At 43.1% G+C, this 144,179-nt stretch overlaps 4 protein-coding genes across 4 annotated transcripts; 1 reads left to right on the top strand and 3 right to left on the bottom strand.

The window, feature by feature from the left end:
* Window positions 1–26,906: 26,906 nt before the first annotated feature.
* On the bottom strand, window positions 26,907–35,582 carry LOC308307481 (uncharacterized protein; the record flags this gene model as incomplete). Its single annotated transcript, XM_080752746.1, has 3 exons — window positions 26,907–26,913; window positions 30,529–32,162; window positions 33,546–35,582. The coding sequence occupies 3 exons, from the start codon at window positions 35,580–35,582 to the stop codon at window positions 26,907–26,909; spliced, it is 3,678 nt and encodes a 1,225-aa protein (XP_080608872.1).
* On the bottom strand, window positions 32,270–33,521 carry LOC308308088 (kinesin-like protein KIF2A; the record flags this gene model as incomplete). The annotated part of the gene is made up of 2 exons (XM_080753457.1): window positions 32,270–32,289; window positions 32,411–33,521. 2 exons carry the CDS (start codon window positions 33,519–33,521, stop codon window positions 32,270–32,272), a joined length of 1,131 nt encoding a protein of 376 aa, XP_080609583.1.
* Window positions 35,583–37,822: 2,240 nt separating the features above from the next.
* Window positions 37,823–38,572, bottom strand: LOC308307901 (2-aminoethanethiol dioxygenase-like; the record flags this gene model as incomplete). The annotated part of the gene is made up of 1 exon (XM_080753231.1): window positions 37,823–38,572. The coding sequence occupies one exon, from the start codon at window positions 38,570–38,572 to the stop codon at window positions 37,823–37,825; it is 750 nt and encodes a 249-aa protein (XP_080609357.1).
* A 46,216-nt stretch (window positions 38,573–84,788) lies between these two features.
* Window positions 84,789–140,132, top strand: LOC308307281 (radixin). The gene is made up of 14 exons (XM_080752464.1): window positions 84,789–84,913; window positions 110,041–110,124; window positions 124,089–124,184; window positions 126,267–126,389; window positions 127,236–127,387; window positions 128,630–128,713; window positions 130,011–130,157; window positions 132,517–132,613; window positions 134,920–135,083; window positions 135,859–135,989; window positions 136,760–136,920; window positions 138,410–138,502; window positions 138,758–138,958; window positions 139,170–140,132. The coding sequence occupies exons 1-14, from the start codon at window positions 84,902–84,904 to the stop codon at window positions 139,332–139,334; spliced, it is 1,710 nt and encodes a 569-aa protein (XP_080608590.1). The 5' UTR covers window positions 84,789–84,901; the 3' UTR covers window positions 139,335–140,132.
* The last annotated feature ends 4,047 nt before the right edge of the window (window positions 140,133–144,179 follow it).

Below are 144,179 nucleotides of genomic sequence, written 5' to 3'. Positions count from 1 at the left end.
TACGTAGTACAAAAATATTATTTATTTAACTTTGAGAGCTTAACACATCTGCTGCCTCTTAATCTGAAGGTTGCTTGGTGCCTCGGTGCCACGTGGTTTCCTCCATAGGCCGCCGCTATTATTTTGAAGGGCTGGAAGGGGGTTGTTTTTGTTTTTTTGGATTATCACTTGACGGCAACGATTACGTCATCTAGTCACATGACAGTGTGGGACAAGAAGAGGGAAGATGGCTGCGCCCTGCCTTGGCCCTTGTTTACATTTAGATCTGCTGCAAAATGTCTCAAAATGGCTATTTTGTTTAAATGAAGTTTCTTTATGGGCCTCTCCATTGACTTAACATTGAGGAGCTTCACTTCGCGTGCACGCCCAACGTGCGTTGTAAACAAATCGCCGACATTACCGATGCGAGCGGGACCGGAGCGACATTAAGTAAGTAATAATATCTTTACTGTATATACAGTAAGATTCACAGTCCTCACCGTCAACGGCGCCATGGTATTAACCCTTTCAATGACGATGAGGACTGTCAACGGCGGCGAAAAAGTTAAGGCATTTTATGTATTCCTGTCTTGTGTTCAAGGTTCTCAATGGGCTTGCACCTCCACCACTGAAACAGTTCATACAACGTTGTGAAAGTGGTGGAAGAACAACAAGGGCTACTACCAGAGGGGACTGTGAGCCAGGTACCATCCAGGCAGAGTGTGTTTGGTAACACAGTCCTCTCTGTTAGAGCTGCTCCATCTGTCACTGGAGTCACTCAACTTGCTATAATTACGTCCCCTTAATGTTTTTACTGTACTGTTTTGTACTGTATGTATTGTATGTTTTTGTATGGATAGCCTTATCACTTTTGTACAGCCTGCCCAGGGACTACAGATGAAAATTAGCTTATGGCTAACTCTAGCTCATTTACATTGATGTGAAAACTGACATGATTAATGTCCTTTGTCCCTGACAAATAAACAAATAAATAAATGCCCAGGGCCCAGTATTTGGTGTGACACCCCTGCTCGAGACTTTAATGTACTGGAACCAGCCAGGAAACACATTAAACATCTCTAATGTCCCTCAGCATGTTTCAGCTGCTGTGGATCCAAGCCGTCACGCTTCTATTTATACAGTACTGTGTGTGTGTGTGTGTGTGTGTGTGTGTGTGGGGGGGGGGGTACATATTAGGGGTACATATTACTTTTAGGGCCATTAGTTAAAATTGGTCTCGTTTTGACAGGCGTCATTATTTTAATGTGCATTAAATAACACCCGGTCCAAAATAAAGACGTCTTGTGTGTGTGACTTCCAGCCTTAATGGGGGGGATGAGTTTTTTTTCTTTTTTTTTTTGGTTGCCATTTTTTTTCCTCCCAATTTAGTCATTTTGTACATTTATGAATTCCCCACACACAATGCTGGGCCAAGGCGGCGACCAGCGAGCGGGCAAAGCAACAAGGACTGGACACAACGAGGGACAAACATTTTTGCCACAGACATACAAAATGGGTGGATATAATACCAGAAAAAGAGCTAGTCCTAAATGACCATAGCAGGTCTGCGGGGGAGTGGGGGGGTTATTATTAGTACAGTAGGTAGACAGTAAACAGGGAGAGAAATGGGAATAGTGATATGCAGCAAAGGCTGTCGGGATTGGGTCTCGAACACGCGACGGCGACCTAATGAGGTATGCGCCTGGACCGCTAGGCCAGCAGGCCGGGCGCCCCCTCCAGTGGTCCAGGACAAGCCCCTGTGTCATACATATTCTGAAGATTGATTGATTGATTGATTGAAGAATTTATTAGAAGGTTGCACAGGAAAAAGTACAGTTTCATGACAGTACAAATCACTGGTACAAGGTCCACTAAAAGGAGATCCTAGTAAGATTTCCGGCTTATTTGCAGGAACCACTTTATGTATCTCATATAACATTGAAAGACAGACGGATAGAACACAGAACTTTGAATAGGATATCATCAATAACAAAAGGGAAAAAGCATTCAAAAAGAAGAAAAAAGGAAAAGAAAATGAAAAGAAAGGGGAGATATTTACAGTGGAAAAGGGGAGGTAAGTATGCGCTTACAAGTTCCGAGTAGCAGCCGTCTGTAGGTTACACTCCTTTAGGGCTTGCGGTAGGGCGTTCCACATGATGACCCCTGGTTGAGAGACTATAGGCTACTAGGAGGAAGAGAGAGGGGAATGGTGGTGGGAAGAGAATTAAAATAAGGCAGGGGAAGGCGGTCACAGACAGGGTGAGGTCTCTGTCTCTTCCGTTGTTCCCAGGGACACTGACTAGACCAGCAAAAGCCGGAGAGATTGCTGTCAAATTTGATAAATTAACAAGACAGATACACTAGTTTTTTTTTATATATATAGGCCTATATCTGGTATATATATATATATATATATATATATATATATATATATATATATATATATATATATATATATATATACATTTATATATATATACCATTATTTATTATTTATTTATTAATTAATATATATATATATTTTTCCCAAAATGAGTTTGATCTGAAAGTATGCATTTCCTTTCTTTCTTTTCTTGCGGCACCAAGGTCATGAACCCTTTGAAGGAACACGTTACATTCAGTTTAAGAAAACGCTCCCAAACAGCAGAAATCGAATCAGCCCAGTGTGACCTGAAAGCTGTCGAAGCAGCGCTTTGCACCTGTTTGTAAGCGATTTCAGGGTTTTGCGTTAGGGTATGGAAATAACCTAATATGTTCTTGTTCACCATATAGACACACACACACACACACACACACACACACACACACACACACACACACACACACACACACACACACACACACACACACACACACACACACACACACACACACACACACACACACACACACACATTCTCACATTCCGCTTCCCAGGTTCTTAAAGTGCAGCTAAGTCCGAGATGTGGTTCAATTACGTGGTTCATTTTCAATCTAGCGCTCGCTCCAAAGAAAACATGGTATTGTTGACTTAACCTGTCTGGAAGCTCTATAGCTGCAGGATCTGGGGTCTAACATCTGAATGAACTTAGTTTGGATTTACATGCGAACGTGGAAAAAAAGGGTCCGATTTTGAACCCTGGCAGTTATCCCAAATAATTTTCAAATCATTCAAAATTAATTTTTAATTTGTGAAATGCATCCAAGTGAATCATTCAATGTTACCAAACTGATTTAAACTATCAACTTTCATTAAAGAAATTCCATAAATAAGATATTTAGTGCTACCAAGTTAGTATTTCATGAGATGTCATGTCATTTATCAAATGGCGTAGACGAGACACCTGTTACTGAACAAACACTCTATAATCAGAATAAAGAGCTTTTACCGTTATAACAGAAAAATGACCCGTAAGACGCCTAAGGGCGAAAAGTGAAAGGGCGAGGTTGCGCAGGACGGAATTTGCAGAGGACGGAATTCATTTGCAAGTGTGATTTGAATTGCGGTTGGTTGTTTAAGTTGGACAAAATATTTTCCCAAATATGGTCCATGGATATGACTGACGTCTGACATCATAGATGTCTTATGTTACAGACCACATGAGACTCACACAATATGTCCACATATGGGCATTCCAAGCTATGTGCTTAATATTGATGACATCAGGGGCTCTCCATATGGGCATACATGGGACAAGGATGCCAGGATGGAATGTGATGTCACAATGTGATGTCACAACAATGTGATGTCATAGGTCAGCTATAGACATGGAGATCAGGGATCTCCATATATGGGCATACAATGGGCATACAAGGGACAAGGATGGAATGTGATGTCACAACGATGTGATGTCACAACTGGTCAGCAGTGTTATGTATCTACGGATATACGGACAAGATGAGACAGGTTTCATAGTTAACTGCAACCTACGGTCGCAACAACATTAACAACAACAACAACAACAACAACATATTTAAATAGCAGACTGTGCATTCATTCAGCCTCATAAAAGGGCTGGGGATGGTTTACAAAGCCTACATGGCTTAATATTCAGGGATCACTTTAACAACAACAACAACAACAAAATATTGAATGGGTTATGAACAGAGTTGGCCTTACAGGGTTAAATAGCAGACTGTGCATTCATTCAGCCTCATAAAGGGGCTGGGGATGTTGGGGATCTTGCCATCTTATTAAAACTGATTCGCTGAGGAATGAAGCACGTCAAGACTGGGTAATAAGGTTACAATTAATGTCTCTGTAGATGTATTCTCACTTATATGTGGCTGTGGCTGATGTGCAACTCTCTGCAACAAAGGCTGCGAGGACGATTTTCTGCGGAACAATTTGTTTGATCGCCGCCTCCAACACAACGAGAGTTAAATGAGTCAAGCTACCAAAGAATGTACATTAGCCAGCAAAGTATGTACATTAGTCACCCAGACACTGAAGTGGTTTGCTATAGCAGCGGCAAAGCATTTTCCTATTCCGTAACCCTGAAAATATGGTGCTTTCCCAAGAGCTCTACCAGGCGGTGGTGTTGCCACGTCTGCTTAATATAAGCGACTTTGGGTTTTTTTTCTGTAAAGTTGCTTGTAAACATTGGTGGTTGTGGTTTTTGGGCTTGTTTCTAAAGTGTAGTTGCTCTAATAATGTGTTTGTGTGTGTGAAATGTTTAGAAGAATATTCAAAATGTAACATTTTTTGTATTGAAAATAGACAATCTACAAGCACGTCGTGAGCCTTCAGATCAGCTATTTTCAAATATCCAATGCCTAGATCAGCCCTTTCAAAATGTCCGATGCATAAATGAGACATTTTCAAATATCCGATGGATATGTGCATATGTGGCCTAATAGGCCAAGTACTTATTTTGGGCTTGTTTTTATGGACCTGGTTGCTTATTTCTCTCGCAAAATGGCAACACATCTGACAGGGGCATTGAGAACGGTGCCTGTGTTTGATTTATTAAAACAGATTTAGTCAGGAATTAACTGACATAACCTTCTCAACGCTGACAATGGTGGCCATGTGCTGTAACTGCATATGTGGAAGGAGGGATGGAGTACTAGTATCTGCATATGGTTGTTGTCAGTGGTGGAAAGTAACTAAGTACATGTATTACTGTACTTAGTAGAGTAGAATTGTGAGGTACTTTTACTTCTACTGGAGTATATCCAAATGTCAATACTTTTACTTCTACACCACTACATCTCAGAGGCAAATATTGTACTTTTTACTCCACTACAATTATTTGAAAACTGTTAAAAACGTTACTAGTTACTTTGTAGATTTTTATTGTTGTTACGAAAACATACATTAACCACTTCAGCTCTATTTAAACGTTGGCTATTTGAAAATAGCCAATCTTCAAGCACACAGCACGTCACTATGCAACGTGTTGTGTGCTTGTAGATCTACTATAGCAGATCAAAATGTATTTTTTTCTTTTTTTTTTAAATATACATTTTACACAAGAAGTTATGAAACAGCACTGCACATAATGCATAATGAGTACTTTTACTTTCAGTGCTTAAAGTATATTTTGATGCCAATACTTTTTCCCAAGTCAATTTTGATTACCAGACTTTTAACAGAGAATTTCTTCATTGCGCTATTGACAATTTTACGTAAGTACTTTTTCCACACTGGTCAGTGGCTGTCGTCATTTTGCCATTCCTTTCCCAATTAAAAGTTCATATTGCTGGTAATGCCTTGAGAATGTTCCATGACCATATTACAGCCTAATCTGAACCACAGACAAAGATCATCTAATGTATTAAAAAATGCTTGGGGGCACCAGAGGGTCAACCACTTTTTCCTTAAAACAAAATGAGAAGTTGAAGTTGCAGAGGACGCTTGACTGCCTTTTTGGATGCTGATGGTGTCGAAGTGAAAATGATGGGAGTCTCTCTCTCTCTCTCTCTCTCTCTCTCTCTCTCTCTCTCTCTCTCTCTCTCTCTCTCTCTCTCTCTCTCTCTCTCTCTCTCTGTCTAACATACCCTCCCACCACACCCACCATCTGTTGCATATCTCTGAGTATCCCTCAGAGAGTGGACAAAGGATAGCAGAGAAAAGTAATCATTACATCTATAACGACAAATACAGACATATGCGCAAGAGGTAGTTCTTATTATCTGGGAATGCCAATATATATATACATATTGTGTCCGTGTGGCTGCCGCGACACAAGTCACACTTCCGTGAATTCCGTCCTTGTCCCTTTTATGCCCATATATGGATATCCCTGATGTCATCAATATATAAGCCCATAGCTTGGAATGCCCATATATGGACATATTGTGTGAGTCTCATGTGGTGATGGTCTATAACATAAGACATCTATGATGTCAGACGTGAGTCATATCCATATTTAGGAAAATATTTTTGTTAACTTAAACAACCAACTGCAACTCGAATCACACTTGAATTCTGTCCTGTGCGAATTGCGCCCTTAGGGCGTCTTACTAGTTATTATTATTTGTGTGCGCGCGTGTGAATATTTAACAAACAAGTTATAGGGCCCTTTAAAAGAGGTCAACAGAACATAACTCTACTGAAAATAACAAAACAGGACGTGAACTCAGCTAACCTGAAGAACATGTGAGACTTTTAAATAGCGGTGGGCCAAACCAATAAATATACACAGGGGAGGACAGCACTTATAACTAACACAAAATGTACCAAACAAATCCTAATCTCCCCTGCTGGCCCACAACTTAACGTGTGCATATTCTTAATAAACAATGCAGACAAAACAAACTGGTTGTGTTTTATGTATTTTAAATTACTGGGAACGCAAATAATTAAACAAAGGTAGTGGCAGCTTAGATGAATGCAGTAGCATGTGTGAGTTTGGTGGAGTTTTATGTCAATAGCGAGTTTAAGCAAATGACGGCTATGGCAGATGGCAACGGTAACCGGAAATGATCAGTGCTCGATAGATCAACCTGCCGCCATCGCAGCTGTCTGTACTAGGCCAGAAGCTCCCTTTCCACGTTGCGCCTAAAACGTCTGCTGTATAGATGTGTCGCCATGGGAACCAAAGCGTTCAGTAAAAGGGGTGGGACCCCATCGCCGACGGCTGTTTGCTTAACCGATTTGGACCGTAACAGCGATTGCGGCATAGCAGCCGTATAGTCCCGCCTCACGTCGCGGTATTAGAAACGGGCTCCTTAAATTCCCTAATGTGTGGCTGTGGTGGTCACTGCCATCACTATTTGTTTTTTTAGTTGTACATCTGACTGGTAGTGGTACAGGTAGGCTATGTGCAATTTTGAAACAGGTGGTACACAGGACCGTTGAGTGATTTCCAACGAGCGCTTCCAAACTCCAACACTTAGAAAAAATAATCATCTGCACAGAATTTATTGACAGAAAGTAGATCATAACATGTCTATGCTGGATTTTTATGAAACAACACTTTGCAGGGGATATAACTTTCCATACAGCTGCAATGTTGGAGAGTTTAACGTTGTGTAATACAATCAGATATATGACTTTTCTGTTTGGATCTATGGGCTGCCAATGGTTGGTGTTGCAACTCTAGATTAGACAAATACAATTTAGAGTTGCAAGTTGCAGCTTCCTTCCTTTCTTTCACTTGCCATACTCTGTGACTCTTGGCTGCTGCTTCACCTTAGTAACATAAGGTTACTGTCATCTCTCTTAGGATCTGGAATATTCCTACTTCATTGTGCGAGTTGTCTGAAACCCCCCAATCCAACACTGATTCATTTGAAAAAGAATTACATAACTGATTAAATCAATTCATTTGATTACATTTGCAAGTTCAGTTCAGTTCCCCTAACTGTTGGATACCATTTCATTCATGCAGTTCTTCATCAGGTATTTTCATGTAGCCGATATAGGGTTAAAGTTGTTAAACTGATTCTGATGCTATTATTATTGTCTCCACCAGCCGAAGGCTGAGGGAGAGTATGTTTTCCCCTCCGTCCGTCCGTCCGTCCGTCCGTCCGTGCGTCCGTCCCGTCCGTCCGTCCGTCCGTCCGTCCGTCGTGCGTCCGTCCGTCCGTCCGTCCGTGCGTGCGTCCTCGCAGTTTGTGAGCAGCTAATCTCAGTCACCGTTGGCCCGATCGCTGCCAAACTGAGCACACACACTCCCTGGATGCCAATCTAGAACCTCTGCCCCACATTTTTCAAATCAGCCTCATGGTGGCGCTATAACAGGCCGATTTGTGTGGCCTGGTTGTTACCAGCTAATCTCCGGCGCCGTTGGCCCGATCGCTGCCAAACTGAGCACACACACTTAACAGGCCGATTTGTGTGGCCTGGTGGAGACCTGTGCTCGGAAGAGCACTGCTTCTAGTTATATCTAATTTTGCTGGGTTCCCCTTGGTCTCCTCAAGGACCCCTGGGAGTCCCCGGACCCCTTTTTGACAACCACAGACTTAAAGGTGATACACCATGAAATTTCACTTTTCCTATTTTAAAACCTTTTTTTGGGGTCCCACTAGCACCTTCTATCCTCACAAAGTCCCATTTCTGACCGTTGTGTCCTTCTCTGGTTTTGAGAAGGCGAAGGTTAAAAGTATCCCACGGGTTCTCAAAACAGGCTGTCCAGATTTGCTGCCGATTGTGACGTCATCACAAAAAAAAGAAAAAAAAAAAAAATCAAAAAGATTTTGGGGGGGGTGGTGCAGTTCAGGCCAAAGGTGGTACTGCAGCTGAAATGCTCTGAGAGCCATTCAAAAATGAGAGAGGCTCTCTATTCAGGAGTGGTAATTTAGCCTCAAACCTTTTGAAAAACGTTTTTGGGACATAAACAATATGACATAAATACTTTTTAAATGCATGGTGTATCACCTTTAAAGGAGGCTGTTGGTGAAATGCACATTTCTAGTTGTCTTTGAGAATAAATAACTATGGGTATGTGATGATAAACAAACTATATGGACACGCTATAATAAATGTATTATATGCCGGGCGCCAGCCATCAGTTAATAACCTCATGCACCAGCGAATGCTTGAATGATGATGTATTTTACCACATCTTTTCTTTTTATGATGTTCCCATTTCCAACTTTTCCATTACTTAGTAAATGGTGTTTTTAAAAGCGCTATACAAAGTGAATCATTAGATTATTATATAGTCCTACCTCTGCAAAGTGAACCTTTCAATTCTCAATGACTCACATACAATGCGAACACCATTAGATTGGATCAGTGGTGGAGTCCTGAAGCATTGTCGGGCAGTGTCGCCCGTCGAAAATAGCTGATCTACAAGCTCACAGCGTGTTGCATCCACAACATGTTGTGAGCTTGTAGGTTGGCTATTTCCGTGGTGCGACAAAGTATGAAAGCGGATTCAAATTCAAAAGTATCAAAAGTAGCAGATCAACCAGGTCAAAACACGGCACTTTGCACCCTGCTTCGAGCTTGCAGATCTGCTACTTTTGCTTATGTGACGCTGTTGTATGACAGGGGGTTAATTTACGAAAAACACAAAAGTACAAATATGTAGATAAGAGGTTTCTTCCCCACAACGACGACGGAATCGTAATTCTGGTGCAGGATGCCCGTCCTATAACCTTTGCATCATCATGAACTATGAATGTGATAGGCCGACTGTACAAAAGAACATTGAAATTGTCAAGAATGAATAATACCTTTAATTTAGTCAGCGTGTGTGTAATGGCAAGGAACACATTGAATTGGGCCGAATCGGTGGCGTGAATAAAAATGATTGTCTTAATAGGGGGAGGGGGAGAAAAAAAGCCAATTTAAGCACAGTCACTACATTTATACCATTCCGCATGCGGAACCATAAAGCACCATATTTCATTTAAATTAAAGAAACGTCGCCGACGCTCATAACTAACGCAATCGCATCATTTTCTTTTTATTAAAAAGTGGAGGACAAGGCTGGCCGTACACCGCGTGCACTAAAAGTCCTTAAAAACACACACAAATACAAAACAGAATGTGTGACTGGAGCGCCATAAATATTGCATTATTCATGCCCCGAGTCCATGCCACTTTTATTAGCTCAGACAGAAGGGTCAAAGGTCAAATGACACCCTCATTACTGTATCACTAATCTGTACATGATACTATAACACCAACCCTGGTGTAAATTCTAACTTAATTGATGCACACGCACGCACGCACGCACGCACGCACACACGCACACACGCACGCACACACAATGGCTGGTGTACAGACAGCATCCAGTCAACACAGCAGCATGCTGGTTCAGTTGGGGTTGTGATCCCAGGCGAGCCAAGCGGCTCTGTGAATAATATCACTTCCCCATGGGAAACTAATGAGTGCTGGACATGCTCACTGGCCACAGAGGACGCAAACCATTCCAGCACTGCGCGTGCACGTGTTTGTGTGTGTGTGTGTGTGTGTGTGTGTGTGTGTGTGTGTGTGTGTGTGTGTGTGTGTGTGTGTGTGTGTGTGTGTGTGGGTGGGTGGGTGCGTGCGTGCGTGTGTGTGTGTGTGTACCCGTGCATTTCTATACTTATGAAGGCCAAATGTCCACACAAGTAGGCTGCAGTACAATTTGTGAAAAAGGCATTGTGACGACAATTTTCCTGATCCCTCACAAGATGGTGGTTTTGTGGTGAAAAAATGATTTGGGGATTGAGGTTTACAATTAGGAAAAGATTCCGGGTGGGGTTAGGGTTTGGATTGAACCAGTGGTTCCCAAACAAATCATTTTGTGCTGAAAAGAAACCAGCATACAGAGTGCATACGGGAGATCTGCACATTTCTAAAGTTCCAATGTAATGATTTCTAAGATCGACCTTAAGAAAGAGGCAAACATTGTGAAAATAGCCGATCTACAAGCTCACAATGCCAGGCACTGCGGGTCGCTGTTTTCACAATATTTACTGTATGTGTGGAACCGAGTCAAACTAAATGTATAATGCCTACAAGGCTTGGGGTGGTCCCCCTGTTCAAATATAATTATTTTGGGGGCTTGCGGTCTGAAAAGTTTGGTATGTGTACTTAGTTACGCGCCAGTGTCATGCACATAACACATGCCGCTGAGCATGTTCTGAGCTTGTAAATCGTCTATTTTTGGCTTTAGGGTTAGGCCGGGTAAAAATTGAAATATTCATGCACTCACAAGTATAGTAATAGAAACCTGCGTGTGTGTGTGTGTGTGTGTGTGTGTGTGTGTGTGTGTGTGTGTGTGTGTGTGTGTGTGTGTGTGTGTGTGTGTGTGTGTGTGTGTGTTAGCTCAACGCTCTGCCATATGGACACTATATCAGACCCTCCAGGAGTTTTTGGAAAGTCACCCCAAAGGCCCGCCGCTCCGTGCCCAGACACAGACTACTCACGCTGGGGCCAAGTAGGAGACGCGGAGAGCCTTAGATGGAAGATACAAAACAGAATGTGACACGGTGGGAGAAACAGAGAGAGAGAGAGAGAGAGAGGGGGGAGAGGGGGGAGGTAAGGGGGTGGGGATATTGGAAAAGAGAACTTTGGAGTGGGAACAAAGCTAGTGAGGGAGATGGGCGAGAAAGAAAGGAAGAAAGAGAAATAAATAAATAGAAAGAACAAAAGAAAGAAAGAAAGAAAGAAAGAAAGAAAGAAAGAGAGAAAGAAAGAAAGAAAGACAAGTTTAACGCTACCATGTGGGGAGAGAGCGAGATCGAACGGACGGAGAAAGGAGGAGGGAACATCATGAACGTTATATGGACACACATTTGAGGAGGATGGGGGGGGGGGAAGGCAACGTTACAAAAGGCTGGAGAGGAGAGGGGGAAATGGAGCGAGAGAAGAGAGGGGGAAATAAACGGGCCAGGTGCATTGGCAGGGCAGAGGCAGTGAAGGAGGGAGGGAAGGACTGATGGCCCAGGGAGAACACAGGACTGGCGGGGGAGTTAAAATGTCTGGAGGTTTGTGTGTGATGGGGCGTGGCTGTATCAATGCCAGCAAGGCTCTTCAGACGCTCATCTAAAGAAGACCTCCCCTCTCTGTCTCCATCACGCTCCCTCTCCTCTCCACTGTTAGTTTCCATTTCCATCAACCCCGGCCTGATTTCTTTATTCTTCATTCCAATTCCTCCCTCTCTCTCTCTCTCTCTCTCTCTCTCTCTCTGTCTCTCTCTCTCTCTGTCTCTCTCTGTGTCTCTCTACCCATCCCTTGTGTCTCTGTAACAGCACCAGCCAGCAGTGTGGAATCTGTTAGGAAGCAGAAAGCCAAGGGTGAAAAGTAGCATGAACAATCTCTCATCTTTTTTTTTCTGCCGCGAGGGGGGTCGACGGAGCGGCGCGGACATAAACATAATAATCCCCTTTGAGCGCGGCTGGGGGCGGGGGAGGGGGGGGGGGGGCAGGATGCCTATATATGGGGGGCGAGGAGAAAGGTGGGCGGTGCCGGGGCCCCATGAGGGCCGCGTCGGGAGCTTGACATGGCGGAACGCCGAATTATACGGCAAAGAGCCTGAGAAAACGTCTGGAACGGAGAGGGCCTGACTCCTGTCTGGGACTGTTACTCACTTTCTTTCTCGCTCGCTCACACACTCTCACGCATGCACAGCACGCACGCGTGTGTGAAGCAAGCGTACTGTATATGTGCAGGTGCACAGGCTCACACACACACAAACAAGCGTACGCAACCTTGAATATTAGCTGCCGTACATATTTACAAGTTGTCAGGTTATACGCACATACCCTCGGCTCACATACACACACAAACTCGCGCGCACTGACTGCCACTCCCCCCCTGTGTTCTTCAAGTCTTCTCTCATCTATCATCCACGGCAACTTTGACTTCCTTTCTTGGTTCTATTGGTGGTCTCTGGTGCTCCGTTCCTCCCACACACACACACACACACACACGCACGCACGCACGCACGCGCACACACACACACACACACACACACACACACACACACACACACACACACACACACACACACACACACACACACACACACACACACACACACACAAACTTTCCCTCTCTGTCTCACACCTGTCTGCTCTCTCTCTCGCTCTCTCTCTCTCCGCCAACCTCCATGACAACACGGCCATCCATTGAACGCCCAGCCATGCACGAACAATCCGTGTCCGTCCCCGAAGAGAAGCCACGTCAAAGAAATGTTTCACAGGCTTCAACAAACTGAAGGTTTCCGGGGTTTCTGTGCTGCATGCGTTCCACTAGATGTGCATATAATCGTCACTGTCGGAGGGGAAACCTGCTAAGTTCAAAACTGTTCCCTAGAAAAAAAAGGTAGATCAGCTATTTTTACTACTTTAACTTTTATACAACACTATGATGAAGTAACCTTGCATGAGACGCATCACCAGGCTCTCCACTGCAGAGGAAAGCCTAGTATCTGTTCTAGTTACTCGATTTTAAATCATTGAATCGAATCGTATTGTATCGCCATGAATCAACCAATATCGTCCATGTATCGTATCGTCAACCATGTATCTTGATGCGTATCGTATCGTTGTTAAAATGTATCGTTACACCCAGGGCAGGAATTTCAGGGAGGCCATGAAGGCCATGGCCACCGTTGCCCCTCAGTTTGGCCTTGTGCCCCTAAAAAAATGGCATGCCGAGGCCAAATGACATGTAAATGTCAGCCCAGCTGACTGTACTACTTCTCCATCCAGTGACTTTTACAGCAGATAGTCTAGATCAAATTTAAAATCATCCTTAAAGGACAACTTTAGTTTTTTACAACAAGGGTTCATATTTTAGATTGTAATTAAAGAATATAAAAGATGAGTGTTAAAATTATTTCATTTACTTTTTTCTATTGTTTTAGAGATTCTTATTTCAGTGGTTGGGGGCATGCGTACAAGTGCTAAATATGTCATTTTACACAGAATAAGCCCATTCCCAAGATACAACGCAACCTTTCATGGTTGGATGTGACTTATGGGGGCTAGAAGTGTTACTGTAAATAGCAATAAAGAAACTGCTGGCTTATTGTGTCTAAAAAGACATATTTAGCCACTTGTACGCATGCCCCCACGTGTACGCATGCCCCACATTTTAGGACGGTAAACGTGATAAAACAATAGAACGAAGCAAATGAAAACATTTTAACACTCACCTTTTCTTTTCTCTAATTACAATCTAGAATATGAACCCTTGTCCTTTAACCCTCAAATTCAATTAATTATTTCAAACGACAAAAACGTTGTATTTCATGGCCTTCATGCCCTGGCATTTGGCCTTTGTGCCCTCAAAAATGGACAACACCAAAGGCCAAGTGACCTTGCCCCTAAAATGATGAAATTCCAGGCCTACCACCCCTAGTACTGACTATGTATGGCTGACTAGCCCTGTTCTCTCCACTTGTGCTTCGCCAATGCAAGAGCTAGAGTACAACAGGTGTCTTTACAGCACACACAGCATCACAACTCAAAGGCCAGGGATCATCCACACTCGGCTGCCTTCACATTATGTGTGTGTCAGGACAGTGTGACGCACATCACAAAGGATAATCCTGTCTCCTTGGGCGGGCCTCCAATCTACCTCCAATGAGAACAGTCTTTGATTTAATTTCCAACTGGCTTTCCGTTTTCACGCCTTTCATCATGGCGTTTGTCTGTGCGTGCATGCGTGTGTGCGTGCGTGCGTGCGTGCACATGCGTGCGTGCACGTGTGTGTCCATGCATGTGTGTACTAGTGTTATACTGTATTTATGTGCGTATGTGCGAGTGTGTGTGTCTTTCTTTCCCTTTTGAGTTGAGAGTCGACACTCGACAGATGGCAGTTGTCTGTCTGGATGATGGTTGCTATGGAAACGAGCGTCCGCTTCCGCGGCGCCACAGATGTGGCGGCGCGGTGGCGATCGGGATACGGCAAAACCACCAGGGACACGAGTGGATCCGGAGACGGAGCTGCCAAGCAGATACAGTAGCCTGCTGCATAATGAGACCCACAACAAAACGACGGCAAACAGCACAATGCAGAAGATGCAGCACAATAGACTGAACGGAAAATTAAAAAGGATTTTCTAAAATGCCAGTGAACACGGTATTAAGGAGTGAATGCCAGCTGTGTGGACTGGGAATTGTATCACTGATTGAGGGAGCGCGCTTAATTCAGCCTGAGTGAAAACTGTATTTTGAGCAAAGAGAGAGAAACACTGTATGGACCTACATCTCATATTCCCCAGCGCGTCGCAGCAGCGAGTTCCTTCCCAACATCATTTACATGTCATTTGAATTGACGTGCCCAGGCTAAAGTCTGATAATCTGTCACACAGTGGTGACTCTTGCCGATAAGAGCAGACCTACAAGCGACCCGTTGTGAGCTTGTAGATCTGCTCTTGTCGGTAAGCGACAAAGTCATACGAGAGAGCTATAGATTGAGCTTTCGCTGATCTGTGAGAGGCGAACAAAAAACACTCTGTGTGTGTCTCGTTCTCTCTCTCACACACACACACACACACACACACACAAGCCACGCACGCACACCAAACACCGTGCCAAATGGACAAATACACTTGCCGCCTCCAGCTGTGTGCGAGCCTTTAGCCAAAGCGCGGTTCAATGGGCCACTACGGCTAGAGTCTCAATGAGCGTCCTGTCTCGGTTCAATCCTGCCCATCTGTCCCAGCGAGCGGCAGAAAAGAACCGCGACAATTGGGGAGACTAATGTGCTGTTGAACCTCTTCAATGGTAAAGACAAAGCGACGGGGAACAGGAAAGACTAATGGGACTTTAACGTACAGATGTATTGTCGGGGCTGTGAGTCAACCAAAGCATTATGGACAAAGGCTCGCTGTGCAGTTAGATCCTGTTAGCGAGAACTCTTCCCCTCGCACTCCCTGTTGGTTTGTGTCACAGTCACAGACCATCTGGGACTCATTGCGTTTAATAAAATGTTATCTTCTGTATGGTAGAGTGTGTTAATGCAAAAAAGAAAGTGGTTGGAGGTGGTTCCTAATACGATTCCATTGACCCCGGTGTTGGGTTAGACCATCCGACTGGCCAGTAGGAGCGAGATCATTTAGCGACCTACAACCGGGTCGAGACGTGGTCGGTAGTTTTCAGCGACCGGGTCGCTAAATCGAGCGACCGGGTCGCTAAATCGAGCGACCGGGTCGCTAAATCACCGACCGCGCCGCTAAATCTACCGACCCGGTCGCTAAATCTACCGACCTGCCTGCAGTTTTAGGTCGGTAGATTTAGCGACCCGGTTGGTACATCTAGTGACCCGGTCGGAAGATTTTGCGGCCCAGTCGGTCGATTTTGCGCCCCAGTCGGTCGATTTAGCGACCCGGTCGCTCGCTTTAGCGGCACGGTCGGTGATTTAGCGACGCGGTCGGTGATTTAGCGACCCGGTCGGGAGGTTGCGTGGCAGGTTAGCCTAACTGAGGTAAGGTTACTGAGGTTAGGTTTAGGGTTTGGGTTAGGGTTAGGGTTAGGGTTAGTAGCCCGGTGGTCGGGTGGATTTACCTACCCGGTCGCTGGATTAGCGTCCCGGTCGGTGGAATTAGCGTCCCGGTCGGTGGTTTTAGCGTCCCGGTAGGTCGATTTAGCGACCCGGTCGGTGGTTTTAGCGTCCCGGTCGGTGGTTTTAGCGTCCCGGTCGGTGGTTCTAGCGTCCCGGTCGGTGGTTTTACCGTCCCAGTCGGTCGATTTAGCGACCCGGTCGCTGAAAACTACCGACCACGTCGCGACCCGGTTGTAGGTCGCTAAATGATCTCGCCCTCTCTCCGACTGGCTGACAATGGCAATAAAGTTATTTGAAGCAGATGGCATACCAGATTGGACACTTGATACGCCGCCATCTTTATTATAGTTCGGATATCGTTGCAAATGCCTCCCTCTCTGCTGGGAGAGGAACACAATGGACATAAAAGCATTGGTGTAAAGTGACCAAGTACATTTTACTTAAAGTTCCGCTGACACGCCCCAAAATTATCATAGTATTATACGTGGTCTATCTGAGAACAGTCTGATTCCAATGATCCCATCGCCCACAGCCTCCCCCTGGTTCATCAGCGAGAGGGCAGGCTTGACTGTCCCCGCCTACCAGCCCTCTAGTGAGGGGAGAAGGAGACAGACAGCCTCTTCCTGGTCGGAATGAAACTATTCATTTCATCAATACATATATCCTCCTTCAAATCACTTACTTACCCCAACATTGTTCATAAGAAGTTTTTTTTAATCATTATTATTGAAACTATTAACGTTATGGAGAACGCATCCTAATGTGATTAACCAGAGCTCTCAGCCAGCCACCACATCGGAATGGGGACATGTAACCAGTGACCACGGTGGCTTTAAAGTTTCAATAAATACTGATAAATGATGTTGGAGTAAGTGATTTGAAGGAGGGTAGATATATTGATGAAATCAATAGTTTCAGAACCGCTGTTAGAATGGTAATTTCTCCTCGGTCAGAACCAGCCTGTCTTTGCTCTTCTCCCCCGGTTAGAGCACTGCTGCCCGGGGAGAGGCAACATATTTATATATAAAATACATTTTCATGTCTTAAGCTTTAGCTATAGTGCTAGCCCAGTAGTAGCCCTATGCGAGCAGAGGAAGTTGCTTTCTGTGGGCTGCGAGTGCTGCCCTGCGGGCGATGGGAAGAGAATGTACATTGTACAGACAGACAGTAAGTACAGTCAATTAATTAATTGTATAGGCTTATTGCCTATCCCCACAATAACGTCATAAAAATATCAACTAATATAAGACCCGTTATTTAAGATGACAGTACGTGACAGTAAGTATTGTACTTAAGTACAATGTTGAGGTACTTTTCCTGGAGTATTTCCAGTTTTCAGTAGATCTCAGAGGCAAATATTGTACTTTTACTCCACTTCAATTATTTGAAAACTTTAGTTACTAGTTACATTGTAGATTTGATTATTATGACAAAACATACTGTACATTAACCACTTGACCACAAGCTCACAATGCGTCGCATTGTGAGCTTGTAGATCGGCTATTTTCAAAACATTTGTATACACTTTGAACTTGAGAAATGAAACATTCTGCACAAACCGGGAGGTGAACCCAGGCCGCTACTGTAACAGGACGCGTACGTTACCAGAGCCAGGCTCGTTAGCTAGTGGCAATGCAACACCCCTAGGAGCCTACACGTGTACAGTACAACAGGCCTACGGTCAGGTCTGTGCGGTGCACAGCACAGCACTCAGTGTCAGTGAGAGTAACAGTGTGTTGGACATGAGAGCAGCACAAACACTGACCACACAGCGTTGGTCTGTGTTCAGTGGCCATGTCACCTGCTGAGAGAGAGAGATAGAGAGGCCATGTCACCTGCAGAGAGAGAGAGAGAGAGAGAGAAAGAGAGAGAGAGAGAGAGAGAGAGAGAGAGAGAGAGAGAGAGAGAGATGCCAACACTTCTGTATTTGTTTGGACAGCTGGTACTGTAGCTGTCTCTCTCTCTCTCTCTCTCTCTCTCTCTCTCTCTCTCTCTCTCTCTCTCTCTCTCTCTCTCTCTGCGCACATGGTGTGTGACTGTGTGCGTGCGTGTGTGATGGGAGAGAACGAGGATGTGTTAGTGGGTGTGATGCCTGCTCCCGCTGGTATACAGGATGATTGGCAGTGCCCGTTTGGATGTCATTGATAACGCACAAGAGGTCTGCTGCCACAGACGAGCTGTGTCAATCCGTCTGTCTGTCTCTCTCTCTCTCTCTCTCACACACACACACACACACACACACACACACACACACACACACACACACACACACACACACACACACAAAAACACACACACACACACACACACACACACACACACACACACACACACACACACACACACACACACACACACACACACACACACACACACAAAAACACACACACACACACACACACACACACACACACACACACACACGCACATACAGGCTTGACTTGATTATGCTTAGTTCAGTGTGGTATCAAGCACTGAAGATAGCCGACCTCCAAGCTCACAAAGCGTCACAGTGCGACGTGTTGTGAGCTTGGAGGTCTGCTATTTTTGATATTTTCACCAAATGGCCCTTTTAGAAATTCAACATCTAGCATTCTCTGCACATCCCCTGCACAGTCTCTTCAAGTGCGCGCACAGATGCTCACACAAATGATCTCTCTCTTCATGCATGTGCGAGCACACACACACACACACACACACACACACACACACACACACACACACACACACACACACACACACACACACACACACACACACACACACACAGGCTGTTAGAGGTGCCTGTGGTCTGCCATTGGACCTGGCATATTGATAACAGTGACAATGGGGCCTCTCCTGTGAGATGAGACGGAGAGAATCTCATTCATATGGATCTGTTTGTGCGCTGGGGAATCTCAGGGCTCTGTCAGTCGTTTGTCACCCTGGACAGCTTGAAAAGACCACGGTGACATTTGGACGGCCACATTTCAATATGACAATGCACACTGTTGTGGAAGTTACTTTAGTGTTGGCTGTGAGGTCATTATATTCCCCGACCCAAACACCCCAATATGTAAAATAGCCATTTGGAACGGCTCCGATAGCAGGGGGAAAAAGCACTTACTTCTCCGCAAGTGTTCTTTGGACACATTTTTAGCCACATTTTTCAGTAAGCTTACAGTTTTAACATAGGCTTTTAGTTAAAGGGACTGCCAGTCCACAGTTTTCAAGCACAAGCCGACAGCTGGTCACATCTTATGTGTTTGTTGAGTCAGCTAGTAGTCCCATATAGTTCACCTTTACACTGGCTTTCCCTATCAGAATCTCTTTCCCGAAAATAGCCATCTACAACCTGGCATGTGACACCGTTGTGCAATTTTACTTTACCAGGTCAAAGAAAAAAGTGCACCTTGGCAACTTTACTTTAGAATTAACTTTTTATTGATGACTTTTAAGGCCAACTACATTATTGACCGTTTAACTCCCCACGAGCCAAAACGCTGCCTGAGATCCGCAGATTTGGCCCTCCGGGGCATTGCAAAGCCCAGAATGAAGACAAAGGGTGACCGTGCCCTTTCTGTCAGCACTGCAAAGTCCTGGAGAGAGCTTTAAACAGCGGTGGAAAAAGTACTCACATGTTTTACTTAAAACATAAAAGTGTCAATGGTGCAATGTTGAAATACTCTGTTACAAGTAGAAGTCCGGAATTCAAAACTTGAGTTAAAAGTGCAAAGATATTGGTATCAAAATTTACTAAAAGTGCCAAAAGTATTTCTATTGAAAATAGCAGATCTACAAGTTCACAATGCATCTGAGTTTGTAGAATGTATAGGGCTGAAAGTGGTTACCGGTATGTATGTTTTGTTCATTCATTAATATTTTTAGTTTTTGTTGCATTCCTAAGCCAATAATTTGAGGAGACTCTTTGTGTCTCCATAGGGAACAAAGCATACTCTTTATGTCTCCATAGGGAACAAAGCTGGTCATCAAAATATCGGCTTAGGAATGCGACAAAAACAAAACAATATCCATGAAGTCTCCACGGTGTGAGTAATCGATAGAAAAAAGTGAACGGTGAACTAAACTATCCCTTTAACATTGTGCTGATGTGCTCTAGTATTGAACCTATGCTATCCTTAGTTTTATGAATTTGTACATTTAGCTCTTGTTTCATTTATAATTTGTATGGTTTGCTTTCTCATTATGTATGTAAGGCATTATATAACCTTTGTTTTGAAACATATACTGTATAAATAAAGTCTGTTGCATTGTTAGTTGTAGCCTATAGCTTGACTTGAGCCGAGATAGGGGTCATGTTTATCAATGTTTTCAGCAATAAACGCTTATCACACACATTCGTCCGCTTTACTGTGCAGCCCACTCGACTGCCTCTGAAATTATTTCCTCTGTCGCGTTCATAGAAACGATGATTAACATTGAAAAACAAACAAGTTCCCTGCACAGCACAGAAACCATGCAGCGGCCGCCATTAAAGGAGCTGCATAATATTAAACCAGTCATTATCCAGGGTTTCAACAATAAACTATGGCGCCTACATGAATATATTCAATTTATTTATGCGTGTGTGTGTGTGTGCGTGTGTGTAAGCGTTTGCTTCAGTCCAGGCGCCCAGCCCACTGGTCCATAATGAAGAGATAGATGTATAATAGCCTGTCCTCCGAGATGTGTCTGTGTAGAGCGTGCATGTGTGTGCGTGAAAGAGAAACAGAATAACAGAGGGAGAGGAAGAGGGTGGGAGGTGGAGGACTTGCATGAGAGTCAGAGACAGACAGAGAGAGAGAGAAAGAGAGAGAGAGGGAGAGCACTCTCTGTGTCAATCCTCCTATGAATAATGAGGCTTTTGAGTGAATCTGGCACATTGATGCCTCACCTGGTGCACATGCACGTTGTGCACACACGCACGCACGCACACAATGCACCTCTTATTGGCACAATACAGCCCTTTAGGGATCAATTACCGGTCACTTGTGTCTTTATCATATCAATGCTTTGACTACGAATACCTCACTGCACCAAGGACACAGACACACACACACACACACAGGCACGCATGCACACATGCACGCTCGCTCGCATGCACACCAAGTGTAAGCTCCTGGTGATAGTTGAGATGTATAAGCCTCTTTTCAGAATGCTCTGTCACAGAATGCTATCTCCTGCAACAGCTAGCCAAGCCACACAATAGCTTTTATTGTTATGATTGACAGAGAATGCCATCGCTCTCTTGCTCCCTCTCCCTCATGCACGCACTTACACACACACGCACGCACACACGCACACCTCTATTTGTTTGTTTATCTGTTGCATTTTCAGTAGGTCTACCCTTAACAGTCCCTCTTGGAAAACAAACATGCACACAGTCTAAACGGTCCCAACCACCCCTCTATCGCACCGAGTGCCGCACTGCGAGCTTGTAGATCTGCTATTTTTGAAAAGTCATGAAAATGTGTGGGAAAAAAAAAATTTTTTAAGCAAACATTTGTAACTCAAATTTTGCTTCTGGGGGGTCCCTGGAAAAAAATATTTTGAGATGGGGGTCCGTGGCCAAATATAGCCTACATATCATTTTGGGGGTCGTTCACGTGAAAAGGTTTGAGCACCACTGACATAGAAACAGAGGTTTTTCAAAAAGGATTTGAAATATTCAAAGACTTGCACACATTTTCAAGATCTTTCAAAAAATAGCAGATCTACAAGCTTGCAGTGCGGCACCGAGTGCCGGGCTGTGAGCTTATCTGCTATTTTTCAATAGTTAACGCACAAAATAATGCGTAATAATGCATTCCCAGTCTAAATGGGTTAAACCCCCTAAGAACATTTATGGGGGGCCCGCAGTGAATCCTTCTACCCAGGGCCCAGAATTTGGTGCGACACCCCTGTCTACAAGCTAAACAGACAGCGATACACATCAGTGGCTGTTGACCGGATCAGAACCTGGCGATGTTGTTGGAATGCAGCCCGGGGAAGCCGGGGCGGCTCCCGGAAGCTTTGACGCCGCTTAAGCTATCATGACCTGACATAAGGCTCGTGTAAGGAATCAATTATTCATTAAGAAGGTGGGGAGAACCGGGCCCATCTGCTGAGGGGAGTGGTCCCTCCCAGAGTTATGGCGCTATAAAGCAATGCGAGCTGCTCAATAATTGCCTTAACTCCGCATCTGCTTTGACACAGCACTCCCAGGGCTTGGATCCTGCTTATAATTCAATCCTCCACAAAAGTGAACTGAACTGCTGTCCGTGTTATGTTGTTGATAGAACCTTTGTCTCTCAGTCTGGATAATATGGGAACTGCGAAAAGGTAGAAACACTATAGTTTCTTAACCACTTAGGCCCCTATAAGTACTTGATGTACTTGATCGTACAACGGATAGCACAAATCGCTGATGTGTTGTGAGCTTGCAGACCAGCTATTTTCACTAGCTTGTAGAACTGCTATTTCCTCCCAAAATACACCAGGCACAGGATTAGAGTGGTTATTTGAAGTTGATCTATATTGTACTGTAGATCAACCTCACATGCACTTTCAACTTCTCTAGCCTACATCATAAAGGACCAAGTTTAGAGTAGAACGTTTAGTAGGCTTATCGTATATAGAGTGACAAGTTCCCAGCCCTATAAATAATAAAAAATAAAAGAAAACACCAAGACGTGATACATATCCTTTTTTTCTTCTTAACTAGTTAATTAATTCACACTCCCACAGAGCAGTCAGTAACCTCATGTTCATTCTCATTGGCTACAAGCTCATTCTCATACGCCCTCTTACCCACAATGCATTTTAAGCAGTCTATTTAAGCATCTTCCTGTTCTATGTTCAGTCTAGGTGTTTAGCTGTTACTACTGGTTGTGCAGCTGTAAGGGTTAAAAGTCCCTCCACCACCCCGTCCTCCTCCCGTAAAATGTAGTTACTCATGTTATGTATTGTTTACAGATTGTTGTATGGATGGATTATGATGTGATATCTTAAATCATGCAACTGAAGGTTGAATGTTATGTGCTTTATCATGCTTTGCTCTGGGGGGGTTGTGATATATCAGATTATGTCTCATGTTCGAGCAGATAATTTGATTATCACAGCAGAGCTACATCGCCAAACTAAGATGAAATATCATTGCATAAATGGTAATATCATTGCAATAAATGGTATGTTCAATCTAAGCATGCGTGGTTATTCTGAGCTGAAATATATGCAAGAAATGTAGAAATACTTTGTTAGGGCACACTCACACCGCCCACATATTTTACCTATGAGAGTGGATTCTGCCAATGCATTTCAATGGGAAGGGCGTGGTTTGATGGTCTTCCGCATCTCTCGGCGTGCCGCACAGACCTTGCGTTTACGCTTGAAGCAGATAAATTCTCCATGCAGATGCTGCTTTGCCCCCTCTGTCGAATGCATAGAGTATATATATAATAGAGAGCGGACCAGCCCCACCCCCAGCGATCATTTCAATGCAAGTGCTCAGTGGCGTTTTGAAGCATGCGGAAGTAGCTAATCCAGGTGCATTCTGGGGGAAATTGGTCTCTACCTAGAGACCAAAATGTTTGACGCCGAAACGTAATGACGTCACGAACAACGTCGACGTCCATTGAACCCTATTGTAGACCCCAGCGGCGCGCTCTTATGCTCGTGCATGTATGTTTCACCGCGCCTGAAATTCCAACTTTGGCCAGTAGGGCGTAAAATGTTTACAAGCCGTTCTGGGGGCTTGGTCGAATGCATCACATCCCAAGACAGGAATTGACAAATGTTTGCAGCTACGTGTGTTGTTTAGCTACAGGGTGTCATATATTGTGTGTTCACAGACAGACAGACTCTGATAGCAAATCAGAGATGATCAGATGAAAAGGAACAAAACAGAGAGGCTGTTCCCTTTTATTTGACGACGGTTCACTACTGACATGGTCCTATTAGCTATATTCACACCGTGGCCATCTTGGATCACATGACCCTATGGGGTGGCTACACAGGCAATCAGAAGCTCAAAACAATAACGCAAGACCCGCCTGTGGAAGATTCTGATTGGCTGCGTTGCCACCCCATGTGGTCATGTGATCCAAGATGGCCGTGTTGTGAATATGGTAAATTCTTTTACCACTTCAAACGTTAACGCTCGTCCCAATTCTGAACGCGGCTCAAAGCCAATACGAACGCTTGTTCTTTTACCTTGTTTGATGACTGTAAGCTGATGAGGGGTCGCGCGGGTGTGTACAGTAAAAACATCTCCCGTAATGCTGCTTTCAAATCTCCACCACACGTAAACATCAATGATGTCCATTTCACTTCCTGGCTGTTCTCTTTGGACCTGATCTAGATTATGCATTTCTATGCTCTGAACGATGGAAAGAGGGGAGGGCCATTTCACATCCATTCTTTGCATAAGGCTGCCCTCTGCCGCCAGCTTGGCTAAAGTACACATATAATAGGTCCAATGATAAAAAAATTGTTTGGAAATAATCAATAGATCTTTTTCTATTACATCGCAAAGGTAAGCTGCTTTTTGCTGGCACCAGCCCCAATAAATAAATAATAAATCTGGCAAAACTGTTTTAATAGGTAGTATATGCATAATCACTAGAGGCCAGGGCGATGCAAGCAAAGGCAGCCGAGTTGTGTTACAGACAAACATAGAGTTGCATCATCCCAGAACGACGCTCACACGGGGAGGGTCCTGACTCCTGAACGTGAGTGACAGGTGCGTCACTGGTTATTGGGGCAGAATGTGCTGATTTTATGAATTGTACAGTTTTCGAATGTATATCTTTTGAAAACAGCAGATCTACAAGCTCACAATGCAATCAAATAATTGTAGTGGAGTAAAAGTACAATATTTGCCCCAGAGATGTAGTGGAGTAGAGTAAAAGTATTGAAGATTTGAAAATATTCCAGTAAAGTAAAAAGAAATACCTCAAACTCGAGTACTGTACAGTACTGTACAGTACTCGAGTAAATGAAGAGTTAGTTTATGCAGGACTCGTTCAGCAGGGAAGGCTCCATTAAATACGGCTCGCTTTCTCTACCTATGCTTGGTTATCCGAAGCCTCGGATAGGTGCAGCTAGTGGCCTCCTCCACCTCAGCCTCCACCTTTGATCAGTCTGGCAAAGCTCAAATACTTGTGATTACGTCTGTTGATTCAAGTTATGTGTCAATGTATTGCTATTGTTCTGCTATTGTATCCCTATGGGGGTCTTGCTTAACATTCCCTGATTTTGCTTAGAAAGCATGCACAAAATTCAGGGAACATATCCGAATGCGGAGCCCTTAACGCCAAGATTAACTGTATTCCATTTATGCAATAAATGGTTAAATCTACTTTGACGTGAGTGTTCCTGACTAAAATGTAGCCTACTTAGTTACTTTAAGGGTCAATGGCGTAAAAGCTCCACTTTTTGGTCAACTATCACAGACTGCCCTCCACCCTGGCACCATAAAAAATCCATCAAAAATCTAATTTGACTTTTAAGACATTATAGGCTTTATAAAGGAAAACCCCTTAATCTTTAATCTGAAGATAATAGGTTTAGGTTGTGAAGAGTGAGGTAAATCCAAAGGGAAATATACATTGGGATCTTGTTTTAAGTTCAAGGCCAGGCTTAATCCATGTGCCAGGTTATTAATAAGAGAGCAGATAAGAAGAAGATAACTCCTGCCTGTTGATGAAGAGTTCCAACTCCACCAAGACACATTCCAGACATCACGATGTGTGTGGGGAAAGACTACCACCTAGTGGTTAAAAGAAGAATAACAATTAGAATGTCACCCCTTTACTGTATTACACAAAGGCAAAGCAGCAGCGGTGGAAGTACTGTTCTTGAGTACAATCTTTAGGTATTTTAAATTTTTGGTACTTGTAATTTTACTCCACTACATCTATATACAAATATTGTGCTTTTACTCCACTACAATTAATTGAAAGCGTTAGTTACTAGTTACTTTGTAGATTTTGATTATTATTACAAAACATGCATTAACCACTTCAGCCCTACATACATTTTGGCCATTTGAAAATAGCCAATCTACAAGCTCACAATGCGTTGCAAAGTGATGCATTGTGAGCTTTTGCAATTTTCCAAATATTTGTAAACATTTCATACATTTGAAAACTTCTAATTTTTGGTAGGTCTACTTTTAGTTTATTTTGATACCAATACTTTTGTATTTGCCATTTGCAGATTTCTCAAAAAATCCTGTCTTTGGTGTGGCAGCCTAAGGCTGAAGCCACACCAAAAGTACCCATGAGAGTGGATTCCCCATTTCGCCAATGCATTTCAATGAGAATGGAGTGTTTTTTTCTTTTTTGCAGAAATCCTCTACTGGCACGAAAACACTCCATTCTCATTGAAATGCATTGGCGGAATGGGGAATCCATCCTCATAGGTAGGCTATACTTTGGTGTGGCTTCAGCCTAACAGAGCATTTCTATATTGCAGTATTGGTACTCTTACTTAAGTAAAAATAATGTAGTACCTTTTCCACCACTGAAGAGTTCCAAGAGTTCCACCAAGACAGGTTGACATCAGGATGTGCGTGCATGGTGAAAGACTACCACCTAGAGGTTAACAGATGAATAACAATAAGAATGTCACCCTGTACTCTATGACCAATCTGGCTAGCCATCGTCAAAGAAAAGGGAACGCCCACTCGGGTTGTCCCTCTTTCTTTGAAGCGTAAGCTATCATGACCGTCTCGAGAGAATGCTCTATGACTAGCATAGCAGGACAACACAAAGCAGTTCTATAGCCTAGCTAGCTTACAATACAGGTCACACCTCTTGATTCATTTTAGCCTTTTGCAGGGTTTAAAGGAAGGGTAAGTGATATTGTTTTTGTTAATGCGGGTTAAATAGCTCTATATTCTGATAGTACTCATTGCTAATCATCACCCCAATAAGGCTGATTCAACAGTTCTGTACTCAAGTAGAAGTACAAGTACTAGTGAAAAAAGCAACTTTGGTAAAAGCATTTAGCAGACACTCTTAATCTAGAGCGACTTATACAATAAGCAAGGTAATAATACATCAATACAATTAGCAAGGTAATTATATATCAATACAATAAGCAAGGTAATAGATCAATACATCAGTAGGCTAAATCAAATGCATAGAAATATCAATCTAGACAAAAAATAATGTTCCGAGCACCTAATCAGTAAAAGTACTCGTTCCAGGTTCCAAGTAAAAATAAAAAAGTTCATGCTCTGAAATATTTACTTGAGTAGTATTATCCATTCAGTTCATCAACATGTAATTACACATATTCTCCTCCTGACTTGGATGCAAACACTGATCTGGTAGCCTTCATTCTGTCCTGAGCGTGTGTGCAGTAGGCCTACTTGACTTGTCTCTGTTGGCACTGAAGCAGGCTGAAACGCTAAGAATGTACAGTAGGCTACAGTAGATATCCATTGTGATAATAATGCTGTATTTTCCATGTTGTCACCTACTTAAAATGCCCCAAGTAATTTTTTGGAGGAATAACTGGAGCATGCTAACTTTTCCATTTGCTTGGAATTCCCATTCACATGGTTGGCATTGGCAGGTTTCTTTATGCCGATAGCCTAGTGGTTCTGGGGACCCCCTAGTGGTCCTTGAAGTGGGTCCCAGGCCCAGCTACTTCAACAATTTAATATTTTGCCTATTTGATCAAAGCCAATCTACAAGCCCACAACGCTTCAGGATGTGACTCATGAGCATTTAGATCTGCTATTTTCAGAAAAAGAATCTTTAAAAAATGATTTGAATATTTGAACACAATTCTTGTATGGGGGTCCATGGCACAAAATATCTTCAGATGGGGTCAGTGGCCAAATACATATGTATTTGGTCGATTACCCTAAAGCCTCTATCAGAGTCGGTACCGCGGTGGTAAGCTATCCACCGCAGTGTAGTGCGGTGTAGTCTTTTTGAGCGTTAACGTTGTAGTTTTATGACTCAAAAAGACTACACCGCACTACACCGCGGTGGATAGCTTACCACCGCGCTACCGACTCTGATAGAGGCTTTAGAGACACATGCAGTGAGTACATGGACATGGTGCCAACATATAATGAGCATTAATTAGGACCAGAGCCTTAGAAACTTAAAGTTCTGCCATTGTGGGTCAGAAACAGCGCTAGTCACGTGGTTCATTGTCACTTTCCCCCTCATAGACTTCAATGCATTCTGGAAACCTCCAGTTTGTGGTTTGTCACTAGTATACGCCAATAGATGTGTCCGCAGAAGACCTGGCCCCATGAAGTGAATGGGAGTGACGCGACTCTCTCTGTATGCAAGGCTCTGATGAGGACCAATTAAAAGTCCTCCTTTAAGCTAATCCATGTAGTGATGAGATCATAGCCTATACATTTCTTGCTGAGAACATGTTATAATTGTATTATTATTATATATGAATTAATCATTTGTGGATGACTAAATGAGGAGTTTATTTATGAATTCAACAAGTATAACTACACTAGTGGAATTATACTGTGTAGCACGCCACGCAGGCCCGGCAGCACGAGGGGGATGGCTGGGGCCGAGCCCCATCACGCAGACCCCCCGGCCCCATCAGTGAAACCGGCAAATACTCGAAAACACTAATTTGCATAGTGGTCGCAAACTTAAGCTTATTAGCCATTGAGTCCAGCTGCCGGCACTGGTAGCATGAGTAACCAAATGAATTAAGAAGGCTATTATATTACATAAACAGACTTTCAACACCAAAACGTGTTATTTCTTCACTTAAACATTACAGAGCTCTATATATAATCTTAAACTGGAAGTATGACGCCTGCGTGTGTCCATCTATACTATAATTTTGCGAATGTCTGTCTGAGTGAGTGAGTGAGTGTCTGTCTGTCTGTATGAAACAGCGTTTCTCCTCGGTGGCTGGAGCAATTGATCTGAAATCGCATCACCATCAGCATATGAACACACCTGACATAACTGTGGAGCCCGTTTGTCACTTTCACAAATCGTATGCTGTATAATAGCATTTTTATGGTGTATCTATATCTATTTAGCCTACAGTACCTTTTGTGACCACACATGTTAAGGGAGGGGCACTGTTGTTCAGGCCATGCACAATCCCGTAACATCCCATAACCCACACACTGCACATCATTTCGGAGCTCATATCTTTGAACGGGTAAGGGCTAGTGTTAATAAACACCCTATAGGTCTATGAATAAATAGCTTATGTGTTATTTCCACTAACTCCATCTAGACTACTGTATATGTGAAGAGCTAGCGCCTCCTGCTGGTTAAGGAGTAGAACAGAAGAAAGCAGTGCGATCACTTTTGCGTGCCAAACATCCCATATCGGTGTTGATTCTGAAATTAGTTGTGCTAAGACAACTCCAGGGTGTATTTTCGGAGCAATGCACAGCCTGAACAGAATCTGGAATGTTGTTTACCATGTGCCGGCCAATCAGAGACCAACATCATTCCTTTCATGTACATGACCTACGTGCAACACTATGAAAACTAATATATTTGTTGAAAAAACATATAAAAAAACAAAAAAACAATAATAACAATTAAATGTAAATGGCGTTCAAAATCAAGTTAAAAGTGAACTATGATACTTGTCTTTAGATGACACCGTAGAAACCAGACCAGTGGGACCTATAAATATAATCCAGACATGCATCTTAAAACATTTTATAATTCTGTTCAAACATTTTGGACAACCACCATTCCCACCAGCTCACCACTCTCAGTGGAGGTTAACAGCAACATGGGAACACACACACTGTATACACTATGTCCAATGCTAGCTTAGCAACCGGCAGCTTGCCAAGGCAAACCTTGGCAAGCAGGAAGTTATTCTAAGCTAGGATTGGACAAAAGCTTTTTGGGAGGGGCATAGCTACTGGCTAATTGAGACTAAACAAAAAAAAAAACTTTATGAACTCATGCAGACCACAGATTGTCTACACCATCCTGCCCACGGCCTGCCTGTGTGTGTCTCTAGCTAGGGCTCCAGCAGGGTGTGCTTTCAGCGGCATGGCTGCAACTGTTGCGGTAGTTGCCTCTGTCGGTCTCTTCCAGAAAAACAGTTTTTTCCAGACACTCTTCTTTTTGCATTTGTTGTTAAGGCACTTTTTCAGCCCGTCATGTTCCACGCTATTTGCCAGCCCTGCTTCAAGGCAGGTAGTTGCCTCTCTCGATCTCCAGAAGCATAACCTTTTCCAGACACTCTTCTTTTTGCAATTGTTGTTGAGGCGCTCTTCCAAAGCCTCCCTCTCATTGGCCAAAGTGTTTTCTCTGTTAGTGAGTTTGATGTTTTCCTCTTTCAGAGTGCTATTCTCAGCCTCTAGCTGTGTCAGTCTCATGTGATCCACGGCTGCTCCATTGCACAATGACTGCTGAGCGTGGGACTCGGGTGACTCCACTTTATCTTGAAGGTCAGTGGAGATTTCTACCTCCTGGTCTTGGATCTGTTCCTGCTTGGCGGTGTCCGAGTCCACTTCATATTCGACCTGCTCTGTCATCTCCAACACTTTCTTATCCTCCTGCCAGTGAATTGACTCCTGGAACTCAGCTTCGTGGTCCTCTAGAACCTGATCTTCCATCTCCTCCATTTCTTCATATTCGACCTGCTCTGTCATCTCCAACACTTTCTTATCCTCCTGCCAGTGAATTGACTCCTGGAACTCAGCTTCGTGGTCCTCTAGAACCTGATCTTCCATCTCCTCCATTTGAGACTCCTCCTTAGGGAAGGTAAACAGCTGAGGAGAGACATCCTCAAACTCCTCATTCTGCTCATGGCGCAGTTTGAGGTCATCTTTCTGTGGTGAGCTGCTCAGCCAGTCCTTGTCCAGAAGCTCTAGTTGGTTGACTGCGTGAATGTTGGGTCGGCCCCTTTCCATTACCTGGTTGGGGTCAACTGTGAGCTCCTTCACCCTGTTAGCATAGCGTAGCGTGTTGAGGGTATTTTCACATGATGCCATACCGGGGGATATGGTTGCAATCATGCACGTATGGGAGTTCTCCCCAATGAAGGAATCTCTGAGGACATGAGTGAGCTTGCTCGTCCTGAAAGGTGTGTGGGCCTTTTTATGTCCCAGAGCCCTGATACACTCCTTTAGTGCCAACAGACTCTTGTTAATCTCGGCTCCCTCCATATGGGTCTGGCGGTCAACGCTGGATGCATCAGCTCCTCTCTCGTTCCCAGCCAGATCAATGAGCGAGAACTTCCCATGCATCGTACCCTTCCTCCGTAGAATGATCTGGAAAACAGCATGGCTCCTAGAGGAGTGCGTGTTGGCTGAAGTCTGACCCGATGCTCTGCAGCCGTTTCCCACTTTTATGAGCTTGAGAACATCCTCCGTACATTTGACTTTTTTCTCCCATAGTCCTACCACCTGAACCTGCTGTTGATCATCCTCCATCACCCTCAGCTTAGCTTTATTACTCAGTAGGTCAAACACATTCCCATTGTAGATTTCAAAGAAGGTTGCGTACACTTGTAATTCTAATTTCTTATGGTTCGGTTTTTTCAACATGAGAAACACATCCTGAGCAGTTAGCGTGTAGATTCCTTTGGAACAATCCTGGTTTTCTCCAGAAAAGTCTCCACTCATTGTATATGTTTTTCCACTTCCTGTCTGTCCATAGGCGAAGCAGGTAGCCATGCCTCCTTCAAAGATAGTCTCCACCAGAGGCCTTGCTGTGAAGCTGTACACCATCTCATTGGTTGTGAAATCGTCAAAGGCGTAGTCGAAGCGGAAGGTCTGGTTCTCCAGGTAGCGGGTCAAGTCCACCTTCTGTTTGGGTTTGTGGACCAACACCACATCTTTACTGGGAATGGTGACCACATCCAGGTGCTTCATGGTCAGTTCTTTGTTGTTCAGTGGACGCTTCCTCACATAAACACATATTCTATGAGTTTTAATCTGGTCTGCTGTGGTCAGAGGGCTGTAGTCTAGACTGGCTCGGGAATCCCTGATCATGCACATGATATCGTAATTAGGAATGGTGGTGTCTAGCTCCGGTGCTCTCTTCCCTATCAGGTTTTGTTGCTTTAGTTGATGTCTTTCCCTCTTTCGCCGGAGTTTCTCCCCACCCTCCTTCACACAGTTGGACGGCCTCCTCAAATTTTGGAGTTGTGTCTGAGCTTGTTGTGTCTGTGCAGGCTGCGGGGAAAATCGTTCAGACTGTTGGGGTTTGTGGTTTTCTAGAACCCGTTCCTCTATCTCCACCATCTTCTGAGACAGCTGAGGAGACTCTTCTTCCTCATTCGGCTGCTCACAGATTTCCCGGTTTGGGTAAACTATCAGCTTCTTCACCTTGTTAGCATAGTGTAGTGTGTTGAGGGTGTTTTCACATGACATCATACCAGGAGATATGGTTGCAATCATGCACATATGGGAGTTCTCCCCTATGAAGGAGTCTCGGAGGATCTGGGTGAGCTTGGTGTCTCTGAAAGGAGTGTGAGGCTTGTTGCGTCCCAGATCCCTGATGCACTTATTTAGTGCTAGCAGACTTTTGTTAATCTCTGCGCCTTCCAGGCGAGTCTGGCGGTCAGTGCTGGACATGTCAGCTCCTCTCTCGTTCCCAGCCAGGTCAATGAGCGAGAACTTCCCGTGCATCTCCCTCTTCCTCCTTAAAATGATCTGGAACACACAGTGGCTCCTAGAAGATTTTGTGTTGGCCAAAATCTTACTCAATGTTCTACAGCTGTTTCCCATTTCTATGAGTTTGAGAACATCCTCCGTACATGTGACGTCTTTCTCCTCTAGTCCTACCACATGAACCTGTTCACCACAATCTGACACCTTCAGTTCAGCTTTACTATTCAGCAGGTCAAATACTTTCCCATTGTAGATTTCAAAGAAGGCTGTGTACACTTGTAGTTCTAACGTCTTATACTTTGGTTTCTTCAACGTGAGAAACACATCCTGAGCAGTTAGCATGTAGATTCCTTTGGAACAATCCTGGTTCTCTCCAGAAAGATCTCCACTCATAGTATGCGTTTTTCCACTCCCTGTCTGTCCATAGGCAAAGCAGGTTGCCATGCCCCTCTCAAATATGGTCTCCACCAGAGGCCTGGCTGTGAACCTGTACACCATCTCATTGGTTGTGGAGTCATCGAAGGTGTAATCGAAGTGGAAAATCTTGTTCTCCATGTAGCGGGCCAGGTCCACCTTATGTTTGGGCTTGTGGACCATCACCATGTCGTTACTGGGAATGGTGATCACATCCAGCTCCTTCATGGTCAGGTCCTTCTTGTTCAGTGGACGCTTCCTCACACAAACACATATTCTTTGTTTCCTAATCATGGCTTCTGTGGTCAGAGGTCCGTAGTCTAGACTGGTTCGGAAATCCTTGACCATGTACCCAATATCATAAATAGGAATGGCAGTATCTAGCTCCTGTGATCCCTCACTCTGCTGTAGTTGACACCTTTCCCTCTTTCCCTGGAGTTTCTCCCCCTTCTTCACACAGTTGGACTTCCTCCTTGCATTCTGGAATTGTTGTGTCTGAACCTGTGTTGGCTGTGCAGGTTCTTGGGCAGGGGGATGGGGTACTAGTTGAGACTGTGGGGGTCGGTGGTCTTCAAAAAACGTTTCCTCCCTCTCCGCCTTTGGAGACACTGCCTCCTGGAAGGTGTCCAGCTGAGGACACGCTTCCTCATTCTGCTCACAGGGAAGTTTGGGGTAGTCTCTCTGTGATGAACTGCTTAGCCAGTCCGTGTCCCGAAACTCTAGCTTGTTGACTTCATGGATGTTGGGCCGTCCTTCCATTACCTGGTTTGGGTAAACTCTCATCTTCTTCACCCTGTTTGCATAGTGCAGCGTGTTGAGGGTGTTTTCACATGACATCATACCAGGAGATATCGTTGCAATCATGCACATATGGGAGTTCTCCCCAATGAAGGAGTCTCTGAGGATCTGGGTGAGCTTGTTGTCTCTGAAAGGAGTGTGCGTCTTGTTGCATCCCATACTCCTGATGCACTTCATTAGTGCTAGCAGACTCTTGTTAATCTCAGCTCCCTCCAGGCGAGTCTGGTGGCTGGCGATGGATGCATTAGCTCCTCTCTCGTTCCCAGCCAGCTCAATGAGCGAGAACTTTCCGTGCATCTCCCCTTTCCTCCTTAAAATGATCTGGAACACACAGTGGCTCCTTGAAGAGTGTGTGTTGGCCAACATATTACCCAATGTTCTGCAGCTGTTACCTACGTCTATGAGTTTGAGAACATCCTCTGTGCATGTGACGTCTTTCTCCTGTAGTCCTACCACACAAACCTGTTTGCCATGATCCGACACCTTAACCTTGCGTTTTCCATTCAATAGGTCCAACACCTTCCCATTGTAGATTTCAAAGGAGGTCACGTACACTTGTAGTTCTAACTTCGTATACTTGGGATCCTTCAACATGAGAAATACATCCTGAGCAGTTAGCCCGTAGATTCCTTTGGAACAATTCTGGTTCTGTCCAGGAAGATCTCCACTCATAGTATGTGTTTTTCCACTCCCTGTCTGTCCATAGGCAAAGCAGGTAGCCATGCCTCCCTCGAAGATGTTCTCCACCAGAGGCCTGGCCGTGAAACTGTACACCATCTCGTTGGTTGTGGAGTCATCAAAGGTGTAGTCAAAGTGGAAGGGAAGGTGTTCCATGTAGCGGGTCAGGTCGACCCTCTGTTTGGGCTTGTGGACCATCACAACGTCTTTACTGGGAATGGTGATCACATCCAGCTCCTTCATGGTCAGTTCCTTCTTGTTCAGTGGGCGCTTCCTCACACAAACACATATTCTGTGTCTCTTATTCAGGTCCTCTGTGGTCAGAGGCCTGTAATCTAGATGGGCCCGGAAGTCCCTGATCATGCACATGACCTGCTGCTGCTGCAGTCGAAATCTTTCTCTCTTCTCGTGAAGTTTCTCCCCCTCCATCACAAAATTGGACTTCCTCCCCACATTCTGGAGCTGTCGTGTCCGAGCCTGTGTTGGCTGCTGTGTATGCAGAGGGGTGATGAGGAGGGGGGAAAGTTGTTGGGGTTTTCCCGTGTGGGTCACTCTGTTATCTCTGGATGGCTCTATGATGGCTCTATGCAGGTTCTTTGCAATTCCGTAGAGTTTTGCAGCAGCAGCAGTGGGGGAAAGCGATGGTGTCTCTGGGATGGGGACAATAGCCTCATTTGAGGACACACTCTCCAAGTCAATGTCTGTCCCTTTTGTGCCTTCATTCTCAATCCACTCCACGGTGACACTCACATTGTCCTTGTTTAGTGTACACATCAGTGCGGTTAGAGAAGATAAATAATCAGTGCAGACAAGTGTATTTATATTCCCAAACACACCCAAATTGGGTTGTGGTGGTAGCTATGTGCTAATTGGACAGCATTTTGACAACGTCATAGTTGCTGTGGCAGCAGGGATCAAACAAATTACTTTCCTTTTTGTCTCCGCCAAAACCTCCACCGGCTGTCAGTCAGTCTGTCTACAGTAGGGATGGGTATCCTTCACCTTTGATTCGCTACGATACCTTTTTCGATACCTGGGAATCGATATGATACCCTTTTCGATACCATTTTCGATACTTTTTATTTATTATTATTAAAATTATTATTTGCAGTTTTCTATGGGCTATTTTACACACCAAAATAGGTTATCAAGCCAGTTATTCAGCCATTTTCATGTCAAGTAGGCATAGGAGAGTAGTTGATTACTATTACTGTTATGGCTGCTATTGTATAATTAATTCTATTGTTTGTCTACGATAGAATATACACATACCGCACAGCACACATGAACGCACAGCATTCCACAGTAATGAGTGTAACCTACTAAAGCAGTCATTAAACTCTCAGTAGCCCAACTGTTACAGATGAGACTGGCCAGGGGTGCGTTCAAGAGTATCGAAGCGAGGTATCGTTCGTTTTTATGTGAACCGATACTCGATAGTATCGACGTCATGCGATCGATACCATTAAAGGTATCGCAGACGATACCCATCCCTAGTCTGCAGTCAGTCAGTCCGTCACGTCACATCACGTCACACTTTTGCCCTACTCTTATCTTTGCCACCGTTGGCCCTATCGATGCCAAACTTTGCACACACACACCTTGGATGGCAAATCACAACCTCCGCCCCTGATTTCTCACATATCCCTCCTCTAGCGCCACCATCTGGTTGACTTTTGCAAAACACATTTTTGGACCCTGCTCCAACAGATTTTGGCCTAAAATCATGCAAAATGGTACATAACTATCTCTACAGTCATGTCGTCAACATGCATCTGTCCCATTTAGCGCCACCATTAGGCCGATTTTTGCAAAACACATTTTTGGACACTGCTCCTATAGGTTTTGGCCGAAAATCACGCAAAGCGGTACACATTATCTCTAAAGTCATATCATCAACATGGTTCTTTCCCATTTCCCATATTCCCTCCTGATTCGCTACGACTGCCTTCTAAAGTTTGTGTATGCGACGTGGCGGTCGCTTATCTAGGGAGTCTTACTTTTTATTATTATTAAAACGAGCGATTTAAAAGTACGTTTTGGATACAATGTTTGGTGAAGGTAAGAATGGTCAAAAACATGGCAAACTATCCCTGGAAAAACCTGATATGGGCTTGTAATGAGCAGGAACCTCATGTCGGAACTGTATCGGAGGGGAGGTTCCGAAAGGAGCTACTTCCGGTTTAAGATTATATATAGAGCTCTGTAATGTTGAAGTGAAGAAATAACATAGTTGTCTCAATAACAAGCAGGTGGTCAGACTGATCACTCGTCAAGACGACCTGCCTTACCTTACCCATCAAAAATGGCTAAAGTGGGTAAAAAAAATAAAATAAAGAAAAGGTCGATGCCGAATGCCGGATTTTCAAAAAAATCGGACCGCTAAGTATTTATTTATTGAAGTCGGAGGTAAAGCTGTGTGTTTAGTTTGCGGGGAGCACATCTTGCGGGGAGCACTACCTTTTGGCCCGGCCCTCCACAATATTATCTGTTGTTCATGTGGCCCCATGGAGAAAATAATAAAAGCATCAGTAGCTGACGCTATTTCTGTGTCATTATTTCGACTAAGGGTTAGGTTTAGGCATGGTTTTACTGAGGTTAGGGTTAGGTTTAGGCATAGTGGTTAACCAGCGTCAGCAGGTTAGCATTTCACCAGGTTAACATTCACCCGCATCGAACAAATGTAACATTAAACAAATGTTATGTCGAACTATCAACACACTCCAGTTTCTTTTCAAAGACGTGTAGGTTTAGAATAAGTAGGGTGATGATAGGTATGTACAGTATGTATGTATGTGGCCTACAAGGCAACGCTGCTCCCTCATTGGCTAAAGGCCAAGCCAATGAAGGAGCAGCATTCTCGGTGATGTCACCACCAACCAACAAGTGCGACCTGATATGTGGAGCCCACAATAAATAATAATAAAATTCACCCATAATGATCCAAAACGGGCGTCAGGTCGGAAGGGGTCAGATTAACACCCAGGACATTACAGGGAAAGATAAAGACACCTTCATAGAGACACTTGGGGTCCAGGGTAGTGTTCAGTCCCACACCAGAAGTCAGGAGGTTGGGAGATCTCCATGAGCCAGACCTCCTGTGGGTCCCTGCCCTCGCTTTCTGCACCGGTTGGAGGTAAAACCTTGTAATAGTGACAGTCTCTTCCATTGTCCGGGTCGTAAGGCGGAGCCAAGATGTCCAGGAATGCTGTGGGTCCATCCGCAGCGTCTATCTGGTGCAGGTTGTTGGTGTCAGGGCCCAGGACACACGGACCGCTGTCCGCTGTTAACTCCCCGGTGGACCGGAGCCACGCGCACTGCGGGGAGCCTCCCTGGAACGGTGCAGGTGGGTCTGTGGTGGTGGTGGCGGCTGCAGACACACTTGGGTGTGTTTTATCCATCTTGTCGAAGCAGGCGATTCGGAGCGTGCCGTACATGACCTTGAGCATGCCGTGCATCCCCGGGTGGTCGTGCAGGGGGATGGAAGCCCCATTGGTCAGCAGGAACACCCCCATGCTGAAGTCGGTCGTCTCGCATATGTGCATGTAGGTGACTGGCGGCGCGCCACGGAGCGGGTGCGCCGGTGCTGCAGCCGGGGAGGAGCCGTCACCTTTCCTCGGGATGAGCTTCAGGTCTGCAGCCCTGACCTCCGCCATCAGGCTCTTCAGTTTGCTCTGGTTGTCCAGGAAGGCTGCGGCAGGAGGACACTGCTTTCTGAAGGTTATCAGTGCCTGGCGGGCGATTCTCTGCACAATGCATGTCATGTTGTTGTTGTTGTTGCCCATATATGTAGTTTCTACCACCACCACGTTATGCACTGGTGTGATGGCTCCGTCTGGAGAGCCTTTTCATATGTCAACTGTCAGGATTAATGACAAAACAACCAGAATGAAACAGATTGATTGAAATTAATTCAATAGATGATCTGGTTCAGTAGCAGTTCATGTTGTTTCCTTTCAGATGCCCCATCTTCCAATAAAGATTCACACAGACACCTTGCAAGTTCGCAGCACCACGCTATAACCTCTGTGGTGACTTTCACAGAGTTTTATAGGCTATTTTCTGAAATATTTTCCTTCACAATGGAAGATCAGGCTGAGACCTTTGCCCAAATTTGGAGTCATACGTCATAGATACGTCAAATATGACCGATGTCATATACATCGTTGACGTCACAGGATGGCCGAATTACGTTTGAGGTCCACAGTGGAGCCATGTGGATCCCACCGGTAGGCCTTCAAAGGTTTAAATTATTAGATTATATTAGCATTGTGACAAAGTTGTCATTTTTGCTGAGGGGGTTGCTAGAAGGCCATGGGCCATGGGATCACCAAAGTGTAATGAACCGACAGACTACCCCACACATACAGTAGAAAAAACAAAGGACATCTATACACAGTAGCTCACCTTAACCATTTAAATCCTAGATATTTAGTTGCCCAGTCTATTCTTGGCCCCATTATTATTTAAAAAAAAATCCCATTACACCAAATGTGTAGCTGCTTATTTGGCCTTGCTTTCAACAATAACATGAACACAGAGCATTAGCATTAGCACTAGCTTCGGAATGCTCACAAAGCTCACAATGTGTCGCAATGCAACACATTGTGAGCTTGTAGATCTGCTATTTTCAAACGTTTTTTATACATTTACAAACGTTAAATTCTGCATAATGAGTACTTTTATTTTGGTATTGATACTTTTACTCAAGTAAAGACATGTGAGTACTTTTTCCACCACTGGTATTTACCCCCTCACAGCTGACTCCTAGCACTGTGGGACAAATACTGTCCATCAACACATTGCCTGCCATCATAAACAATGTTTATTTTCTTACCTGTTTTTCGATGGCACCATAGAAAACAGGCGTTTTTTTACCAAGGAATCCATAGGCCTATCTGAAAACAAAAGAAGAGGAGATACGTCCATGTTTGTGCAGGAGCTTGTACACAATGCAATGAGGAAGCAGTGCGCCTGTGGTTGCATCATGGGAATTGAAGTTTTTGCGCTCACCAGCAGCCGCAGAGGCACCTGCTTACCTGGTTACCATGGTAACCAGCTAACACGGCCGTGGACGTGTTAAGGGACTCCTCTCTGCTCATGAAAGAGCGATGTTGCCTTGGAATACATTTATAATTTGATAGAGAGAATTATCACTCACACATTGCTGGTTTTAGGCTAGAGAACTTTAAATTGCAGCAATCTGCTTGTGTTCTGGATTAATCAAATTAAATGGTCTGTGTGGTTATTGAAAACGCAGATCAAAGACATTGCATTAGTTTAGTCTTTGACAACTGCTGATAAAAACACAATTTATCGACGCAAGGAATTAACATTCACACTTTTGGGACTACAGTAAAATTGTAACGACAACAAGTTGTTCAAGGGCCGTCTATTATCCATTAGTAGCCACAAGGTGGCAGTGTTGGACAAATGAGCAGGTTTCCCCATGTCCCCAAGACTAACTAGAATTGAAATATTTCAATAATAAAGTTTTGTTGCTTGTTGCCGTATCTATCTATCTATAGAGAGGGAGAGAGAGAGGAAAGTACAGTTGAATACTGTAGTTTTGGAGAGAATATTTTAAACCCAATGAACTAGGATTGAGAAAAATGAAATATTTTTCACACCCAAGCAGATTAAGGCTTGTTTCCATTGGGGTCCTTTGTACTCGTGTGTGCCGTGTGCGCTTTTAAACTGTTACACCTTCATACAGGTGACCACTGAACTGAATTCATTCATTTAATTGCATTAGCCTTACACCTAACAACTTTGGTAAGATTGTGGACAGATTTGGAAAAGATTTCTTAAAGACTACCCCTCACACTATAAGATTTGAAAAAGACTCCCCAAAGACTGTAGGATGATTTTTCAAAGATTTCAGTTGTTAGATGTGTATGCCTCTAAAGATTTTGTAAAGACTGGCTCAAGATTCCCTTTTATTTGCTGAAATATGCCTATTATATAGCCTTGTGTTCCTAAATAAATTATAATATTATTATAAAGCATTAGGCTAACCATAAATGAAAATAGCCGATCTACAAGCTCAGTCACAGCGCGTCGCATCAGAGTATTGCAGTATTGATACTTTTACTTGATTACTTTTTCACTGCACATGCCGTGCACAGTCTGCACACACACACCGAGCTCCGCCTTCCTCCCTCAGCCCTGTGGTGCCCCCCTGTGCCTCTCCTCTCTAGTTTTCACCTCTCAGCCGGCGCAGATCGATCCTATCAACTATTATCAACGTTGAATGTTTGGAATAATGGAAACGCGGAGAAATAACTAATAAAGGGCTGTTGTAGTAGCCGCACCAACAACGACCAGGCTGGCAGCTCAGGCAGCGTCTTTTGGGGAATGAATGGCTTGGCTTTTGGCTTGTTCTGTTTTGGTTGTAGGCTAGGCTACGTCATTGTATTCATTCAGACTCAGCCCCGATTTGTGAAAATATTAAACCAGTTTGATATTCTCGTAACAGAATCTGGCTCTCAAGTTGGGGTAAAAATCGAGTCGGACCACTACCTCACATTTAACGACTGAGTAACGACTGAGTCACGGGAGCGCGCCGCAAATAGCCCCGATTTTATTAAGATTGAGAAATCTTTACCAAGTTGTTAGATGTAAGGGGTCCTTAAGTCAAGTGCAGGATCAAAGGTGTCCAGTGTAGTCTGGGCTGACAGTCAATACTTTTGTACTTTTACTGACGTAGCCTATATGTTGAATTGAGGACTTTTGAGTGGTGTGGGGGTGGGGGGGGCTGTAGGCAAATTTGCGAGGTTGTTGTATCTAGACTGATTGATTGATTGAAGAGTTTAGCACTGTTTGCAATAGAAGACGCAACAATACACAACATTGGCACACACACACAGTCCCATTTCGCGACCCACTGACACAGTACTTGGGAAACAATGCTTAAAACATCATACTCACGCAGCTTTATAGACGCTGTCTGTATCTGTGCTCTCTCTATCTACGAGGAATGAACGCACACTCACTCACTCATTCACTCACTCACACACGCGACGCGAGCGAAAAGCGGTTGTCTGTGGTGTAACCTACTTATTATAACTCTATGGGTGTAACATGTTGAAAAATTAAAAATATCCGTGCCGTGTGGCAAGCGACGTCGCAAATGCATCATCCCAATGAGCAAACCTCCTTTGTTACAGAGGTTGAGTAGGTATCGGCGTTATGTCGCTGTACTGTCTGGGTATATAGGTGAAGTGAATGAATAGGCTATCAGCCTCTCACCAAATCTGTCATGTGTGCGCACTATAGCCCATGCAGGGACTCATGGGTTACGCGAGGCTACAGCAAGAGTGGACACTGTCTATTGACAAACTATTGGTCCCGTTTGAGCTACTCTGTTCTGTTGTGCTGGTCTCACTCTGCTCATTGATACTTTTACTTCAGTATAAAATGTCCACCACTGATTTCACACGTTACGTGTTCACTTTCAACATCAAGGCAAAAGAAATGGCAGCTTTTAATCTATGCATAAGGATAACACTTGTCGAGTTACGTTCTAGACTCGCATAGAAACACGACACATATTCGGTACCACTTCCCAACTTCAGGTCTCAAGTAAAAGTACCAAAGTATCGCTACCAACGTACCATGCTTGTTATTAACGGAATACACAAACACACGTGTGTCTCGTCAAACATCGCTGTTTTTAGGTGATTCACACATCCAGCATAGAGGTTAATGTTGTACTTGGATCCATTCCACGCGCAATGTAAGTAGTGGGAGAGGGTTAGCCATTACCCTCCCTCTCCCTCTCTCTCGGAGGAAGGGGGGGGGGGAGCCGAGCACAGACGAGGGAGGGCGAAAAGTGCCGAGGCACAAAGGAGGGACGGCTACTGGGCAGTGGTGCTCGATTACACATCTATGCTATCACGAGAGGCTAAAATACGCTAAAATACGTGCAGACAGCCTGGCTCCGCCCGCCCATCCACCTTCTGACACATGTATCGCCCTCCCCAAACCAAACAAGGGGGGCTACTTGGAGCGACTAGCAAAGCCCACTACAGGAGGAGCACCCGATTCGACATACTGTTGAAATTCAGGGGCGGGCCTCTATATGCAATAGCAGCCTAGAGGCAGCCTAACGCCGCCCGCGTGGCCTAATCAGGGGACATTTATCACTTTCCCATGCCCACGTGACTTCCAAAGTGACTTCCAAACCCTAGGTAAAGAGTTTTGTTTGTCAACAAAACTAAAAAAAGACTGAAGAAAGGGGTAAAAGATAACTGTTTCATGCTGGTGGATGGTGGGTCACCAATTTAATCCAGTCAGGAAAAAGAACCCATTTATCAGCTTCAATTTTATAGTATTCCAAATATAAATGTGGCTGTTCTTTGGGGAACTCAATGCATGTGTTGTTATTGTGGTAAAAAAAAAAAAAAAGATAATAATAAAAACATACTCAGGTTCTCATTTCTAGATTATTACTTATGGATTCTCCCACTTGCTGGAGTTGTAAGTTAACTAGAAGATGGAAAAGTGCCGACACAAAGTTTCTATGACAAATACATATTGGCCCACAATATTATACTAAATAACTCACATATAGGACTGTGGTTGTAGGCCTAATATTTGTCAGATGTTACATTACCATTTAGTGATGTTCACTCACAGAACATGCAGCGACTTATTTGCAAGGCCAATCACATTTATTTATGTATGTTACAGCAAGATACAAGTCAAATAGAAAGAAGACAAAACAAATGTAAACCAAACCAAGAAAAAATAAATATGCTTCATTTTGGACATCATTTGGTCATTAATGTATTGTAAGAATAATGAATGATAAGTCATACAATTTAGCAAGTTTGATTGCTCTTTAACATGAAATTCAAAGTTACATTACATTATGATATAAGAATTATAGGAATTCCCATAGGCCTACAACTAATGCTAATAAACCAAATGTAATTTGACATTAACCATGGCTAATATTTATGGACAACCTGTTACAGTATATACATGTCTTAATTATTTGATAATGCAGAAAGAATAAAAGTTTTTTGAACCCATGTGATCAGTCTGGCAATGCCAGGCTAACAAAACTTCTTACTCTAGTCTAGAGTCTAATTTGCTCAAAAAGTCAATTTTGACCAAGTTTGTTGACTTGGAATCCACATCCGTGGCTGTGGCTGTTATTTCTCTGAAACCAAATTTGACTAGAAACCATACCCTCCCCAAAAAATGTCATCCCACCAAAAAAATATTCTATCTAGTAGGTCCCCAGGGGGGCTCCGTAGTTTTCCTTGGGTTAAGGTATTTCAGCAAACTATTGTTACTTTCAGTGCTTGATGTGTTGACCTGCCACTTCGTTTTGTTTTTCTTGGCCTACTTTTTTGTGTTGGTGCACTTGTTCATTTAGTGGGGAGGAGTATGTCATGTATTGTGATTGTCATTGATGACACGACACCTGTTGGTGCTTATAAATCACTAGAGGGCAATGCAAGCCAGGGTTCCCCAGTATGTGCCTGATCCATGGTGAATAAACAACCCACGTTGCATCCAAAGGATAATCACTGTCTCTTTATTGTTTTATATTAAAAGTTGTATATACTATACACCGACCTACTTCAGAAGATACAACACACACATGACACCTGAAAGTAGTGAGGCATGTCAACGGCATTCTGGCTAGCCATCGTCACGAAAAGGGACCGGCCACTCCCTTTTCTATTAACACTAGTCCTGTGCCCTCGGGGTATGCACACTCACAGTATATGAGGAATAGAATGGTGTCTCAGAAGTAATGTTGGAGAACCCAGACCGGTGCACGTTGGGCAGAACAGTCACCATTGACGTCCAGTTGTGCAATACCCATTGTATCAGTCTGTGTCAGTTTTTATGATGTCAGCATGCAGATAGACAGCCATGGTGGTGGCGACACTGTTTATTATCAGTGATGTCAGCACGCTCATCTCTCAAATTTGGGCATTGTTTCAGCAAGCGGCTGTTACCATGGAGGATGTCAGCATGCTGATCTCCACATTTGGGCATTGTTTCAGCTGAAATGTTACCATGTTGGCGACACTGTTTAGTATCAGTGATGTCAGCATGCAGACAGACGGTCAGACGGCGGACGCCGGACGGACATATATATATTCACTAAATAGTTAGATGTTAATCACCCTGGCACCAGAATAAATGAAAATAGCAACAGACCCAGGGCGCAAGACCCACTGTCAGCCACCTCCAAGCAGCTCATGTAAAGGTCATGTAAAGGCTTAGAAACAAACCCCATGGGATTTCAGCCTGGCACTTGGCAGACTATTAAAATACACACTTAAGAAAAAACAGGTGGAAGGAGAATATCCACCCTGTGCGGGTAAACCCTTCCATTAGACTACTTTTTATGTTTGTGGAGCTCCCTATGCATTTGGAGGTGCACTGTATAGTGTCCTATAGAGTTCAATTTGGGTATGATTGGATGTTCATGGTTTATTACTTTTTTTTACGAATAATTTCTGCAAACTGTGCACGTGAAATGGCACTGTTGTATTTTCTGTTATGTTTGTTTTGTCCCCCGGCAAAGGATGGCAATGTGGTCAGTGCATGATCTGTTTTGTCGGAAACTGCCTTGTTGCATGCTCTCTGAATAGTTTGTCGACTCTTTTGAGAGTCTTTCCAGGATGACCCTGCTTAATATCTTCCCTAGCACAGCTGTAAGCATGATGCTCCTAGTTGTTCTAGTCCCCTAGTGTTCTTGGGGAGTTTCACTCACTGTATCCTTCTGTCCAGTCGCTGGCCCAATAAAGGTTGCTGCACTAGTAATAGATGCTCTGTCATTTTTGCTGTAGTTTGACTATTGTTACAATTACCTGTCTCTCCCAAGAGAGGGAGACAATGTACATAAAGTTACAGATTGCTGCTTTAAACTGGAGAAAATCAAGGAACCACAAAGAGAGTATTTGCTATAGGTTACACTTTGCTGAGCTCCAACATAAATCATATTATTGCATCAATTAGCACACCTAGATCCTTTTATTCCAGTATTTTCTGTAGGTAGTCTATGCAGTACAGTATGGAAATGTGATTTGAATAAACTCGTAATATGTTTCATAGCTATACATGAAATAATTATCTAGAAAGTACCAGGCAATAACTTTCTTATATCATTTACTTAATCTGCCTTTGTACTAAAGTACCATGTCAAAGTTTCATGATCTTTCCAAAATAAAGCTTTTCTTTTTGTCTTGTCGTTTATTGTTTTTTTATTCATACTGATAATAAAGATAGCGCTCTATTAGCAGTTATTTGATGTAACATTAGGGTACAAACTATGCTTAAAAACAAACATAACTCATAACTCAATATACCTTTCAACCATTTTGGGGAGCACATATTCTATGCGAGGCGTTGTGAGCATGTAGATCTGCTATTTTCACAATAGAACCGTGTTATACAAAATGTTATGCCCTGGGGATGGGGTCCCCAGTTAAAATATGATCATTTTGAGGGTCGCGGCCTGAAAAGGTTGAGAACCACTGATGCAGGTGTTACAGAATGTTTATTGAGCACTGTAGTTTCATTAGAGGACGGATTCAGATCAAACGTGAGATTCAGAAATAGGCATTTGTATATAATTTTTATTTGTGTGTAGTGTATACAGTCAACCCCCCCCCCCCCCCTCCCTCCTTCTCCACCAGTAGGCACAGAAAAACAACAATAATATTTGTGACAGTTCCTTCCTACCCAAAATAATATTAATCATAGACATTTAAAACAGACACATGCCAACAAAAAGTTAATTCTTTTGGGTGAACTACTCCTTTAAGACCAAAACAAACACGGTTTACAGTAAAAGATAAAATAAATAAAATAAGTCTTTCTGAGAGGCTAATTATATTAGAGGGCTTCTTTTCTTTGGCACTCTGACCTTTTATAAACACCATCGACCTCTCCAATGCACACCTGTAACATAGAGTACGGCCCATAGCCTTACTGAGTGCATTGGAAGGCTATAACAGATGAACATCACAATTTAAAACCCTTCAAATATCTCAAATGTTCAAATATCTCAAAGTTTATTCTATAAAAAGATTCTATTTACATTCTGTGATAAGGAATGTATAATAACTAGAATTTCGCCCGCCTTCGGCGGGCTCATCCTAGTGTTCCAAGCCTGCTGCTCCAAGCCATGTTGCCCACAAAAAGCACTGTTTCTTCATGTATGTTGATTGTGTGTGTGTCCTATCACGTCCTATTTGGATCTTGTTTTAAAAAGTAACAAAACATGGATTTATTAATTTTTTGCAAAAGGATTATAAGGTATTGTCCATCAGAGCAGTAAGGTTACAGGGGCTTCTCTCTTATTTGAATGATGCCTAAGCTTTGAATTTGTTTTCAGTAATTAATGTCCATTGCTTGCTGGATATGAAGTCTCTATTAATGTGGGCTACTTAAACCCTATATACATTTCTGCCATATACATTTCTGCCATTTGAAAATAGCCGATCTACAAGCTCACAATGTGTTGCTTGCGAGTTGCGACGCATTTTGAGCTTGTAGATAGCTATTTTCTAATGATTTTTCTACATTTCATTCATTGTAAACATTATTCTGTATAATGAGTAGGCTTCTTTCTACTATTGGTACTTTAAGTACATTTTGATACCAATACTTGTGTAACCTTACATTTTGAATTTCGAACTTCTACTTGTGGCAGAGTATTTCAACATTGCAATATTGATACTTTTACTATTAAGTAAAGAATTTGAGTACGTCTTACACCACTGTGTTCATTAGAAAGGAACTGCTCCCAGCTACTGCGAACCGGATCCCATCGTTCATTTCAAAGAGCCGTTCAAAAGACTCGATTCGTTCGCGAACGTCCCATCTCTAGCGCACGGATGAAGGAGTCGTGGAAAAGGATAAGATAATGACGTATCAGGAAGAAGGATAGGTGACGTAGCACCGTTCGCGGTTGAGGCAGAAAAGCGTGGCAAAGAAGGTAAAAGAATGCATAAAGACCCAAGAAATAGCGACGGTCCAAAAGCGAGAGGTATGATTGTGCTGTCAGTGAGATGGTTTTGGGAATTGGGCCGTGGGTCTGTGCTAACATAGATGCAGTGTAGCAGCGGGATACAGTACACGGGGCGTGATTAACTTCTCAGGGAGTGGCTAACTTCTAAATTGTAAGTAAGGATGGATCCATTTGGTACACTGTCAGAGTTACAGACTTGTATGGGTCAATTTAGACCCCCCTAAAGGAACCCACAGAGTCCCTGGAATCCACTTTGAGAAGCACTGCACTAGACTCATGGCTGCCAGGGTGTGTGCGACCATCATTATAGTCCACAGTAGAACAGAAAAGGCTCACAGACTGAGAAACACTTTTACATTTCACCCTACATTGTGCAAGGGTCAACAGAACCATATGAATATTAAGCTTTTAAAATCAATATGGTAGACAGTTACTGCAGTTTTAGTTGACAACAATGCAACAGGCTGTGTGCAGATTGTGAGCACAAGTCTAGGCTACCGTAAGCTAACCAGATGAGATAATTAGACTCAACTGCTGCTGCGTTACTAAAGGAAGGAGTGGTGGTCCAAAGAGAGAACACACTTCTAAAATGTCTATAAACACATGGCTTTGTTATCGTAAATATGACGCTTTGGTAAAATCTTGCGTTTAACTTTGTTTTGCTTGTCAGTTGGCTTTAATAGAACTTATAACTTATTTTTGTCACAGTTTTTTGAAAGGAAGCTGCAGGCAAAGAGACTTTCATTGTGTAGTGAAAACATTCTTGGTTTTACTATACATATCGTTGCCATAGGCATAGGGCAGAAACCTTGTTGGCCCTACTGTATCTTGCACACCTAAACTTTTAGACATATTACTAGTTTGAAAAACATTTTAAAATAGTTCAACTAGATCATCTGAGCTTGTAGATCGGCTATTTGAACTAAAGTGAAATGAGTTGGTTTGTCTTTACCTGTCTTCTCATCAAATAATGAACTTGATTATAGCTACTTTTGCAGACTTAATTCTGTATAATCTGGAAATCTTCTTGTTCTTTTGTTGTAATACTAGTCTGTGGAATGAATAGGCCCTAATAATATTTTTGGATAAGGTAGACACTTGAAAGATTATCGTATCTGTATTGACTTTAGTAGTTGTATTGTTCTGTTTTTGAGCGGTGGTTACACCGTCTCCTATACGTGGCCGTGTGTGTATGCGTGTGTGTGTGTGTGTGTGTGTGCGTGCGTGTGTCCGTGTCTGTATGTAGCCTGCAGAGCCTGCAGTACCTTTTCTGGCCACACATGTTAAGGGAGGGGCGCTGTTGTTCAGGCCAGAGACACACACACACACACACACACACACACACACACACACACACACACACACACACACACACACACACCGACCACCGCTCAGTTCACACGGGTGTGATTTTTTTATATATGCTCTGACTAATGTGTATGGTACCACAGCCTCTCTCTTTTGCGATCCCCAACCTCTTTTAATTAATGGCTAATGAATATATTAAGCTTTTCGATCGATACCCCTCTACTGGAACGGACTCAGTTTTTTTGTATTTTTGACGGAATGTATAATGTATAATGTATAATGAATTTTGATGTATTTATTTAAGACTAATATCTATTGTAATTTTCACTTGACTTAAGTGGGTTGGTAGTAGTTGTTGCTACACGGACAGAGGAAGGTGTCGCTCATACAGACATTATAAAATGTGACACTGTCTTTCCCCACAACATACAACGCTGAAGAAGGCTTAACGCCGAAACACGTCCGTTTGTTTCTGCTGCTCTGCAGCTTACCTTGACCAACTAAACTTAAAATAAAAAGTGCCTTTAATGGACTTGTCCGTGAGTGCTGGTGTTCTCTTTGAGATTTTTTGTATAGATACGGTTCCCGACCGTGCACCCGCCCCTGCTTAAACTATTCTGAAATTACTTCCCTACTTCATCATACTACAGTGTCAGAGAAAAGCATAAAAAGTAGCAGATTTGCACGGTTGAAACACAGCGTGAAGCGACACGTTTTGAGCTTACATCTGTTGTTACCTTTGATGCTTTTGAATTTGGAAGTAACAGCTTTGGACAAAATGAGGTTTCTACGCGACAGAGACTATATGACAGTATGACACTAATGCAAGATGCATCTTGTATTAGTGTCTCTTGGTGAGCCGCTTCCTGGTCACATAGGAGTGGTATCGTTGGTTCCGTCCTTCCTGGGAAGCAGACGTGATGTGAGGTGGCAGGCTGTACGGTCTGTATCTGACACCTGAGGACAAAACCAAGAGGAGGAAGAGGTTGAGAAAGCAGAAGGGGCGAGTGGATTCTATTTCTCTGGCACCGGCGTCAGACGCCGCAAGTCATGGAAGCAGGTAACTGCGACACCGGTCTGCTAACTATCAGAATATATATGTTTTAACCAAAATATATCACTTACAGCACCTTTATTCTTTCGTCACTGTCAGGTGGAAACCTCACAATGTTTAAAACTGTCACTTTTCAGGATTTCAATGCAAAAGCAGATCTACAAGTTGTGAATCTGCTATTTTTGATGCTTTTGTTTCACACTGTAGAATGATCAAGTAAAGCTGTTTTCACAATATGAAAAGCCAAGCTAAAAATAATGCAGGCTAAAAAAAGCAAGCAGCTTTTTTATCAGTAAATGGGCGTGTCCAAGGTACCTGTCACTCAACTCTACTGCTGGTCAGCCTGCTTTGGATGAGACAAAACAACTTTAAACAGGCATAAGTCATGCCTCGTTTGGCTTGAAGACATGCAATTTGCTTACACGTGTGCCTTGACTCAAGAGGAAAACATCTGTGTCTTTGTCAAGCAAGCTCCGCCCTTAGATTTTCCGCCATTTTGAGCAGTTTGTAAAACGCTTAAACCCGTTTTTATCCTGGGATTTTTGAGGAATTTGCATGAAACGTTCTACACGCAATCTAAGGACCTTTATCCAACAAGCCTATGAAGTGCACACAAAATAAATAATAACTAGAAGCAGTGCTCTTCCGAGCACAGGTCTCCACCAGGTCAGGTATTACTGTAATTATTGTGCCCTCCTGGTGGCGCTAAATGTGAAAAAGTTGCCATGTCTTCTTTGGCCTTTAACGACAATGTGATGCTGCATGCATGATTTGAGGCATTTTGTTGCAAAGGTTTGTTTGGCAAAAGTCGACCTGCTGGTGGCGCTATAACAGGCCAATGTGAAAGGTGTGGCATTTGTTCCTTGACCTAGTGGGAATGTGCGTGCAGAATTTCTCTGTAATCACAAGCTGCGTTCATGATTTAAGTAATTTTGTTCAAAATGGACCAATCCTGCAAACTTTGGATGCCAATGTTAGCCAATTAGGATGGAATATGAAATATCGGACAGATCCTTCTTGATCAACATTTGTAACTCAAATATTTGCTTCTGGGGGGTCCCTGATATATAATATTTTGAGATGGGGATTTTATTATTATTATTTTTTTAAACCTTAGAGGACTGGAAGACTTGCACAAATTTTCAAGATAAAAAAAATATATAGCAGATCTACAAGCTCGAGCTTGTAGATCAGCTATTTTTTAAATAGTTAAAGCATAACATAATGGTTAAAGTAATAATGCGTAATAAATAATGTGTTCCCGGTCTAAATAAACAGGTTAAACTCACCATGCATGGCCGCCATGCCGTGTGCAGGTCTGTGGTGGGTGGGGTGTGGCGGCGGCAGCTGCTCGTCCCTGTCAAAGCTGACGTAGCCTTGGATGAACTGATGGTTTGCGGTGACGGAGTCTTCAGTGAACTCTTCACAGTCAAGGTAGTGTGACCGGTAAGCTGCTGAACAGTAAATACATTCGCATTTTCACTCCGGCCAGCTTTCTGTGTAGCAGACACAGGGTTAACTCCTCCCCCCTCGCCCACAACAACAGTAAGTACAGTAAATGCATTTTTTTGATTGGCATTCCCACAATTACATCATCAAAATATTAGCAAATAAAATAGAAACATTTCCCCCCTTTTTTGAGCAGTAGAGTGGCTGTGTGTGTGTGTGTGTGTGTGTGTGTGTGTGTGTGTGTGTGTGTGTGTGTGTGTGTGTGTGTGTGTGTGTGTGTGTGTGTGTGTGTGTGTGTCTGTAGCCTGTACATCCTAGACTTATATCCTAGTCTGAAGACGTTATGCAAGCACAACCACCACTCACTTCATATATATATGGCCCAATTGCTACAGATTGTTGCAAAACCTGTGATATCCAGTCATTTCGGGGAATACAAGAAATGAACGCTGTATGGTGCATGTTAAAAATACACTGCGTAACATTTTGGACAAAAAATTTACCTCTACCCTAGATGTCAGTCAAAGTTTGTACGTGCTGAACTAATGGACAAGCCATGGTGTGAAACCCAGCCACAGGCCTATTGCTCTTTCCTGTGTTCCTTCTGTCATGCCTCGAGCGACTGGATGAGAAACGAGCGAGCACCCGAAACTAGACGCTTCACTGCAAAGAAAACATGACTTTTACCTGTTTTCCAATGTATCTATCTACAGTCAGGCACTATTCGATTGTGCAAGTCTAATAAATCTGATTTAATACATCAGAGCTGACTGAAACTCAAGCATCTTTGTCTGGCCCACTTTTAACTTTAACGTTTTCATGGTTAAATGCTTAACACACTCATGACTGAACAGGTCATTTTGCCCTTTTTTGAGATTTAGAAATGGAATTAGATTGCTCTGGAAACACTCAAAAATATTTATTTTATATTTACAAAATGTCTCAAACGGTAGAAATAAAACAAGACTTCACTTGTATTTTAAGGAAAAGGTCATGAAAGGGCACATTTCTGAGTTTCCTGAGCAAACCCAAGCCATTTCAAAATCTCAAAATCAGGCTCAGTCATTTAAAGAAGTTTGATATATCATTGGCGGTTACAGTGCCTAAAACTCATTTGCCAGTGTGGGTGTGTTTACCATTGATAAGGACTGTTTTCATCACCCCATTCTCCTCAATCTCTGTTCTCTCTGGCCCATTCTCCTCCATCCTGTAGAGCACACACACACTAGTATTATGCATGTGAAGAAAAACATCACTCCCTCTTGTTTTTCAATACACTGGCCCTTAGGCTACACTTCTTCATGGTTCATGGATGTATGCTTAATTTATTACCATATACATCTTCATCCAAATTTAGCAGATCTACAAGCTCACAGTGGGGTCACTTTGTGCCGCGCTGCAAGCTTTGAAACCTGCGATTTGAATTTTGCCTTTTTAACACAAATCTTCTATTTTGGGGGTCCCTGGCACAACATATTTTCAGATGGGGGTCCGCTGCCAAATATATATCAATTTGGGTGGTCCTTGACATGAAACGGTTTGAGAACAACTGGGTTAAAACATCGATAATGGCCAAGCTAGAACTTGCGATCGGCATGGACAGGCTCTACTTCACAGGACTGTCTTTCCCATCATCTTGTCGGGTGGAAACCTCTGGCCATGCCTCACCCCTTATCCCTAAAATTATTTATCCTTTTTATCTATTTAAAAAAGAAAAAATATATATACTTCAAATAGCTAGAAGCTCACAACATGTCGATGTAGATCGGCCAGTTAAACTATTTTAAAATGTTTTTCAAAATAGTACAAAAAGGCAAAGAAGTTTAAGGCTAAGGGGTAAGGCATTTTTTGCAGCAGAATTCCTCCCACAGTTTTGGTAGCACGCACTTGGGGCATATGTCAAATCAACCGGCTTCATCGTAAACACGTATGGGTGCTATTTCGCTAAGAGATACATTATATTTAATTTATACTTGTAAGACCCCCTAAAGGGCAAGGTCGTGCCAATTCTTGGTCATCTGGCCAGTGAGGTATATCGGACCAGTTACCCATATATGAATACGCCTGCATGATAATCAACAATGTTATGTCAAAACATGCCCATGCCATATATGGGCATTACCAAATATGGGCATTCAGATATGTCCTTAACTCAGTTACTGCCAATTAAATATGCCCTCGAGTGGCATTATTGCCAGAAAATCTCCATAGACTTCCATGTAATTTATAGTGCACAGATCATGCACGCCCATGCACAGATCATGCACCATGTTTGTGCAGGCTTTCAAACAAAAAAAAAAACAGATTGGAAATCCGTTCAGGCATTCTTGAGATAATAGCCATTATGTTTTACATGTTATGTAAGCAAAGATGGCTATCCTGTATGAAAGATGGGGTTGTATGGGGGTGGAACATGCAAAATCGCGATTGAAATCATGTTTACTAGATTTAATGGGGTCCAAAAAAGATTTTTTTTTTTTTAAATTTAAAAAATCAAAAAAAATAAAAAATATTAAAAGTCGATTTAAGTCGTCTGGCAGGGAAGTCCATAGTGAGAAAGTTGATCTAAAAGTCGTTTGGCACTGTATGAGATTGATGACATTGGGACAGGGATCTCCATATATGGGCATAAAACGTATGTTAATTAGTAAAGCCAAGCAGGGCCTTCGCGTGTTAGGGCCTGGGTTTGATGCCTGGGGATCTCCATATATGGGCATAAGGGGGTACCAATATATTGTATGCCCATACATGGAGATCCCTATCTGGGATGGGCCATGTCTTGGCAATCTGGCCAGTGATATACAGTATATCGATGACATCAGGGATCTTCATTTATGGGCATAAAAGGGATTCTAGGGAATACCCATACCGGTATATGAACTTTTACATAGGTGATGTCACCTGTGATAGACTGATACAGAGATCTCCATATATGGCCATTAAAATATTAGTAATTCATTTTTATCTTGCCCAGGTCCACTTTTGGGGGGAAAAAAGGAAGAAAATGCATACTGTACTTTTTGGTGGTGCTACATTTGCCGCTGACAATGCAAGTGGCGGTGGAAAGGGCTTTGAAGTTGCCCGCCCCTCCTCCCATGCCATCCGTCCCATCCATACTCCCCAAGGACGTCCCATCCAGGGACCAAGAGAAAGACGTGAAGTCCACCGGAGGAGAGACTAGTTCCACAGGGGACAGTTTCTTCATGTTCAAAACATGGTTTAAAGCTAGATCAAATCTCATGAATGCAATCTGTGATTTGTGAAACTGAGTGTGACCTAAACAATTGGTACAATATGTAGAATTATGGTGTTTTGTTCATATTTTAATAACTAGAACCTTAAAGCTAGTTTGACCAATTCCCCTCTTTAATCAAATCTATTGCTTGTGTGAACTCTTCAATTACGTGTTGTGAGCTTGTGGATATACTGTAGGCTATTTTCCGTGCACAAACATGATTCCATTGTAGACTTACAGTATGTGGAATCCAACATGAAATGAGTTGTGTGTTTGTGTGTCTTGGCTAGCATTGAGTACTAGACAGCGATAGGGGAATGGGGAAGACTCTGTTTACCTCCTGCTGATATGGGGAATGAGGAGAATCCACTGGGGCCAAGATCTGGGCGGCCTGCGTTGCCATGGAAGCCATACCCATAGACGCCTCCCAAGTAAGAAAAGTCATCTGAGGATAGATAGACATCAGCATCATCCTCACCGTAATGGAGGCTGGGAAATGGCCAAGTGCCGCGCTGCAAGCTTGTAGATCTGCTATTTTTTTTAAATTGTCAACATTTATGCAAGTCTATATATATATACCGTATGTGTGTATTTGGCCACCGACCCCATCTCAAAATATGTTGTTCCAGGGACCCCCCAGAAGCAAACATTTGAGTTACAAATGTTTACTTAAAAGATATATTCAAAGCACAGATTTTCATGATTTTTCTAAAATAGCAGATATACAAGCTCGCCTGGCGGCACTCAGTGCCGCACTGTGAGCTTGTATATCTGCGATTTTTCAATAGCTAAAGTATAAATTAATTCCAGGCCTAAATGGGTTAATCCATTAAGATCTGAAGCCGATTTTAGTTCTACAAATGCCTTCAAAATCAGTAGTTTTAAAACTTTTGAAAGGACCCCCAAATTGATATGTATTTGGCCACGGACCCTCATCTGAAAATCCTTTAGTCTTTTGCCATATACAGTATACTGTATAGTACGACGGCGTATTAGGGCCATCTGGAAGAAAAAAAATAATAATCATCATATCACAGATTTGCCACAGAAATCTCAGAAATCTCTGAGAAATTCTCGCAAATCTTTGACTATAATCTAACAGATTTGCCACATTAACCTCCTAAATTATAAACATGCAAATTTCTGACTATAAAGTCCGAAATGTAGGATTTAAGGAGGCACATTCCTATCACTTTGTTTGGATAATATCACCCACTTTGCTTAATTAAATTATAATAATCAGATTTTGCAGTGTAAGGAAATAGGCTACTATTTAATTAAATCAATCAATTAATCAAAGCCTATATGGCTACGCGATGTGTGCACCAGCTGCATTTATACTTCGTTGGCGATGGCGTCACTCACTGAAAATAGCCGATCTACAAGCTCACAACGTGGTGTCTCCAACATGCTTGTCAGTCACAAGCATGTTGGAGACACACCACGTTGTGAGCTTGTAGATCGGCTGAAAATCTTGTGTGTTTATAACACACACATTTGGGAGATTAATGTGGCAAATCTGTGAGACTATAAAGTCAATTTCTTTTTTAAGCCAACATTTTTAACTCAAACTTTTTCTTCTGGGGGTCCCTAGAACAAAATATTTTGAGATGGGGGGTTGGTGGCCAAATATAATTTATCATTTTGGGGGGTCCTTGACATTAAAAAGTTTAAGAACCACTGATATAAATTATTTTTTCTCTCAGAAAACCTTTTTAGACCTTTTTTAATTGCATATCTTTTACATTTTTGGAATCGGCCTCGTGGTCTAATGATTTTAAAACCCCCTGCTCACCAGCGGTGGCGAAGCGTCCCCAGGCCTGGGCGGTGTGCTGCAGGATCAGGGAGGTGATGGTGCGGTGGGCCTGGGCGTCCCAGTGCACTCCGTCCCCCATGCGCTGCTGCAGGTTCAAGCGGAATCGCGAGTACAGGTCCAACACGTCCACATGGTACACAATAGCCCACTCCAAGCTTAACCGGTTGGCTGTGATCACATCCTGAGTCAGCTGAACAGCCTTGTACACCATCTGGGGGACAGGCAGAGCATAGGATTGATTGATTGATTGATTGATTGATTGATTGATTGATTGATTGATTGATTTTTTTAACGTATTCGCAGCGACTGTTGGTAGGGCATTCCATAGCAGTAGAACGAGTGTAACCAGGGCCGGACTTACCATTGGGCAAGGGTGGGCAAAAAAAAAGAATTTGAAAAAAAAAATGAGACCCCAAAAAATGTAGTAGGCATGATCGCAATCGCAAAATTCCATGTTTAACCCCCATACCAACCCCATCTTTCAAACATGGCAGCCATGTTTGTTTACATTTCAAGAAAACATAATGGCTGCTAGCTCATGAATGCCTGAACGGATTTCCATTCAGATTTTTTTGTTTGAAAGCTGTGAACAGTGTGCACACACGTGGTGCATGATCTAGGCATGGGCGTGCATGATCTGTGCACTATGAATTACATGGAGGTCTATGGAGAGCCATTTTGAAAAGACCCTGAATGAGTTAATTTAATGATGACATTTTAATGTTTTGCAATCCAAATAAAGTGATAATTGTGTTTAGTTACAGTACATTTTGTTTTATTATTGAGAGCTTCTGCTCTGCTGGCCGCACTGCATGTAGCTGCTCTGAAAGCTTAGTGCAGTCTAAAGCCCGCCCACTCTATGTATCCGGTACTTTCCACACACATAGGCTACACACATGCACGCAAACTCCAATTCTGTATCCGCTTTAGACCCTTCCAATGAGCCAATGAGAATACACAGTCAGATTATGCACGAGCCGGTCCGGAGGTGAGGTCACGGTGTGGTCAGGTGGACCGGAGGTGGAATTTTTGCGCGCGCACAAGGGCCTCTTTATTTCCCCTTGCCCAGGGGCCTCATGTCATATAAATCCGGGCCTGAGTGTAACCCCTTGTTTGAGCTGAATATGGGTTCAACGAGATTGGTGGAGCTCCTTCCGGTGTTGTGCTTGTGAGCGCCTTTAACGTGCAAATAACTAAGTATCTTTAATCAAGCACTGAACCCCAACATCCAGAATTCTGGGAGGAACATTAGCCCAAAATGTCTTTTTGGCAAAGACATTAACAGACACCTGTTTCCTGTGGACACAGTATGACTAATGATTGACAGCATGTGTATGGAGGTGGGAAGCAGACTCTGGTCAGGGTCCTTTGAGGACAAAGTAGCACTATGTGTACAGATATCTTGGTTCACTCTGACCGAGACATCAGAAGCCACAGTTTATTTTGCTACTGCTTCAACGTAAACAAGCCACAGCTTTCATGAGCTTATCATTTTAGTTGACCGTGTACCAGTGAACTGTACTGTCATGAAACTGTACCTTTTATGCAAACTGACAATAATTACTTCAGTCAATCAAGTGTTGCTACTTGTAACACATGGGTACTATTGTATACCTGAGGAGGCAGAAATCCGCCTTTGATCCTCTGGCTGACAGGCAGGGTGAGGTTCCACATCACCAGGGAATCCATAGGCAACACTTCTCTCAGCTCATGAAAGAAGCGGCCCAGATTCACTGTGTATTCCTCCAGCCAGTTAGCATTATACCTTAACAGACCATACACACACACACACACACACACACACACACACACACACACACACACACACACACACACACACACACACACACACACACACACACACACACACACACGAACACACAGTTAGCATATATCTAGCATTATATCTAACAAACATGCACAAAACCAACCCTGCTATAACCTCACATTTTCCTGACTATTAGGCCGTCAGAATAATGGGAGGTCCGAATTATGAGCGGATCACTTATATGCAGGGATTCTGTGGGATATAAGCCTACTTTGATTGATTGATTGACTGACTGATTGATTGATTGATTGATTGATTGATTGATTGATTGATTGATTGAAGAATGTATTAGATGTTTGCATAGGAAAGGGTACAATTTCATGACAGTACAGTTCACTGGTACAAGGACAACTAAAAGGATACGCAAGAAAGCACATGGCTTATTAAGTGTGCCTGCCATGCAATGGCAAAACACTTATTGTAATCCGCCATACTTAAAGGAGCTATAGTCAACTTTTTCATTGTAGGTGTACATCCTAGTCTACAGACTAGGATGTAAACAAAGTACGGGCCCTGTAAATGTAAACAAAGGGCCAAAATGATTATTTTATCATTATTTTACGCTTTTTGTGGTCATTTTTTAATTGAAACACATATATGAAGCTTATTTTTTTATAAAATATTTTCGAAACATTATTTTTATTTTAGCATCCGTTTTTCAAGAAAAAGTTGACTATAGCTCCTTTAAGTCAGTAAGTAACTAAGTAAGTCATGTTCTTGCAAATTTCTGCTCGTAATAACTGCCGCACAATTTACGCCACCCACACAATATATACATCAAAACGTGCGGCTCGGCCGGGAATGGTGTGCTATTACTTTTCTAAGAGAAAAGTTGTATCGTTTAATTGATATTAATTTATTAGTGAATTAATTTTACCCATTGACTTATAATGGGAATCGCAAAAACTCACATTCAATATTTTTTTTTCTCGCAAACCATAGGGCCTACAGTTTCAAAACTTGGAGAGGAGATTTATAATGATATCAAGGATTAAATAAAAAATAATTTCGTCAGTTGGCCTCATGGTGGCGCTATAACAGTCCACTTTACCTTTCGGCCTGTAACTCTTGAACCGTGGGTCAGAAAATTAAAATTCCTTTTTCCCTGGATTCCTTGGGTCATGACGCATCTCCTCATATAGGCCACGCCCATTTGCGTCAGGATAGATTTTCCGCCATTTTGAATTTTCTTCAAAACACACTTTTTGCTCCTTTTCCTACATATTTTCTCCAAATGTCACAAAAATCGATACACACGATCTATGGACTCATGCGATAAACATATTTAAACGATATTTTGATAGTCCATACCGTTCTTCCGTAACAGGGTTCCAAAGTTAGCGGGAGGAGCCCGTTTTGTAAGAAGTAGCCATAAATCACAAACGAAACATCCAGTCAACACCAAATTTTAACCACAAGTGGGGGGCGCTATACTGAACATATACCCAAAAGCATTTCCACTTCGACCCATAGGGGGCACCACAAACGCGCAAAACGTAACCGTTTCATGCCAAAACGTAACCGTTTCATGCCAAAACGTGTTTTTCAGGGGGAACGACCCTCTCAAGAAAAACACTAACACCAACCGCTACACAAGGTTGCACAGACTTAGCGAGCTGCAGGCACACTTAAAATTTCTTCGAAATTTTCTTTTCTAGTTTAAATTGAGATCCTTTTTTTTACTCATATAATATTGAATGAGAGACAGATAGAACACAGTATTATGCACAAGATATCAAAATAGCTGATCCACAAGCTCACAACGCGTCGCATCGTACTTTTACTTTTGGTACTTTAAGTACATTTTGATGCCAATACTTTCATACTTTTACTCAAGTACATTTTGAATTCTGGACATTTACTTGTAACAGAGTACATCTACAGTGCAGTATTGATTTTACTTAAGTACAAAATGTGAGTACTTTTTCCACCTATCTGTGTTGGACATGATCTGTGGAGTTGCCTCTGGTGACTGGTGTTGTAATTGTGAACATCCATAACGTTTTGGAAGTGTTTTGTCAGGTACATGGGTATCTTAGTGATGTAGTGTCACTGCCACTTTAAAGACATTTAAACTGGTAAAAGAAAGAGCAGGTACTATATAATTATATTATTTTTGCATGTCTTGTTGTGGAAAACCTAAAGATGGTAGCGTCCATGGACCAATGCAAGATAATGAAAACTCATTTCATGAGGCATTCTCATGGTGCATGTCCCCCTCCTCTTTGCCCAAGTGAAGTGACTATCTCCACTTAGAAATCATTATCTGACCAAACTCTTGTGCTTATTTTGACATGCTTTCTTTACTTCTTAGCATAGCTCATATCCCAGTGTCACTTGATGTCCTATGACCTATGTGTTCGGGTAGAATCGTGTCAAAAGATATTCAAAGACTTTCACAAATCCGATATACATCACTGGCCAGATGGCCTGAGGTCGCATGTCGCCCAGAGGCGACTTAGTAGTACATATAGTAGTATACTATGATTCTTATTATGATTATGATATGATATGAGGATTATGCTTCTGTGCTAAAACTAGACTGTGTCCCATGAATGTTGTTTTCTACATGTCACATACAACACATACCAGACAGCCATACAGCAAACACTGTGCTCATTGCATAATTTACTGCATCTGTGTGTTTCCCTACTCATGATAAACAGCCCCCTGTTGGGACAGACGACACTTAATGTCAGACATATATATGTTTTGAGGAAACTGTGGAGTGGCAAACACACAGATGGTCAAAGAGTTCATCAGATCATGCAATGACTAGGCGTCCCTAGGGCTTCCTCTATTTTCTATAGGTTCTAGCATCACCCAACACTTTGGGTTAAGGAGTTGTTGACTGACCGTCAATTGACCCCAAGAATGGAGAAGTCACCCAGACTCGGAGTGATCATTAGTCATCTTTTGGAAATAACCATGCATTGTATAGAAAGTATATTAAGGGCTCCAGGGACAGAGAGAGGTTGTGACGAGACTTCATGCCCTCGCGCAGCTGCTGCTGTTGCTGGCCAGGGACAGGAGTCTGGACGCCCAGAGATCTCTGTGGAGTTTGCATCGGGTCTGAGTAACACAGTAGCACGCGGTGTCACTCATGAGAAATAACATTTCTAAGATTTCCTTATAGCTATCAACCACTACTGACCTGGTAATGTCCCAGAGGCAGGAGTTGACGATGACCACGTCGGGCTTGCGGTGGCCGCAGAGGTGTTCCAGAATCCACTGCACGTAGGGCGAGTAGATGCGGGTTAGGAAGTAGAAGCGGACCAGGTGCCGGTGGGAGCAGTACTCTCGGACCTCACGGTACGTGGGACCGTTGTGCATGTGGCCTCCCTCCAGCAGCCGGTCCTGCTCAAAGCTCGACTCACCCTGAACACACAGAACAGCAGCGTGGGGCGGAAAAGATGCACACATTATTATATTATTATTATGATATTGGGGAGAGCAGTGCAGTGCGAGAGAGAGAGGGTGGAGGGAGAGAGAGAGCAAGCTAGAGAGAGGGAGGGAGAAATACACATAAGATAAACAGAGAGATATAGAGAAAAGAGACAATCAGAGAGAGAGAGAGAGAGAGAGAGAGAGAGAGAGAACAGTCTACCGTACATACATTTATCAAGACATAACCATGTAAACTTGACCGGAGTCCTCCAGGGGTCTACTGTATCCTTTTTTCCCCTCTCATTTCCCCTCATTTCCAACTCATAATGTAATATCAATGCTACACTCTTTACACCAAATCTCTTCACCAGAAAAAGCCAATCTACAAGCCCACACCGTGTTGCAAATGTGATGCGTTGTGGGCTTGTAGATAATGCTATTTTTGGCAAACATTTGCCCGTCATGACTTATTGATTGAATACTTTATTAGTCAGAAATGTAAACAGCACAGGGTATATGGTCAGACATTTAGGCTAAAGGATATATCCCAGCTTCACACTGGGTCAATAAAGCAATAAGCCACAAGAGGCGAGCGGTACCGGGGTAGTATAAGTATAAGTATAACCACAAGCCTCGCGTGGCTTATTGCTTTTCTAAAACGGTCACAATGTTGCAACATGAAAACCATAGCATTACATTATTTAAAGAAAAAAGTACACTTCTCCGCCACCAGGAAGAGACATTTCCTTCAGTTTACCAGCCACATCCCAGGTATGGAAGCCAGTGTGTGTTTATAAAGTCACATCATTCTTTTTGCCCAAAAATTGGGAAACAATACTTATGTGGTAGATCAGTCTCATCATATTCGATCCATACATATGTTTATTTTCATCCAGATTTAGCTGCTTTGTGGGTGAACACCATGTGGGGTAACATCATCAAAAACGCTAGCATAGCAACCGGCTAAACTAACAGCCGAGTATGTGCCTGGAGAATAGAGGTGCTTGTCGCCTTTACAAGCCCCGCCCGGAGACATTCATCAGTCACTGTCCTATGCATGCGGGCGGTGCTTAGAAACACCCGCACGGCAGGATTTGAGAGAAAATCAAACGCTCGCTTCTAAAGTTCAGCCTCACGGCACAGTGGAAAGAAAAAACGCACCTGGCTTTGATATAAACTGATTCAAGGTGTGGGTTATAGCAAATAATTGAACTAGCCATTTTAGAATGCTTGTTTTAGGCCTGTCACAATTATGACATAATTGCCTAACTGTAATTATTTGAGATAGATAATATTTGAGATATTTTATGATAATACTTGTCATCATATTCATGTTGAAAAGGCTTAGCTCCACAAAAGAAGTGGAGCTAACCAGTTTGTAGACCCACTAATATGAGATATATACAGACAGACCAATACGTTATACAATGAGAGACAGTACTTACATGTGAGTTCAGGTGTCATTTACCTTGCTCTTCAGTTGTGATAAGCTCAGACATTCGTCTTTCTGGAGCAGGAGAACTATGTCCTTGTACACTGACCTCTGAACTGAGGAACACAAGCACAATGGTGCCACTTATACATAGATAGAGTACCATAGTAAAAGTAGGCCTATTCAATTGGAACAGTAGTCCAACTGCCAAATCAATCACAATAGTACAATATCTAAAATCACAGACAATATCCAGTCTAATATGACCGTCTGGACTAGGCAGGAGGAAAGCAGGTGACGCATGCTTTTTTTCCCCCTTCTTTTTGGAGGACATTGACACAGGATTATGGAATATATCCTTACATTGCAAGGGTAATCAGCACTATCTGTATTCTGTAGGTTGCCACTAAGTAGACTGGCTGCTACTTGTTAATGTTTACTTTAGTCACAGGACCAGAGCATCATGCTGTGCAGTGACTGCACAGCATGATGCTCTGGTCCTGTGACTAAAGTAAACATTAACAAGTAGCAGCAGTGCCATAGACACAATTGGCATAAAACCTGTATTTATGTCAGTGACCTGCCGGTCACCGATTCAGCCGGTTTGATATCATACCTGCCGATTTTTTATATTGGCCGATTCCGATTTCCATCCCTACCTGCAAAGTGACTAGCATATATTGAGATCACGATTATTTATCGAAATTATTCATTGGGTTTAGTGACAGAAATATGTTTGCTTCCGTATTCATGTTGTGCTACCTACCATACATCATGAATATTCATGTTGTGCTACCATACATACATCATGAATATTTTTTATCCAAATAAAATCACGTGGCTACATTCACCCACTCTCAGAATGCACTGCTTTCACATTTTCGATAAATGTCTATTACTCAGACTATCGTGTTCATTTAATAGTTGGGAGGCGAAAACCGTGATCACAATTAAGATTTGATTAATTGTGCAATAGTTAAAGCTGGCCTGTACTCACTGGAGTCTCCCAGCACCACCACAAACTTGTCCCGCAGCAGAAGGCTGGCCTGCTCATGGTTCACAAACTCCATTGTCTCAAAACCTGTTCATCAAAAAAAAGACAAAGAACATTTGATTGATTATTGAAAATGTCTCGAAAATGTTCTAATATCAGTCTGAAGGATGTATGCAACACAGGAAATTCCCCCAAGTTGAAGTCCAATATAACTGCAGTAGTTAACCATGCATCGGGAAACAGAATGGCAGATTCCAGAAAACCGTGCACAAGTCTCTCTCTACACTCTGATTTCATTCTTAGAAGTTGCACAGTATTTATAGGTTACATGTCTAGCATCTAATCGAACAAAATTGGGGGGTCCGTGTGGCCACATGTCATTTTGGGGGTCCTTCACATGAAAAGGTTTGAGCACCACTGACATAGAAACATAGAAACCTTAGAAGGATTTGAAATATTCAAAAACACAAATGTTCACGATTAAAAAAAAATAGCAGATCTACAAGCTTGCAGCGCGGCACTTTGTAAATCTGCTATTTTTCAATAGTTAAAGCACAACAACAATGCGTTCCCAGTCTAAATGGGTTAAACCCCCCTCCCCCTATGAAGAACATTCATGGGGACCCCACAGTGAGCCCTTGTAGCCAGGGCCCAGAATTTGGTGCGACACCCCTGCCTGTAGGCTACATTATCCATATGCCTCTGCTTTTGATACCCCTCACACTCTGGCCATTCATTATTACTGTTGGGCTTAAGTACTTTAGAAAATGTCCACCCTCTGTTTTGTGTGTTTTCTGTATACGAATCAAACCTTGACCATATACACACAAAGATACTTCGGAAGCTTGTGTCATAATAGGGCCAGGCTGTACTCAAAACAATACATACATTACCAGGCCTGCATGTTGTTAAATCTGAACTATATTTCTGATTGTCAAAACATATGGAAATTCCACAATGCATGCTTCTAAATTGGTTTTTCATATAGACTACCCAAGATGAATCAATAAAAGGCAAAATTGCAACCACTGTTTTTTTATAATACTGTAAATGTTTGCAAATAGGATAGAGAGTTCTCATGTTAACTGTGCAACACATCTCGCAAGAGAAAGAGAGGCTTTGTGAAGCTCTTAGGGAGGGTTGGATACATGATAAGAACTTGACCTTGACTGTCTAGAAAGAATCTGTAACTCTGGGAGAGTACAAAATAGAACCAAATGGACTCCTACAGGTCCAGTTTGAGTTAAATGAACAATGAGGATTTTAAGAGAAATTGTATCAAATGGGGGTCCGTGGCCTGAATGCATATCAAACTGGGGGTCCTTGAAAATCACTGAACTATCAGTATGCCGGAACCACAATCTACACTGGAGCCTAAAATCCTCAATGCTTATGAACTCGGAGAGTGTACAAATGGATCCAAACGGACAAGTACTAAGGGTCCATTTGGTTCATTTTGCTGGGGACCCACTGGAACCCTCCCGGATGTATTTTTTTTATTTTATATGGCACCTTATTCGATTCACATATCATACCACTGACCACTGCTGATAATCGTTAATAGAGATACAGTAATTTCACAAGTCTGATTAATCAAAGAAGTATAGAATAACTGATAAGAAATTAATCGGTAGTACACAAAATGTGTACAGAGCATTAAAAGGAGAGTTGTGAGCATCCATATTCTGGGGGATACATTAGCCAGAAATAGACCATCTACAACAAGCTCACAACGTGTGAGCTTGCTGTAAATTTGGTGTGGATGGAAATAAAGTGGTAACTCACATCCGGTTTCCTAAGAATAGAGGATGTAAGTGGTGTTAAACTGATCTACTGTAACACAAATCATTGTTTATTGTTTATTTAAGATCCCCATTAGTCACTACCTCAGCAGTGACTATTCTTCCTGGGGTCATATTACAAAATTACGGTGAAATAAACCAGTAAGACTCCCTAATCGGGAGATAAGCGACCGTAGGTCACATGTATACACAAAGAGTAGGGAGCAGTGTCCCCAAAAAATGTGGACGGATCCATGTTGATGACATGAGTGTAGACATACTGTGTAGCGATTTGCGTGATTTTAGGGCAAAAATTGGAGGAGCAGTGTCCAAAAATGTGCTTTCAAAAATCGGCCTGAAGGTGGCGCTAGAAGAGGGCCATGTGAGAAATGAGGGGTGGGGTCTCCGCGCCGCCGAGGCGGACGAATAGGTACCGGCCCCGGCTCTCCCGGTCGCTCCTTGCCCAAGTTACGGCATTTTATGTGCGCTGCAGTGGCAGGGGGTCCTCCACTGGGGGCGCCACCACTTTTGCATCCGTTCTGGAGCACAAGGAGTCGGTGTTCCCCGGGAATTCCCCGTGAGCAGCCCCGTTGGGGTGGTCATTTGGTCATTTTTGCACATTTGGAAATTTTTTACATCTGGGGGTCCCCCAGGGACCTGGGGGTCCCTGGAGCTCCGGGAGTCCTTGGAGGTTTTAGTTTGGCAGGTAAGGAGTGTGTGTGCAAAATCTGGCATGGATCGGGGCAACGGTTGCGGAGATATGAGCAGGGCAAAAGTGTGACGTGTGACGTGTGACGGACTGACGCACGGACACCTGGTGGAGCTTTCTGTAGTAAGTGCGACCTACGGTCGCAAAGATGACAAACACAGATAAAATAGCAATTAAATTACTACATACAGATTTACATTACATACGATAGAAAACAGATGATAAAAAGTAGTACATTATTTAGTGCCCGTCATGTGCTCATGTTGGACTATGCAAGGCATAGTCCTGTGTTCTATTGTGTTCTATTTGTCTGTCATTCAATGTTATATGAGATACTTCAATGGTTTCCAGTGGAAATAAGCTTAGTCTTTTCATGGATCTCCTTTTAGTAGACCTTGTACCAGTGAACTGTACCGTCATGAAACTGTACCTTTTCCTATGCAAACTTCTAATAAAGTCCTCTTCCCTGAGCCAAGCCTAAACCTGGCCGCATACCCCAAGTACCTAAAAATACACATACCCAGAACACAGAAAAAAGAAAATGGTCAAAAAAAGAAAAATAATAAGTGATCCATGCGCAACTCAAAATAAACATATCAGAAACCAACAGAATCTATACATAATCCAAAACAACCTCTCTCAGAATTACAGCTCCTCTCAATCTATTTTTAAAAGTAGCTTTGCTGTGAATTAAAACTAAATCATTTGGAAGTATGTTCCAATACTCTATTGCTCTATACATTATTATTATAAAAGAAATGTAAGCATCACTTTTGGGCTTAAGCTGGGTGAAGGCACTTCTCAGGGCATGCCTGATGCAATAGTTATGGCTATCACTATAGCAAGCAATAACTCTGAATACAGATAAACAGGTTTATGTAAAGTATATATATTTTTAAAGAACAGAATCAAGCTACATGCTAGTCTTTCATTAACTTTCATCCATGACAATTCATTATGCATTATTTCAATACTAGTCCCTAAATGAGCAGTGCAGAGCTAGTCTGGCAGCTCTATTTTGGGTAAGCTGGATTTTATTTAATTCTTGTTTAGATGCATTTGACCAGATTGCTGGGAAATATTCAAGATGTGACAAGACAAGTGATTGTATAGCTTACTTAAAAGTTGTGTTAGTTAGAAAATAGGCACTCCTTCTTATAATTGAGATACTTCTGCTCATTTTTATTACTATATTATTAACATCAGTGGCCCAAGAAAGTCTCTCATCTATTGCGACCCCCAGCAATTTGGCCTCTTTAACTTGTTCAATAGGAACTCCATGCAAAGAAACACTTAATCATGAACATGATAAAGACAGTACGGTCTTACCTAACAGATGATTCCGCAGCTATCAGACCTTTTTCTTTTAGACTTAAATTATATTTTGAACAGTAAATAATCGTCTTCTTCTCTCTTTTGTTTCGCTTTCTTCTGCTCACTCCCTCTGTTTCTCTGTGTGTTGTGACTGTGTGTGTGTGTGTGTGGGGGGGGGGGGGGGGGGGGGTGCCTGCAGTCTCTGTTCAAGGCCTTCTGGAGAAATGAAACTTTACAGCTGCATAACTATGCAAGGGGAATTTTAGGTTTGGCTTGTATGTTTGGCAAAGACGTGTCATTTTATCCTGCCTATTGGCCAGTTCACACTTGAAAAGGAGACTTTGTCTCAATGTGTTTTTACTGGTTAAATAATAAATAAAAATAAAATGCTTAAGTTGTCACACCGGCTATATCTCCAAAGGGAGTTATGTTAAAAGAAATTATAATCTAACAGTTGTATGTAGCTCATTTAGACACACTATGTCACTATATTCTCAGGTGAGAACAGTATTAAAATAAACTGCACTATTTATTGCGACCGTAGGTCGCATTTACTACCAAAACCTCCACAGGCTGTCCGTGGGTGAGTGAGTGAGTCAGTCACACTTTTGCCCTGCTCATATCTCCACAACCGTTGCCCCCATCCATGCCAAATTTTGCACACACTCCTTGACTGCCAAACTACAACCTCCAAGGACCCCCGGAGCCCCAGGGACCTGGGGGTCCCTGGGGCTCCGGGGGTCCTTGGAGGTTGTAGTTTGGCCCCCAGATGTAAAAAATGACCAAATGTGGTCACACGTCACACTTTTTTGTAAAAAATTACCAAATGTGGTCACACGTCACACGTCACACTTTTTCCCTGCTCATATCTCCGCAACCGTTGACCCGATCCATGCCACATTTTGCAAACACACTCCTTGCCTGCCAAACTACAACCTCCAAGGACCCGAGCCCCAGGGACCCCCAGCTCCCTGGGGGACCCCCAAGTGTAAAAAATGACCAAATGTGCAAAAATGACCAAATGACCACCCCAACGGGGCTGCTCACGGGGAATTCCCGGGGACCACCCACTCCTCGTGCTCCAGAACGGATGCAAAAGTGGTGACGCCCCCAGTGGAGGACCCCCTCCACTGCAGCTCACATAAAATGCCGATAAGCGACCTATGGTCGCTTATCTCCCGATTAGGGAGTCTTACTGGTGTAATAATAACACAGTGTATGCATGCAACAGTAAGTGCTGATTGTGGAAAGCCTCTCTACTATAGGCTAGTGTAGCCTACATTTTTTGAAACATTGAACAAAACCTGTGATGGGACAACTTGCACATTGTTACAACACAATGCACAGACATTTTATAGCATTCTTCCACACAGAATAATATGCAAAAAGCTAAGACAAGTTTACAAATATCACACAAAAAAAGAAAAGAAAAAAAAAGAGAGAGAGAAAATACTTTATACATACTTTATACAGCATAAAAACACAAGTTAGTGCATTCACCAAGTAATATATATTACATCATTACATGGTATTGTGAAATAAACCCTCATTAGTGGTTATTATTAGATGTCATTAGTGGTTCAATGGCTGTCTATTATCCATTAATGGCCACAAAGTGTCAGTGTTGCAGGAATGAGCAGGTTTCCCCAGATGATCTTTGCTGTAGTTTGACTATTGTTACAATTACCTGTCTCTGCCAGGAGAGGGAGACAATGTACACTATATAAAGTTACTGATTGATGCTTAATACTACACAGCTGAAATCAAGGAATCACAAAGAGAGTATTATTTTCTTGGTTGTTTTTTGCTGAGCTCCAATATGATTCCAGAAATTAGTACACCTTCAAAGAGAAAGGACAGATCATTTTGTGACAGGCTATATTCTATAGGTATGTATTTTTTTTATTTTACAGTCCAATATTCCAGTCCAATTAAAGTACAATATGTTTAGTAACAATAATTTTCTTAGTATACAGGGTCTTTTTAAGTGTCTTTGTGTGGACAATTAAGAACTTCTTATTTTCAGTTTCTCTCCAAAACTCCTATGAAACTATCTGTCTTGTTTTATACAAGACAGATAGTTTACTTTTATTCGTTTCTTTTGCTATTTAGTTTGTTCCAAAAGAAAAATTATTTCATCGTTAATCATTCCATGACAATCTTTTTGTTCAATGAGGTTGTCCAGCAGTGCCCATGGTAGGCTATGCATGATAGGGGCGTCCCGAGCCTGGCCGAAGCCTGACCGCATGCCAAAAAGGTTTTGCTGCATCACCTGGGGACCAATGGGATACAGTAAATGTTTTGCCCCTTTTCCCAGGACATCTCCAGATGGCAGTGAACAGGGACGTCTCCCTAGGGGTGGGCGTTATGGTGATAAATATCATTGAGACGATACAATGACTCCACGATATGCCTTTTCAGAGATATTGTATACTGTATATCGTGATACAATGAGGGAGACTTATAAAAAATCCTGTTTGTTTTAAATACAGAGATTCATTGCAGAATTCATTTAAACCTGCATTTTTGTCTCTAAATCAGGAGTTCTCAAACTAAAATGTCAAGATCTCCCCTTAACTCTGACAGTATACAAATGAAACCGTGTGGTTGTAAGCAATTGTGTATTCTCTCTGTATTTGAGGTTTCTACCTGGAGGCTGCCACCTTGTGGGTCAAAAGTGGCGGTCCAAAAACACAGATACAATCACATCATAGAATCAACCCCTTATGAAAAACATTCCCCAAAACTATGGTTTTGTGATGAGAAGTGATGAGTCATCACTTTTCACAGTTTTGTGGGGTCCATTTTTGTGGGGTCTTTTTTCCTATATAGTATGTGAATGTGCAAGAAATCATTAAAAATGAACCCCATGGGACAAGTTGACCACGGCAACAAGAAGAAATCATAACTAGACACCATAAGGGTCCTAAAAAAAAGGTTTTGAAAACATGTTGTTCGGGTGCTGGTGGAGACTCTCTCCTGCCCTACTACAGTGGCTTGCTTTCTCAGCTTCTCCTGAGGTTTCTTTGATGTATAGTTAATCAGTCTTGATCCTGTAGCCCCAGGACTTTGATCAGGCGTGATGTTGATTTGCCAACAAACAAGCCTCTCCCATCTCCTCCTCGCGGTCCATCCACGTTCCCTTCACTCCGCAACCAGGAATACTGGTCAGACAGAGCAACATAAACTTATCTCTGTTAAACTCTGGATGTAAGTGAAGACACTGACAGTGTGCTCTTCTCAGGCTTTAGAATATGAAAACATTTTATACAAAGAATGGACAACAGAGGAATGATATACTGTAGTGAAGTAGAATAGATTTAAATATTTTGCAGTAGGAGGAAAATGTTTGAAAAGCAGCTAATGTGTGCAGCTGAGATGCTTATGCACTTGACTTTAACTACTTAACTACTTATAAAGGCCTATACAACATAATATTTAGGAATAATTGAATGAGTTTGCATAAAAGTCAAATGTACAACATACTATAATACCTGTAGAACACTATATCACAGTGAAGTTCATACATTTAAAGATGTAGTAAAATGTTATAAGGCAACAATAATGTGCACAGCTTGTTATGCAGTTGATTTTAATGCTTCAATACTTTATTTGATTTAATACAACAGTATATTTAGGAATCATTGAATAAATATGCATAAAAGTCAAAGCACAACATAGGCTACCTCCGCTCCACAATCAGCAACAATGTATTGTGTTCCAGGAGCTTGTTCTAGGGTAGGTCTAAATAAAACCATCAGAGTGCACCTGCTTACACCAGATGAAGTCTCTGGTTCCATTCCATTGCGTGCATGACCAACTTGCTCTGTTGATTTTCTGTCACAATGCCTGCCTGAAAATGTGGAAAAACAAATGATTTAGATTCTCACTGGCAGAAAATAACCTGTAGATAACCTGTAATAATGTCCTCATGTATGTAAGCAATATGGAATTACCTCAGTTGCTGCTTTACTAATGAACTGTTTTAGCCTACAAATAGCAGGGACAGTCGAACCCAGGTAAAGTCTGTGGATGCAGTGAAGGATGCACTGCCACATTAATGGCAGAAATATACATTTAGGTCTCTGATAAAATTATAATGATGTTCCATCAGTGGTTAATAACATATCTGAGAAATGTTAGTGTGTGTGTGTGTGTGTGTGTGTGTGTGTGTGTGTGTGTGTGTGTGTGTGTGTGTGTGTGTGCGCGCGCGCGTGTGCGCGTGGGTGCGCGCGCCCACCACGCCTCGTAGCAGGCTACGTTCGGCAAGTTCGTCAGCCATATTGACTATAGCTCCAGTATCACCTCTTCTCCGGTTGTGCAAGGCTGTCTAGCGGGGAGTTCGCTCTCTGTAGCGCATCATCACCATCACTCTGCCTGCCTGGGAAATAACGGCGGATGAAGGGAACTCGGGGAAAAAACTAACGCTGTGTTTTTACGCGCGTAAGGATTATATAAAGTAGTATATACATCCCGACTGGAGGATTTGGGATACCGTTGGAAACATTCAACGCGGTCAACGCGTAGAGGTGAGTTTTTAAGCTTTCATATATAGACCTATAGACTACTCTATCACTCAGGGGGGGGGTTGTCATGTTGCTCGCCAAAAAGAACAGATCTTGAGCTCACACACGGCGCGTCACCGCCGTCGTAAGCCGTTCAGCTGAAGCGCAGAGGGGGATTTTCTCGGGTTTTCAACGTAACAGTGTGGTCACGTAGTACTAGCCGTCAACAAGCTCCCTCCAGCCAGGAGCAAACTGTTTGATATTGCAGTCAGCCTCCTTGGCGACAAGTTAACGACAGCAGCGCTACATTCGCGTTGATATACAAACTGGCAACTGCTTGAACCTGCTTGCTGCGTCCAAGCAGGGGACAGGGGGAGAGAGGTCCACAGTGACAGCATAGCACCCGTTTCTCAACTAAAGAAGACGGGTGAGTAGCCTAGCCGGGTGACAGTTGACGTTGCTTAAGCCCTATTTTACAGGCTATTCGAAAATAGCCTAGCTTGTAGTTGTAGGTGTGCTATTTTAACTCTTGGAGTAAAAAAGTCAATTTCAATATTGGTTTATTTTATTATTATTTTTATTAATAGCAAAACATTGCTCTAGATTGTCCCCAAAATAGGGATGCCAGCCAGGGTGGATAATACGGTAGTGCCATTTCATTTGCACGGTTATGTAACGGGACATAGCAGCCAGGTAGTCTGTTTCAAAATAAAGTGTACAACTTCCCAGTTCCCAGAGAGAGACTCCAGTGAGCTATCAGCCAGGTGACTAAAGAAAGAGGCACGGTGTTTCAATAATGTTGCCTTTTTTTTCTTTTTTCTTTTTTTTTTAATAATAATCGTTCGTTCACGTTCAACTTCATTTGTTTTCGTGACGCTCAGCGCTTCTTTTATAAGCAAATAGCGAAAACAATGTTTCTCGCGCGTCTGCAACTTTGTAGCGAGTTCTGCAGTGCTGCTGAGTGACAGCCAGACGACAATGCAGCGGATGTTATCTATTAAAAGTCTTACATTCTGCATGCGTTGCGCACGTCTCGTTTTTTAGCCAAGAAAAAGACAGAACTCTTTGTATATTTTTGTGGTAATTCAAAATTACGCTATTCTTTGCGGTAGCCTGTGGAAACAACGCAACATTAGAACGCAGGTGATACAGTGCCGGCGTCAGTGCCAGTGCTGCATTCATGCGTAAAACACGTCCGTGAATAGGAACTAATAGCCTTGCGCGCTCATAAATTGACGCTCGTGGTTCCATCTGACAGAAAGTCTGAAACGGACGCTTCTATGAGTATGACGTTTGGCTAATTAGGGTTGCTGATTGGCCACGTTACACGAGGGACGTGGTTTTTGATTGGATATTATGTCAGTCAGTCTAAAATCCTCCTGTTGATTTATTTGGTTCGTCCCCCGTGGGACCAAGTTACAGCAGCTCATTTAGAAAGAGGGCTCTCTCCTCATGAGATAAGATACCTTCAACGGAGGGTTTTAAGTTTCTCTAGGCTATACCCACTTTTATACACTACTAGAAAACCCTGTGGCTAAAGATCAAGCATGTCTGTTGTCAATCCAGTTTGACAGTGTAGGCCTAATCATGCAAAAAGCTGCCTCTACAGTACACAGTATGTAGTACCAGAGTAGACAGTATTCTGTGTTGATTGTTGGCTGTGTTGTTACGGAAATGTTCAGGTTATCTATCATATATAGGTCTACAGATCAATCTAAAACAAAAAAATAGAATATTGTGCATAAAAGCATTGCAGATGCCATAGCACCCCAAATCATAACTGACTGCGGAAACTTCCCACTGGACTTGGAGCAACTCTGACTTCAGAACGTTGACATTTCTCTATTATAAATCCTTGTTATGAGTGGTCTCGTGTAATAATTGAAATATGGACTTTTGATATTCGTGAGCTGTATGCCATGAAAATTCTAAATCTTAACAAAAAAAGGTTTGGAATAATTCACTGCATGTGCAATGTATCTAGAACACATGAATGTTTCAAAAAATATATGAAAGTTTCAAAAAAAATTACTTTTACACAATATTCTATTGTGCAAAAGTATAGAGGTGCTAGAATAGAGATGCTAGGTTCCTATAAGCTCTGCAAATGCTAGCCATTGTGTCAGCCTACACAAAAACTATACAGTCCTGGACAGCCTAAATTAGGCTACACAATTAGCACAACACTGCACAACAAACACTGGTGGAGTCTACACTTCAGACCAAGTCACATAACACTTTATATATTTTACCGGACCGGACAAGTCAATCTATTAATAGGAAACAAGTCCCCAGAGGAAAGTTTTGGCGGTCTGCCAAAGCAGGGTAATAAATTAGCCAGTCGGTGGTTGCCTATAGTGGTAATTTACCACCCTGGATATGGTCAAATGGTACTCCGTGTCAGTGTGCATAAATGATAGCTTCTAAATCGGCGTAGTAATTCAGAAAACGTTATGTTGAGGTTGCATGTGTAGGTGGTGTATTTGGTTTGAACCATTGGGTAACAGTGAGAGAGAGAGAGCTACGGTATCATCATGATCATGAACCACGTCACGCCGGGGTCAGAGGGAGCAGCTATCTGGTTTCTCTCTCTCTGTCTCTCTCTCTCTCCCTCCCTCTCTGGAACTCTCCCTCTCTTTCTTTAAAGGACAACTTGTTTTTATTATTATTCTTTTTTTTTTTACAACAAGGGTTCTTTTATTAGTTTGTAAAGATAATAATTAAAAGATGAGTGTTAAAAAATATATATTTTATTGCGTTCTAGCGTTATAGCACATATAGGCCATTCGGGTAATTTGAGGTCAGGGCAGAACCTCTGCCCACATTTTTCACATTGGTCTAGTTATAGTGCCACCACCATTTTTTATTGCGACCGTCAGGGAGCAGTTTACTATGAAAACCTCCACCGGCCGTCCGTCCGTCACACGTCACACCTTTGCCCTGCTCATATCTCCGCATCAGTATGACATCACACCACATGTGTACACAAACTGCTGTGGCAACAGTCTGTTGTTGCTGGTCTGTTAGTGTACGTTAGCAACCACCTTAGCAACCATGGTTTTACCCTAGCAACCAACTGTTTACCCTAGCAACCAACTGTTTACCATAGCAACCATGTTTTTTTACCCTAGCAACCAACTGTTTACCATAGCAACCAGATACGCAGAGCAGGGATCTCCATATATGGGCATAAACAGGTGACATCACACTGATGTCAAATACTCAGAGCAGGGATTTCTCCATAATATATGGGCATAAAAGGGATTCTGTTAGGGATCTCTATATATGGGCATAAAAGGGATTCTGTTAGGGATCTCCATATATGGTCATACAAGGGATTCTGTTAGGGATCTCCATATATGGGCATAAAAGGGATTCTGTTAGGGATCTCCATATATGGGCATAAAAGGGATTCTGTTAGGGATCTCCATATATGGGCATAAAAGGGATTCTGTTAGGGATCTCCATATATGGGCATAAAAGGGATTCTGTTAGGGATCTCCATATATGGGCATAAAAGGGATTCTGTTAGCTGTTAGTGATCTCCATATATGGGCATAAAAGGGATGCTGTTAGGGATCTCCATATATGGGCATAAAAGGGATTCTGTTAGGGATCTCCATATATGGGCATGAAAGGGATTCTGTTAGGGATCTCCATATATGGGCATAAAAGGGATTGTATCCCAGATGATGCCCTGTTAGGAGATCCACACTAACAGAATCCATATATGGTCCTACCGACAGCTGCTGTAAGCCAACCCTGGCGATAAGGTCTGAGTCGAAGAAATGCTTCTTTCCTGGCAAGAATTGCCCCTTTATACTGTAGGGCTCGTTTGTGTATTGTATGACATCACGCCACATCATCGGCTGAGGACTGTGTGATGTCATCATATCTCCATATATGGAGACATAAGTTGCTCATGCCCAAATATGGGCTGGTGAGGTCAGACTTAGTGTGATGCGTAGGTTATCTCCATATATGGAGATTCAACTTCAATGAGTAACCATGGCAAACTGTCAACTGCCCGTATGTCTTGATAATTGGTAAAACAAACTTTTGGCCTATTTGTGGAGATAAGCGACCAACGGTCGCTTATCTCCCGATTAGGGAGTCTTACTGGTATTATGTCTACAAATCTTGTCCATACATCACGCAAATGGGTATACAGTATCCAGTATAGTCATGTGATCAAGACAGATATGTCAGATCACGTGGCCCGTTTTGTACAAAATAATTCAGATCATGAACGCAGCGTCCGATTGCTGCGAAACTTTGTATGTATTCACAGATATGGGCTTAATATTGATGACATCAGGGATCTCCATATATGGGCATAAAAGGGATTTGGTTCCCCTGACATCATAGTGATGTCAGAGCGTGATGTCAGAGCATGAGAGTCAATCAATCTGTATTTAAAACACAGCAGGAGAATATAGGCTAACAGCTCTGCACAGTAAAATGCTGTGACCCATTCGGGTAATTTTTTATTCTCAGATGTTAAATTAACAAAAACCCTTGTCCCCGGACTAACCGTACCTAAATAGGCGTGTAACGATACATTTAATAGCGATACGATACATATCACAATACATGGTTGACCAATACGTCAGTGTATCATATGATACATGGACGATATTGGTTCTTTCATGGCGATATGATACGATTCGATTCAACCTAACCTACCTAAAGTTCTCAAATTCACATTGGGCAGATTTTACAGCTGTACTGTGTCAACACACAGGGAGCTCAAGGCTCCACCATTTGGCCATGCCGTGTTCATCAACCACTCCACTTTCACTCCCTCAGTGAAAGTGTGAATGGAGGGAGGGGGGGGGGGGGGGTGAATGGAGGTCTGGAGGAAGAAGGGGAGTGGTGTGCAGGATCTAGAGAGCGCTCGTTAATTTCTGGGCTCCCAATAAAACAGAGGGAGAGTGTTTGGCTGTGACTTGTAAAATATGCAGGAGTGTGTCGATATTCCAACATAACATGTTTGACATTTCATTTGTACGACGCGGGTGAATGCTAACCTGGTGAATGTTAACCAATATGCCTAAACCCAACCCAAACCCTAACCCTATCCTCTGTAAAACTATGCCTAAACCTAACCCTAAAACCTATCTCTAACCCTGATTCGAAATAATGACACGTAGAAATATCGAGATTTCTCCGTAAAATGCTACTGTGTGTCAGAGACAGAGAGAAAGACTTGAAAAGTTGTGCGTGTGTGGGGAGAGAAAGAAAGAGAGAGAGATAGAGAGAGAGAGAGAGAGAGAGAGAAGCAAAATAGAAAAATGAGGGAGAGAGAGAAATGGAGAGACGAGAAGCCAAAATATTTACAGGGTACAGAGTGTGATTTCTCTTTCTGCATAATGGTGAGCTGGATGCTTCATCCTCCTCAGAGCGACCCTGTGGAGTCCCATGCACACGCATACACGCACGCGCGCACACTCTCACACACGCAATTGTCAGGCAGTCTGAACTGAACTGCAGTGTAGAGGAAGGTTTTATGATGTGCAGGGGGACGGGGACTTCTGAACAGCGGACGACTTGTTTTCTATTAGAAAGTTCCAGATACAGTTTTAACAAGATCAAATAGGCCTACTATAGTTCTCTCTCTCTCTCCCGCGTGGGTCAAAGTTTGTGTGTTATAGAGTGAGGAGATCCCCTATTAACTCTGTTCGTTTCCTAATTGAACAACTTGATCCTTGGTGTCAAATAATTGTTGTTTTTCTTTCATGGTCAATCACGTCCACCTGGCCTGGCTGAGATTGAACGAAATATGTGACCTGTTTCCTTAATCCTTGCACAGTTGTAATCTGTAATCTTTGATTAAAGTATGTGAATATAACTGAAAATATGCCATATAGACTTAGGGCTCTATTTTCGTCCATGCCTTACCTCTTATCCCTAAACTCTTTTGCCATTTATTACTAAATTGAAAAATATTTTTAAATATTTCAAATACTGTAGCTGATCTACAAGCTCACAACATGTCGATGTAGGTCGTCTATTTGAAGTATATTAAAATCTTTTCAAAATAGTAAAAAAAAAAAAGGCAAAGTCAAGTTCAGGGATATAGGGGTAAGACGAAAATTTTGCTCCATCTCAAACCAAAGTTCTCCAGTATGATTGAGCTAATAATAAGGCAACCCTAGTTTGATTTTCACTGTGAGAGAGACTTGTATGCAGTTTTATATGCATGTCTTAAATCTTAAATAGTTCCTGTGACCTTCTAATGGGGTCACCTGTGAGACTTTGTGAGTTCTGGTTTTTCAAAAAGGATTAAGGCTAAGTCCATTAGCCATTTGACCACCAGGAATCCCTATCTCCATACTGCAGCTATGTGCACCGAGAATAGCTTAAAGTTCTCCCTGCGGTCTCTCTCTCTCTCTCTCTCTCTCTCTCTCTCTCTCTCTCTCTCTCTCTCTCTCACTCTCATCTCACTCTCTCATTTGGCTTGTCCGTCTCTCTCTTTTAATCTTTTAGCCGTGGGAGGGATGGAGGGAGGGAGAAGGGAGAGAAAGAGAGAGAGAGAGAGAGAGAGAGAGAGAGAGAGAGAAGTGATAAGGAGGGATACGCGAAACTCATTAATCACAAAAATACATGGTGTCATTGTCAACCTGCAGACAGACAGACATGCATGCAAAGTTTGCCGGTGCAGGTTTGTCCATATGTGTTGAAAAATAATGTCCAGGGCTGGTCCTACCTGTCCAGGTGCATACCACTTAGGCATTGCCACATAGGCATGGATGCCTGGCGGTGGCGCCGGTTCGATTCCCGATCCGGATGACCTTTTCCGCATGTCACTCCCTGTCTCCCCCCCATTCCTGTCAGTCTACTGTCCTATCAATAAAAGCCCAAAAACAAATCTTAAAAATATATAATGTCCATGTATTTGCTAGAGAATCACAGTGTTAACATATTTATATCCATAATAAAAGATTTTCTCTTAAAAACCGTGCACAAATTGACACGTTTCACACTTATTTAATTTCTTTCCTAAATAGGGACTATATCGATTTTAAATCAGTGAATCGTAATCGTATTGCCACAAATTAACCAATATCGTCCATGTATCGTATCGTCAACCATATATCGACGTATTGTGATGCGTATCGTATCGCTATTACCGGTAAATGTATCTTTACACCCCTAATGCAAACCCAGCATACACTTAGTTTGAAAAGAGATTGAGCTCATGGTTTTCTGCAGTGCAGTGCACCTAGAGGAGTTGTGGGTGGGGGGAGGGGGTATTTGCTTGAGGCACTAAGGTGTACAGTGTTGACGCTGGACATCATCATAGATGTGATTTGACTCATTCTTATTAAGCCATTTAGACCGGTAAATCTGTGTCATGTTAGATTGGTACCACTTTAACTATTATTTTATGCTTTAATTATTGAAAAATAACAGATGTACTGTACTCACAGTACAGTATACTGTGCTCACACTGCGAGCTGGTAGATCTGCTATTTTTTTTTTTTTTTTTTTTTACGTGAACATTTGTGCAAGTCTTTGAATATCTTTGACCCGATTCTATAAGATTCAGTGGTTCTCAAACCTAAAATTGCATGCATTTGGCCACTGCCCATTTCAAAATATGTTGTTCCAGGCAAATGTTCGCTTTTAAAAATATATATATATTCAAAGACTTGAAAATCAAGATCTTTCAAAAATAGCAGATCTACAAGCTCACAGCACGGCGCGGCACTCGGTGCCGCGCTATGAGCTTGTATATCTGCTATTTTTCAATATTTAAAGCATTAAATGGGTTAACATTCAGGATTTTGCAGCATCGGGGGAAAAGAGAACCCAAATCCTTACCGCTGTTGCTCTTTATCTTGCTTCTTTTGTCTTGTCAGACTGCAGACTGAGTATAATGCAGGGAAGGGAAGGGCTGAGCTCCCCTCATCTCATATCAAACCCCCGGCAGCAGATCTCGCACCACGCAAAGTGGGTTCCAAATGTATGAGCGAATTAAACACGTCCTTTTTCATGTATTTAGAGGAAGTTTTAAGATTATAAACATTCTGCTCATTCGTGCCACATCGTCCTTGCCTGGCTGCCACTGTTTTGAATGGGGTCCAGTGGAATTGGCATGGCGTGTCAATAAAGGGCTTTTTGCACACAGGCCCGTTGCGTTTTTTTTTTTTTTTTTTTCATTTGCTGCATGATTAAAACGCATTGGATTTGGTGTGCAATGCTTTGCGGAATCCGCACTGCGGATCCGAAAAGGAGTCATAAAAGGAGTCAATGAGTTTTTACCGCATGCGAAAAGACGCACAAATCGAACTGGGTTTGATTGGGGGAAAAAAACGCACAGCCGCACGGCAAATTCGGAGCAGGTGTGCATGAGGTCATACTAGAGAATCATTGGTTTCTTACTTTCTTTTAAAAAAAATGAAATTCTCAGCTTTTTCTGTGCGAAAAATCGCGCCTGTCTGAAAAGCCCTTAATCCTTGGACTCCAGTTGGAAGCCGAATTGTTAGGGTTATTGTCACAACCAATAAGCATATTATATGCACCCGACACACACCCTCTGCCTCTGTAATTACTTGTTCTCACTGTGCTGTTTGCTATCTTTTATGTTGGCTTTAGAGAAGCTGGAAACCATCTTGTGTTTTGGGCTAGTAGTAGTAAGTCTAAGTAGATGATGTTGGTTCAAAACACAATCCTCTAATTTTCTATCATCTACACAGTCTAAATGCACCCTGTGCTCTCCACAAAATCACTGAAACACAATTTGTGACTGTGTGTGTGTGTGTGTGTGTGTGTGTGTGTGTGTGTGTGTGTGTGTGTGTGTGTGTGTGTGTGTGTGTGTGTGTGTGTGAGAGATACGTTTTTACTGGTTCTACGTACTGGTTACATTTTTTGTCAGGTCAAAGTTTTGAGAAGTAATAATGATAATAACAGATAAAGATATGAAAGCACTATAGTTTTAACTCATTGTCCCTGCATGTTTTAGGTATAAGTTTATTCTTCGTGTCTTAATTTCTTAATTCATATTTTATACTCTGTTGGATGACAAACAATGGACAGAAAACAATGCACAGAAAATAGCAGATCTACAAGTTCTCAACATGTCGCTATGCTTGTAAATCAGGCTTTTCACTGATGCCAAGCCTCTGTGCCTCCAGTTTGAGATTGATTAATTGGAGAGAAGGCAGGGAAGACAGGGAGAAGTGTTCAAACTAGAAGCAGTGCTCTTCCGAGCACAGGTCTCCACCAGGCCGTGTGTCCTGGTGGTGCTACTGTATAATAGGCCAATGTAAAAAGGGTGGCATATGTTCTTCACCATAGATCTTTCATGGAAATCGGACGCTGCATGCATGATTTGAAGCATTGTGTTCCAAAAATGTGTTTTGTTAAACTCTACCTGCTGGTGGCGCTATAACAGGCCAATGTGAAAAAAGGTAGCATTTGTTCCTTGACCTAGTGGGAATATGTGTGGCAAATTTCACGGTAATCGCAAGCTGCGTTGATGATTTGAAGCATTTTGTTCAAAAACGGAGCAATCCTGCAAACTTTGGAAGCTAATATTAGCCAATCAGGATGGAATATGAAATATCAGACCGATCGGACTTGATCACATGACTATAGAGATACTGTGTACCGATTTGCGTGATTTTTGGATAAAATCTCAAGGAGTAATATGCAAAAATGTGTTTTACATAAGTCGGCCCAAAGGTGGCACTATAAAAGGCTGATGTGAAAAATGCAGGGCAAAGGTTTATCCTTAGCCTCTAGGGAGTGCGCTTACAAAGTTTGAAACTGATCGGTGGAGTTATAGGTAAAACCACAAATCGGCCTGTTATAGCGCCACCATGAGGCTGATTTAAAAAAAAATAAGTGGCATTTCTTCCTCTGCCTAGTGGGAACGTGTGTGCGCGATTTCATGATAATTGCACTTTGCGTTTGGGATTTGAGGCATTTTGTTCAAAACGGCTCAATCCTACAAACTTTGGAAGCCAATCTTAGCCAATCAGGAAGGAATATGCAAAATCGGACAGATCTGTGTCGATCACATGACTGTCGAGATACTGCCTACCGATTTGTAGGATTTTTGGACAAAATCTGTAAGAGTAGTGCACAGAAATGTGTTTTGCGAACATCGGCCACTAGGTGGCGCTAGAAAAGGCCCATTTGAAAACTTTAGGGCAGAGGTTCTAGATTGGCATCCAGGGAATGTGTGTGCTCACTTTGGCAGCGACCGGGCCAACGGCGACTGAGATTAGCTGCACACAAACTGCGAGGACACACGGACGGACGGACGCACGGACGCACACACGGACGGACGAAGGGGAAAACATACTCTCCCCCAAGCCTTCGGCTGGTGGAGACAGTTTGAAACTGATCGGTGGAGTTATAGGTAAAACCACAAATCGGCCTGTTATAGCGCCACCATGAGGCTGATTTAAAAAAAAATAAGTGGCATTTCTTCCTCGGCCTAGTGGGAACGTGTGTGCGCGATTTCATGATAATTGCACTTTGCGTTTGGGATTTGAGGCATTTTGTTCAAAACGGCTCAATCCTACAAACTTTGGAAGCCAATCTTAGCCAATCAGGAAGGAATATGCAAAATCGGACAGATCTGTGTCGATCACATGACTGTCGAGATACTGCCTACCGATTTGTAGGATTTTTGGACAAAATCTGTAAGAGTAGTGCACAGAAATGTGTTTTGCGAACATCGGCCACTAGGTGGCGCTAGAAAAGGCCCATTTGAAAACTTTAGGGCAGAGGTTCTAGATTGGCATCCAGGGAATGTGTGTGCTCACTTTGGCAGCGACCGGGCCAACGGCGACTGAGATTAGCTGCACACAAACTGCGAGGACACACGGACGGACGGACGCACACACGGACGGACGGACGAAGGGGAAAACATACTCTCCCCTAAGCCTTCGGCTGGTGGAGACAATAAAATATGTACAGTTGAGATGGATGAACACAGTTTTCATGTATCGAGATTACTCGATGCAGACAGTGCAGGAATGTATACACCAGGATCAGTAGTCAGTATCCTTCTCCTATCACAGAAGCTCACATATCTTGCTGCTGTGTTTGCACATTGTATGTACTTCACCCAGGCCAGTAGATATGGTAGCCTGGGTGCCAGCCTGGGTGCCAGCCTGTGTTTTGTCTCTCCGCATCACAGTCTGGAAAGCCTTATATCCCCAAGGGGAGGTGGGACATAGAAAGCGTCTGGAATCCAACAGCGGCTTCCGATTGGTCTGTGGTGCGTTGCGGGACAAATACACCAGTGTGTATTGGCTGGCTGATGACGTAGCTACCCTAACCCTACTCTGATTCGTTGGAACAACATCCAATCAGCAACGACGTTGCCTGTGTCACAACTGACATTCAGAAATACGAGTCAACTGAATCATTTCCAGACTGGGTGCGGAGAGACAAAACAAATTGCAGAATGGAGCAAGCAGGCTGGCACCCAGCCTATAGATATGGGAGTTATTTTTATCGTTGGTCATGTTTTCAAACTCTCCATGCGTGGTTATGATCTGTGGGAAGTATGTGTCTCTGATGTCTTGGTACAGTGGGGCAGGCGGTTAGGAATTGTACCTTGGTTTCCACTTCATTTTGCGTGCAGTGGGTGCAAAGTCTGTTTTCTCTAGGGAGCCTTGCATGTGTGCCTATGGCGGCCTTTCTCGATCACGAGACTGTGCTCACTGAGTCTGTACCTAGTCAAGATTTTTCTTTATTTTGGGTCGGTCACCTTGCTCAGGTATTCCGCCAATGTGTATTCTCTGTTTCTCTGCCAAATAGCATTCTAGTTTGCGCTGCTTTTGGGTTTATGTTTATAATATATATTGCCAAGTACGTTCAAGATTGGTAGTTGCTTTTGCTGTAAAAGAAAAAAGATCTATATCCAGTATACAGTATATAAAGTACACACACACACACACACACACACACACACACACACACACACACACACACACACACACACACACACACACACACACACACACACACACACACACACACACACACACACACACACACACACACACACACACACACAGATTACAAGTAGGGGTAAAATAATTAAAGATATAACAAGTAAAGATGCTTTCACCGCAGGGAGTCTTGAGGTGTGTTGTGTTTATTGTCTTGGTTGTTTGTGTTTGCTGACGTCAGTGTGTGTTTGTGTTCTCTGTGTGCCAGGCTCTGGAGCCCAGGTGGGAGGCGGCGAGACGGACGACGACTTCTTTTTGGTTTCTCGTCAGCGGGGAGCGGGCGGAGAGAGGAGGAAGATGCCCAAACCGGTGAGCTTTTACCAGCCAGCGTTAGTTTATGCAGGACACAAGAGTCTAGCCCCGCCCAGCTGTAGTCAGCTGTCAGTCAGCTCTTTTCCCATTCCTCATTCAAATATCTATCTGCTGGTCATTACGTCACACTGTCATACTCCAATCAAAGCTCTCGTTCAATGGGGAAGGCCCCTTTAAATACGTCTCGCTTTCTCAACCTATGCTTGGTTTCCGAAGCCTCGGACACTCGCGGCTAGCTGCCTCCTCCACCCCAGCCTCCACCTTTGATCAGTCTGGCTAAGCTCATATACTTGTGATTATGTCTGACTAAATGACATGTCAAGGTATTGCTATTGTTACTGCTTTGCGTTCCCTGATTTTGCTTAGCATGCTTAAAAAGCATGCACAAAATTCAGGGAACATGTCTGAACGCGGAGCCCTTTAACGCCAAGATTAACTGTATTCCATTTATGCAATAAATGGTTAAATCTACTTTGATGTGAGTGTTCCTGAGGCCAAGGTTTCAGGCCAAGGAGGAACCCTTGGCCTAAAAAAAGAGGGAGAGAGAGAGAGACAAAGCAGAGGCCACCACTATTGTGTGAAATTGTGTGACATTATTGAAAGTTGAACCTTTTTGTGAGAAAGCTTCCATGTACAGTAGCTTGAGAAGGCATTCAAAGCTAGCTCACCATATTTAGATGATTGTCTCATCAATGGCTGTTGACCGTTGAAGAGATTTGAGACTCTTGGAAGTATTTCTACGTTTTTCTTTTACGTGACTGTGTGTTGCTGCATTTTGATGGCCTCATAGATTCATCTGACAGCAGTGTTGTATACATTACATGTTTTGTTTAGACACTATGGATTGTATTGTCTGGCCCGTTTTGAGAACTGTGTGTTAACCCCTTTTAACATCTTGGTTCAAGGTTCAAGGTTGTGCTTTATTGTCAACATCTTGAGTTCAGACATTGTTCAGCTTCCTTCAGACAATGCAGAAGCATTGATAATAATAATAATAATAATGAAACCTTAAAAAAGGTTCAAGTGGTTCATTCATAGCCCCAGGGCTGGGGCTAACTCTGCATCTCCGGGGATAGTCAGCCAGCCAGGGCCGAATTCCTGTGCACAATTGATGGCGTTTCACAAACAATATGTGGGGCAAACGCATGTCGGTGACACAGAACCACACCCATTGTTCTCAGGCTAAGATCATCAGATTAGCTAGGACAGGTACAATTAACGGCTAAGTTCACTCAACAATGCCTCCTTTATTTTGGCAGATTTCAAAAGTACTCCATGATACCATTGTATAAGTACCCCTTCTACCATCAAGATTCAATGAATACTGCAACCCACATTGTCTACTGTATAGCTGTGGTTGTCACAAAATCTCATGCCCTACTGGTTGCATAGGCGTTTATCATGTTCTTTTCATGTCAACATGCTCACCTAACCCAATCAGAAAACATGAACAAATGTGTCTGATTTCAACTCTGAGGCTGATGATGCAAGGCAAAGAAACAGGTTTTTGACCTTGTTTTATATTTGTAATGTATTGTTGCTCCACCACAAACAATCCTATGGGCTTTCTTGTGATTTTATGCTTTTTAATTTATTTTCAATAAACTAATCAATCAATCAATCAATCAATCAATATTTGTCAATCAGTCGTTGCCTGTATGCAATACTGTACCTATGGTACATATAAATGTGCGCGTGCATGAACGTTGAACGCGCGTGATGGGCACGCTAGAGCATTAACGAAAAAGTCGGCAAGTCGACTCAGTCGACTTCATTACACAAGTCGACTACCCACCAGAGAAAGTCGAAGTTGGAAAAAAAATACTTTCTATTGTGAAAATAGCCGATGCTTACAGTGAGCATGTAGATCGGCTATTTTCACAATTTCTGCCTCTATATATTTGACAATTTGGACAATGTTTAATTTGTCATTTTAGAGGTTTTAAAAAGTCCTTAAATTGGCACTTCAGAAATGTGAAGATACCCTATACACTTAAACATTTTGTTGGTTTGTTTTTAGTTGAGTGAGAAAACAATGTTTCACATTAAGTTAATCATCTGGGGACCCCCCAAAATAATTGGGGGGTTGTGTGTGATGTGATATCAAACGATAAAGTCGACTTCAACTCAACTTTTTACTGAGTCGAGTCGACTTGCAAAAATCACAAGTCGTTAATGCCCTAGGCAAACGTGAATATTGATCTAAGGTCCCGTATTGAGGGGCTGAATCAATGGTCACCCTATGCTATAGCAGTTATACCCAGACCATTCCTTGTACATAACTGCTGTAAAGAGAACCAGACCTGTTTTTTTCTTGGAACTGGAGCATTGCCTCGTTCCACAAGCAACGCAGGGCCTCTAAAATGGCTCCATCTTTCAACGTAGTCAAATATTGCCGAGGGCTGAGGGGGGGTGATGTGTTTGATCTGTTTGGGAGAGCCCAGTGTTTCACCACCTGTTTAACTCATACCCTGCCAAAAAAGACGTTTTCTATAATAAAAACGTCTTTTTAACTATGGCCTTCCCTGCCAGACGTCTTCTGGACGTCTTTAAAAAAAAAAAAAAATCTTTTTTTATTTTTTTTTGAAAAAAAAGAATTTGGACCTCCAACAGTGTGTACTAGGCATGATCGCGATCGCGAAATTGCATGTTTAACCCACATACCAACCCCATCTTTCAAACATGGCAGCCATGTTTGTTTACATTTGAAGAAAACATAAGGGCTGCCTTCTCCTGAATGCCTGAACGGATTTCCAAGCGGATTTTTTTGTTTGAAAGCTGTGAAAAGCATGCACATGCATAGTGCATGATTTGTGCACGAATGTGTGCACCAGCGTGCACACTATTTTTTTTAACCCTTTGTTGGCGAAACGGCAATATAAGAGGTCCCACTTTAAATATGGCACCGACTGAGTGGTTAATACGAACACGTGGAGTGTGTTTACTTTGACGCCAGAAGGAACCACATTGTTGGTTTGTGGTTCGTAACGACACCAACAGTTCCAGCGAGAACTGAAACGCTCGTGAAATAGAGACACACCAATTCTGACACACAGACATAAGTACATGCATACTGTACACGTGCACACATAGTTGAAGTTGTATTAGTACTGTATTCGCGCTCTGAGAGACAATTGCCTGCCTCACATTAAATGTGTTCTTTTTCGAGATGTGTGTGAAGAACACCTGCATAATCACATGCACACATACATGCATGCACATACACATGTACAGACATACACGCAGGCAAAGTAAGCAATTTACCCCGAGTGAGAGGACATTATGCTCTGATAATGTCCTGTGTGAGGGGGTGATCGGACGAGGCGAAGCCGAGTCCGATAACACCCTCACACAGGACATTATCAGAGCATAATGTCCGACCCCGAGTGGTAAATAGCTTTTCTACCACTTTTTTCCGTATACATGAAAGAAAACACATAGTTGTAACTTGCAAGGATATTAAGTTACAATCATTATTGCCTATAAAACTTCCGCGACGACAGCAAATAGTTCCACAAACAACATCTTCTACTCACCACCAGATGACGCCAACTCCATGCAGAGAAAGATGTCTAGCATACAGCTAAGCTAACGTCAGTTAGAAGGACCGTTCCGGCCGTAAATAGAGGCTGTTCGCTTCCAGAAAGGCATAGGTTCAGAGAAAAGGGGCTTTAAAGTTGGCGGATTGCATTGGATCCAAATAAATCGGCGACGTCGTACGCACGTTAGTAAACATAGGACCGCTACGACCGTCATATGTTGGTTGGGGGAAAGGTGTTCGACTACCTCCTGAAGTCCCCGGATGTACACTGAGGCGCATTGATCTCGTCCTCACACAACTGCGGCGGTTGTTCTGCCATAACCTCCGGAATTTAGCCAATCAGAATCCAGTATTTGAACATGTGACTAGAAAAAGTGGTAGAATTCTATATTTATTCTCATTCTTATGTAGGGTAAACACACACACGCACGCGCGCGCGCGCTCGGGTAAACACACACACGCGCGCGCACACACACACACACACACACACACACACACACACACACACACACACACACACACACACACACACACACACACACACACACACACACACACACACACACACACACACACACACACACACACACACACACACACACACACACACACACACACACACACAATACAGAGAATATAGAGCTATTTAACACTTATTTTAACCAAAACATCACGTTCCCTATCACAGAGGATTTTACGGTGTACATGGGGGTCTCACAGATAGAAATCGTATCAGATGGTCATCCGGGACCTAATGCATAGCAAACTGTGATCCTTGTAACGAAAAAGAAGAAAGAATCACTGTCCTGTAGTGCCTGTATAAGGGCTGAATGTCTGCACAATGTCCAGGCAGGCAGACAGCTTTGTGCTCTGAGTCTGCAATCTCTGCTACCAGTTTGGGGCCCAATTAGGCCACAGGGACAATTCATGGAAAGAGACAAGGGACATGTGATGGAAAAGAAACTATAGAGAGAGTGTATTATTTCTCGATTGGGACCAGATCACAGCCCATATGGGGATGATCTTGACGTCATTACCTGGACCTTTTTGTTTGACAGGATTTATGTTGGTTGAAATCAGGTGATATTCTAGGCCAGATAAATATCATAACTAGTTAGATATGTCCCAGAATGAAACTGTATATGCTCATATTTCAACTAACATTACAAACAATAACAATAATCCTGTCAAACAAAAAAGTCCATATGACGTCCTGGTAATGACATCAAGATCCATATGGGCTGTGATCTGGCCCCAAGCGAGACGTCACTGATTGGTCCAGGTCCTGACGTGCTTGCTGGGCAAAGGTGATGCGCACATCCTTTCCAAGTGCTGGTGCTGGGCTCAGATCGACATACTGTAGAAGAAAAAGAATAGAAGTCCGCACAACAGCTGATCTGCTCCACAGTGTTTATTAGGTTTAAAACACTGACATAAAGTATGACAACGTTTCTGCCATCAGCTGGCCTTCATCAGGTAATACCCAAGTAAAGACACCACACACAAAGATGGTGAGAGACACATGGAGACGGAGATGAGAACGGAGCCTGATAGAGTGGAAGAAGGCAGCATGAAGAAGTGATTGTTTATTGTTTATTTAAGATCCCCATTAGTCACTGCCTCAGCAGTGACTATTCTTCCTGGGGTCAAATTACAAAATTACAGTAGAATTGAAAATGACAAGCACAAATAAAATAGCAATTAAATAACTAAATACACATTTACAGTGCATACCATAGAAAACAAAATAATAAAAAGTAGTACATTATTTGTTTCCTGTCATGTGCTCATGTTGGACTATGCAAGGCAGGGGCGTCCTCTTCCCTGAGCCAAGCCTAAACTTGACCGCATGCATACCATAGTGATAAAGGACAGAGTGGTGCAGAAAAAAAGTGGGAGATGGAGAGTCAGAGATGGGGGTGGAAAAAGAATGCATCCCTAATGCTAAGAAAAAGACAACAAAAGACAGTGAACAGAGACGAAGGAAAGAAAAGGATGAAAACCTCTTTGTGTGTACTATTGTCCCCCCCAGGACATCCACTCCGGCTGCAATGGCTTCATATTGTCGCTGACATTTGGACAATTATATCCCATTGATTACATTTCATCACAGCCAGATAGCGCTCTTCTAGCTCTGTGGATGTTGTTGCCTTTAATGTCACTTTGGATTAAAGGGTGATGCTAAGTGCATGGGCCCTTCAGGCTCACTTGATGTTTGCCTAGCCTGTAAACAGTCAGCCAGCTAGCCTCCATTAGCCTGTTGCTTATTTATTTCACACAAAAGAAACAGAAAGAAAGGGGCCCTGGGGGATTATATGAAGCTGAGCACTGAGCAGTTGTGCAGGTGAGGCAAGTAAAACTCAGGAGCTTTAAAACAGTCTGTGTGTTATACAGGGAGCCAATGAGGTCTATTGTTGACTTGAAAAGGGAAGACAGGCTAGACTATTAGCCTCAGGCAGGCCATTAGATATGTGAATTTGGTCCAAGACCCTAACCCTCCCCAAGGCCATGTTTTAATGGTGTGTGTGCATGTGCATGTGCATGTGCGTGCGTGTACATATGGTCCCGTAGTATTGCTTTCTTGTTCTTCAAGGTGGGTATTGTATGCAGGGCAATGTCTGTCATGTGGGTAACTAGTGTAGGAATGTGGATGGACAACTAGTGGACGACTTGATTCATCAAAGGGGACGTTGGACAAGATTATTATTAGTTTAACCTTACATATTCCATATACAGTATTTTCTGGACTATAAGGCGCACCTGACTATAAGGCGCACTGTCAATGAATGGTCTATTTTCAAACTGTTTTCATATATAAGGCGCACCTGACTATAAGGCGCACATAATAGACGCTACCGTTGCGTTATGCATCCAACAGATAGAGCTGTGCTAAAGGGAATGTCAATGTCAATGAATGATCCATATATAAGGCGCACTGGACTATAAGGCACACTGTAGTTTTTTGAGAAAATTAAAGGCTTTTAAGTGCGCCTTATAGTCCGGAAAATACGGTAATCTTATTGTTGGGAAGGGAGAACATGAGGTGGAAAATTAATAGTAGCCTTCATTATGGCTCTTTGAGCGGGATGACCTATAGAGGCATGTAGTAGATATACAATGAAATGTTCACATAACCATTTGTTACTTACATACTGTAGGCTACTTACCAGGGATGCATGATTAATTGATCTGATCATCATATCGGTAGATATACAGTAGTGCAGTAAAATTAGTATCAGAAAATAATCAATATATTTATATTCTTTTCATAATATTTATGTTCGAATGTGAAGCTGGAAAAGCCTTTAGCACACTGTTATGCACTCCCTGCCGGCTACACATAAACAAAGGGAGGGAATCTCCCTCCTGTTGTGTGTTTTTGCTGGACAGAAAAGGGGGATGGGATGGAAGGGCAAAAGAGACAATTCCCCAAACACCAAACTGCCCCTAGGTGTGTGAATCTCGTTTGAGAATCCTTTAAAAGAAGTATTGATTCCCCATACTTGTGCTGTGTGTGTGTGTGTGTGTGTGTGTGTGTGTGTGTGTGTGTGTGTGTGTGTGTGTGTGTGTGTGTGTGTGTGTGTGTGTGTGTGTGTGTGTGTGTGTGTTCAAAAGTAACAAAAATAGCTGTTCAACAAGCTCACAACTAGTCATGAAGAGCCTATTAGAACGTCAATTTTCGCTATTTGCCATACAACGAAGTAAATAGAGCTTAGTTACTTTGTCGTATGGCAAATAGCGAAAATTGACGTTCTAATAGGCTCTTCATGACTAGTTGTGAGCTTGTTGAACAGCTATTTTTGTTACTTTTGAATGCTTCATTTGTATTTTCTTTTTTTTGTCTGTGCCCAAAATAGGGTTTGCCAGGATTAATGTGGTTAATTGCCAATGCCACATAGACAATTTATTCTGGCCATTCATACCTGTGTCTACACTAACGTGTGTGTGTGTGTGTGTGTGTGTGTGTGTGTGTGTGTGTGTGTGTGTGTGTGTGTGTGTGTGTGTGTGTGTGTGGGTCTAATAATGCATCAGTCCCTGCTGAGCCTCTGTGGTGTGACATGAGGTGGGCCGCGATGCATTATTGATTGATTGTTGCGTTTTGCACATGTCGCCCCTCCTGCTGCGTCCCCGGTGGCCATGGGACGCACGCCTCTCCTAAAGGCTTTAAATATTTCAGGGGAGCGTTTTCATTAATATAATGGGAATTATCCAAGTCACTACATCTAATTAGAGGCGGGGTGTGAAGTTTGCTATAACCTGCATCCTCTCATCTCCTCTCCTCTATCTCCTCTCCTCTATCTCCTCTCCTCTCTTTCCCATAATTCTTTTATCTCTAATGTTTGTTGATTCTCTCTCCCCTTCTGGAGGCTGTTATTTATTTGTCAGTCTTTGTTCCTCATTCGCCTAAAGCAGGGGTCTTCAACATTGTCAGGCAAAGGGCCCTTTGGTTGAGAGAGAGATGAAGCAGGGACCCCCACAACATTTTCATAGATTCCATATAGTTTCATTGTTTGGCAGCACAATCATCAGTGTATTTTGGATTCATGACAATTTGTGTTTTCAGATATTTAACCACTTGAACTGTCAATACTTAATAAACTTGACCTTTCACTCTGTAATTAGTTGGCTCTTTTTCCCCTCTACACCAAAGCTCTTCGCCCCCAAAAAACGTGTAGATCAGCTATTTTGGGCTCAGGCTTTGAGTTAAATCTATGATCTATCCCCCGACCCCTGGTGTGGGAATCCTTAGGTCAAGGGTTTCTTCAACAGGGGGTCTGGGACCCCTAGGGGTCCTCATAGTTACTATAGGGGGTCCTCCAAATCAGTGTGTGATAGAAACTTTTTTTCTTTTTTTAACCACTTGAACCCTAGGTTCCTTATTCTGAGAACTTTAGCCAAAAATAGCTGATCTACAAGCTTTGTGAGATCGTGTTGAAATGTGAGCTTGTACATTGGCTATATTCATTTCCTATTCCTCCTTGGAGGAATGTGTGTGCATGTGTGTCTGAAATAGTTCAAGCTGGTGAAAGGTTTAATAAAGCTGCAATACGTAACTTTTATGTCCTACCCACGATTCAACCCGGTCTCCCATGTGAGAGACCACATTTTCTACTGCTCTGCCAAGAGGCAATCCTGCTTGTTCAGTGGAGATACTGAGCTTATGAGCCTCAGGCAGGGCTACTTATCAACCAGTCCTATACACGACCCCAGGGTATACATTTCTCTATGGAAGAGCATGGGGACAGAGGAGAGGAGAGGAGAGGAGAGGAGAGGAGAGGAGAGGAGAGGAGAGGAGAGGAGAGGAGAGGAGAGTGACAGGGCTGATTCATTGTGACACGTTGCCAGAGAGAGACAAGAGGAGGCGATAGTATATAGAGGAGTGATGGGAGCGTAGCGGACCTCAGAGCAGCCACACAGGACCAGCACAGGTTAACCGCTGGAACATTACTAGGGCAGCGTTTCATAAGCCACGGGTCATCTGTGGAAATGGGTCACAAACCTCTTTCTAGTAAATTATTTTCTGTTCTCTTTTTTTTGTCCTTTTTCTTTTTTGATTTGATTGCTTTTTTTCTCTTTTCTGCTTTATTGCACAAAGTGCGGCAGAGAGAGAAACAGGAAGGACAGGGCAGAGGTGGGGGAAGAGCATGCAACACCGGTCAGAAACAGATACAAACAAAAGGGGGGCACGTTGGCACAGTCGGTAGTGCTGTCGCCTCACAGCTAGAAGGTCCTGGGTTTGATTACCGCCAGGGACGCTGGGGGCGTGTTCTCTCCTCCGCGTCATCAGTGCCCATACCCTAGGTGGGGTTGGCAAAAAGGCCTTTCTGTGTGGAGTTTGCATGTTCTCCCCGTGTCTCGTATGTATGCATGTTTTTGCCAACGAACCTAAGCACACCGGTGGGGGCACGGGGAGCTGCAAGGGAAAGGAGCGCTTGTTTGCGGTGATGACGATGGAGGCCCACCGTCTCAGGCGACCATGAGCCACGTGAGACACCGCCGAGCGAACGGTAGCAAGCGAGTCGCCGTGTCGAGCGCTGCGACGGTCGCATGAGCCGACTCAGTGTACCCAAACACTATTGAAAACTATAACTAGTACTGTCTGGATTTCCGTGGACATTACTACTGTATGCACCCTATGCTCCCTGGAGGATACACCCTGACCCTACACCCTACTGGTGACCCCATGACCTTTCTATTAGTGCCATTCCATTAGATCAAAATGACCACTTGCACACATATAATAGAACAGAGTGGAAAGAGAAGAGAATAGAAATGAAGAGGTGAGAGCCAAAGGAGGAGAAGAGGAGACAGAAGAGGGGGATGGGAGGAGGAGAGAGGAGGCGAGCTAGGTGACGAGGGGTAAAGCTGTGTTGTCTGGCCCTGCTCTGGCCTCGAAAGCTTCTGTTAACCAGCTTATCCACAAACAGCTGTGCTTTTAATTATGGTTGTCTGAACCACATAATGCGCGTGCGCAAACACATGGACACACACAGACACATGTAACAGGTGGGCCGTATCGCTGGCGGCTGCTTTGTCTGTTCATACTCCATGCTACTATTAAGCTGTCAGTACTTGTTATGAATAACATCAAGGCAGACAATACTGATAAACAAACGCAGAGCTGAACTGAACGAGGCACACACACACTACATATGGTAACGGTTGGTGACAGCTCACTGCGCACTGGCTATACTGCCAGTGTAAAGCCAGAGTTACACTTACAGTAGTTCATGCTGGTGTCGCACAGCTACCGTACAAGCTCACAGCGGATCACTCTGCAACACATTGGCCCTCATTTATCAACGTGGTGCAAACGTGATCAAAATTTGGGCGTACACCGAAATTTAGGGAAGTCTCGACATGTATCATTTCAACGTGACTTTGACGTTGGTGTAGGGTAGGATGAAATCTCACGTCAGGTTCTGAGGTGGTGTAGGATTGATCTTACACCTCTTATTCCATTGTAGACATGCGGGGCAGCAATATGTCTAACTAGTTGACTCATGTATCCACTCCAAAATGTATTCAACACACTAATAAATAATCCCTGTGAAAACATAACATTTTATAAAAGCTTATAGCCGGCTCTCACTATCATAGACATGCACGCCAATTTTATTTCCAAGTTACAATGACAAGCAATTAAAATCTAGCGATATGGAAGCAATTTCTACTGTTAAGTGCTTTAACAGTCACAATCTTAAGATTGCAGATCTGGCTCAGAACAAGCACATACGAACGCATGCCATCAGAGCAGTGATCTTATACATTTTCGTGGACCGTGAGCCTCCAATTCATACGACGTGAGTCCTTTTAAATATGGATAAATCCTGAAGGTCCAAACTTGGCTGTGCCCAGCCCAGCGCACGCACGCTGCTGATATTTGGGGGCCCACGGCCCACCGGGGAGAAGACCAGCCCGTGCAGGAAAGGTACATGATTGCTAGTTTAAGCACTCAAGCGCGCATTGCGCTCGTCGTCGAAATTGGGTTAAATTAATATCCAAAACGTAACCGTGGGGTCTCTCAATTTATACAGTAGCTACTGTAGGTCTGTTAAGTCGTATTCAGGTTGTTCTAGTCGTAAAATCGGGGCGTTTCAAGAATAATTAAGGGCGTGTTATTTAAATTTCAGCCTGCGCATTTATCAACGCTGGGATCAAATGTACGCCAGGTGTGTCTGTTTAGGACGTGTTCGTAAATGCCACGGAAATGTTGCCCTACGCAAAATTTGGTGAAAAAAATAGACCGTTTTTTACACTCCATTGATAAATGAGGGCCATTGTGAGCTTGTATATCAGCTATTTGTGGCAGCGACGTGCAGAGAATGTTAGGGGCTGACATTTCTAAAAGGGCCTTTTGGTGGAAATATAAAAAAAATAGCAGACCCCCAAGCTCACAACGCATCACGCTTGGAGGTTGGCTATTTTTGGTATTTGAAGCCACACTGAACTAAGCATAGTCAATACTGGAGGTGTGGTGTAACGGAATGGATTTCTACACAGAGAGAGCAATTATTTTAACATAATATGCTACATTCAAGTTCAGGAGAGTTTCGACAAGGCAATTCTCTTGAATGCTGCATTCATGGTATGGCATGGAAAGAGGGCATTTCTTTCACCATGGTAGAAACTGCATTCATGGTCTGGAGAGGGCACTTTTTACAAGCGGGTAATGTCTGTGTGTGCACGTGCCTGATTTGTGGTGCTCGACACTGGCGCGCAACTAAGCAGAAACAAGGCAAAAATGGAGCAACCTTTTGTCGGTATGGATTCATGGCACAAGCTATTTTCAAAACAGAGTGTGCACTTTGTGTTTTCCTTTATGTAGACATGCAGCAATCAAGAAGCAGAGAAGGGTACAGGGAGGTAAAGCGACAGGGGGTAGGATTCAATCTGATCAGGGACGTGCAGAGAATGTTAGAGAGGCAGGGGCTGAACTTTCGAAAAGGGCCTTTGGTGAAAATATAGAAAATTGCAGACCTCCAAGACCACAACATGTCACGCTGCAGGACGTCGCGCTCGCAACGCGGCACTCGACACGATTCTATAAATGTCTTCTAAATCCTTCTTCTAAATCAGTGGTTCTCAAACCTTTTCATGTCAAGAACCCTCTAAATTACATGTATTTGGTGACCATCTCAAAATATGTTGTTCCAGGGACCACCCAGAAGCAAATATTTGAGTTACAAATGTTCGCTTTTAAAAAGATATATTCAAAGATTTTCAAAAATAGCAGATCTACAAGCTCGTGAGCTTGTATACCTGCTATTTTAAAATAGTTAAAGCATTAAATAATTCTAGGCCTAAATGGGTTAAGTTGACGTCAGTAGATTAACATTGGCTACTTGACCAACAAGCTACATTGTGCATAAAGAATGGAACTTATCGTTACCCGGTACTTTATGGTCATTAAATGAGTCATTGGGATTGTTTAGTGCGGTTTCTTAGCTAAGTTGCGTCCTAGCAGCCATTAGTTTGTTTCTTTGTAGTAGCTGCCATTAGGTTTTTGGTATTATTTTAAGATGCTTTGTGGTTGCGTCAATGAGTTTGAGACATACTTTGAAGCAGGACAGTAAATGAGGTTTAGCTATATGAATGCTTTGTTGGAGGACTCCATTGCCATGTTTCCATTACGTGGCCAAACATGGCTCACATCACCTACTCATTATGCTGTGTGTAATATTGGATTTCCCTCCAAACTGAAATTGTTTGATTATTTTCGCATCCCGCTGACATTGGAGATGACTGACTTGCTAAGATAGAGTTTCAAATAAACCAGCCGTAATTATGATCCCCATAACCACCAGTCCAAGTTAAAAACACACCACTTATTCTGTTAAAATGCTATTTCGGTGTAACCTGACTTTCGGCAGATGGTTTGCAGCATTGCGTATGCCTGCATAACGCTCTGCTTCTACCATCTGGACTCGGTCTAGCACAACCGATGTAAGGGGCGGGCCATTTTTTAAAATTCTAAAGCAGGTGATTGGATATGGCCGTGCCAACTCCAACGACTCATATTGGCCTGTCTGCATGACGTTGCACCCAGAATCCGCCTCCTGGGTTTCCACGTGGTCTGCAATCAGACTCTATTGGCTCAGAGCCGCTCAGAGCCCGCCCATAGCTGCCGCTGATTGGTCCGGCCAGGGACATTCCGAAGGGAACCCCTCCTCCGCAAGTGAACCCAGATGGTAAAGCAATGCATAAGCAATGCTGCCACCATCTGGCGAAAGTCAGGTAAATTTCGGTGCAGATGTAGATAATGACTAGAACTTCACGATGAGAAAAGCAGAGATCACACTGAAGTAAATAAACTGCCTAAATAACAGTTTCTTCTTTGAATATAAATTAAAATATTTGGCCTGTAAATGGTAAATGGTGCATTTGTATAGCGCCTTTATCCAAGGCGCTTTACATGGATTGTGCATTACATTCACCCATTCACACACACACACATTCATCCAGCGATGGCAGAGGAAACCATGCAAGGCACCAACCTGCTTGCCGGGAGCAACTAGGGCTTCAGAGTCTTGCTCAAGAACTCTTTGTCACTAACTCTGGGGGAGCCCGGGATCGAACTGGGAAACCTTCGGGAACCCTCTGTGTTCTAATGACGGTTTCTCTACCCGAGCCACTGCCTTTTATCGGCCTTTATACCCTGATAAAATAAATTAGTTTGTGTAATCTGATGTCAGTTTTGATTAAATAAAGTCCTACATAACATGGAGGTACAGTACGTTAATAAAACAGAAAACGTGCCAACGTCTAGGGCTGTCACAATTATTACATAATCGTCTAATCGCGATTATTTTACATAATCGCGATTATTTTTCATAATCGTCATAATCGTTTCCATGTTAAAAAATAGGAATAAAAGCCAAAAATAGTGGAAATAGACGATCTACAAGCTCACAACGCGTTGTGAGCTTGTAGATCGGCTATTTCCACTATCAAAGTTATTTTTTAAGTAGTAAGTTGTCAAATATGTCAGTAATTTCTTTGTATATTTAGGTTATGTGTCATATATCTACCATGTACAACTTCAAAGCCTAAAAGCCAAACAGAAATGTAATTATCAATGACAAAAACACAATTAAATCGTTAATCGCCAATTATTTGAGTGACAATTAATCGTCATGTAAAATATCATATCGTGACAGCCCTACCAACGTCAATTGATAACAATACTTGATCAATAAAATCACATCACGTCAGTCATCAAAACATATCGATAAGCATTACTCAGGCAGCAAAACCAAAAGTACAGCCTTTGTCTAGCTACAGTAGCTTACCTAGCCAGCGGTAAGACTCTGGTTTTACAGTAGGCTATGTGGTTTAACAGTTGATGATTAGCCGCTATCAGTAGGAAGACATCTTGCTGCCTGCCTCTGTCTGACCTTCTGCTGCATCTGTGTCTGACTGCTTAACACACTGTCAGGGCTCTATTTTGATTGTCTTAAGCAATTGTCAAACAATCCCTCATACAGGCAGCACCTCATTTAAGTGTGAAGGGAAGAGGTGCATGCTCAAAGTATCCCCTCATCTATCAGCTCTTTTGTTCACTCTGTAGCTATTATTTAGATCACTGGTGTCAGCATTAAACCATTGTGTTAGAATAATTCCATCCTATTCTTGTGTGTGAAGTGTTGTGCTGCAAATTCTTCATTATACTCAATTTTGAGTGGTTTATTTTTAAGGTCAAGGATGTGCTTGAATTTGTTAGGCTCCTAAAAAGCACCATTCAAATACATCTGATTTGGCTGTGGGTGATTATGGGTCGGTAACAAACCCCCTTTTAGCATTTACAGCAGTTCCCACGTTTATGTGGCCTCCAATATAAAATTATTTATCAACCCTTCTATTTGTCAAATGAAACATTTAGTTTCCTCATCAACTGTTAGTATTGGCTCATGTTCTACAATTGACTATTATTGACTCATGTTTCATTTATCTACCCTTTGTGTCATTTTGCTCTACAAGAACAAAACAGAGCACACAGACAAATACTCAAAAGTACCAAACATAAAACTGTTCCATAAATCACACTTAAATAACTCCCACATGTAATCAAACTAAGATTAACTCAAAGACTGAAATCAAACTTAAGACTTCACTCAGTGTGGCTCCATAAAGGGGTCCATGGTCAAGTTCGCTCAGCCCTATGTTCCCTCAATGTTAACCAGTATGCCTATCCCTAACCTCAGTGAGGGAATAGGGTCGAGGGAACATAGCCATGATCCCTTATAAAGCAGAAATCAAGACCAGAGTATGTTGTGTGTGAGTGCCTGGAAGAGAGAGATACGGAGACAGACAGAGAGACATAGTGAGATCGGAAGAGACAGAGAAACAAGGAGTCAGGGAGCCAGAGAGAGTAGGTCTGTCTCCGGTATAATTCCAGTGCTGTTAAACTGCACTTAATGGTTGAAGTGGACATTCCCGGTATTGTACTTCACCTCAAGACGATTAAATCTAATACCCTCTCTCTTATCTACGCTGTACAATAGGGTGTGTGATCGCGACGCGGTGGAGACAAGAAAACACTCGCTCCGCGAGTAAACGCAGGGGCGGTATTTCACAAAGATGACCACAATCCAGCTCTTGCGGCCCGCGAGCGCATGCATGAACGAGCACGAGCGCGGGAATTTCACGGTACCGCGCCGCGCCTCAATTTCGCCTCTCATTGACAATGAATTGCTAGGACGAGGCAACCGCGGCCCGTCAGAAAGGCGCTTTAATGTTACTGAGTGGACAAAGGGAGCCCGTCATGGGCCACACAGAGTTAAAATGAGCAGTCAGAGGATTTTGCTGTGTCCCCGTCTCTAATGCTGTGGTGTAAATCCCTCTTCATGGTTGCCCTCGGGGCATTTTAGAAGATTGCCTTAAATTCATCCGCGAGGCCGTTGTCATGGCAACGCTATCAGACACCTGGACCGAGACAGACGTGCATGCATCTGTGCATGAATGCATAAGTGCACATTCATACACACACACACATACACACACACACACACACACACACACACACGCACGCACACACACATGCATATATATACTGTACACGCTCATACACATACACAAAGAGGGAAAATATGCCCTCTGCCACGATGTTAACTCAGCTGTGACATATTATGTATGCATGTTGCTCTTCAAGCCATCATCTGTCTGTGTTCCCACACACACACACACACACACACACACACACACACACACACACACACGCACACACACAAACAGATGTCGCCTGTGTACGGTACATCACTGATTTTCAACGTGAGGTCCTCCAGGAATCCTCCAGGGGGGTCCCCAAGCCTTTAATACAGATTCTACACTACAGCGTACACTGGGGTCCTAGAGATAGCAATCCGATGCATATCAAACCGGGGAACCACTGTGTGAAATGAAAAAGATTGAGAATCACTGCTGCAGACACGCACTAGGCACTAGGCACAGTCCCTACACGCACCTCAAATACTGTTTGCCTGCTTGTTTGCCTGGCAGCACTGAGGAGTCATCTTCTGCAGTAAACCAGCAGCTACTCTCAGCATGTAAACAGCTTTACTGGGACTGCACCCAATGCCCCCCTCCCAACACTGGCGTGCACACGTGCATGCACACACACACACACGCGCACAAGCTTCATGTTGTGATGGAGAATTTGATGACAAATATAATAGCCCCGGCATTGTTTTCATTGAGCTACACTAATGCAATGTTTCTCAACCCGTGGGTCGGGTCCCCCAGGGGGATCCCCAAATTATTTTGGGGGGTCCCCAAATGTTTAACATAATGTGCAACATTGTTTTCTCACTCAACAGTAAACAAACTAACAAAATGTAAGTGTATAGAGGGTATCTGCACATTTCTAAACTGACAATTTAAGGACTTTTATACCTCTAAAATGACAAACTAAACATTGGCCAAATTGTTAAATATTAGAAATTGTGAAAATAGCCAAAAATAGCCGATCTACATATTCACACCGCCTCGCAACGGGAGGCGCTGTGAGCATGTAGATCTGCTATTTTCACAATAGAACCGTGTTATACAAAATGTAATGCCTCTTTGTGCTCGTCAGGGTGGGGATGTCCCTAGTTAAAATATGATTATTTGGGGGGTCACGGCCTGAAAAGGTTGAGAACCACTGCACTAATGCACAGGGAGATGTGGGTGAGGTGCCTTGTGTTGTCTAGGAGCAGGAGCTCATATTAAGGGAGCGGACGCAGACTCTTTGTGTCTGTAACTTTTGTGAGGGATGGGAGGGTTGAGGAGGAGGGGTCAACGACCATGACCTACACCACGTGTAAGCTGGGGGCGGAGTGGATGTCTTCTGTTTGCAGTACCGTATGTCATTTGTGTGTGTGTGTGTGTGTGTGTGTGAGTGAGTGAGTGAGTGAGTGAGTGAGTGAGTGAGTGAGTGAGTGAGTGAGTGAGTGAGTGAGTGAGTGAGTGAGTGAGTGAGTGAGTGAGTGTGTGTGTGTGTGTGTGTGTGTGTGTGTGTGTGTGTGTGTGTGTGTGTGTCCATGTGTACTTGATCTATACATCTTCTGGGTCAGTAGATCTGTCTGTCTCCCCTCCGCTGGGGGGTTTTGTTGGAGCCCCCAGCAGTCACTCTGCCTTCAGCCTCCTGTATCTCTTATCGTCATCCTTGCCTTTGTCTCCTCCTGCTTTCTCTCTCTTTTCTACAGCCTACACCCCCCACACACATACTGTACACACATACATAGCCTGTGTCTCCCCGTCTTCTCCTTGGTTTGTAAATCAACCGGAGGCTACAGGTCAATGTTTTGCTCAAAAGGAACAAAGGTTGAGCAACCCTGTTTATGAAGAGATTGATCTCACCAACCCCCCCCCCCCCCCCCCCCCCACACACACACACACAGACAGACACAAACACACACACACACACACACACACACTGTCATGGGACATTGCATTGATCGAACACTAATCTTCCTTAAGAAACTGCTGTAGGTTTTTTTTCTTCTGCGCTACGTGCTGGAGGAGAACAGCGATCCCCCCTGATCCAAGCGAGAACGCCAATAGTCCCCCGTCTGAAATGGCCTTTACAGTCTATTTCAGTGGTTCTCAAATGGGGGTACCCCTAGGGGTACCCAGAGGTACTACAGGGGGCACGTGAGAGAAAGTGGAAAAAATGTCCACAGTTTAAAGTAAATGTGCTCAGGATGCTCTAATTTCAAGTCTTTCACTCTTATAATATTCTTCAAAGGGTGGGTTATCGTTCATTCTTAGCATCAGGTGCAAACCTTGTGTCCAAAATGGCTACTTTTCAGGATTCAAATTCAAAAGTAGCAAAAATAGCAGATCTACAATTTCAAAATGTGTTGCGTTTTGAGCTTGTAGATCTGCTATTTTTGCTACTTTTGTATGACACTGTAGTATGGCAAAATACGACATCTAAACTATGGAGATATGAGGTTTGATCCAGAAATGCCCCTTCTTACATACACTACTTACTTACTTACTGTTTTAGACTCTTTTTTTGTTCTCTCATTATTTCTTTTCTTTACATATCTACTGCATAGTACTGTGTTCTATTCGTCTGTCATTCAATGTTATATGAGATACTTAAATGGTTTCCTGTGGAAATAAGCTTAGTCTTTTCATGGATCTCCTTTTAGTAGACCTTGTACCAGTGAACTGTACAGTCATGAAACTGTACCTTTTCCTATGCAAACTTCTAATAAAGTCTTCAATCAATCAATCAATCAATCAATGAAGCCAAAACTGTTTGAGAATCACTGGTCTACTCTATTTGGTATCTTACACTCTCAAAGTTAAATGAACACTGAGGTTGTTACTGTTTATCCTCAGAGGTTATATGAGGACTCCTGTGTGTGTGCGTGCGCGTGTGCGCGTGTGCGCGTGTGTGCGTGCGTGCGTGCGTGCGTGCGTGCGTGTGTGTGTGTGTGTGTTGCATAATGTAGCACAGGACACCAGCGCAGCAGCTAATGTGTTACACATTAAATGATGGGACAGGAAGTGGATGCACGCGTCGCGTGTCGCACACGTGCCGTGCACACACGCTTACAGTACGGACAACGAACAATGTACTGAAAATCAGGTCAGGACCTTGTTGGCTCTATAAACTTTGTCATTATGACGAATAGGTAGCGTTGAATAGCTGAACAATGTGTTGCAGTGCTGCAACTTGTGATTTTGGGAAATGTTCACCTATAATGACAAAAACAGGTGTGCCAGGTCACATAGCTACTGGAAATAATTGCAGTGGTTGTCAAACCTTTTAATTTCAAGTATGATCTGAGAATAAACATTTTAAATATGTCAATTGGAAGCCATCATTGGTTTCCATTAATTGGACTTGAAACTTGCTTGAGATACAGTAGGTGACCCAACTCTGTGAGACATACGTCACGTTATGTTATTGTTGCATTTTATTGCAGTTGGTCGATTTGAAAATAGTCCCGGGAGAAAAGCTTGTTTTTTGAATAGCTACAATTCAGTTGTTGTTACTGTGAGTTTGTCTGTAAAGATGACAATTGACAAAAGTAACAAATATCATATAATTTCATTACAACCATCATTCATTAGAGTGTGCAATAAGTGTTAAATGGCTATATACTAGTAAGACACCTCAGGGTGACATGCGACCAATTCTTGACTATCTGGCCAACCACAGTGTTTCTCTGACGATTCTAGTTGTTATCATTCTGGGGGGAGTTTGTTCATGTTTTTGTGAGGGTATCAACCCTAGGAAACACGGGGAGAACATGCAAACTCCACACAGAAAGGCCCTATCGCCAACCCCACCGAGGGTGTGAGCGATGGGGCCTAAACATGGAAATGTGGAGAACACTATATATGGAGATAGTCCAGTCCATCATGTCATAATGGGACTACCGTCATAGACAGTAGCCATTGTTAGGCCGGAGTCAATGGCTGTGTCTATGACGGTAGTTCCATATGACATATTGGACTAGACTATCTCCATATATAGTGTTATCCACATCTCCATGTTTAGACAGCCAATGACTCCGGCCTAACAATGGCTACTTTCTATGACGGTAGTCCCATATGACATGATGGACTGGACTATCTCCATATATAGTGTTATCCACATTTCGTGTAGCCGCCCTGTACAGGAAGTGATGTCACAACTCGCTGACATCACACTGACATCACAGAGGATACGGAAGGACGGTCACGAGGATACGGAAGGAAGGAAGGAAGGAAGGAAGGACACTCAAGCGACACGATTCTTCAGAGTATATGCGACCTTCGGTCGCAACGTCATGGGCCGCTATGCTCGATAACAAGTTTGATAAGCCCAAAGCTTATTGATACCGGCTACTCAATACAATTCTTATCAAATCTGTAGCGGGCCCTTGTTTCCAGCTCCATCCCTAGTCCTCTCTGCTGCATCAGTATTTCACTACACTGCACTGCTTTCTGTTGAGACTGCAGAACCAGATCACAGACTGCCTGTTCAAGGAGCATTAACTTTTAGTTAGCAGCTACCCCCCCCCCCCCCCCCCCCCCACACACACACACACACACACACACACACACACACACACACACACACACACTCACTTCTGCAATGCACTGCTCCTCTGCTCTGCTCTCTACCCAGTGCAACATACTGTAGTGTACAGTATACTTTTATAGTGTGAATAATTCAAAATGATGCGGCAAAGTAAAAGTGTGAATCCATTCGGTTCAGTCAATAACTAATTAATTCATCAGTCGGTCAAAGTATATCGTCACTGTTGGGCAGAAACCTTGTATCTCCAAGTTTCATATTTATATGGAAAGCCCTGCCTCATCATACAAGGCCGTCAGTGAAAAGTAGTGAAAACAGCAGATCTACAAGCACACAATGCCTCGCGGTGCGAGGCGTTGTGTGCTTGTAGATCGGCTGTTTTCACTCGTTTAAATCGTTTTTAAAATTATAAATAAAAAACGTACTGTGTGGGACATACAAGGTTTCCACACAACAACAACAACGACATGGTTTTAAACATCCATCCATCCACTCTCTCATCTCTCCATCAAAGGAACAGCAGTGTCTATTTGCGGTGTAAAAGCACTCGGGTCCTGCGGACACAGATAGCATGTAGACCCCTAGGGGTGAGAGAACAGAGACACAGCTGATGCACCTTTCCCAGCCTAAGAGGCAGGGGCGTCACAAGGGGAGGAAAAGTGGGACTCTCAGTGGGCCTACATTATTTTATATGTTAGCTATTGAAAAATAGCAGATATACAGTACAAGCTCACAGCGCGGCACCAAGTGCCACGCTGTGAGCACCATGCCACGCTGTGAGCTCACAGCGCGGCACCAAGTGCCACGCTGTGAGCTTGTAGACCTGCAATTTTTTTAAAGTCTTGAAAATGTGTGCAAATCTTTGAATGTATTTCTTTTTTAAGGTCCATCACATGAAAAGGTTTGAGCACCACTGACATAGAAACATAGGTTTTTCAAAAAACCTTAGAAGGATTTGAAATATTCAAAGACATTTTCACGATTTAAAAAAAATAGCAGATCTACAAGCTTGCAGCATATCTGGTATTTTTCAATAGTTAAAGCACAAAATAATGCGTACCCAGTCTAAATGGGTTCAACCCCCTCCCCCTATGAAAACATTCATGGGGGCCCGCAGTGAATCCTTGTACCCAGGGCCCAGAATGTGGTGCGACACCCCTGCTAAGAGGAGAGAAGCACTAGGAGGAAACATCTAAATCACAGTCATTTGTCAGAAAAAGAGAGAAAGAGAGAAATGACTCATTCTGCTCTCTTTCTCGTGTCTCGCTGAGGGCGAAGGGCTTGTCACCTGATCTTTGTGTGGTGATCGTTATTGTCTTTTCTCACATTGAAGGTCCGGAGGCTTCTTCTGGTGCTGCAGTTTTTCCCTTGTTCAGTCTTTCTCGTGGTCTCTCCTCTCCTCTCCTCTCCTCGCCTCTCTTGTCTTACTTTCCCTTCCTCTCAGTCTCTTTGTTTATTGTCTCCCCCGGCCTCGTCTGTCTTTCTTACAGATAATCTAGTTGAACCCTGAGGGGTCTTAAGTACCAGCTCTTATGCCTTAACTTAAAGGCCTATCCATACTGTTTCCGACCACCAAACTTTTCGTTGGAAAGGTCCGGTTCAACTGACGGTACAAAATGATGTCACTCGCATCTTCTGAAAAGCATTACCCCGAATTAGAGTTTGGAAAGCTGCACGTCGGAAAGTTGGAACTCTCCAACGAAAAGTTCGGTAGTCGGAGACAGTATGGACAGGCCTTTAAGTTAAGGCATATGAGGTGGTACTTAAGACAATCAAAATACAGCCCCCTAAGAGTTCAAGTATCACTCAGGATTTTGCCGTGCAGTTCGACTTTCGATAACAAGTCTGTGCTGCAAGTTGCAATCAACCCTAGCTCTTTTCAGCCTCATCATATTGCTGCATTTTTCTGTGGTTGTTATAATTAGCAGATACAAGCTCATAGCGATGAATTTAAGAAGATGCACTCTCAACTGAGTATAATACTTTGAAGAATGAAGTTATAGCATAAGTGGTTCTGGTGTTCCACAAACCATGCTCTTGACAGTCCCTGTGAGGACTGAAATGTTTGCTTCTGGTACATCCTGGACCCAGGAGGCTGTAATGAAGTGTTCCATCTACAATCCAGACCACTAGTCACTACTTATTTCTGTGTTTGAGTCCCTCCCTGTTTTTGTTGTTTTTTGTTTTTATTGAAAAGCTTTAAACACATCATCAATTCCCTCATTGGATCGGTAAGAGTGGCGGTTTGTCATCCTCAGCACTCAAATCACTGTGATGTGCAGAGTAGATCGGCTATTTTTCAAGTCAGGGTATTTTGTTTTTGCGGGTCCTTAAAAAGTAACAGCGTCTGGTGGTTTGTGGAACACCAGAACCACTTCTGCTATCTTCGTTCTTCACAGTATTGCACACTCGGGTTGAAAAGAGTGTGCCTTTCACTTTTTCATGTTTATTTCTGTTGCAAATGTTAGTTTACTGCAAAAGGTTTACTGCGCATAGTGCTCTCAGAGTTATATCAACACATGAGGATATTACTGTGTAGAGACCTGCATCCTTTTAAGGGGACACACACGGTGCATGCTTGACATGTGGTGGGGGATATGTAGTGAACTCAAGAGGATGTGATCATATATGTGTGAAGAGTATTTATAGAATGCTGATAGGAAGACCACACACACACACACACACACACACACACACACACACACACACACACACACACACACACACACACACACACACACACACACACACACACACACACACACACACACACACACACACACACACACACACACACACACACACACACACACACACACACACACACACACACACACACACACACACACACACACACACACACACACAGGAGCTGGCAGGCACGGACTGTCCTACCAATAAGGAGACGGCTCGGCTCCAATGAGACATGCTGGGTTACAGTCAGAGAAAATATGATTCACGCTCGTTATTGTGAAATGTCAAATGTTAACGTAACTCAATATAGTTTATAAATGGAGCCTTCTGTGTTTCTTTCACGTGTTCTTGTTCAATCTGTCTCTCTGGGAGCTTGTCTTGTCCCTGTCCCATTTTGCGTCCTCTCTTAGTCTCAGTTTGTCTGTCTCTCTCTGTGTGTCTCTCTCTCTGTTTATCTGTGTGTGTGTGTGTGTGTGTGTGTGTGTGTGTGTGTGTGTGTGTGTGTGTGTGTGTGTGTGTGTGTCAACGGGTTCATTCCAGCTGTTCAGTCTGTCACAGCAGAGTGCTGTGGGTCTGTGTGAGACGTACAGCCAGCTGAGAGGCCCGATAGTGAGTCAGAGGCAGATAAGAGAAGCAGCCTACTGTCACTGTAAAGTACTGTAAGCACCATCGAAACCAAACCAGCATATGGCTTAAGTTATTACATTATTATTATATTGTATCACATATTATTATACTATTATATTGTATCACAAACACATGTCACCCAAAAAGGTCCATTTGGTTACATTGGCTATGCACACTGCACAGTGGCTATGTGGCCAATTAGTGGCCTATCTATGGTGCATGGGCTATGGGATCTGTAGACTTGTCACAGATGCGGTGCGGGTGCAGTCTCATAGCCCAGACGGATGGCTTTTATTATAATTATTATTATTATATCATCCGTTCCCATGCATTCTTCTCCTCAGTGGGTTAGTCAATCAGTCTAAAATGACACATGTGCAGGGAGTGACAAAGCAGATTTTTTACTTTTCACAAATTTAACCTTTGCACGCACGGTAGTAGGAGCACGCGTATCCACGGGCCACTAGTCACCTACTGTATATGTGTGCCTTGTAGGGATGGAGCTCGAGCATATCGGCCCATGGCGGCATGTTTAAACAATCAAGAAAAGAGGCGATCAAGAGATTATTAGAGTACTATTCATAATATAGCCATTGCACATTAATAAAAGGTTGTTTTAATGATATTTAATGATAATATTTTTTACTTGTTTTGTCAATTGTCATCTTCATAGATCGTGATCAGCCACAAACTCACAGTCACAACAACTGGCCAATAAAAAAAGATACCAGTTCTGTTCATAAAATAGAAAACACTCAATAGTGGACTCGATAAAAGCCCAACACCAATGGAATCAGAGACAAGTATTTCATTTTAGCATTTCCACTTTATTTTTGATTGAGACAGTGAGAGAGAGACAGGAAAGGCGGGAGTGATGGGGATGACATACTGTACATGCAGATTTGTACCCTGGCTAGCTGGACTGATGAGAATAGGCGATCTGCACGCCCACAAAATGTCACAATGCGACGCTTTGTGAGCTTGTAGATCGGCTATTTTCAGTATCGTATGAGGGAGTAGGAAGGCAGTTGCATATAAGACTGAAATTATTCCTCTGCGGTGTGCACTGCAAAACATGAACGGACAGGATGAATGTTGATTGGCTGTGTCTACCCCCCCCCCCCCCCCCGTCAATAAAAAAACAACACAATGACTTTGTTACACACGAGGTATGAAATGGTATGAAAGTATTATTTATTTAATAGATGAATGAACTGTTTCATTTGTGTTTCTTTGCAGATCAATGTCCGCGTCACCACCATGGACGCAGAGCTGGAGTTTGCCATACAGCCCAACACCACAGGCAAACAGCTCTTTGACCAGGTACGTGCATACACGCACACGCACACACACACACACACACACACACACACAGACACAGTGGCGGTTGGTACCTATTACCCTAGGCGAGGTAGTATAGCGCCGCCCTATGGCCGCGCAAAGCGCGTCCGGAAAAATCGGGTATTTGCGGGCAAATTATGCATTTTTTTAAGTTAAAAGCGGTTCGGTTCTACACGGCGGCAGAACCATTTTGGGCTTAATATAATAGGGTTTATAAAAGCATGATCTGACTGTTTTAGTCTTACCTTGGGCTGGTCAGGAGAAATGGTTCTTTCACAGTCACGCACAGTGAGACAAGAGTTCCTATATCCTGGCTGATAGCCTGAGGTCTGTGTAAAGTCAGGAACAAAATGATCCTCTCCATGTGATGTTTCAGGGCAAGCAGCTATATTATAATATCTAGTCTATGTCCATAGTAGTGAAGAACTCCATGCTTTCTTTTTAACAGATGTTGTTTTCAATTTCAATACTGGCGCGTGGATATGACATCACAGGGGGGGAGGGGGGGGGCGGAGTGTAGTTGCCTGGAGCTGCCAGCCTCTATCACTACCACCAGGGGGTGTTGTTGTATTCGGTCTGGTTTAAACAGACAAGGAGTGGGCTGTTGATCTTATGTTTGCAGGGCCGTCACTCTACTTTTTTTTTTCTTTTTCTTCTTCATGCGCCCCCGCAAAGTGGCGCCCTGGGCAAGTGCCCCGCTAGCCCCCCCTGGCGGCCGCCCCTGCACACACACACACACACACACACACACACACACACACACACACACACACACACACACACACACACACATGACCTCTTTCAAGTGTACTTCCATATTCCACTATACTAACAGTAAGACGCCTAAGGGCAAAAAGCTGCGCAGGACGGAATTCGCACAGGACGGAATTCATTTGCATGTGTGATTCGAGTTGCGGTTTTTTAAGTTGGACAAATGTGGACAAAATATGTTCCCAAATATGGATATGACTGACGTCTGACATCATAGATGTAAGAGACTCACACAATATGTCCATATATGGGCATTCCAAGCTACTGTATGGGCTTAATATTGATGACATCAGGGATCTCCATATATGGGCATGCAAGGGACATGGACACACAACAATGTGGTGTAATAGGTCAGCTATAGACATTGAGGCTAAATAGACATTGAGACGTTGAGGCGTAACTGACATGATGTGACAGTTTTCATAGTTAACTGAGACCTATGGTCGCAAATAATACTTAGTATTACTGGAAGTGTGTGTGTGTGTGCGTGCGTGCGTGCGTGCGTGCGTGCGTGCGTGTGTGTGTGTGAGTGGTGAGCGCGCACACCAGTAGGTGCTGGGCCCAGCTTGCCCAGGGCTGTACCGTTACTGGTTATGTTGAGAGACACACAATGCAGGCTTTGTCCAGGCATGGATAGACAGAGAGTGGAAATAAAAGGTGGGAGTGTGTGTGTGTGTGTGTGTGTGTGTGTGTGTGTGTGTGTGTGTGTGTGTGTGTGTGTGTGTGTGTGTGTGTGTGTGCGCGCACATGCGTACGTGCGTGCGTGCGTGTTCGTGTGTAGAGAAAGGCCTGCTTTCAGCACTGCTTCCAGAGTGGGATGTGAAGGTTTGTGGCCCTGCTGTGACACAGAGGAAGCATTGTGTATTTCCCTTACTGTTCTTTCATCAACGTTTGCTTTGGCCACAGAGATGTCATCTCCTCGCCGTGAACTAAGCTCTTAGGTCAGAATGGGATGGACTAGGCTCTCCCCCCTGTGGTGTTTGTATGGTGTAGTAGCCCATTAATGCTGATATATTTGAACTTTTTATGTTTCTACGTAAATTCTACTTTATCATACAAGAGTGTTGTACAAAAGTAAGGGAAAATAGCAGATCTACAAGCTCAACTTGTGAGCTTTTTACTAACGTAATTGTTTTAAAATAAAAAAAGGAATGGTTTTGTACATGTGAGCTTGTTCCCACCAACAGCGACGACATGTGAGCTGATGAATGCCATAGACCAAGGGATCTCAACCTGTGGGTCGGGACCCCCAGTGGTTCTTAACCTTTTCAAAATAATCATATTTGAACTGGGGAACCCCACACCCTGACGAGCACTAAGAGTTGAGGCATTACATTTTGCATAACACGGTTCTGTTGCGAGGCGTTGTGAGCATGTAGATCGGCTATTTTCAGCCTCTAATATTTTACAATTTGGGCAATGTTTAATTTGTCATTTTAGAGGTATTAAAACGTCCTTAAATTGTCACTTTAGAAATGTGCAGATACCCTCTATACACTTAAACATTGGGCGCGTTCGGAAATGCGCACTCAACGCACTGGTGTGCCATGTTGTCGTTCGTTTATTCGGTGCACTTGGTGCGTTGTCGTTCGGAAATCCAGTGCGCGGCGCACTATGGTGTGTTGAGTGCACGCACTCACCAACCCTACTCAGAAGATGGGGTTAGGCGGTGTGGTGCGTCAGTGTGGTGTTTTGATTGGTTGGTTTTCATCGCCGTGTCTCGAGCGCTTCTCAGCTGTGAACAATGGAGGAAATGACCGCAAATGCAGCATTTACAGCTTTATTGGTCGTTTGGGCTTGATAGTTTCACACGCATCAACATGTAAACTAACAGCAGGTATGCCAATATTATGAATTACATCTCCTTTCAGTATCAACGTTACGTTAGCAACTGCTGCTTTTAAGGAAGTTTACCTTCAGAGTTCAGAGTGAAAAAGCACACAGCTGACTCTTAACTGGTCGTTCGTAAATAAGCCACACTGAACGCACTCTCCAACACCACGCCCACTGCACTCACTACACTGAGCACACACCCGGTGCGGGTTTCCGAACGCACCCTTTATGTTGGCTTGTTGTTGAAATTTTGCACATTAAGCTAATCATCTGGGGACCCCCAAAATAATTTGGCACAGGTTGAGAACCACTGCCCTAGACTAGGGGGTCCCAAACCTTTCAATTCCAAGGACACACAAATAGCCCGTCTGCAAGCTCAAAACACATCGCATTGTGATGTGTCAAATCCACTGGCTTCATCGGGACACGTCTGGGTGCATATTGCTAAGAGATACGTTATATAGTTTAATTTATACTAGTAAGACGCCTCAGGGCGACAAGCGATGTGAACATCAGGGATGTGGACACATAAGGGATCTCCATATATGGGCATAAAAGGGATTTGTTCCCCTGGCTTCACAGGGATCTCCATATCTCCATATATGGGCATAAAAGGGATTTGTTCCCCCTGGCATCACAGGGATCTCCATATCTGGGCATAAAGGGGACAAGGACTGACACAGAGAGCTCCATTTTTGGAGCGGTGAAAGCGCTCCCAATCGACAGGTATGTCCGTGGGTATGTCCGTGGCTGGGTGGCTGGGTGGCTGGCTGGCTGGGTGGCTGGCCGTGTCCGTAGCCTGGCAATACCTTGAGTGGCCACACACAACACACTAGTTAAAGGAGGGGCGCTGTTTTGTGCAGGCCAGGCACACTCACCACTCACTCACAGGCACAGTTTACAGTTTACAGTTTAGGCATTTAGCAACACACACAGGGTATAGCTGCTCAGATTCACCGCTCCAATTTCGAACCGAGGTTTGATTTTTCATTAGTGAATACATTTTACCCATTGAGTCGAAATAGGAAAATTCAAATGTGGTAAGACGGAATGAATTTCCAAGTGTGATCTGACTGGCGTCACGGCAACCACACATAATCTTCCTAGTTTACTAAAGAGCTGGTGACATCATACTACGTCATAACTAGTAATAAATAGAGCCGGAGCACATTAAACCAGCACAACACAGCCACCGTAGTATTCTCTTCTGCATTGTTTGCAACTCTAGATCCAGTGACAATGTCCGACAGCTTTCTCAAGGACTTTGACGAGGACCCCTTTTTCTCCGAGATCAGCGATTCCATGCGCCAGATGAGGCGCAGTTTCTCCGAGCTCGTCGGCGAGCATTTCATGCCCCGCTTGACTGACGGGAGGGAGCGCTTGTCGGACGGGAGGGAGCGTGGGAGGGAGCGTGGGCGCGAGCGCGTGGCGCCGGGACAGTCCAGCTCGTCCGTGGTTCCGCAGGGTGAACACAGGGACGGCATGGACCTGATGGATCCGTTCGGCATGACCACCGGCTTCATGAGGACCATGCACAGCGTGATGGGGGACCCAAACCTCGACGATCCGTCGGACGACTCCAACGCCCACTCGTTCAGCACCTCTGAAGTGATGTCCTATTCCAAGGTCGGAGACGGGCCTCCGAAGGTGATCCAGGCGTCCTCGCGGACCCGTCGCGCCCCCGGGGGGATCAAGGAGACCCGGCAGGCGCTCAGGGACACGGAGCAGGGGCTGGAGAAGATGTCCATCGGCCGCCACATCCAGAACAGGGGACACATTGTGGTGAAAAGGGAAAACATGAAGACCGGAGCAAAGGAACTCAACCAGGACTTCAGGAACATGGACGAAAGTGAAGCGCCGTCTTTTGAGGAGGAGTGGCAGCGCAAAACTGCCAGGTTTCAGTCCAAGACTAAACCAAAGTCTCTCAAAGACTAAACCAAAGACAAAGGGAAGGAAACAAGTGCAATTCAAAGCCATGGATGTGAAAAGTGCTGGTATGACATAGCAGTAAAGATTTTATTTTTAATGTAGTGACATATTATGTTTTTTTCTTTTCTACAAAACATTGTATGTTTTTCTTTTTACTACTCGAATCTCTGTCTGCCAGCAGGCCAAATAACTAACTAGAAAGATGCAATTGGAAGGGTTAGGGTTAGGGGTTGCCGTTGACTCTGATAGGGAGCTAATCAGAGTGGGGGGAAAAGGGTGACATCACAATATCAAGGTATACATACACAGGGGAAATCGTGAGGTCTGATTGGGCGAAGGGTTACAGCAGACGATGAGTAACTCGGACAAGTACTTCAATGGGAAAACCCTTAGAGAAAAAGGTTACATCAGATGATGAGAAAGCTAGACAAGAAGGGCAACCTCTCTAATAATTGTTTTCACGTATTATGATGTCTTGTTTTTGCATAATGTTTTTTGAACATTTCTTTTTGCCAGACCCATGAAATGGGTAGGCCTACATAAGCAAATGTCGGTCTGTCCGGGTTTTCTATATAAAGGGTATATATGATGATGACATGCCTACAAAAGGCATGATGTCATAAATGATGATGACAGACAGGGGGTCTGGCACAACCAGGTTGACCTGGTCTAGTTTTATTAGAAAGGGCTGCTTTCGGAGCAGGATGTAAAGGTTTGTGGGCCTGCAGTGACACTTTTTTTTTTTATAAAACAAAGCTTGGGAGTCAATGGAATTCAGATGTTCCATAAGCGTTTTTCTCCTGCAACACATAGTGCCCTTGCTACAAATCAAATCCTGCAAAGTGCAGAAAAAAAGTAAAGTACGAAATGATGCAGGTAGAAAACAAAAGCCTCATATGAGGCACCAGAAGATACAGAAGCATCGGAAGCTGCAGAATCTAGGAGGGCAGTCAGCCATTTAGGCCTAGAATTATTTAATGCTTATCTATTGAAAAATAGCAGATATATATACAAGCTCACATCACGGCACAGAGTGAATATATATTTTTAAAGCGAACATTTGTAACTCAACTATTTGCTTCTGGGGGGTCCCTGGAACAACATATTTTGAGATGAGGGTCCGCGGCCAAATAATGTAATCTTGGGGCGTCCTTGACATGAAAGGTTTGAAAACCACTGATTTAGAAGAAGGATTTAGAAGAAAAACATTCAAAGACAAATTTTCACGATCTTTCAAAAATAGCAGATCTACAAGCTTGCAGCACTCGGTGCCGCCCTGTGAACTTGTAGATCTGCTATTTTGTAATAGTTAAAGCAATAATGGTTAATAAAGTGGTTAAAATCTAGAGTGACACAGATCTAAATGGATATAAACAGATTCGTTTTTAATGCCTGTAGTACCTTAGAATAATACATAATGACAGAATCACCCTGTCTGTCACAAACTCCTGGGCTGATCAGTTACATTCTCTTTGTACACGCTGCCAGTAAGTTAAGGACATTTCTTAAAAGAATGAGCGGTTCCAACCGCTCCTACGTCTGGGTTTGTGTGTACTGTATGAGCACGGATATCCATGTACGTATATATATGGAGATAACTGACGTCATGGACAGAACGGCCCATACAAGGAGATAATATGCCGCTCAGTTCGCACTAATGGATGGACCACATGAAGCCGGACTCTGTCTTGTTTCACACATCGGTTCTTCATTGATCTCAAACTTTTGAATTTCAAGAACCCCCCACTTCTTATCAGCCGATGGCGAGTAGGGCTATGCTCTGCAGACTGAAGTGCTGCGCTTCTTAAGTAATGCAATTGCACCTTCTAGTAGTCAAAGAAACAAAAAACAAAAAAGGGAATCCCTAGTGGGATTTGAAACGACTACCTTGGGTTTCCCAGCCACCCGACGCTACTGCTCATACCACAGGATCCAAGATGGGGGCACGCCCTCTCAGGCGACGATGAGCGACTGAAGCGCTTATCAGACGAGTTTATCAAATGCTCTGCAGACATGCTCTGCAGACTGAAGCGCTGCGCTTCATCATAAGTAATGCAATTGCACCTTCTAGTGGTCAAAGAAAAATAAAATAAAAAAGGGAATCCCCTAGTGGATTTGAAACGACTACTTGGGTTTCCCAGCCACCCGACGCTACTGCTCACGCCACAGGATCCACGATGGAGGCGCGCCGTCTCAGGCGACGATGAGCCCCGCGTCGAGCAGTGCGAACGTCGCATGAGCTGAATATTAGTCCCCCAGTATCCACGTTGCGAGAAGAAAAATAAGGGGGTTTGGCCAGCCGCTAGGTAGCTCAGTAAATAGAGCAAGGTGGCCACTATCACCATGGACCGGGTTCGCCTCCCACTCAGGTACAGATAACTATTCAAGTCAACATCTGTCGGTGCATGTGCATTAACACTCCGATGATAACGTCCGAAGCGGGTGCCACGACCAGGGGCGTCACAAGGGGGGGATAAGTGAGACTGAGTTACTAGGGACCAAGGTGGAGGGGCCTTAATTATTTTATACTTTATCTTTATGTCTCTATCTAAATGGGTTAAAGATATGCACCTGGAGGGCGCCCCTGGGAGCATATTACTAGTGTGTGGAGATCAGTGTATGTTTTCGGCGCTGTACGCGCAAACGTCTTGTGCACGCTGCCAGTAGGCCCAGGTAGGAAGTAACTCACTGCATGTTTTTTCTTCACAAAGGGTCTAAGTTGGCGCATGCAGTTGCTCCTCTTCTCCATTTCAATTAATACATTCACACAGGTCTCCTAAACCCACATGACATAGATACGGGAAATCATGTTGGCCATAGCTGAATGTGTCCTGCTTCTTGTTCATGTCCCGGTTCTTGTTCAATAATGATTTCAATTATTTCAGCCATTGAGAAGTGAAAGTATAATTCTATATTTTTTTTAAGTCTTATAATCCCGTAAGCCAGGGGTCTTCAACGTTTTCAGGCCAAGGACCCCTTAGTTGAGAGAGAGATGAAGCAGGGACTCCCATAACCTTTTCATAAATTCCACATAAATTTCGTTTGACAGCACGATCATCAGTGTACTTTGGATTCGTGTCAATTTGTGTTTTCATATATTTAACCACTTGAACCATCAATACTTAATAAACTTGACCTTTCACTCTGTACTTGGTCTGCTCTTTTCCCCCTATACTCCAAAACTCTCAACCGAAAATAGCAGGTTTCTATCACACAAAGATTTGGAGGACCCCCTGTAGTAACTCTGAGGACCCCCTAGGGGTCCCGGACCCCCTGTTGAAGACCCCTGCCGTGAGCCATTTCATATTTTTTTTATCGTTATCATGCCCAGTGGGAAAGGGCCTTCATTCACACACACACACACACACACACACACACACACACACACACACACACACACACACACACACACACACACACACACACACACACACACACACACACACACACACACACACACACACACACACACACACACACACACACACACACACACACACACACACACACACACACACACACACACACACACACACACCCTGTGGTGACCTATGCTGCACTGCGGAGCTCGGGGAACTACAATAGAAAGTGACGGGGTGCATTTCTGCATGCAGCTTCATTATGCAGACCAACACATTCTACTGACTGCATGACTGCCTCAGTCACACACAACGTGCACAACGGCCCTGCACTCTGTCTCTTTCTCGCTGTGCGTCACAGTTTATCTTTCTCTCCTGGCCTTTTTATTTCTCCCTCTCTCATTCTTTGCCACTCTCCATAAAGTCACACACACACACACACACACACACACACACACACACACACACACACACACACACACACACACACACACACACACACACACACACACACACACACACACACACACACACACACACACACACACACACACACACACACACACACAACACCAAGGCCATGTGCTGACCTGATCCTGACGTCAGGTCTAGCTGGGAAACCGAGTCTCTCTCTCTCTCTCACCAGAACACCCATTAAAGGGGAAATCCCACCACGTACAATAGTAGTGAATGAGTTGCAGGGTGCTGATATGACATAGTCACTGACTGTCAGGCTCCATTTCATCCTGTAAGTTCTAAGTGGTCTCAAATGAATGGAGACAATTAAGGCACTCCATTGATGGAGAAGCATGTTGGGCTAAATATAGAGCAGCAAGGATGCATGCACATACGGTGCACACACCAGTGCTTCTCAAACCTTTTCCTGTCAAGGACCCCCAAATTGATGTATTTAGCCACGCCTCCCCCCCATCTGAAAATAACTAGTGCCAGAGACCCCAGAAGAGCAGAAGAGAAACATTTAAAAAAAAAAAGCAAAATGATTAAAAAAATGTCCAAACATTTTCACGCATGCACAGTTGCACACACGCACGTGTGCGCGCGCGCACACACGCGCACACACACACACACACACACACTGACTGCTGGCACGGTGTCAGCCTGCCTGACTCACCATGCAGATCTGCATGTCTCTGACTCCTCGTGTCTGTGACCATGCATCATCGTCATAGCAAACCAGCTGTCGGACACTAGTGGATGTACTCTGTCTGCACTCGGACCGCCACGTGAACCTGTGTGTGTGTGTGTGTGTATGTGTGCGTGTGCATGCGTGCGTGTGTGAGACACATAGTGTCTCTAATGTTTGAATGCAACTACTTCCTGAGTTTGGATCTTAGAAACACAGACAGGTATTCCTTTGGAGGGAGTTTAGTCTTTACTCAAGGAAACTACAACAACGATAGTTGACTACATACTGTACAGTAACTGCTGATACTGATATCATCAAAAGGTCAAATAATGTCCGATATACCTATCAGCCAAACCAATGTTTCAGTCTGGCTCTAGTCTAGCCTCCAGCACCATAGAAATCTCTCACAGCCAATACAAATTCAGGGCCACATGTTCCTTTGTGTTTATTGTTTTCATAACTGTTATTGTTCTTGCTGCTGCTCAAATCTATTGTTTAGCTTGGATTTAGCAAATCACATGTCTGCATGCGAGAGGAGAACATACAGGGCAAAGACATAAAGGATTTAGGGGTTTATGAAAGCATTTTAACCAAATTAATCCTCACGACAAACATAAAAGAATGGTTCTGCTAGGGTGGACACGACATACACATCAGCTATTGTGCATGCACACATCCAAACACACAAACACACTCACATCTATTACAGTACAATCTCGATTTTTCGTTATTCGCCGTACAACAAAGTCGTTTGAAGAAAGACTAATTGCTTTGATCGATGTATTGACAAAAATGCATATGCATGAGCATTTGCATATCTGTCAAAATGATAAAACACAAATAGCTTGAGTGTCTCAAAAAAAAAATTGAAATAAAGGACAGATCAGGAATATTGTGTCTTATAGGCCTAGCAGTCAAGTGACATCAAGACCCCAAACTGGCTGGCCTGCATGTTGCATCTTTGATTCTCACTTTAACTCTCTTGCCGCCGAACGAACGCTTGTTCTTTTATCCTCCACGCCATAACGAGCGTTTGTTCTTTTCCCTGTCTGAGCACTGTAAGCAGATGAGGGGTGGCGCGGGTGTGTTAGTAGCAGCAACTCCCGTAACGCTAGTCTAAAATCTGGAGCGCACATAAACAACAATGGCGGCAGGATCACTTTTCTCTGTCTACAACTGGTGCAACCGAGGGAAAACTTCAGCCTCGTTCATTGGAACGGCAGCGACCTTTCGATTATTATTAAAAAATAAAATCACAACATCATGAGGGATACGCTGGTCTTTTACAAAATTGCGGTTGGAAATAATGGATGGATATTTTTTTATAAAATCGCAAAGGTAAGCTACTTTTATGGCGTTATAAGACATCCTAAGAAAAGATCTTTATAAAATCATATAAATGGCAGTAAAAGACTTTTAAAAGACAAGACTGTCTTATAAATGCTTGGAAATGAATCTTGACTGGTTCTGCAGGTGTTCTATTCACCTTCACCCACCTTTCATCAGCTCTCTCTCCTCTCTCTCTCCCCCTCTCTCTCTCTCTCTCTCACTCTCTCCCCTCCCCCTCTCTCTCATTCCGTCACTCTCTCCTCTCCATCTCTTTCATGATCTGTTTGTTTCAACGTGTCTCGTCCAAATCCATCCAACATTCACAGCTTTCACTTGCTACTAGGCTCCGTTTATCCTTTGTTGGCGCGGTCAGTATTGTATGCTGTAAATAACCAATGTACAAGCTCACAATGCGATGCAGTGCGACGCGCTGTGAGCTTGTAGATCAGCTTCTTTTTGAGGCACAACACCGGCGGGCAACCAAGTATAATAGCTTTGAACCTCCATGCAGAGCTTACACATGTGTGTGTGTATGTGTGTGCGCGCACATGTTCCACTGTTATCGGTTATGCGTGCGTGTGCGTGCATGTGTGGCTGAGTGCGTGCGTGCGTGCGTGCGTGCATGTGTGTGAACGAGACAGAGAGAGAGAGAGAGAGAGAGAGAGAGAGAGAGAGAAAGAGAGTTAATTATAAGGTAGTGAATGTCTTGGTATCGACTGTGTGTAAATGACATTAGAGCTGAGTGGCTGAGTGAGTGTACAAAGCACCTTAGGGGCGTTCTAGCTCTGCTTCCACTTAGTCTTTCTCTCTCTCTCTCCTCTTGTTTATTGTCCCTCACTCTGTCTTTCTCCCTCTCCTCTCGTTTAAAGGACAACTTTGTTTTTTTTACAACAAGGGTTCATATTTTAGATTGTAATTAGAGAAAATAAAGGATGAGTGTTAAAATGTTTTCATTTACTCCTTTCTATCGTTTTAGAGATTTTAATTATTTCGATTTCAGTGGGTGGGGGCATGCGTACAAGTGGCTACCGGTAACTATGTCTTTTTACTCACAATAAGCCCATAGGCAGATGTGACTTATGGGAGCAAGTAGTGTTACTGTAAATAGTAATAAAGAAATCGCTGCCTTATTGTGTCTAAATTAAAAATACATACTTAGCCACTTGTACGCTAAACTCGCTAAACGTGCAAAAACTCACCTTTTCTTTTCTCTTATTACAACCTTAAATTTGAACCCTTGTTGTAAAAAAACTAAGTTGTCCTTTAATCTCAACCTCTCTTTCTCTGTCCCTCTCTCTCTTTTGCTCATTCATTATTTTCTCTGCGAACAATGACAGAACAGTGCATGGCAGCATTAAGCCTAATTTATACTCCTTGATACCACTGTGTGTGTGTGTGTGTGTGCGTGCGTGCGCGTGTGTGAGCGTGTGCGTCACAGGGAGCCAGTTGTCCGGATTTAAAATGAAGCAAACACGGAACTAAAAGTTCCTATGATTGGCCGCTAGTTGCGCTGTTCTGGTACCAGAAGCAACATTCTCCACAGGATATGGATGGACATTTCCCCCCGAACTTTTACATTTGATTTTCTTACCTTAATAAACATTGTCATAAATACTTTATGGTTCAGTCGCTAGTTTAAAGCCTCATTTCAATCACCATGATATGCGTTTTGTGAAAATATAGTCCAATCTACCGTATGTTCTAATTGATGTTAAAGCAGGGTATGCAGTAGGAGGGGCTTTTGATGATTCTTCTACGGGTGCTTTATTTTCTGCCAAGCTAAACACCACATTCTCCCAAGTATCCCTGCGGTTGCACGTGACCGTTGGCAGCCAATAGCATTCGAGAATCGAGATGGTACCATTTCTGCCTATGAACGTTGATTTCTCCAATGATTCCCACCGTCCATATTTTTTACAGTCTACGGTGTGTCAGGGAGGGTAGAGTGATGTTTACAGTTTAACCGTGAGTCTAAAGCCTAATGTATGCTCCATGGTCTGCACGACGGTGTTGCACGCCGAGAATTGCAGACCCACAAGCTCACAATATTGTGAGTTGTAAACGCGTGACAAAGTATATGGGGCTTAAATGCAGTGAACGAGAGATGATTAAATAAAAGAGGAAAGAGCAGGGAGGTGGTTACGTGTGAAAGTGATGGGGTTGCACTTTCTTTACATGAGCAGCCATTCTCACAGAGGAAGCAGCTCCTACACAAATAAGATCCTATACAAAAGCAGCCTATTGGACCTGTTTTGGTTCCATTTGTACACTCTTTTTGATTTTGTTTCGACATCAACAGAGGATTTGACTGTGTACGCTTGAGCAACTAACAGCTTTTCCTTGTGCGTGTGTGTGTGTGTGTGTGTGTGTGTGTGTGTGTGTGTGTGTGTGTGTGTGTGTGTGTGTGTGTGTGTGTGTGTGTGTGTGTGTGTGTGTGTGTGTGTGTGTGCGTGCGTGCGTGCGTGCGTGCGTGCGTGCGTGCATGCATGCGTTACACTGTGTACCTTGGAATTTCAATGGCTTCAGTTTAGCAAGACGAGCGCCATCGATCCAAGTTATTGAATCCACTTTAGATGGGGTAATAATATGCACATGCACAGGCCTACTTTGTGGAGTCAATATAGAAGAATGCTAATGTTATATTGTAATATCGATCATGTACATTTCTACTGTAAAAGAGCTGCTCGCATTATGACATTGTTATTACTGTACATTGTATTATCTGTACTAATGGCGTTACTGTTCCCATGAGCTTTATTTATACATATATTTATAAATGTAAACGTATATATTTACATTTCAACATTTTCCATCTTCTACCTCACAGACAGTGAGTGAAGGTTTGTGGGTTTTATCGTAACTAATAAACGACCGAATGTCTGTCTGTCTGTCTGTCTGTCTGTCTGTCTGTCTGTCTGTCTGATATACCTGACATCACTGATACTAAATACTGGACTGCCCATATTTGGAGATAACTGACTTCACTGATACCGCCGCCTGTACTGCACACGCGTCGCCGCCATGGTAATAGCCGCATGCTGAAACAGTGGCCAAATTTGGAGATGACTGTCATCTCCAACAATACTTCTGAGACTTCTACATTCAATCCCTCATATAGGGGGCGGCATAGCTCAGGGGTAGAGAAACTGGTATTAGAGCACGAAGGGTATAAATCCCGAAGGGTTCCCAGTTCGAATCCGGGCTCCCCCTGAATTAATGTCGAAGGGTCCTTGGGCAAGACTCTGAACCCCTAATTGCCTCCGGTGAGTAGGTTGGTGCCTTGCATGGCTTCCTCCGCCACCGGTGTATGAATGTGTGTGTGAATGGGTGAATGTAATGCACAATCTATGTAAAGCGCTTTGGATTAAAAGCGCTATATAAATGCACCATTTACCATTTATATACTGTGCACCTGTGCTGTGCATAACCCAAACTCTGCACATAATTCGGAGCACATGACATATGTTCGAACGGGCAAGGACTAGTAAATATTGAACCAATGAAAAGTATTAACAAGAGTTTGATCTGACAGTGTCCATATACGGTATAACAAGTCAAATGTGTGGTTTCCATTGCAGGTGGTGAAGACGGTGGGGCTCAGGGAGGTGTGGTTCTTTGGCCTTCAGTACACAGACAGTAAAGGCTACGTCACGTGGCTCAAGCTCAACAAGAAGGTACAGTAGGATAATTGTCTTCTATCTCAATGGAAAATAATATTGGGTCATCTACAACAGGGGTTTTCAAAGTGGGCGACGGGGCACCCTGGGGTGCCGCGACAGCAGACCAGGGGTGCCGCGAGATCATTTGATAATATCTTTTTATTAATTTTAAACTTGAAGTACAAAGTTATTTTCTGTCAGTTCTAAGCAAAATGGCTATTATCTCAACGTTTTCCTCGCAACATAATCACTAAAATATCGTCAATGTCAGGCAGAAACCTCTGTCGCACAAAACTAGTGAAAACAGCCTGCTGTTTTCACTAGTTTAGTACATTTTATAGATGATAAATACAAAACGAATGGTTTTGGACATACGCGGTTTCCACCCGACAACGACGATATGCTATAAATATAAGGTGCTGGGAGTGAAAATTATAATGTAGGTGTGCCTCGGATTAAAAAAAATATGTATGGGGTGCCCTGAGCCCTGATCTAGAATTGTCTCATATCGGGGGGCCTGTGACCCAGTTAGGTACGTCAGACTTCAGTGCTCTATACTAGGTCCGCCAGTATTTCCCTCGGCGTTGAACCGAAAATCTTCAGAAAATAGCCAATCTACAAGCTCACAACACGTTGCGTTGCGAGCTTGTAGACAACCTATTTTTACCAATTGTTTGCCCTAGAATAGTGACACACTAGGATTCAAGTCGTTAACCCAGATTTATACAACATATTACAGCGGTGTTGACAAGCTGATCTATAGGCCAACAACTTGTTGTTAGCTTGTCGATCCGTCTCTTTTCGGTGAGCCACCCGGTCGCACTGCAGAGGTATATTAAGCTTAAAGCTAGTTATTCATGAGTTAGTTGTCTCCACCAGCCGAAGGCTGAGGGAGAGTATGTTTTCCCCTCCGTCCGTGTGTCCGTCCGTGCGTGCGTGCGTCCGTCCGTGCGTGCGTCCGTCCGTGCGTCCTCGCAGTTTGTGAGCACCTAATCTCAGTCGCCGTTGGCCCGGTTGCTGCCAAAGTGAGCACACACATTCCCTGGATGTCAATCTAGAACCTCTGCCCTAAATTTTTCAAATGGGCCTTTTCTAGCGCCACCTAGTGGCAGATGTTCGCAAAACACATTTCTGTGCACTACTCTTACAGATTTTGTCCAAAAATCCTACAAATCGGTAGGCAGTATCTCGACAGTCATGTGATCGACACAGATCTGTCCGATTTTGCATATTGCATCCTGATTGGCTAAGATTGGCTTCCAAAGTTTGTAGGATTGAGCCGTTTTGAACAAAATGCCTCAAATCACAAACGCAAAGTGCAATTATCATGAAATCGCGCACACGCGTTCCCACTAGGCCGAGGAAGAAATGCCACTTAATTTTTTTTAAATCAGCCTCATGGTGGCGCTATAACAGGCCGATTTGTGGTTTTACCTATAACTCCACCGATCAGTTTCAAACTTTGTAAGCGCACTCCCTAGAGGCTAAGGATAAACCTTTGCCCTGCATTTTTCACATCAGCCTTTTATAGCGCCACCTTTGGGCCGACATATGTAAAACACATTTTTGGATATTACTCCTTGAGATTTTATGCAAAAATCACGCAAATCGGTACACAGTATCTCTATAGTCATGTGATCAAGTCCGATCAGTCTGATATTTCATATTCCATCCTGATTGGCTAATATTAGCTTCCAAATTTTGCAGGATTGCTCCGCTTTTGAACAAAATGCCTCAAATCATCAACGCAGCTTGCGATTACCGTGATATTTGCCACACATATTCCCACTAGGTCAAGGAACAAATGCTACCTTTTTCACATTGGCCTGTTATAGCGCCACCATTAGGTAGACTTTAGCAAAACACATTTTTGGAACACAATGCTTCAAATCATGCATGCAGCGTCCGATTGCCATGAAAGATCTAAGGTGAGGAACATATGCCACCCTTTTTACATTGGCCTATTATACAGTAACACCACCAGTACGCACGGCCTGGTGGAGACCTGTGCTCGGAAGAGCACTGCTTCTAGTTTGAAGTGTATTGTAAGCGTAGTGTTATCTGAACCGGTGTGCTGGCGGTGTGTTGGTTCCTAAGGTGACCCAGCAGGATGTGAAGAAAGAGAACCCACTGCAGTTTAAGTTCAGGGCCAAGTTCTTCCCAGAGGACGTCTCCGAGGAACTCATCCAGGAGATCACACAGAAACTCTTCTTCCTACAGGTATGTTTAAACCCTTATTTATACAAATTACTACGGGTTAACATGCCGAGTCTCTATACTGCCTCCCCCTGGCCAGAAGGGGCCCTGATGGAGGGGAAAGGAACTGGTTGGAATAACGTGTTCCTTCCACGTGCTAAGTCCTACCGGGGAACCCCCCCTGTCAGGCAATAAGAAGCGGCCTGCTCACTCCTCATGCACTGAACGAAGCATGAGCTCAGTTCAGGGCTCTCCCCATGTTGGCAGAGAGAGAGCAGCGCCCAGGATTACAGCTTAGGCATTGGCACCAGGTGAAAAGATTGATTACAAAATTGTGGGATAAAAAAATTAAATAAAAGTTAACATGCTGATCCCAATTTGTGTAACTAAATTTTTGAAGCGGTGAAAGCCGCTTCCAAGGAGTGGCTTTGTGTGTCCCGTTCATGTCCATATATGGTCATTTCAGTCCAGAATGAACAGGTTTTATCTGTCCCGTACATGTGTGTCCCATGTGTGTCCCATTCATGTCAATATATGGTCATTTCAGTCCAGAATGAACAGGTTTTATCTGTCCCGTACATCCAGAATATGTGTGTAATGTCCGTCCCGGTCACATGACAATTCGGCCCTCCAGATAAAATCATTCATTCATTCAGAATTGGAAGAATGTATAGATCACAGAGTTCATAGCTCTAGAACACATAGTATAAAAGTTTACCGCTTCACTTCGAACCGAGGTTTGATTTTTTTCTCAATGGTAACCTTTCCCTATAATTACATATGGATTTGTGTGTGTGTGTGTGTGTGTGTGTGTGTGTGTGTGTGTGTGTGTGTGTGTGTGTGTGTATGCGTGCATGTGTGTGTGTGTAGGTGAAGGAGGCCATTCTAAATGATGAGAACTACTGTCCGCCAGAGACAGCCGTCCTGCTGGCCTCCTACTCTGTCCAGTCCAAGTATGCTGACTACAACAAAGACATCCACAAACCTGGATACCTGACCTCCGACAGATTACTACCACAGAGGTACACAGGCACACACAGACACACACGCGCGTGCGCACACTAGTGATGGGACAATATGAAAATGACACGATTTTGCGATTTACGATATTATTGCGATAATCAAACTATCCCCAACATCCATTGTACAAGCTCACAATGCGTAGCGGTGCGTTGTGAGCTTGTAGATCGGCAATTTCTTTGGCAAAGAGATTTGGTAGAGAGTGAAAGAAAGACTGTATCAAGTACATATATTATAAGTACGTTTGACCAATTACAGAGGGTTTAAGTGGTACCGCATATGCAGCTTGGCAAATAAAAGGTGAATTGATCCCAGTGCACGACGGAGGACGATTTCACAATGCAGTAAATCTCCCCGATACGATTATCGTGAGTGTTTTTTATCACGATAAACGATAATATTGCTAATCATCCCATCCCTAACACGCTCACACACACACACGCACACTTGTTACCGTGGGACATAATCTGCTCCACGTTGTACATTTATTCATTACTTGAATGTTTTACGTATTAGGGCCTCAAATGAAATATGTCTGTATGTCTGTCCATACCAGCATTCTTGTTATTCTTGTGACCACCAGAGGCACTGCATTCAGGGCTGTTGTTCTCTCTCCCCCTCAGTACCTAACCCTCTCCAACTTTGTCATTTTCATTCCATAATTTATTGTGAGCGGTGCTGCCATATTGTGTGGTACTTTGTATCCACATTAGCCTGGAACTAAAGTGATAGCTAATTATGTGGGGACCTTTCTGACCTGTCTTAATTCTATATATTATGTAAAACGTCTGCCTCAGCGGTCATTATCGAGTGATAAGATCCCGACAGGCTGGTATGGCACCGACGCGAAGCGAAGTCTACCACAAGTGCTGTGCTGGCCGCCCCCCGAGCACAACACGGTCGCCTTGGAAAAGTGTAGAATCCATTTTCTGTCACTGTGTCATATATTTCTCGCTTCAAATACTTTTAAAAACATTATTGAGAGATACGTTTAGTTGTAAATGACACTGTATGTTTGTTTACATGGCTGTCACATTGGATACGGCACTAAATTCACACAGTGCAGCATGATTGCAGCAAGTGCTCTGAGCCTTTGATTAGTTATAGAGCGGAGCGGTCTGTTATCCAGAAATAACAGACCGCTGATTTCAGCGTTTGACCAATCAGAATCAAGCATTCAACCAAGCCGTGTAATAATGTATCTATTTGTCTGTTTATCTTGTGTGTGTATGTGTTCCCTACAGAGTTCTGGAGCAGCACAAACTGACTAAGGAACAGTGGGAGGAACGAATACAGACTTGGCACGAGGAGCACAGAAGCATGCTCAGGTGTGTGTGTATGCGTGCGTGCCGTGCCGTGCCGTGCCGTGCACGTGTGTGTGTGTCACACAGTGTTGGTTGACACACACCATGCATGCAATGTAAAGGACTGACACTTCGATACACACTGACTGCAACATTAATTTCTATGAATAATTTACAGCCTGCCGTGATACAGGTTGGTGCACGAGGACCATGCACCAACCTCTGTGTGATAATAACCTGTGGGTGATCACTATGGTGTGTGTGTGTGTGTGTGTGTGTGTGTGTGTGTGTGTGTGTGTGTGTGTGTGTGTGTGTGTGTGTGTGTGTGTGTGTGTGTGTGTGTGTGTGTGTGTGTGTGACCGGCAAGTGCTTGTTTGAGAGGGGACGCAACAGTCTATAAACACAACACCAGATATCTGTCTAAACACCTGAACTATCTTCTGGTCTGTGGAATGTAAAATAAGAGCACTGTTTAGCTATAATGGGCTGTTTTCACTGTTTTGCTACACTTAAAAATATAAAATAACCTATAGTAATATTCATAGTTATGTAGGTATTTGGCATACAAATTTAGGTATGAGGTTTTTTTATCGCAGCCCTAGAAAGTAAGAAAATAAGTGTTAAATTGAACAGTAAATACAATTTTACCTATAATTTTATGATGGACGATTTACTTTGTAGGCAAGTGGGCATGACCTTTGGGCAAGTAGAACAAGACCTTTACTTGCCCGACGGTCAAGTGCTTCTGAGACCTTAGTGTCAACCATAGACAAAATATGGACGGTAGGAACCCATTGGTTTCTATGCTGTGAAAATGAAGCTTGTTTTGCCCTTGTATGGGTGTCGCCATCATGTTACCCATTACTACCCAAGGAATGCTATTGGCTGCCAACGGTCACATGCAACCGCAGGGATACATGGGACATTGTCTTTAGCTTGCCGAAAATAAAGCACACGAAGAGGAATCATCACAAGCCTATGATCAAAAGCCCCTCCTACAGCATACCCTGCTTTAACGTCAATTATAACAAAACACATAATCATGGTGATTGAAACAAGGCTTTAAACTAGCGACAGGAACCATAAAGTATTTATGACAATGTTTATTAAGGTAAGAAAATCAAATGTAAAAGTTTGGGGGAAATGAATGGAATCCTATGGAGAACATGTTGCTTTTGGTACCAGAACAGCGCAACTAGCGCCCAGTCATAGGAACTTTTAATTCCGCGTTTGCTTCATTTTAAATCCGGACAACTGGCCCCCTGGTGTCAACCTGGTGTTGTGCGTGCCGTAATGTTGATGAGTTGCTTCTTGTCTCCAGAGAGGACTCGATGATGGAGTATCTAAAGATCGCTCAGGACCTGGAGATGTACGGGGTCAACTACTTCGAGATTAAGAACAAGAAGGGCACGGAGCTGTGGCTGGGCGTGGATGCGCTGGGACTGAACATCTACGAACACGAAGACAAGTAAGGACCACACACTGTAATGTTGTGTGTTCATTTGACTCGGAGACCTTACAAATGTAATCAAACGGATGTTTATTGGTTACATTCGTACAGTGTGAGAGTTATACACCAGGTTAATTTTACCCATTTAGGCCTAGAATGATTTAATGCTTCAACTATTGAAAAATATCATGTATACAAGCTTGCTGCGAGCTTCTAGATCTGCTAATTTTGAAAATTCGTGAAAATATGTCAGATCTTATATTTTTTAAAGCGAACATTTGTAACTCAAATTTTGCTTCTGGGGGATCGCTGGAACTAAATATTTTGAGATGGGGGTCCGTGGCCAAATACATATAATTTTGGGGGTCCTTGACATGAAAAGGTTTGAGCAACACTGACATAGAAACATAGGTTTTTCAGAAACCTGTTAGGATATAGAGTCGGGTCAAAAATTATTCAGCCTTCACAATTTTTTAAAAATAGCAGATCTACAAGCTCGCAGCTCGGCACTCAGTGCCGCACTGTGAGCTTGTATATCTGCTATTTTTCACTATTTAAAGCATAAAATAATGGTTAAAGTAATAATGCGTAATAATGTGTTCAGGTCTAAATGGGTTCATATTCATTTAGAAGGAGCCTGGGTCAATGTATGACCGTGGAATGGGACAATATGTATGCGAGAAGGACCCGGAGGATCGTATGGCAGCTATAGAGTAGCTGCATGATAGAATAGGGTTTTAATTGGATAAGGTTTCACAGCCTCCTGCATAGCCTTGCTGCAACATTGGTGTGACAATGCTGCCCTCTTTTGGTGGTGGGACTGTACTGCAAATAAAAGGGACCACATGAGACATACTACACGCAATCTTCATTTATTTTTGATTGACCATAATAATCTTCATGTGATCAGCATTATTTGTGGTTCAAGTGCTTTTCAAAACAACTGCTTTATGTGAAGCCCTTGAAGAGATTTAATTTCATGAGAGACTGATTAAAATATAATCATAATGCCGAGGGGCTTTGTGGTCGATCAGGGATTAAGTGCTGTATCAATATCTTTAAATGCCTGTAAATAATTTTTGCACAATGTGTGCATAACTATTATTTTCAGAATGTATGTATGTATGTTTGTATCTGAGCCCCTGCCCTCGAACTTGATAATGGAAGAAGGCTTCAGAATGAGTCCCATGATATTCCTGTGCATTCTCTTGTGTTGGATACTTCACACCCAGCTTCAGAATGAGTCCCTTGAGATTCCCTGGATCCTTCACACCCAGTCACCAAACTGCTCATTAAAGACTCGGAGGAGCAGCTTCTCCGTTGTGTCCTCGCTGAAATCCAGATACTATTGGATTCTTTGTGGGAGGCAGGCAGCAAAACGCCATCAATCATCCTGAGTGCCCAAAGTTCCCTTTATGGCGGCCCTTCCACCTGCCCATGTTAGGTTATTAGCCCTCTATTCCTTTCCACAGTGAAGTCTCGATATTTCGACATCCCATTAGTCCGACTAAGGGTTAGGGTTAGGTTTTAGGTTTAGACAGTTTGTCCAGGTTAACATTCACCAGGTTAGAATTCACCAGTGTCGGCAAGATTAGCATTTCACCGGGTTAGCATTCACCAGCGTTGTACTAATGGGACGTCGAACAAATGTGATGTCGTAATATCGCTACACTCTCCCTTTCCACAGGATTCCACCTCACCTCATGCAACTTAAGGCTCATGCATACTCCAGGGTGGAGTGAGCATCAGAAAACTACAACATTACGTCATTAGGGTTAGGGTTAGAAGAATTTGCAGCTAATTCTTCGACACATCTCCTCTGCTTTTACTTTCCGACATCACCTAAAAAGTGATATTGGCCTGTACAAGATAGTACAGGCCAATCCCAGTATGGATGGACTGATTTAGGACTATACCTACTCCTACACCAGTTGCTCATGTTATGATATTTGTTTCCAATCATTTGGGGGAGTTATTAATTCTCTCATGCTGTCAAAATGGCGCCCCCTGGTGGACAGACAACCTCACTCAGAAGCCGACCCAACAACTGTAGTCCGGACATCCTGGAAAAACCAAGGGAACGCTGCCAGTCAAGTGACTACTGGCCAATCACAGCGCCAAGTCTGTATTGATGATGTGTTGACACCTCAAGACACCCCAAACTAACTGCTCCCCAGCAGGCGCTGTATTAATAGCACCCTCTGCCCCTAATCTAATACATTTTAGTTAGGATGAGTAAATGCAGAGGACACATTTCATGTCCCCAAAATGTCCCAAAGCAGTGGGGTATGGTGGGGAGTAAATTATTATTGAGAGAGAAGAAGAAATAGTTTCAGAAGAAATAGTTTCAGAACATCTTTTGTAATTTTCTCCTTAGGCTGACACCAAAGATCGGCTTCCCCTGGAGCGAGATCAGGAACATCTCCTTCAATGACAAAAGGTTTGTCATCAAACCCATCGACAAGAAAGGCCCAGTAAGTAAACCTAGTAGTAAACAATATACTGTAGTGATTTCCCCTTGTAGTGTAACATTTAATTGGAATTTAGTATTTTAAGATCGCTGTTTATCAATCAAAATCGTGACCCATTAAATGCATGCCAAACCAAAATGAACAACTGCTAAAATGCACGAGTGACAAAGGTTTTTAATTCCTTCGTGTTTTAGGGCAGTGGTTCTCAACCTGTGAGTCGGGCCCCCCAGGGGGGTCCCCAAATTATTTTGGGGGGTCCCCAGATGATTAACTTAATGTGCAACGTTGTTTTTTCACTCAACAGTAAACAAACCAACATCAGACCTGCCAACCCTGGCAAATTTTTTTTGAGTACTCATGCGCGGGCACGAAGTTGCCGCGCGGCGCCCGCAGCGCCCGCGCAGCGCCCGTGGTGCAAATTTTGTGGTTTTCCCGCACAAAACAGTGTATATTTTGGGGGGTTCCACGCGCCTTTTTGGGTGGGACCTTTACAGTTATGTTAACAAAATTTCACACCAGAAATGTAGCACATTGCATGTCTTGACTTACACTAATAGGAGGAGGCAAGATCAACCTTTTAAATAAAAATGCCATTTGGTCTGGAGAAAAAGTAGGCTAGTATTACCAGGCAATACAGTAATGTTGCTTTGGCAATATTGTTGACAAATCCTTAATAAAATATATTAACTGCACTTGCTCAGAGTTAGTTAACAATAGACTAGCAAAACAGTCTCACCAGTGACTTAATGAATGAACATACATCAACATAATCATGTTATTCAAATAGCAAAATAGCTTTACATTGTCAGGTAGGCTATTTACCTTTAATAGTTTCTATTGCATTCATTAAAATAGGCCTACATTGTGTATAGATCAAATACCGTCTAGTCTGTATATTCATTCATAGAGGATACAGGCTACTCATTGTTAACAAACCATTAATGTCTTCATATATTCACAGGTGATAAATAACTTGTTCACCTTTAATGTTTTTGACAATACACATAGTCCCCCTAATTCCTTCATTCATACTCATTTAGAGATAGTGGAACAGGGAGCCCAGTATTTTATTTTCATTCGTTTGGATCTTTACTCTAAAGCCTAATCATGGTCAATGTATGCTACAGTTCATTGTACCTGGTCACAAGTTTTGACATTTCCCGACTTCGCTCACGTGCAACACCGTCGTATGACGAAGTATAACACAGGCTTCATACACAACAAGCTGTCGCGGGGGCGACCGCAGTTTAATAGTATAATATTATTGATTCACTTGATTAAAACCCTAACCGCGTTGCGGAGAGGAGCGACAACAACATAACAACCATTTCATTCTCACCATCGTGGCTGCTGACATGTGAATTCACCTTAGCTGAGTGTTATCTTAATATATTACCTGTTAGTCAGACTACTACTCGTTGCTCGGCAGCATTGTAGGGGCGACACCGACGACTCGCACAACACGGCCATTCTCCGTTTATCTTCTTTATAAATTAATCGTATTAATATCGCCGTTGTACAAACCGGGCGGCGATAGCTATGAGATGAGATGAGTAGCTTCTTATTGTAACTCTATGATGAGTAGCGTAAGTGTACATGCTGCACCGCGCTGAAAACCCAAAACAAACTCATGGCATCCGGTTCAATTCTTCTTCTGCCGAAAAAAACGAGCATATCTTCTGTTCTAGTGCTCCCCAGCGCCATGCGCCCCATTCACACACCATTCAAGTGGTGCCTGGGAGGAACTACACGGCAGGTTGCAAAAATCTTCGCCTCGTTTGCTGCTGCAGAATGTGTTGTTATACCACGCCGCGCCCATCCCCCGAAGTTGCGTAGCAATGAGGGGAAATATCGTACCTGCGTACAGAGCCTTAAAATGCGTGCTTAGTACGCAAAATGCGTACGGGTTGGCAGGTCTGCAACATAGAGTTTACGTGTAAAGAGGGTTTATGCACATTTCTAAAGTGACAAAAGAAGGACTTTTTGATACCTCTAAAATAAGAAATTTAACATTGTCCAAATTGTCAAATTTTAGAGGCAGAAATTGTGAAAATAGCCGATCTACAGTAATGCAACGCAAGGCGTTGTGAGCATGTAGATCTGCTATTATCATAATAGAACCGTGTTGTACAAAATGTAATGCCTCAACTCTTAGAGCTCAGTTAAAATAGGATTCTTTTGGGGGTTGTGGCCTGAAAAGGATGAGGTTGAAACACTGTTTTAGGGTTTTGGACACATTTGCTGCTGCACGTTGCATCTAGCCGGCAGCTCTTCATGTGCCCTCCACCTCTGTCCTCTCTGTCCACCAGGACTTTGTGTTCTACGCCCCACGGCTGCGGATAAACAAGCGCATCCTGGCCCTGTGCATGGGCAACCATGAGCTGTACATGAGGAGAAGGAAGCCGGACACCATCGAAGTGCAGCAGATGAAAGCTCAGGCCAGAGAGGAGAAGCACCACAAACAGATGGAGAGGTACTGTATAGCACCAACATAGCAATGTAACACATTTAAAAAGCGGGAAAGCAGCCGTGTCGTTTTAGATTTACAAGCTCGCAGTAAGTCACTTTGTGAGCTTGTACATCTTCAATTTTTGAACTTTTTTGGACAATCTTTAAAGTGTTTGTATTTGCATTTTTGAATGATCTTTTTCTTCTTTTCTGGGTTGGACTGGGGTGGGGGTCCCTGGCACAACATTTCCAGTCTTTCAGATGGGGATTGTGGTCAAATACATATCATTTTGGGGGTGCTTCTTGGCACGACAAAATTTGAGAACTACTAATTTAGAAGGTGTTTTTAGAATCGGCCGCAGGTCTTAATGGGTTAAATGGGTCCTTGCAGATCCATTTGGACCTTTTGTTCTCCAGTGGCGCTACACAGGAATATTCACATGCACACAAGAATGCAATGCGAACATGCTCAAACTCAGAGACGCATTGTCAAGTAATTGTGAATGCAGTTGCATTGTCTGCAAAGCATTTTCTGACAGCTTTCTACAGCTTTTTACAGCTTTGACGCAATAATCACAAGAGGGAATGATTGTTATTACATTATCTAATGAAAGCCAGACAGCCTAACTGAAATAACAATGAAATAACACAATGAAATTCTATTGTTACTTCTGTATGTATTTCATATTTATTTTCATGGAACAGAATAGTAATTCAAATAAAAGCAAAAAGGTTTATACTGTCTATAAAAATAAGTAGCAGATGGTGTGTCAGCTGTGTAATGTGTTTTGTTCTGACAGAGCACAGCTAGAAAACGAAAAGAAGAAACGAGAGATTGCAGAGAAAGAGAGGGAGCGGATAGAGAGAGAGAAGGAAGAACTGATGGAGAGGCTGAGGCAGATTGAAGAGCAGACGCTGAAGGCTCAGAAAGGTACAGTATGCTTGTTAATGTATCTCTGACAGTGTTTGTGCACTCTCACAGTTACAAATGGAAGACATTACACTGAGGATTCTCTCTGTGTACGAGAACTTACAGACCTTTGTCTGGAAACAACACAGTTGCCCTGAGTCTCTTAGCAGATTACCAGCTCACGTTGTTGCAGTGAGTGTGGTTCTGTGCAGCTAGAGGGCAGCACGCAGCATTTGTTACAGCATATGGCTGACAGTATGGATGACATGTCAGGAACAACATCATTATTTAATAATAATATATAGTCATGACAAAAAAACACCAATACAGGACCTTGAGGGAGAAATGTCAGTATTTTTTAAATGTACCTTTGGCATGTATTCCAGTGCAATATGCCTTGGCATGTTTGAGATATTTGCATAGAAGTAAACTTGAACAAGTAGGAGACACAATTATGTAATTTTCTGTTGTAAACTGCCCCAAGGTCTTATACAGAAAATAACGAGCTTTATCTCAGAATCTTTCTCCAAAAATGCTTCGATCGCAGAGAACCGTTTTTTTTTTTTCACAGCAACACTGGGCTATGATGGTCGGCAGCGGTTAGAATTTTAGATTTCCGTGTAAAAGTAAACACTCCGGTCTACTTCCGGGATTTAGTGAATTTATACAACATGGACACAATCGTGGCTTCCGCGGCTCTTCAAAATAAAGCGCAGTGAATGGGAAAATGGTGGCACTCTACGTTTGGATAATTACAATGATTGCGTGCGTGTTGTGCGTGCCCTCCACAGAGCTTGAGGAGCAGACTCGCAGGGCCCTGGAGCTGGACCAGGAGAGGAAGAGGGCGAAGGAGGAGGCCGAGAGGCTGGACAAGGAGAGGCAGGCAGCGGAGGAGGCCAAGGCAGCGCTGACCCAGCAGGCTGCCGACCAGAAGAAGACCCAGGAGCAACTGGTACTCACCCTGCTCCCACACTGCTCTGTATCAGTGCTTCTCAACCTGTGGGTCGGGACCCCCAGCGGGGTCCCCAAATAATTTTGGGGGGTCCCCAGATTAACTTAATAATATGCAACATTGTTTTCTCACTCAACAGTAAACAAACCAACATAAAGTTTAAGTGTATATAGAGGATATCTGCACATTTCTAAAGTGACAATTTAAGGACTTCTCTAAAATTACCAATTAAACATTGGCCAAAAAAAGCAGAAATTGTGAAAACACAAGGCGTTGTGAGCATGTAGATCTGCTATTTTCACAATAGAACTGTGTTATACAAAATGTAATGCCTCAACTCTTAGTGCTCGTCATCGTCAGGGAGGGGGGTCCCCCGTTAAAATATGATTATTTTGGGGGTCGCAGCCTGAAAAGGTTGAGAACCACTGTTCTACATTAGTGGTTCTGGTTCTCAAACCTGTCCATGTCAGAGACTCCCTGATTCATATGTATTTGGCCACACTGTCGTGCGACGGAGTAAATTGAGCTTTTGAGTTTGTGAACGGACACGTTTTTAGTACATTAGTTGAAAGCCTGTTGGCATGACAGGGGCTTCTCTGAAGACTCTGCACTGTACGGATTACGTTTTTATCTCCTCACTTAATCCCTTTATTAAACCCTTCAAAGAAACTGTCAGTTTGCTCACCTTGGCTCAACATTCGACAAGCCTCTCATAATCAATCATGGTAATTCCAGTTTGCTAATAATCCTTCCATTTAATGAGCCACGTAATAAATCCATGGCAGAGCTCTCAGTTTAGGCAAAACAAATCAAGTTTGGCTTTAGGCAAAACAATAAAGTCTGGCTGAAGAGAGAGAATATGAAAATTCAAATGTTTATTTGATACACACAGGCTTCTCTTTCAGTGAACTATCTTTCCAGGAAGATACATGCTGTAGTTTCTATCTAGCTTAGAAACCCCAATGATTATGTCAGACAAAATGAGCATTAGACCAATATGGCGCAAGATAATGCTCAAGATTGAAAATGGATAACCCATTTTAAATAATACGGTCACGGTCACACATACAGTATGCTTCAGAAGCGTCAGCTTCCTCGCTCACCTCCATTCCTTGGGAGCAAAGGACTTCAGACTTGTAGACAAAAAGTCATTTTCCTCCGAGGGGAATGTGAAAGAAAGCAGAGTGTTGCAGCGCTGCATGGCTGCACGCTAGGCAAACATGGAAGCGGAGTTCCATGCTGCCCGCTGCGGAATGTTGACCATGTTGATGCATGTGACTTTCAACACGTCTAAAGTGTGGAGTTCGAACTCTGAACTGCCTTGGTTACAACGCTTCTGGCGCATATGTGTGACCGTACCCTGATGGTATACCTCACAGGCCCAATGGCGTAAACAACACTTCTTCATGCCTCATAGCTTATTCTGCCAACAGGGATTTTCATGAACATGTGTGTGTGTGTTTGTGTGCACGCTTTATGCTCTGTGCAGGCTGCTGAGCTAGCGGAGTTTTCTGCCAAAATCGCTCTGCTTGAGGACGCCAAGAGGAAAAAGGACGAGGAAGCTACAGAATGGCAGCACAAAGTAACGGTTACCCTACCCCTGTGTGTGTGTGTGTGTGTGTGTGTGTGTGTGTGTGTGTGTGTGTGTGTGTGTGTGTGTGTGTGTGTGTGTGTGTGTGTGTGTTTAACCTAAGCTCTATGAAAAATATCCTATCAACTGTATTGACATGGTGTGTCTAGGTCCATGCATGCTTCCGATATATGCTCAATATGCCTCAACCTTTTTCTTTCTTCATGTTTCTCTGCGTATCTTCACGTTGGTCTCTTTGTCGACCAGGCACTGGCTGCCCAGGAGGACCTGGAGAAGACTAAAGAGGAGTTGAAGACGGCTATGACGTCGCCCCTGGCGGACGAGCAGGACGAGAACAGCGAAGAAGCCAGCGCCGAGCTGCTAAGTGACGGGGTCACCAGGCATCGCAGTGAGGAGCAAAGAGTCACCGAGGCGCAGAAGAACGAGCGCGTCAAGAAACAGCTTGCGGTGCGTGTTAATTTAACAGCCAGGATTTGTAAAACAATCTTTACACATTCTCATAGGTAACATTATTAACAGATTTTTGGAAGTGGTTACCACTTGATGCCTCTGCATAGTCCCAGCTTGGCAATAATATAATCAAAATGTTTACTGGATTCTCTCTCTTTCTCCCTTGCTCTCTCTCTGTCTCTCGCTCTCTCTCCCTCCCCTCCCCTAGGAGTTGAGCTCAGAGCTAGCAGAGGCCAGAGATGACAGTAAGAAGACACAGAATGACATGCTGCACGCTGAGAACGTGCGGGCCGGCAGGGACAAGTACAAGACGCTACGCCAGATCCGACAGGGCAACACCAAGCAGCGTATTGACGAGTTCGAGTCCATGTGAGGAGAGAGACCGGGGGAGGGAATGCACGGGGGAGAGAGACCGAGAAAGAGAGAGAGACAAAGAGACAGAGATTTGGAGGGGAGTCTCATTGCCATGACAACGCCTCAGCAACCTGCCCGCACCTTTCTGACTCCCTCTGTTACCCATCCCACCTCAACCCCCCTTTAATCCTTTGTCCCTGGAGATTAATTAAGGCCATGGGGGGGGTTGTGTATGGCTTCACCCCTGCCCTAATGCCTTGCCAAAGCTCTGCCCGTGATTAGCGGTTAGCCAATCAGACCGCTCCCTGCTTTTAGAGCTCTGCCCCAAAGCACATGTCTTGTAACTATTCCGTTTGGGAAATAGCAAGCAGCAGCATATCCTGTTTAAATGAACTCCTCCATTGAGCAAAAAAGGACAATTTTAATGCTTGCATGTATGATAAAAAAAAAAAACTGCTAGAAAAAAGGACTAATGAGAGAAATTGGTTTATATCTTGCTTTTATTCAAAGGAGAAAAGAAGAGAAAATGGCCATTTGTAGCTTTTTGATGTTGCTGGTAAACTTGTCTGTAAAGCTTTAATATCTGTTCTTTACTTTTACTTCTTTTTGTCATCAGTCGGACAAATTTAAATAATTTTCTTTTAAAATTCTGCCTTATTCGTCTCATTTCTTTCCCACTTAGTTACCTTTTGTGTAGGAAAGTTATCTTGTTGGCAGTCTGTCTCACCTGTCTTTGACTCCACTAACTTTTCTTCATTGGCTTTTTGTTTGCAGAGACTCATCTCTAGTAGTTTTAAACCCTTAAAGAAAGTTCAAATATTTGAAATGATGCACGTATACATTGTCCCGACATTCTCCATCCCTTGATGATACATTTGTTGAAATATATATTTTGGCTCATGAATAAAATGAAATTTATATTTCCTACTATGCAGCTATTCTGAGGGTATTGACTGCAACATTCACTCAAGAGTGGATTCCGTTGATGAAGGACTATGTCAGAGATACACAATGAATTTTCCATTAAAATGCCATTTTGTCTTTCTAAAACATGAATAATATTGTCGATTGCCTGAGGCATTAAGTCAAATGGATAATTTACAGATGCAGTGATTTAACAGCTTCCATATTAAATGCCGTACAGTATGGGTATGAAACTCCTCCAGAACATGACAATAAATAACTGTCTGTGAGGGATGCAGTACCGAGAACACATAAGGCCATTTGCGTAGAGGAAAGCTAAGCTCTTTTCACGACAGTAACTATACGTCATTACGATGTTCGTTTGTGCCGATGCCGCTCAGCTGCCATTCCTGTTGCGCTCTGTCGTACGAAGTATAAAGAAAGTTCAGACCTAAACGCTCAACAGTTGAGGCAATGGCATTGACATAAGAGCGGGCAGTGTCAAGGTTTTATTTATGTATTTATTTATTTATAATTTGAAAGTGTTCAGCACGTGGTAGTGTTCATTAGTCTCCTTAGAAATGGTGGAGCACACGAAGAAAATTTGAAATACAAAAACAACTTAAGTTGGCTTTGTTGTCTAATTAAGTCCAAGCCACTAAATACATTCACAGGTTTCTTTGCCGTTTTTTTCTTTCATACATTTCAATGAATTTAAATAAAAATAGCAGTTCTTCATTAAAGACTAGTAAAGGTTGTGTTTTTATACGTTTCCAAATGAAAAATCACTAAAATAAATAAAAAACATCACTAAGACATTTATTGGTTTATCCTCCCATTTGTTTTGCATGTGGTACTATAATTTGTGGTGAACCATGGTAAAAAGGATTCTTGACAGCGTCACTTGTTTTGTTACTGTACATAACATAAGAAAATGTAGGCAATCACACAATCTAAATAAAAGTAATGAACATACTGTAGTACAGTAAATACGTGTACATTTTCCACAATAATATATGTTTATGTTCGAGGGGGCATGGTGGCGCCTGCTGTAACTTGTCTTGTCTGTAACAAATCCTATTTGTTACATATAAAATATAAGGACTTTTTATTTTATTTTATCCTTTATTAATAATAATATGTATCCATACAATATATGTTTGCCCATACATGGCCCAGATGATGCCCTGTCAGGGTACCCCCTTATGCCCATATATGGAGATCACCAGGCATCAAACCCAGGCCCTAACTTGCCAAACATGAATTAGAGATATGGGGAATAATTAGAGTTCACAATCACAATCTAGAATTGTAATATTAGCTTATACAAAGTGGCTCCAGCTGGAATCGATCCGGTTCTCCCGGTGCGTGTGGTTTTCCATGATTGGCTGAGCGTTACCTTTTATGGTGCCGGGAGTTAGATTCTGATGGGGAGTGTGAAAATGATACGACACGCACCCATACCCTACAGTAGGTGGGGTTGGCAAAAGGGCCTTTCTGTGTGGCGTTTGCATGTTCTCCCAATATCTCCTAGGGTAGTTACCCTCACAAAAAACATTGCAGTAATCCTGGTCTCTATACTGCCTGATGGAGGGGAATTGAACTGGTTGGAATAACTGAAACAGCTGAATTAAATACAGCTTTCAATGTGGGATTTAACAGTTTATAGGTAGAAGGTAGGCCTACCAAAAACTAGCAGAATGTTTCAACAGGTGTTACTGATACTATATATTTGCTGGTTAAAACTTAAGTCATGTCCGTCTGTCAAAATAAATAATTATGACTATGAGAGAGCTCAATGGCATATTACTGATACTTGCTGGTTTAGCAAACACTTGTATTAAAAGTTACCAGTAGTCACCACACGGTGTCACCAAACCACCAAACTGTAAACCCTACTAGTCAGGGAAAATTAGCAGAATACCTGTCAAATCTGGGAATAGATTCCTTACCAAAAAATGTCTTCACCAATGTGTTCGTAAAGGTGTCTAGTAACATATCTAACAAAGATTGAAATTCAACATCCCTAGCAAAATGTTTGACAGCTAGGGTAATTTTGGGTCTCATTCACTTACTATACACTGTAGGCCTACTATAAGGGGAAAAATGACTCCCAAAAATAAGAGGACACCTTTATGTGAATCCTGTCTACCTGTATATGTAGGTGCACGTGTTGCCAAGTAATGGCATTTGAACCCTAACCATACCTCTTTTCTTCTTTTGGCCATGGCTGATGTTGATGCTGTGGGTCCTAAAGTAGGGTTTGAACCTCCCCTCTCCATGGACCCCTGAGGATCCCAGCAGAAATGAGGGAGAGTGTGATCACTATTATTTTACCAGCTACAAGATAATCCAAGACAGAATGTATAAGAATCAATCAATCCACATAAAATATTCCACTGTCATGACTTATTTCACCAGTGTCTCTCAAATGGAGTATGTGTTGTACATGCATTTACATGACAGTGTTAGAAGCACTGTGTTGTGTCACTGATGCCATGTTCTGTTCTGCTCTGTGATTGTAGTGATATTTAAAAATAATGATAAATGATGAGTCCAAAGAAACCTTTTTAACAAAGTTTACTGAAACTTCTTGCAAGTGGAGAAAAATACCAACAAAGAAAAAGTGTACAGAATATGGCTTGAAGGTTCACAGCATTAACGTGGTGGGTCTCTTTTCTGTAGCTAGTAACCCAATCGCAACACTGAAAAGCAGGCAGACTATTTTGACGTATTTCTAGGTTGTGAACTTGTGACATCACTCACAGTCAGACAGAAAAGCAACTTCCCGTTAGGTTCTTCAAAATAAAGTGTCTAAGCTTGTTCCAAATAATACTAAAATAATATGCAGTAAATAGTGTGTTTCCGAAATGGTTTTAAATAGTAAATAGTACTTATATTTTTATAAATATAAGTACATAAGTTATATTTTGGGATTACTCATTACTATTCATGTCATTATCATGAAATAATTCACAACACTGATCCTCTGTTCGATTGTGATGCGTATGTGATGCCTTGCTTGTGTTGTGATTTCACTCAGGGTCTTATAGTACAGGGGCTAATACACATCTTGGTACCACCCAAGGTGATCGTAACATTTTTGGATTTTCTTCTTCGTACATGTCTCTAGTTTATATTTTGGTAATGATAACTCACCAATCTGGTGGCTTAATGGCAGTTATCACCCGCTAGAGTCGGTGTCCCATTAAAGCTATACTGTGTAAGTTGCCCAACTAGTGGTCTGTAGCAGTATAGCAAACCGCGGTCGCGTCTGCTTTTTTCGGCCGTTTTTCGCAGGTTTTTCGCCGCGGACCGGGCCGTCAGACCACCGCGTCAGCCTCGCCTCGCCGAGACGATTTCAATGAGGTCTCCCGTGTCCCTCTAGGAGCAGCGGTTGGGGAGTTGCATGCTAGACTCCTCCAGTGTAAACACTGCAGTGTACTTCCTGAAGGCATGTTTCCTAAACCCACCAGAGAGCCCGGCAGTGTATGTGATTGGCCGGTAGTGTATCATGTGTGTATGATCTGCGATGTGATTGGCCAACGTATACAGATGATGCAAATGACGCAATTTTGGCGCGAAATTCATCCCCCCTCACGGCTCATAGAAAACATATAAAGAGAAGGCTTTAGAAGCTGAAAATAACGGACTGGGGGTTCTAAAACTTTAGCGATTTAACAGTTAGGACAATTTTAAGATTTGTTTTATAAAAAAAGTTACATAGTACAACTTTAACTTTACATTACAGGGGAAAAAGGTAAAAATTAATCTTCTTTAAGTAGCATATGAGGGGTCAAACTAGGGTTTTTTCATGATTCTGAATCCATAACCCAGTTCGCAAATACCGCCATCTTGGATATTTCGCGTTGCATTGGGGGTAAGCGCAAAGCTATCTGGGAGTAAATGGGTCCATGAGCGTCTCAGCTGCTTGGGATATGCTTTGAGTGTACGCGTCTTT

Source organism: Nannobrachium achirus (assembly GCF_963921795.1).
Source record: "Nannobrachium achirus genome assembly, chromosome: 22".
Classification (NCBI taxonomy): Eukaryota; Metazoa; Chordata; class Actinopteri; order Myctophiformes; family Myctophidae; genus Nannobrachium; species Nannobrachium achirus.
Note: the sequence above shows the minus strand (reverse complement) of the source record. Positions and strands in the feature narration are given on the sequence as shown.

What these genes read in the sequence shown, in the direction of transcription:
- LOC308307281 (XM_080752464.1), top strand. An exon ending in GAGCACAGAAGCATGCTCAG is followed by an intron (nt 128,714 to 130,010) that starts GTGTGTGTGTAT and finishes TCTTGTCTCCAG; the next exon opens with AGAGGACTCGATGATGGAGT. An exon ending in CTACAGAATGGCAGCACAAA is followed by an intron (nt 138,503 to 138,757) that starts GTAACGGTTACC and finishes TTTGTCGACCAG; the next exon opens with GCACTGGCTGCCCAGGAGGA.